General features: G+C 37.1%; 4 protein-coding genes across 9 annotated transcripts; 1 reads left to right on the top strand and 3 right to left on the bottom strand.

The window, feature by feature from the left end:
- Positions 1-17,747: 17,747 nt before the first annotated feature.
- npy1r (neuropeptide Y receptor Y1) lies at positions 17,748-45,233 on the bottom strand. Its single transcript, XM_051909366.1, has 3 exons — positions 45,060-45,233; positions 34,531-35,369; positions 17,748-21,205 (listed from the first exon to the last, which is right to left on the bottom strand). Exons 2-3 carry the CDS (start codon positions 35,254-35,256, stop codon positions 20,789-20,791), a joined length of 1,143 nt encoding a protein of 380 aa, XP_051765326.1. The 5' UTR covers positions 35,257-35,369; positions 45,060-45,233; the 3' UTR covers positions 17,748-20,788.
- Positions 45,234-49,461: 4,228 nt separating this feature from the next.
- med28 (mediator complex subunit 28) lies at positions 49,462-51,474 on the top strand. The gene is made up of 4 exons (XM_051900829.1): positions 49,462-49,667; positions 49,996-50,062; positions 50,600-50,712; positions 50,858-51,474. Exons 1-4 carry the CDS (start codon positions 49,506-49,508, stop codon positions 51,053-51,055), a joined length of 540 nt encoding a protein of 179 aa, XP_051756789.1. The 5' UTR covers positions 49,462-49,505; the 3' UTR covers positions 51,056-51,474.
- Positions 51,395-56,417, bottom strand: tmem144a (transmembrane protein 144a). 2 transcript variants are annotated; one of them, XM_051900819.1, is made up of 12 exons: positions 56,180-56,417; positions 55,927-56,085; positions 54,897-55,019; positions 54,668-54,767; positions 54,431-54,511; positions 54,210-54,288; positions 53,745-53,821; positions 53,351-53,469; positions 53,142-53,261; positions 52,940-53,037; positions 52,786-52,839; positions 51,395-52,693 (listed from the first exon to the last, which is right to left on the bottom strand). In XM_051900819.1, exons 1-12 carry the CDS (start codon positions 56,298-56,300, stop codon positions 52,610-52,612), a joined length of 1,215 nt encoding a protein of 404 aa, XP_051756779.1. In that variant the 5' UTR covers positions 56,301-56,417; the 3' UTR covers positions 51,395-52,609. The 2 variants fall into 2 exon arrangements, with proteins under 2 accessions (XP_051756779.1, XP_051756770.1); XM_051900810.1 differs by having other exon boundaries at positions 55,927-56,088; positions 56,180-56,415.
- Positions 56,418-62,159: 5,742 nt separating this feature from the next.
- gria2a (glutamate receptor, ionotropic, AMPA 2a) lies at positions 62,160-114,908 on the bottom strand. 5 transcript variants are annotated; one of them, XM_051900660.1, is made up of 16 exons: positions 114,530-114,908; positions 114,177-114,317; positions 91,574-91,813; positions 87,394-87,590; positions 87,188-87,241; positions 85,618-85,776; positions 83,267-83,434; positions 83,070-83,174; positions 81,329-81,436; positions 81,032-81,238; positions 73,743-74,110; positions 73,017-73,215; positions 70,149-70,396; positions 67,594-67,708; positions 66,423-66,557; positions 62,160-64,180 (listed from the first exon to the last, which is right to left on the bottom strand). In XM_051900660.1, the coding sequence occupies exons 1-16, from the start codon at positions 114,618-114,620 to the stop codon at positions 64,016-64,018; spliced, it is 2,700 nt and encodes an 899-aa protein (XP_051756620.1). In that variant the 5' UTR covers positions 114,621-114,908; the 3' UTR covers positions 62,160-64,015. The 5 variants fall into 5 exon arrangements, with proteins under 5 accessions (XP_051756620.1, XP_051756648.1, XP_051756613.1 ...); XM_051900688.1 differs by lacking the exon at positions 67,594-67,708 and adding an exon at positions 68,148-68,262 and having other exon boundaries at positions 66,342-66,557; positions 114,530-114,904; XM_051900653.1 differs by lacking the exon at positions 67,594-67,708 and adding an exon at positions 68,148-68,262 and having other exon boundaries at positions 114,530-114,901.
- Positions 114,909-117,354: the final 2,446 nt, after the last annotated feature.

The raw sequence follows: 117,354 nt of genomic DNA on the forward strand, positions 1-117,354 counted from the left end.
ATTCATCTATTATTATTAGTAGCTAGTAGTAGTACTTCTACTGAGCATTGATAGACAATTTAGTCAGATGTGAACATTCTAAGCAATATGCTTAAACTTTTACTGAAGCTATAATTGGGTAAGTGTAGTTTCTAACTAATTTACTGATATGACATTTTACCAAGAATGTAAGAGAGTTTTATATAGAAGTGAAAACTGTTAACCAGTGTGTGTTGTGCCAGCTGACAGATTTTCACAAGCTTCTGATTGCCCAATACCAAAAACGACCAGCAGGTTGAGCTAGATTACTGTACATTGACAGACACTATGTTAGAGGGTGTCCCTAGAAGTCCATGAGGGAACTATAGAAGGTTTTATCATCCTACAATCCATCACGCTCACAAAACTCTAGCCTTTTGGTATACCTAGTAGCCTATATCTAAGTCTACTAAAAGAGGCAGAGCGTTTTCACATTTGGACCATAAACTCTGGAATATCCTGATAATGTTCAAGGCTCAGACACAATCTCCCAGTTTAAATCTACATTACACATAATGCACCTCATAACCTTGTACTCCAGTTATATCAGATCAAATGCACATGATTATCTTTTGCTTGAAATGTTATGAACAGTTGCTAATTATTAATAATTAGGCCCTTGAGGTAACTATTACGCCATCTCCAGTTTAGATCCAGCCTATATTGCGAAGATTTCAGATGCCCCAACACCTGTGAAGAGATGAAGCCAACCCCTGTCAGCAGTTCAGATGATGCCAACTCTGAATCAACATGCACCACTGCCAAATTTTCTATATATTGTAATCATAATGATCACAACTTGTAATAATTATTTAATGAAATCATTGTTTCTGCCTAATGAATGATATTAACTACAGTAACTGCATGATTTGTATTATCTTAGTATCTTAGAACTGGACATTTTTGGCATATAGACATTACTTTGACACAGTTACCTCTGATAAAAGGTTACTCTAAATTGTAATGTAGAAACATGTATTGTGCTATACAAATGAATGTGAATTTAATTGAATTTAATTCAAGAGCTCATGGTAGAAATAGCAGTACCAAATAAATTACATATACATAAATTACATAAAAAAACATATTTACACATTTATTTTTATTATTTTTATATTATTGTTATAATTAATTATATATTATAGAATTATATATATATATATATATATATAGCCTATATACACTATATTGCCAAAAGTATTGGGACACCCCTCCAAATCATTGAATTCAGGTGTTCCAATCACTTCCATGGCCACAGGTGTATAAAATCAAGCACCTAGGCATGCAGACTGATTCTACAAACATTTGTAAAAGAATGGGTCGCTCTCAGGAGCTCAGTGAATTCAAGCGTGGTACCGTGATAGGTTGCCACCTGTGCAATAAGTCCAGTCATGAAATTTCCTTACTACTAAATATTCCACAGTCAACTGTTAGTGGTATCATAACAAAGTGGAAGCAATTGGGAACAACAGCAACTCAGCCACGAAGAGGTAGGCCACGTAAAATAACAGAGCGGGGTCAGCGCATGCTGAGGCACACAGTGCGCAGAAGTCGCCAACTTTCTGCAGAGTCAATAGCTACAGACCTCCAAACTTCGTGTGGCCTTCAAATTAGCTCAAGAACAGTGCGTAGAGAGCTTCATGGAATGGGTTTCCATGGCTGAGCAGCTGCATCCAAGCCTTACATTGCCAAGTGCAATGCAAAGCGTCAGATGCAGTGGTGTAAAGCACTCCGCCACTGGACTCTAGAGCAGTGGAGACGTGTTCTCTGGAGTGACGAATCACACTTCTCTGTCTGGCAATCCGATGGACGAGTCTGGGTTTGGCAGTTGCCAGGAGAACGGTATTTGCCTGACTGCATTGTGCCAAGTGTAAAGTTTGGTGGAGGAGGGATTATGGTGTGGGGTTGTTTTTCAGGGGTTGGGCTTGGCCCCTTAGTTCCAGTGAAAGGAACTCTTAATGCTTCAGCATACCAAGACATTTTGGACAATTTCATGCTCCCAACTTTGTGGGAACGGTTTGGGGATGGCCCCTTCCTGTTCCAACATGACTGCGCACCAGTGCACAAAGCAAGGTCCATAAAGACATGGATGAGTGAGTTTGGTGTGGAGGAACTTGACTGGCCTGCACAGAGTCCTGACCTCAACCCGATAGAACACCTTTGGGATGAATTAGAGCGGAGACTGTGAGCCAGGCCTTCTCGTCAACATCACTGACCTCACAAATGCGCTTCTAGAAGAATGGTCAAAAATTCCCATAAACACACTCCTAAACCTTGTGGAAAGTCTTCCCAGAAGAGTTGAGGCTGTTATAGCTGCAAAGGGTGGGCCAACTCCACATTAAACCCTACGGATTAAGAATGGGATGTCATTAAAGTTCATGTGCAAGTAAAGGCAGGCATCCCAAAACTTTTAGCAATATAGTGTGTATATATATATATATATAAAAATTATTTAATTATTCTATAATTTCTAAAATGTGTAAAATAAAAATAAAAATTTAATATGAACCAAACATTATTATTTATTATTAAAGTTTATAAATTGAAAATCTCAGGAGGTTCTCAAATTAAACAATTTACAGTTAATTTAATTTACGTGATTTAAAATGGGGTTTAGCCAATAAAGATGGGAACCCCTAGGTGCAATCTCTCATGTCCATGATCATATTTATATGTTTGTACAGTTTTTATTTAACTATAGCAATAGGACAAATGTCTTCCCAGAAGTGAGCTAAATCCAAAACCTCCCTTTGGGACATCCATGAACATTCTCAATTAGGAAAACAACATCAACAACAACAATGCATAAATAAGGCATAAATAAAGTCATCTTTTTAATATTCAAAAAGTGAAAAGTTTAGTCCACTTCCATTTTAATTAGCTACAATATAAAACAATTGAAATGTATGGTATGTCCCCACTTACATAAGTATAAGCAAAATAAATGTGTGTGTTTATAGGTTTGGCTATCATTATGAGAGCCAAATTATGGAAAATGTCCACACAAATATAGTGAAATATGTCAAAAACCAACTTGTCAAATTAGAAGTGGTTCTCAATTTTTGAAAGACTAACAAAATCATTTTTATTTTAAATTTAATAATGTCAGCAGGTTTAAGGTAGGATTCATGTTTATCAAGCCTCAGTAATAACCATTGCATCCTATACAACGTAGTGAAACCAATGCGTGTGTGTGTGTGTGTGTGTGTGTGCGCATCTAGAAAGTATTAAATTGGGGTTATCAAAGGATTAGCGATGTTGTATATAGCCTGATCATTTTCAACAAAACAACAATACCCCATTGTGTCTTATTAAAGTGATACAGAATTTATCAGGATCCACTTATGTGCCCAGACAAAAACAAATCACACATCACACACGCCTCCACAGATGTGATGCAATGCATCAATTTAAGTGTTCATAAACAGGGTATTTTAAAGCACTTCACACTGCAGCTTCTTAGATGGAAAAGAGGAGTCGTGTAAATCATGAGGTCATGAAGAGTAATATATCTGCAACAACAGAGATAGGGAAGCATCAGAAACACACACGCACACATACACATGCACAGAAAAGAGCAAGGGGAAGATAAAAGGAGTGGGGGTGAGAAACAGGAATTCTTCGGTATGTGTAACAGTCCAATACAATAGTATCAAGGGTCACCAACATGTGTGTACAAAGATCTATATAGGGCACTAATTACCGCTATGAGGATGGGTGTTAGATGTCTGTGACTAACACCAAGTGTGCTAGTGTTCTGTTCCCTTAGCAACAAAGAAAGTCCTGAAAATATTGCTGTTTTATCTCTATAATCTATATGGCCAGATGGTTAAAGCTATGGAAACATGGGTGTGTGTGGGTATATAAGGTGTCGGTGTGAAAGTATATATAGGTGCTTGTTTGTGCCCTGATTTATGGCTGCTTTTGTATGTTTAATGTTCATGTGTTATTTCAAACCTTTATTTATTCTGTAATTTACATCCACAATCAAAACTTAACATACAAAACCTAATTGGGTCATCCTGTATATGCCAGCACTACACCCACCTATATGTGTTCTTTCTCTCTATCCTTCTCTCCATCCTGGTACAATTATGCAAATATTGACAGTGAATACTGTATAAAAGTGGATTGGTTCATCATTATTCTGAGCTGCTCTCTGTAATGAAGGAAGAATGATTGCTATAGGGGGAAACAAAGGTTTGAAACACACACACACACACACACACACACACACACACACACACACACACACACACACACACACACACACACACAGGTTTGTTTTGCTATCAAAGTGAGGACATTCCATAGGCGTAATGGTTTTTATTCTGTACAAACTGTACATTCTATCTGTACCCTACGCTACCCCTACCCCTAAACCTACCCATCACAGAAAACATTCTGCATTTCTACTTTTTTAATAAAACATTGTTTAGTATGTTTTTAAAGCTATTTTATATATGAGGACTATATGAGGACTATATGAAATGTCCTCATATTTCATGTTTATGTCGTAATACCAGCGTAATACCCATGTCATTATACAAATTCGTGTCCTCATAAATCACAAAAACGCATGCGCACGCACACACACACACACACACACACACACACACACACACACACACACACACACACACAGAGTTAATAACTGAAGGATGCAGTATTCATTTCAGTAAGGCATCTATCTTTAACGTATCTATGCTTACATTAATTACTGTTTGGTGTGTGTGTGTGTGTGTGTGTGTGTGTGTGTCTCATTCTGTTGTTCAACATCTGTTGTCACTCTTTTGTCTAATTGTATTGGTCTCTCAGGATAAGCACAGCAGCACTGCTTGAGGTAATATACACATGAACAGACACAAACACCTGCAAAACAGCACATGATCACACAAAGCCAACAATCATATTGTCATGGGACTCATATTATACACAACATGACCAAAAGTACATGTAAACTTAGGACTAAGGACAAATTTAGGACTAAGATAATTCCTTATTAGCTAATCAATAATTACCTATTGAGATTACCATCATTAATAACTAACGGACAAATTGTAAAGAACATTATCGTGTGTCTGAGACGTAATCAGTCATCATTTTTACTCTGAATATAGCCATAAAATGCATCATTAATTACTCAAGTGTTACCTATTCACTATGCAGGAACTACCAGTGATCAGGACCATTATTTTAAAGTGAAAAACATCTTTTTCACTTTAAAATAATGGTCCAGATCACTAGTAGTTCTTGAAGAATGACTAGGTACTTGAGTAATTAGTGATGCATTTTATGACCAGGTTGAGAGTAAAAAAAGGACAATCTTCAAGAACTACTATGATCTGGACCATTATTTTAAAGTGAAAAAGATGCTTTATGGTCTTGATCACTAGTAGTTCCTGGTAACACTTGAGTAATTAATGATGCATTTTATGCATTTTATGACCACGTTGAGAGTAAAAAAAGACAATTGCTCACATCTCAGACACTTTAATGTTGTGATTAGTAATTAATTAGTAATTCTTTATAATTTGTCATAGTTACCTATTAGTTCTTAATGATACCAATCTCATTCTCTAATTATTGATTAGCTAATAAGGAACTATCTTAGTCCTAAATTTGATATTACTTACTGATTAGTTAAGCTTGTTTCTATTTTAGTTAATAGTAGCTGAAGTGTTAATGTAGTACTACTCATTAGTCCTGCATTACTTCCTGCCTATTTATTAATGGCAGACCATTATTCTAAAGTGTTACCAATGTTACCACTATGACACGAACACTGTAAAACCCTAAAAACTCTAAAACGACTATATACATTTAAACAGCTTTACAGCTCAAATAATAAACAAGTTTTAACAGAAGAATTAGAGAATTAAAGAATTTAAATTATTTAATTTAAATAAAAAAATTATGAGATTCACATTTCTGCTTTGAAATCCTCCAAAAATTGTCCCCATTCATTGCAAATGCCTCACTGTAACCCAAGGTTACAACAAGGGACAACTCACAGATATTTTTTGTGATAATCAACATTTTACCACAAATGCTGTCAATTGAGCTTAGTTTATACTAAATCCTTTAAAATTTGTCTCCACTAGAATTTCTGTAAAAGCCAAAACTGTCATTTTAAAACAGTGGGCTCACTTACTTTTGGTCATGTGGTGCATATAAATGTACACATTTTAGTACATAAATGAAATTTGTTCAATAAATGTAAGGACTTTTAATTTTATCTTTGCAAACCTGACATCCCCTTTGAAGGATTTGAGTTTTATCGTGTTTGATCCTCAAGAGCAGCTGAGCTGGTTGTATATGAAAATAATGAGCCGGGTCTGTGATTTGGGCACCACTTCAAAGACATGTGGAAAAACCATTTCCTCATTTGTGTCTTCCTCAGAGAACCTTATTAATCATGCAATATGCTCACTACTTTCTGCTGCTGCTCCAGACATTTCATTGTAAATTATAATCACCTTTAACATCTTCTGAGAACAATATCTGTTTATAACCTCATTTTCAGTCATAGGGCCAAAGGGGTCTAGGTGTATTCATACAGATTCCAAAAGAATTAGCAGATAAAATAGCAATAAAATAAAGTAAGAAAAAAAAAATTTATTAGTTGATTTTATGGTGAAAATCAATGGATGGTACCATAAATATTGCGACTTGCAGTAAATCATTTGCTTGTTCTTGTTTTGTTCTTGACTAACATCGGACTAATTGCTCATTTGAATTTGTCTCAGACTTTGACAGACAAACCTTGGGTGTGATATCATGATTAGCTGAAGCTTTTTACAAAATCTCTGCTTCTAACCCCTTTAAAGCTTAAAGACCCCATGTGGTGAAAATCAAGTTTTTTAATATTGTTTATTTGTCTATGTGGTGTTTTTAATATGCTTTAAGATAAACCATGTGCAAATTCATATGTCAACATCATTGCTGAGTATTTTCTCCTTAAAAGTGCAGTGAAAATAGCACTTAAACCCACGGTTTGAAATCATTGGTGTCTGTGACATCACAAACTACCTAGTATGTCAACGTGCCGGCGGGCTTTAGCATATGATTAACGGGGGGTCTCGAGAGAAGCCAGGTTATCCTGGTATATTTTTTGTTGATATGAAAAATCTAGATTTAGATTTAGAAAGATTTAGCAATATATGATGATGTACAGGTGCTGGTCATATAATTAGAATATCATCAAAAAGTTGATTTATTTCACTAATTCCATTCAAAAAGTGAAACTTGTATATTATATTCATTCATTACACACAGACTGATATATTTCAAATGTTTATTTCTTTTAATTTTGATGATTATAACTGACAACTAAGGAAAATCCCAAATTCAGTATCTCAGAAAATTAAAATATTACTTAAGACCAATACAAAGAAAGGATTTTTAGAAATCTTGGCCAACTGAAAAGTATGAACATGAAAAGTATGAGCATGTACAGCACTCAATACTTAGTTGGGGCTCCTTTTGCCTGAATTACTGCAGCAATGCGGCGTGGCATGGAGTCGATCAGTCTGTGGCACTGCTCAGGTGTTATAAGAGCCCAGGTTGCTCTGATAGTGGCCTTCAGCTCTTCTGCATTGTTGGGTCTGGCATATCGCATCTTCCTCTTCACAATACCCCATAGATTTTCTATGGGGTTAAGGTCAGGCGAGTTTGCTGGCCAATTAAGAACAGGGATACCATGGTCCTTAAACCAGGTACTGGTAGCTTTGGCACTGTGTGCAGGTGCCAAGTCCTGTTGGAAAATGAAATCTGCATCTCCATAAAGTTGGTCAGCAGCAGGAAGCATGAAGTGCTCTAAAACTTACTGGTATACGGCTGCGTTGACCTTGGACCTCAGAAAACACAGTGGACCAACACCAGCAGATGACATGGCACCCCAAACCATCACTGACTGTGGAAACTTTACACTGGACCTCAAGCAACGTGGATTGTGTACCTCTCCTCTCTTCCTCCAGACTCTGGGACCCTGATTTCCAAAGGAAATGCAAAATTTACTTTCATCAGAGAACATAACTTTGGACCACTCAGCAGCAGTCCAGTCCTTTTTGTCTTTAGCCCAGGCGAGACGCTTCTGACGCTGTCTGTTGTTCAAGAGTGGCTTGACACAAGGAATGCGACAGCTGAAACCCATGTCTTGCATACGTCTGTGCGTAGTGGTTCTTGAAGCACTGACTCCAGCTGCAGTCCACTCTTTGTGAATCTCCCCCACATTTTTGAATGGGTTTTGTTTCACAATCCTCTCCAGGGTGCGGTTATCCCTATTGCTTGTACACTTTTTTCTACCACATCTTTTCCTTCCCTTCGCCTCTCTATTTATGTGCTTGGACACAGAGCTCTGTGAACAGCCAGCCTCTTTTGCAATGACCTTTTGTGTCTTGCCCTCTTTGTGCAAGGTGTCAATGGTCGTCTTTTGGACAACTGTCAAGTCAGCAGTCTTCCCCATGATTGTGTAGCCTACAGAACTAGACTGAGAGACCATTTAAAGTTAATTAGCTGATTAGAGTGTGGCACCAGGTGTCTTCAATATTGAACCTTTTCACAATATTCTAATTTTCTGAGATACTGAATTTGGGATTTTCTTTAGTTGTCAGTTATAATCATCAAAATTAAAAGAAATAAACATTTGAAATATATCAGTCTGTGTGTAATGAATGAATATAATATACAAGTTTCACTTTTTGAATGGAATTAGTGAAATAAATCAACTTTTTGATGATATTCTAATTATATGACCAGCACCTGTATATTATGACGTTATGATGAACTATATGCCTTTCTTCACTGACGTTCTGAGTTGTTCAAAGCGTTTCTAAGGATACTGATTGTTAGAAGGCAGCTGTCTGACTCTGACATGGCGAACGGGAACATGGTCTGTGTAACATTAGCAACACATTATTAGCTGTTTGATAACATAATCAAGCAAAAGGCTAATCATATTAATTACCGTTATGTGTCCGATGTTGTAAAGAGCGATACCATTGTGCAGCGTTTACCTCAGTAAGTTGACCGAATGGATCTCTGAGCTGGTGTGAGCGAGAGGAGGCAGGGATAATTTGCATATTCATTGATTCGCGTATACTAAATGAGGCAAGGGTGTAGAGTTACATTCAAGCTATTTTAAGGCACGAAGAAATTTTTTTTCACAGGAAAAAAGGTTTAAATATGTCATTTTGGTTTAAATATGTCATTTTTAGATGAGTCAAATTATTGACTACAGGGGGACTTTAAATAACTACTAGAACTAGCAGTGCATACTTTGCAAGGTCACAGCACAAGCATGTAAGGCCAACGATTTTTATGTAGAGAGACTATATATCTGACATCGGTCTTGTTGTCAGCAGTAATTAGTTTTTAAACATGAATCATTTTTCAACCATATAAGTCCATCTTTGTGCAGTTGCATGAAACATAACTTAATCCAAGAATTTTCCTTAATATTAAGATTGTGCCAGAAACAACACACTTTATCATACCTCCTGACATGCACAGTCCCTCCACAAACAAATATTCCCACATTCACACACATAGATGCCATCTAGATGAGACGTATTCATCTGGGAAACACTTCCTGTTCATAGCCTGAGAAAAACAAATCAGATGCTTACCAATTTAGTAATTCTTTCCAGACGTTACAGACTCTACAAATAGTCATTAAACGCATATTTCATCTTGCAATGTCTGTCTCTATACTGTATATCTCCCTCAGTCAATGTCTCTCTCATTCATTGGCAGATATTACAGTTGGTATCAGTATATTTCCATGTCAACTGTATATAAATGTACAGGTAGGAGCTGTTGTCACTGTAGCTTATGCATGTTCATAAGCATAAGCTGAAGAAACAGGCTACTGGGAAGTCATTTTGTGATGTCACAATGTACCAATAGGCCTACGTACATGCACACATTTTAAAACATTAAGCAGTTTTTCCTGTGGGTACATTTGAGAGATCTCTCTGCCAATGCCCACATCAGCCAACTGTAATCTATACTGACTGACGCACAATGAGGGGGAGAGGGCCAGTTATAGAAATGCATCTCAACCATCTTCTCATTACTCCCTTCCTTTATTTTCTGAGTGCTAAAAGATGTTTATCAGTGACTGCTAGTGTATGTGACTTTATAATGTTCTTTTCTACAATGTTTTCTGAAAAAAGAGAGAAAAACAAGCTTTAATGATACAAACCATTCTTTTCCATGTTGAAAAATATATGAATGAACCACACTTTTGAGCATTTGGAAGCAGCCTTTTTCTCTCTTTTGCTGACAGACAAAGAAACAGAAACACTAGGAGTCATCATTAGAGCAAGTGCTTCAACACAACAGACGTAACACACATAATGAGAATGTCTGCATTGCTGCATGTTCTCTTCTCTTTCTTTTGTACAGCTGAAGAGAATTCTTACCTCATCCACCACATCTTACATCCAGGATTTTTTTTAATGATGTTGTGTGGAAGTGGATGAATAAAGGTCCTCTTAGGCTGATGCTGCTGTGAGAGCTCATTTCAGTCCAACATTATTAACCAAAGAGATTAGAAACAATCTTAATGAAGTGAGCTTGTAATGGAGAGGACAGAGAGGGGAACAGATTGAGGAAAGGAAATTCAAATGGGCTACTTAGTATCCTAAGAGACAGTGCTTTCATAATACCAGCACCCTATTTTTGATTGGTGTGTTCAGTTTCCTGTCTGATCACTTTTGTGTGTGTGTGTGTGTGTGTGTGTGTGTGTGTGTGTGTGTGTGTGTGTGTGTGTGTGTGTGCGTGTGTGTGGTCCTGGTATTCACTGCGTTATGGGGACCAAAAGTACCCCACAAGTATAGTAATAGCTTTAAATTTGGACCTTGTGGGGACGACTTGTTTTTTTGGTTTTTTTTGGTTCCCATGAGGAAAAAAGCTTATAAATCATACAGAATGATCTGTTTTTGAAAATCTAAGGGTTAAGGGGTAGAGTTAGTGTAGGGGGATAGAATATACAGTCTGTACAGTATGAAAACCATTACATCTATGGAATGTCCCCATGTGTGTGATGGGAACGCTTTATTGCCATTATAAAGTAAATAACCCTAACGCTTGTAAATAATCTTCTTTCAATTGAGTCATTTTAACAATCCGTTAATTCAATAGCAAACAGTTCATGATACATGTTCCAATTCTCTCATCTTTGTGATGAATCAAATATGCTACAGTGTAGCTTACGTGTCTATAATACCCAATATCTCTCATGTCTGTATACTAGAATCACAGATAGTTTGTTTCCACACCTCTTATGTGGGAATGTTTGTGTATGGAATCAGAATATCTTCATGTAGCACTGAGGTACAACAGCTCCCACCACAGCAAAATTATAAATCAGTCAGTATGACTGATGTCCAGGCAATTGACTGCAAAACACTGGAAGAAACAGAGTGACATTTTAAAAACATTCATCTGCTGTCTTGACACACTGCTAGCATCCTCTTTAAAAATTAGATTAAATGTCTAGAAAGAGACCTATGCAGAAAACGATTCTGTCGTTTCAGGCATTTTTCCAAAGTCCCTTCTAAAAAACAATTTAGATAACTGCATATAACTACAGACCAATCTTAAATCTACCTTTCATAGGCAAGATCAATCTGAAGATTGTATTCAATCAGCAGAACAAATTCCTAAACTCAAACCAATACAATCTGCTTAATGATATTTGCCTAAAAATACAGTTTCAGACAAATGTCAGTGCCGATATTACAAGATCCTAGTGCTGCCTTGGACACTGTCAACCACAATATACTCCAAGACAGACTGAAAAAATGGACAGCACTCTCTGAGATGGTCCTCAGCTGGTTTAGATAATATTTAGAAAGCAGGGATTTACTATGTTAACAACTATAAATCTGATAGGACCTCTATGAACCATGTAGTCCCCCTGGGCTCAATCCTTGGACCTTTTCTGTTCCATCTGTATGCTCCTGCAAGATTATCCAAAAACAAAATTGCTTACCATAGCTATGCAGAATACACCCATAGCTCTATCATTAAGCCATTACAGCTCCATAGACTATATGCTTGTGCATAAATGAAATGAATAAAAAAAAAAAAAATCAACTTAACTGGCTACCTACCTATGCTACTTACCTGCTACACTTCTCTCTCAGTCTTCATCTGCTTCCATCTCCTGTGTTCCGGCGCTGATTCATTCCTTACCTACAATACGGGGGAAGTTAAGATTGTTATTGTCAGGTTTATGTTGGACTATTGCATTCTGAACAATCACTCACCTGCATCACCGCTTGTCTTCTGGTTCTACAAATAAAAGTCTGAGTTAATGACATTTACCTGTGTTGATCCTTCTGTTTGCTGACAATAAGGTTAAGTCTAATGACCTTTTCTGTTTTTGTTTTTTCTTATAGTGTACTATTATTGATGTTTTGCATGTGTGCCTGTTTGCGAGATAATAAGCGTTATATCTTTATCAGATCTGTTTCTTTACCTGATTTGATTTACAGTATGTATCTGCCAGTAAGTCATTATCTGTCATGAAAAAAGACAGAGAGAGAGAAAGAAGGGAAGTGAAAGTGTGTCTTATGTCATATGATTTTGTTTGGATAATGTAAATGCAAACTGCAAAACTGCCATCAGAATATTAATGGTTCCTAAAACCATATAATGTAGTTGACATAATACTTTCAATCTCACGTGTACCCTCACACACAAATAAACACACACACACTCGTTAAAGCCACGGTATGTAGTTTTTTCACTGCTAGAGGTCGCCTATTCAAAACAAAGGCGTAGCTTGATGACGCTGAGTTTGAGCGCGGAATCTTGGGATAGGTCGTGTTCACCTCACAGCCAGTGGAAAAGAATCGGGACGTCACTCGGGCAGAAATCATGTTCATGGATGCGATTATTAACGTTACTGTAGTATGAAGCAGAGCAGGGCCGAGTTATGCTGGAGCTGAACGTGGCCACTGGAGCGATTGATAATGAGAGACAAGCGCGACACACGGCTCGACAGCAGAGGAACTTTTATTATGCCGCAGTCGCAGGCGTCGCTTCTTCTAGTCAAGCATATGAGGTAACACAGCGCTGTTTTATCATATTAGATACATTTGAGTGAGTTGCTGCAAAGACTATAGATAGATATAGAAAGACTGTTCACTCCTATTAGTTATAAATGGGAGAAACTGCAACGCGCAATATGGCGGAATACGTCCCGTCTTCTAAGTAAAAGAGCCAATCGCTGATTGATAAAGTCATTGCGTCACTGTGCCATTAGAGGCTCTGGTTCCCATAGAAACCTGAGATTCGTGCATAGGACTGCACATGCACACTGGCTCATCTAGCCTGAAAAATGAGCTTTTTTAATGCTATTTTAGCATAAGAAACAACATTTACGGGATGGTTCATGTCAGATTTTGTTGCTGATTTGAAATATGTAATTTAATTGCTAGTTTGCCGAGCAGTTTTTTGAGATTTCAGGATTCCCCCATTCAAATAGATAGGATTTGGTCTTGGATGCCCGAAATAGAGGGTATGCACGTGACGTCACCGTCAACCGTTGTGACTGCAATTACGCCCACTGAGTGGCAAAAGACTGAGTGGCAGCATCGGTTTTCAGCGTGAATGCCGCGAAAAACACACAAAACACATCCAAAACGGGAAAGAGCTTTGAGACTTAATGTACAAATAGCTTTGACACAAAATCTGAGGTATATTTTTACAGACTGCTGAAAGCTACAGAAAAAAAGTAGCAAATAGGTCGCTGCAATTCACAGAAACAGCTGGACTCCAGGCAAAGAAACATGTTTTGCAGTTATCATTTTGTGTCAAAATGTTGGATTTTGGGGTAAAATCATACCTTATATATTGTATTGTTATATATTGTGTTGACAGCTCATCAATTAAATATTTACCATCTTATATTCTGCAATTGGGTGTTTTTAAATAAACACTGACAAAAACTATACAAGTTTTAGGGCTGGACGATATGACGAAATATATAACATTGATATCACTCTGATTTAGACCTACCTATACTGTAGTTATATAAAGCGTTCACAGGCCGATTTGCTTTAGACTATGTATTTCCTCGGCGTCGAAATCAGGCACATATAAATGTCAGGAAACACGATTCTTGGCTGCATGTCAATATCCATGGATTAGGTTTCTTTGACGTCATAAGGAACACTTTCGAGCCCAACCTTTAGTGTAATCGTTTGTTTTACTCGCGTTTTCTCAGTTTCCCCTGTTAAATCCAGTCATGCAGCAGGTTCTTTTGCCACTCAGTCCAGCTGAGGGAGCGCGTTCCGGCGGGAAAGTGATGCCTGTGCATACCCTCTATAGCTGCCCGGAGGCATTGCAAATATGGCCGCCGAGTGAACAGACTTTCCTTGAAAGGGACTTTAGTTGCTGCCGAGCGAATGCCGTGAGACACTTGTTGCACACTGCAGTAAGCTAGCTCGATTTTAGAATATCATATTAATAAATGCTGGATGGCTTGTGCTGATAAATGACATGCGATTAAATGTAATCCTATGATGGAGAAAATGCTGTATTAAGCTGTTACTAAAATAAAGCTGCATCTGATTATGCTATGTTAGCCACTTGACAAAATAGTGTTAAGGCGTGGTAAAAGCATGGTACTCGAGGAAAATCAAGAAAACTAGATTTAAACAATAAGACTAAACGTGTTGGGCTATATAACAATAATTTGTTTTCTGTCTATAAATGTAACCAAACAGTTGTTCCCTTGTCTAATAAAACATGTAATATATTAAAGTGTCTTTGGTATTTCAATGGTTTCTACAAAATAAAATCGCAAATCGAGGGTAACATGACGTCACTGATAGGCGACGCACGGACAGTCGGACACGTCCATGTCCTGGTTAAAAATTTAACCTTATTTCTCTGGATTTTAACATTCTTGGAAACATTTGGGATAATGTACATACACAAGTCAACAAAATATATAACACTGTTCTAGTGGTTTTTGGATATTTTAATCCAAAAATTTTACATATTGTGCCTTTAAGCCAAAATCTAAAGTAAAAGTCATTACACAAAGAAATTCATAGTAGCCTACTTTTGAAAAAAAAAAAGATTTTATCACTGCTTGCATAAAAATGTGAGAGCACACAAACCCGATTTCAAAATGTCAAAATATTGAATGCCTTTAATTTTTTCTTTAGGATGAAAGGCAGCTGTTTGATATAATTGCAGACAGAAGAGGAAAAAGTTGTCTAAGAACCACAACTCTTCGAGATGTCTACCTCTTGTTGCTAAGCAACAGATTTTGCCGGAGTGCCGCTTATTGGAATTGTGAGTTTGTAAACTGTAGTATCTTGTCAAGTTTTGCATCATAAAACAAAGCCTGCTGTGTGGCGTCTTTTGTCATGGTATCTGTTCGTTCTTTCCCAGTGACTGTCGTCACTGCTCCTTGTTGTTAGTGTAGCTCATGGCGGCTGTCAGGAGTGTTTAAATGCATGAGGCTCAAAAGTGAAGAAAGAGGTGACCATCCTCCCTCTGGTAAGACTCATCCTCACATTCATCACATCCTCTTCTATTTCTATTCCCCTTCACTCTATTACCCTTCACACTTTCTTTCCAACTGTCTGACATTTCTGTTTGATTAGTAGCCAGCTAGTGACGAATGACTAAAAAATGTATCGACTTTTATGTTTAGGAAATGTTGCTGTCATTTTTCCTGTCACTGTCAAGATTTCCTGTCAAGATTTATTCGGTCATTAGCATTTTCCATGTATAGATTTGTAAATTTCAAAATAGACAAAAGCAAACATTGCTAATATAGATTAATTCTTGCATGTCCTCAACCCAAGGACACTTTACCTCAATGGTAACCCCCAAAACACCAACATAACAGAAACTCTTTTAGATATCAACATAACAGAATATTAAACATGAAACAAGTCTCCACATTTTCTCATCTTGCTAAAAAAATACATAAAATAACACTTTATTTCAACTTTTACTCTCCCCATCCAGCCCTGTGTAAAGCATGATGGGATGGAAATCCTTTTTAATCACTATAATGCTACTTTAACCCAAATAAAGTCATTCAAGTTGTCTCAACTCAAATGGATTAAGTATAATGGAAGAACATTTTTTAAGTAAATTGAACAAGCAGCAAAAAGAAAAAGGCTTTTAGTAGAATTGTAAAAATGTCCAACCTTCTGTTGTGTCTTTTTGCTGTGAAATCTTTAATGATTTTTATAAAATAAACATAAGAATAACTTATATTGTTTGTAATATTAAAAGATGAATACTAGACTGAAAGAAAATTAGGTTTACTTGATTATGCATACATATTTTTTTTTGTTTGCTTTTTAGAAAAATCATGTTAAAAGTTGAGCATCAAATATTATGCATCACATCAGGCTTTTGAGAGATGTTTATGTGTACAACATTTTTGCTCAGTTTGATCTGAATAAAACTGAGATGATTTTTACTCCTCGAGTGTGAGTTCCATATTCTCCTATATCATATATGAGCCATAAAAGCCTGATGTATCAAATATGATACTTAACAAAAACACATATGTAAACTTTTATTTATTTTTATTTTTATTTGAAGGCTCAAAAACTGTTCAATTTCTGACTATTAGTTTCACATGTCAGGCTTTACGGTAAAAACATAAATTTTATGTGTGCACAGCTAAACACATTAGATATGGACTAAAAGCCACAAACTCAATTTCATGGGGTCTTCAGTTTGCTAAAAGGAATTATGTTCTTTCAAACGAAACAGCTTAGAGATCCAGATAGGATACAGAGCAAAAAATTCAAGACCAAGTACCATAACATGCATTTTTACATTTCAGAGGTCCATAGTACTACAAAGAAAGGTTGTGTCAGAGGTCATGTGCTCCAATACCTATCAGAAAGGAAAGATCACTGCACTCAGTGAAGCAAATATGGATGATTTTGATATAGTGCACTGCAGAACATCTTTATAGACTTGATGTGTCTGAACGTAACAATGTCAGAAATCATGAAAAAAGAAAAAAGAAAAAAAAATGCCATATAGAGAATGCCTAGATATGAGCAATATAAAAACTAGAACATCACTGCAGAATCCACAGGATATCCACTGGCAGTAAAATATTCCATTAAAGTAAAAAACATTGTATTCCTTTCGAATATCACGAGCATACGGATAACAGACAGCTAGAATATTCAGAATGAAAACAGCAGTTTCTGGAAATACATATTTCATTATTTTGCTTGTTATTTTCCCAGCACACGATTCCCCCTTGATTCCCTATAATGGTGGCAAGAACATCAGCGCTCACTTACACTTCAAAATAAATAAATAAATAAATAAATCTGTCAAATGTGTTTACTTGTGTTGTGATATTTTTGTTGCTCCATTTCTGGCCCTGTTTCGCTAAGCTCATGTGGGAAGTTAAAGAGCTTTTTCTCATGCTGAAAGAAACAAATGAAAGGCTTCCTCCTTTTTAAGAAATGCATTTTTGCTCACTTGTTTGCACCAGCAACTGTGTCATTTTGATGGCATCTTTCGAACAGTGTAGATCAAAATCAAAATGTCTTAGCAATTTCAAGGTGGACAAAAAATGAAGTAAAGAATTAAGATTATATGAAGTTTTGTTTAGATTGTGTTTTCAATATTGCAATGGCCTTTTAAGAAAAAAAAAAAAGTCTAAAATAAACAAACACATGGAAAAACAGACATCTGGAATCCAATAGAAATAAAAAATAATTATGTTTAGCTATTATTAGCACATATATGTGTATATATATATATATATATATATACACACACACACACACACATATGGTACATTCTGTACACAAAAAGCACAGTGCCTACCTCTCATACACGTCATAGAAAAGCTGTATAATTGCTTCGCTTTGTATCTGGGACTGTTTTGTAGTGGGTTGATCATTTTGTGATTATGTTGTTGTGGTAATTTAGAACGAATCAATCACCAATGTTGGCAAAATCCCAACAATAGCACATGACAGTCTGCACAGCAATAGAGGAGCTTGATAACCTCTATTTATCATTCAAATTTTGAGGGTAAATTATTGTTATATATATATATATATACACAGTCATGAAAAAAATTATTGGCAGCCTTGGTAAATATGATCAAAGATGACTAAAAATAAATCTGTATTGTTTATCCTTTTGATCATTCATTTAAAAAATTAGCAAAAATCTAACCTTTCATTGAAGTAAAAGAATTGAAAGTGGGGGGAAAAAATCACATTATTAATAAATGTTGGTCTCCAAAATACAACATGAAATGTTACAAATCTGCATGGAAGAGGACATGCGTCTATATTGTCCTAATGCATGGCGAGGAGGAGAGTTTGAGTGATCAAAAACTCTCCAAGGATGACAGCTGGAGAATTGCAGAAATTAGTTTAATCTTGGGGTCAGAAAGCCAAAAAAAAAAAAAAAAACCCAAAAGAAAAAGAAAAACAGCCCCTACATTACCACAAGTTGTTTGGGAGGGTTTCAAGAAAAATCCTCTGCTCTCATCCAGAAACAATCTCCAGCATATTCAGTTGTCAGACAAGACTGGAACTTCAAAAGGGACCGGCTTCTATGGTCAGATGAAACTAAAAAAAAGAGCTTTTTGGCAGCAAACCCATCAGACGGGTTTGGTGCACACATGGATAAAAAGTACCCCATGCCCACGGTTAAATATATTGCTGGATCTTTAATGTTGTGGGCCTATTTTTCTGCTGGAGGTCCTGGACATCTTGTTCAGATACATGGTATCATGAATTCTATCAAATACCAACAGATAAAAAAAATCGAAACCTGACGGCCTCTGCTAGAAATCCAATAATGGGCCGTGGTTGGATCTTTCATCAGGACAATGTTCCAAAACAAACAATAAAAATCAACATAAAATTGGGTCACTGAGCACAAAATGAAGCTTCTGCCATGGCCATCCCAGTTCCCTGACCTGAACCCTAAAGAAAATGAGCGGGGTGAACTGAGGAGGAGAAGCACCAAGATGGACCTGAGAATTTGAATGATTTGGTGAGATTCTGCATGAAGGAATGGTCTCTGATCTCTTGTCAGATGTTCTCCAAACTTATCAGGCATTATAGAAGAAGACTCAGAGCTGTTATCTTGGCAAAAGGAGGTTGCAAAAAGTATTGAATAAAAGGGTGCCAATAATTGTGGCCAACATGTTTTGGAGAAAAACATTTATTTCATATAGAGATTTTCCCCACATTTTCAATTCTTTTACTTCAATGAAAGGTTAGATTTTTGTGAATTCTTTGAATAAAAGATCAAAAGGATTAACAATGCAGATTTATTTTTACAGGCTTATTATTATTTACCAAGGGTGCCAATAATTCTGACCACCACTGTATAGAGTAAGAAATACTCTGTATTTTACTGTCTTACAATATGTTTGCTCTTACAAATTCAAATACAAGTCTAAAACTAAAACTTCAATGACCACACTGACCATAAAACAGAATGGTGAAGGCATTACATTGACAAAATATTATTTTCTAATAGGCTATTGAAGGAATAAATCTAAAAAATATATTGAAAATCTGTCAGTAAGCAACAGCACCTAAAACATAACATGTAATATTCAAGTAGAGGTAATTAATATCATTATCAAATTAGAAATAGCAAAGCATCTTTATGTTCAATTACAATCATTATGCATCATTGCAGAACTACATTGATTAAACTACTGACACATTCCTATTTCTTTATTTGTGTGTAATGTGATTAGGTGAGAGTAGCAAAACAAACAAAACAAAATAAAAATCAAAACAAAAATCAAAGCAAAGCAAAACAAAAAACAAAGCAAAGCAAAGCAAAACAAAACAAAACAAAACAAAACAAAAAATAAAACAAAAAAACACAAAACAAAACAAAATCCTGCCTGAAAGTTTCAGGAGAGGAGGACGCTGGCCTTCCAGGAGCAGGACTGGGCACCCCATAGCTTAAAATAAGCCACTGTGAGCAATAGCACAACAGCCTTGTTTACACTGACAGCGTTTAAATGGCTGGAGGTTGCTGAGCCACTCTTCTCAACTTTGTTATTTCACCAACACTCGCTGTCACCCATTCTCATTAAAAAAGAACAATATCAGGTCACTTTGTTGCTGCAAATTGCTGTCAGTGTGAAAAAAAAACAGCCTTTTTCTTCTTGCAGGCTTGGTTTGTCAAGGGATAAATAAAAAGAAAATACATTTAATTTTGGATTCAACACTCAGAACTCAAAGAAATGAATCCAGTTCAGAAACAGAAGTTCAGTGTCTCTCTTAAAAGTCACAGCTGACATTCATTATACATTTAAATCCATTTCTGAATTTGTGACCTCTTGGGCTTTGCATTCATTTTCATTTCTTCTTTCTTCACTCTAATTCAAATGCACAGCAGGAAGATTTCCTCTGAGTGATCAAAGCTCAGTCCACTCGTCTGAACCTTGTACGATTTCTGTTATGTCTTCAGACGCTTACTTGGTCCCAAAGAGCCCTCACTGATGCGGGACATTGGATGTTTTCAAGAAATGTATTCAGCATCCTCGCATGATTTTGTATGTACAATTTTACAACTGTAATACAGAGCTTGGAATGTAGTTGCTTTCTTACAGCATAAGTCATGATATCAGTCGTTATGTTTACTAACAATCAAACAATCATTTTAAATGCACACTTTTCTTTTTGAACTAAATCTAAAGAGACGTTTTATCAAGTGCATTTTACAGAACACAGACATGAGTGTCACTTACAAAACTGTACTAGAGATCTAGGCTACTAATTTTCAGTGACATCTTGGACACATCCGTGTGAACAGTCGACATGGCAACCATGTCATATTCGTTCTCTCGTGCTGACACAATTTTGCAGAGTCGAAAAGCCCGGAGGTCACGCTGGAAGTTGCGGTTCAGGAACCCGTAGAACACCGGGTTTATGCAGACAGAGCACATTGCTGTTAAGTGACACAGCGAGAACAGGAGATTGTGGGTACAGTTCATTGCCACTTCATGGTTCCAGTCGATGACGGCATTGAAGACGTTCAACGGGAGCCAGCAAACTGCAAATGCCACCACAATGGAAAAGAGCATGATGTTTATCCGTTTAGTCTCACTGCTACGGTATTTGTTTTCACGCATTCTGTCCATCATGTTATTACGCCGCTGCAGACGAGTGTAGATCTGAATGGAAGAGAAGAGGGGGACAAACAATCATTCATGTCTCATAAGGGTGCTTCTTCAATTATGAACAATTTTGGCCCTCTGGACAGTTAGTCAATTATTTACATAATTTATCCAACGTCCAACAGCAAATCACAGGAGAATTCAGCAATTTCTTCTACTTTTTCTGAAATTAATGATAATTTCCACCAGTGTCATTTCCACTACATATCAAAGAATGTACTGTGTTAAATACCAAGGCGTTGGAAATTATACCTTAAACATTTTTGGAATAAAGTGACTCATTTGTCTTGCTAAGGCTAAAATCAGAGCTAGAAATTTTGTATTATTTTATTACAATTATTATTTAAAAATTTTATTTATTATTTTATTGTATGTAGAATTGTATGTATCCTATACACAAATAATAATTGATGCAAATTTTCATGCATGAAATAGAAATGGTTTATGTTAATTTCACTCATTGTTTAAATTATCATAGTTTTAACCATGTAATAATGAATATTTTTAAGATGAATTCTCATAGTTTATGACTGAAAGTCTGGATCTTGGTAAAGGGTAAAACATTAGTTTATATATAAAAGGCATTTGACAAGTCACAAAAATAATGGTCTAAAGCTTCCAAGGGGGTTTTAAAGTGCTCCTATTATACTTTTTCTGATATTACCATTCATGTAGCTGTAGGTCTGCAAAAATTCAAAGATCAAAGTGCATGATAAATGGAGTTATTGTCTGCCAAAAGAAAGAACCGATTCTGAACTGCCTGAAATGAGTTGTCAGTAATTCCAGTCTTACTTCATGCACGAACCTATGTAGGTTTGTAACAAATTTGCATAATCCTTGCATATCATCTTCACTGGTTGCTGCCAACAACATCTACTTTGACCCGCCAGTCACAACCAATCACAACAGTCTGGATCATTTTGGAGGGATTAAGAGAGACCGAATACTTTAAGCCTTGTTCAGACTGTCAGTCCAAATCCAATTTTTTTTGTGCATATCCAATTGGAATCCGATTATATTTAGCAAGTGTAAAGTTTAAAAAAAAAAAAAAAAAAAAAAAAAATCACATGAAATGGGATTTTTTCAAATCGGTTTTGAGCTACAATTATATGTGGTTTGAAATCCGCATTTCTGGAAATCAGTTTCAGTCTGACCGCTCTAATCAGATTTTGCGTGGTTTATGTCACTTCCTCATGGCATGTAAAACGTAAACATGTCCGACGTTATAGGAAACATACCGAAAGTTACTGCAGAAACAAGGTTGTGTTGTTTCAAGGGACAACACAACCTGGTGTATGCATTTTACCAGCGGAGACAACAGCACGGAATAAAGCTGCGGCTACATTTCTGCTGCTGCCTCAGAAGACGTAGTAGTCTAGAGCGTCGGCTACACGTTGTAATGTTGTAAATAAGACAACATCTGTATTGCAAACTCCTCCATGTTGCTGTTTTTGGCTTATGCAAGGTCACTGCCATAGAAACTAATGCAGATATTCCAGAAAACTAAAGATCGCCACGGGACACACAAATTGGATCTGAACAGTTGCAATACTGTTACGGGGTGGTTGCAGGCAAACAGATGAAGATGAAAAATCAGGTTCCAACACAAATCAGGTTTTAATAACAATAATCCAAAAGGTAAACAGAAGTAAGCAACACACAATTGTAAACACGACCAGACAGAGAATGAACGTGAGGGTACAACTTAAATAGGAACTCAAACAAGAAAATAAATTGAACACAGCTGAACTAAACAAACTCATAATGACGGTGATCATGGAGGAGTGGCGGGAAAATCAAATAAAGGAACACATGAGAATGAATGAAAACAAACTAAAATTCCATGATAACTAGGACAAACTGAACATAACTGTGACAGATACACAGCGTGGACAGTCAATAATTTAGATCAGATTCCATTCGGATACACAAATAATCAGATTTAGACTGACAGTGTCAATCTAGTGATGCAAACTACTCACTTTTTATGAAATTTTGCCGCTTTGAATTGAAAATATGCAATCATCATTCATGTAATTCATAAATGAATCTGACAAGACAAGAAACGTTTGCGTTTTCAACATATTAGGCATAAGAGTGAATGTGTGCACATTTTAAAATAAAATATTATTTGCAAAAAGTTTAAATAGATTATTTCATAGACCTATAACTTCTTTTACCACTCTTATTTATTTATTCCTTTAAATCCCTTTTAATCCTTTAAATTAATTCCTTTATTATTATTAGTATTATTATAGCCTTATTGAACCGCTTCAGACACTGTGAGAATAGAGGTGATGCTGCAATGTATATTATGAGAAAATGAAAGTGTTTTTGATCTTGGATGCATGTAAACCTATTTTATTAGGAACTTTTAAAATAGCACAATAGGGGCACTTTAATGTGATCTTCATTCGAAAGGTTGTACACATCCACATTTAGTATATATTTTAATTAGATGTGCAATTTAAAATCAACACCCTCCACCAACAACCACAGTACACAACCCTATGACATGCTTGCCAGAGCTCATAAACTATAGCTGACCTGAGGGCAAACCATCATTAAGAACACAGTGGGGGAAAAAGCTGCTCTGACATTTTAGATGATGATCTCTGTGTGTGAGTTTTTAGGCTCTATGTCTTTTATATTATTGAGTCAACACAAACTGACGGACAGAATACAAACAGGACCCTCTTTAAGGGCTGCAAACACAACGTTGCAAGCTAAATAATGGTGTTACAACATCATTGTGTTGTCACAGAATGTTAATGAGCCTCAGGAAGCACACTGAACATGCCAAAAACAAATCAAAGCAAATGCTTGGAGATTTCTCTTTTTGCACTCTAACAACAAACAGAAAACAGGTAAAAGGAAAAGGAGGAATTGTCATGGTTTTTAAAACCTTTTCTACGGAGTGTTAATCAGGGGCCTGCAGGTGCCCTGTGCATGTAAGTTCCGTCGAAATGAATGGGAACGTGCTGCGTAACACGAGAATGAACCTCATTGTTCTCGCACAACAAGCAAGCATGCATGAGCTTCCGTTAACCACAACTGATGTGTGAGTTAATGAATGTTTATATGTGAATAAAAGCCTAAATTAAATCTGTTCATCATATAAAGCAATCGTGTCTCTTCAGAAAATTTACACTAAACCACTCAATTCATATGTATTTACAATCTCTTTATGAACTTTTTGAAAAGTCAAAGTGGTAGTTGCATAGCTGTCTATGGAGGGACAGAAATCTCTCATATTTCATTTAAAATATCTTTATTTATGTTTCAAAGATGAACGAAAGTCTTACAGGTTTGGAACGACAGGAGAGTAATGACAAAGGGCAATTTAATGCTTAAACCCCTACTTGATAATTCAATCTAAATCTATTAAAAAAAAATTTGTTTATTGAAAAAGAACTAATAAAATAGAACATAAACAGATTAAAAAATTAAACCTAAAAAAGTAGAAATAGAAAAAATTTGAAATATTCCCTTGGAAACTAACTGAAATAACTAAGTTTAAGTTTAAGTAAACTAAAACAAAACTGAATTATAAAAGCAAATTAACTAAAACCTAAATTAAAAATAAAATGAGAACTGAAAATATAAACTGAATATAAACTAAAAACTGATTCAAAATAATAAATAAATAATATAATAGTATTTAAATAATACTAAAATAACACTGATATATATGTTGTTACAGGTTCTTCAAATGTCCCAGTAAACACACAAGTAGCCACTCACAAACAGAAATTGTTTTTAAAGGGTTAGTTCAACCAAAAATGAAAATTCTGTCATTAATTACTCACCCTCATGTCGTTCCACACCCATAAGACCTTGTTTATCTTCGGAACACATATTAAGATATTTTTCATAAAATCCGATGGCTCAGTGAGGCCTGCATTGCCAGCAAGACAATTAACAATGCCCAGAAAGCTACTAAAGACGTATTTAAAACAGTTCATGTGACTACAGTGGTTCAACCTTAATGTTATGAAGCGACGAGAATACTTTTTGTACAACAAACAAAAAAAAAGAAAAGAAAAGAAAAAGACTTTATTCAACAATATCTAGTGATGGGCGATTTCAAAACACTGCATCATGAAGCTTTACGAATCTTTTGTTTCAAATCAGTGGTTTGGAGCGCGTATCAAACTGCCTAAGTCATGTGATTTCAGTAAACGAGGCTTAGTTACGTGATAAGTGTTTCGAAATTTCAATGGTTTACCACTGGGGGGCGTGACTTTGGCAGTTTGATACATGCTCCGAACCACTGATTCGAAAACAAAAGATTCGTAAAGCTTTGAAGCTTCATGAAGCAGTGTTTTGAAATCGACATGAGTAAATAATGACAGAATTTTCATTTTTGGGTGAACTAACCCTTTAAGCGAGTGACCAAACACTTTTTGTTCATTACTATCATTATTAGACACAACACTGATAAATATAATTTGTATATAATACAAATATACCACAAAATGTTAGTCTTCACGTTTGGTTCCAAAAGGCAATTAGATTGCCTGAAAGTTACTGAATAATTTGTGCAGTGGCATTAATGTTTAGTTGTGTGATTTTTTTATAGCTATGGGATGGAGCCATTCTCAAAAGCCTTGTCTTTCTTTCCTAATGATGTAAAAGCATTCTGTCCACTTAGAACAGAACATCTGTACAAGCTCCGCCCACCATGTGCGCACATGCATATGCATTAGCGAGACAAGATAAATGAATTAATCATTAGTTCATTAGATGCCAACAGATCAGAGTCTTCCAAACACAACTGACTCCAGACTTTTCACTTCTTATTTCTAGCTCTACTTTCCTCCTTTTTCGTTCTCCCTCTTTATTTGATGAATGGCAGCACTGGCACAGAGTCCTGTGACCTGAAATAACTGCATGACACAAAACCCAGAGGCAGAGAGAGAGGATGAATACACAGACTGAGATGCAAGTGTTTATCTGTAACTTATTATTTACTTCAGCTCACATTTGAAAGCCAGCATTAGCCAGACTGGAATAGTGAATTTGTATACAGTATGGTATGTAATTTGTTGGTTTGTCTACTTATCCAAATAATTTTCCATGGAAAACTGGCTTTGTTTAACGGGCTGATTAAATGTGATTCTAGGTCAATTTTACTGACAGCTGAACATAAAAAAGTCCCTCAGTCATTAGGACTCATAAAGTCGTTGGCTCATACAGAGAGAGGCTGATCTGATGCAATTCGACAGTTGCTGCCCTGACCGGACAGCCAGAATCTTTGTTGGCATCACATTCTGAAGTATTGGACCGTGGGATGGTTGGATGACAGTAGCACCTAAGGATCCAACTGAATATAAATGCTTTAGTCATTCTCTGTGGTAGTGATAGACCAAAATATTGGCCAGGGTGATTAATTGGCTGGTATGTGGCCATTTTGAGATTACAAAAGACTGCAGTGAATAGTGAACTTTTTCTGTTTTTTAATTATTGTGGTGAATTTGAAGTAAATATGATGTAAAATAAGTGTTATTTTAAAAATTACTGTGTTAGTTGAACTTCTTATTTTTATCATTAAACTGTACTATTTGTAGTTGTTTCTTCAACTTACAGCATGGTCTTGAACATCGTTTACAAACCCTTTATCAAATCATTTATATTTGATACTTTTGCATAGGTTTTATTGTTTATTGTTTGACCCTTGTCCCCTTGTTTGCAATCTTAAAATATGAAAATCCATTATAAAGATATGATTTATTGCAAAATAATCATGAACCATTTCAGTATTTATTATGTGGAAATTATTTCTATACATTTATATATAAATCTGTCCAAAGTTTGTGGCATCATTTTAACTGTTTACCAAGGAGATGAAAGTAAATGAGATTAAATATAATACACAATGGCCCGGTTTCACAGACAGGGCTTAGCCTAAACCAGGATTAGGCCTTAGTTCAATTAGGATATTTAAGTAGCATTTATAAACATACCCTAGATGAAAACATTACTGATGTGCATCTTGAGACAAAACAATGACACTGACATATTTTAAGATATATCAGTACAAGTTGCTTTCAGTTAAAAACAGCTCAAACATGCATTTTAGTCTAGGACTAACTTAAGCCTTGTCTGTGAAACCGGGGGAATGTGTATAAAAAAAAAAAATCAAAGGTAAATATCACATGAACATAATATTGTTTTTGTGCATCATTTCCAATTAATCTTTAGCAAATTATCCAAAAAGTGTGAAAATATTAATTTAATTATGTGTATTTAGGATACATAAAAGCTAGATGTAAAACTAGCCTTTGAATGAGACAAATAAGACAACAACAACAAAAAAATCTAAAAATGTTCAAAATGTGATTTCCATCACCATTATTTCCACCACAGTATGCTATGAAACACACTACATCATTTGAGATGTGGTGGGAATTTTCATGGCTTTCTTTATATATATAAAAAAAAAAAGACAAAAATGCATGTATGTCCACTGTTGGACATAAGTAGTAACTAGACAAATGAAATAAAATAGCAAGAGTGTGAAAAGTGCTTTTTTCTGTGACGCAGTTTTAAATTTTTTTTAAATGAGGGCGGCAGAGATGAGGAAGAGGGAGAAAGAGAGAGAGTAAGTGGGTGTAAGTGCTGTTCCATTTTTGAACTAACCGCCCGTGGTTAATTGGGTGTAAAAGTGACAAGCATCCTTGACAAAATTCGGTCATTTCACTTGAACACCAACAAACGCTCAACAGCACTTGACAATCTGAACAGCAAACACTCGTCACAGTGACGGCAGAATGCTCATTCTGTCACCCCACACACGCATTTTAATTTTTACAACTCTATTAGCATAATAATCTCCATATTAAACCCATTACTGGGAAGCTGAAGCTTGTCACATGAATCTTCCTTCTCATTTACGCCATTCTTTTACACATCATAACATTTTGAATCCTTTGTATTGTCACATTTTTCCCTGTTTCTTTATTATTATTATTATTATTATTATTACTACTACTATTTTTGTACCCTTGGCAGGGGAGCGATTATGACTCATTCTTGTGATCTTGGAGGTCTTTAAAATTTGAAATGATCATTTTTTTGCACAGACCCTTTCTTCTCATCTTCTGTCTCACTCTCTTACTCATCTATTCTGCAATTCTCTGACCAATTCCACTGTCTCTCCCTTCTCTTTCAAAACCTGCAGTACTGGGTTTGTGTTGGCAATGAGCTGATGTGGCAGGTCATGTTGGCTGCTGGTCATGTTCAGTCAGAACATACTCTCTGTTTCACTGAGCTATATGACCAAAGCAACTAGATTCTAGGACAAAACCCCTCAACAATAATCTTTCGACAATACAGCAGACCAGAAGAGACATGCCTTTTTGTTTGTTTGTGTGTTTGTTTGATTGCACTTCTAAGACTGCTATTTTATTGAACTATTGTCTGCACTTGTCTCTAGTCTTAAAAAGTCAACATGAATTGTCATTTTACTTCTGTAATGAGCAGTGTTGGGGAAAGTTAGTTTTAAAAGTAATGCATTACAATATTGTAACTAATTGTGTTAGGTACTTTTTATAGAAAATGTAACGAATTACGTTACGTTTGCGTTACTTTTTTCTCACCCGGGCTGGGCTTACTTTTTCGTTTTTTTAAAGGATTAGTTTCAATGCAGCTTCAAAAGGCTCTACGCGATCCCAGTCGAGGAATAAGAGTCTTATCTATTGTTTTTTTTTTTTTAAGAAAATGACATTGTTTTGCTTGACAAGACCCTTTTTCCTCGGCTGGTATCGTGTGGAGCCCTTTGAAGCTGCACTGAAACTGCAACTGGACCTTCAACCCGTAGCTCCCCGTTGAAGCCCACTATATGGAGAAAAATCCTGGAATGTTTTCCTCAAAAACCTTTCTTTTCAACTGAAGAAAGAAAGACATGAACATCTTGGATGACATCGGGGTGAATAAATTATCAGGAAATTTTAATTCTGGTGTGAATTAAATTTATTTTAACTAATACTTTAATAGTTTTGGCAAATGTAAAGGCCCATTTCACACCAAAAGTGGAATGACACATGAGAAGAAATTTCAACTCTTCAGCAATAAAAAAAAAAAGAAAAAAAAAAAAGTTGATGTTTATCTAAAGTCATTTTTGCTTATCAGCAAAGACATTGGTTAATAAAGTGAGATTAAATACATAAAGTATATGTATTATTTAGCATATTTAATTATTGAAGGTTTGCATAATATTCTAGATTTTAGTTAGCATTTCACTGTTTTTATTCATTTTGAGGAATACTGAATCTGTTTTTGTGCAAGTGAGATGAATAAATGCATGCTCACAATTTCTCTCAACATGGGGACAGGAGAGGTTACAGTCAATAAATGGGAAAACAAAGTAACTTGCATTACTTATTTGAAAAAATATATCAGATATGTTACAAATTTAAAAGTAATGCATTACTTGTTACTTGAAAAAAAGTAATCTGATTACATAACTTGTATTACTTGTAATGTGTTACCCCCAACACTGGTAATGAGCAGTATCTCCGAGTAAAAAAAGTAAGAAAAAGTGCTGATTTTATCCATTTGGGATTTGACTAGATGGTGAAAAGAGAGTGTATACAGAATAGTCAGACTGAATGTGAATTTGCTTAAAGGGGTTATGAATTGAGAAATCAACTTTTCCTTGAGCTTTTGATATATAAGAGGTCATCGTACTGTAAGAATATCCTGTAAGTTTCAGAACTGAAAACTTCCTTGTTAGTCCAATAAAAGCTTTTATTGACACCAGGCCCATCAAACGATTGATCCTGCCTATCATAGATAGGTGAAACCCCGCCTCCACAGAAGAAATCAACGCCTGCTTCATCATTACAACGTTAGCCCCGCCCACTGTGTGTTAGTAAAATGAGGAGGAGAGAATAGCGATATAGGACTAAAAATAACATTACCTTTTAAAGGATCCTAATGCTAGGAATATGGTTATTTATTTTCAACAATGTGAATGTCTCAGTTGAGCTTTATTTATTCACGATTTCACTGTTGATTCTTTGGTAAATCAATCGCATTTCGGTGCAGGCTTTGCAAACAGACTTTTACGATATGGACTCGACAGTAGTGCAACAATATGTAAGTAACTGTGTTCATTCTAATGCCTGATCTGATATGTAATGATTCATGTACAGTCATATGTTCTTTGTCTATGTGTCAGAGTAGCTAGTAAGATGAAAATAATCTGTTATTTAAACGGTGATTAAATTATATATAGAAAGCGACCAAAGAATGCTCCCTTTACAATCACTGGAGCTGTCAATCAAACAGTGCAAATTTATCAGTGACTGACTTCTGAACACGCGCCAAAACTCCCGTTTTATTCAATTAATCTCTTAGTTACAATGTGTTTGCACTGTTAGTTACGATGAAAGCATTCGTTAGTGTGCAGAAATTGAGTTGCAATGACAAGATCACTGCTTTCATGTGCTCAACAACATGTCTGTGATCGACTACAATGTTCTAATGCCATAGATATACAGTAAATGTAATGCAACACTTTTCACGATTAGTTAACGTTGAGAGCTGTAATAGTAAAAACGTGCTAAAAGTTTTCGAGAGAGTAATACTTAGCTATTTCAAATGGAAAGATGTTAGCCAATCACAGCAGTGGGCTGTAGTCTCACAGCAGACACGCCCCTTAAAACAGAGCTTTCAAATAAGAGGGCAAAAATCAGGGTAGGAAAAATGCCTTTTATTTATAAATTATAATGATTTTTGATGCAAAAAGCATAATAACATTATAAGTGCACCCCAGAAAACATTATAAAACAATTTAAACAACGCAGTTCATGACCCCTTTAAATAATGGTTAATATTTTGCCAAAAAATGTTGCCTAATAATATTATATAATACATATTTGAGTAAGGGGGTGCCTCACAAAGGAATCATCATTTGGGGTTCCTGGGCATCAAAAAGGTTTGAAAACCCCTGGCCTAGGCTACCATACATGAAAGAAAATTCAAAATACATCTTTACACATTACACGCATCTTAATTATGCATATTAGTATAAGATTGATAAAAACTGTTATTTTATCACCTTACTTAGTTCATCACCTTACCTTTAGACTTAATTTTTGCCTCTTATGCTTTTTCTGATGGATAACTACTGACTATTAAATTGAAATCTATGCCAGCTTAACATTTACAAATAAGTACTTAGATAAGCCTGAATAAATGTCATACTGCAAAGCTCTCAGTGACATCTCACCGACCCCTAACCTCACTGGTCAGACATAAGCTGAACTCCCCAGTGACGAGAAAAGAGCAACAAACGTACATCTGCTTGAATATCCTAGTTTTTCCACAAGAGACGTGTACTAGGCTGTGAGACACCAGTCAGGATGTTGTAGGAGGGATTTATTCTGTTCTGTTCAGATAACATGGGAATATAGAATAAATTGGGCTCTCCACAGCCCACAGACAGTCCTGACAGAGAACTGAGCATTCCTGCAGCACCCCTAAAATGATTATTTAGTGTTTGATTATGTGACATTATTCAGTGCCATGGGAAATTGTATTAATTTTTGTGTTATAACAGAAAGAAAATCCACTTCTCAACTTCAGATAGTATTCTAAAGTAAATAGTAAAGAAAAATAATATACAGTATGAGACTTCTATAATATTGCAATATTCCATTTGTTCTCACTTAGACTGCAATGAGATTGGAGACTTTACTTAAAGGAATACTTCACCCCTGTCATAACTCCCCCTCATGAAAAAACTGTCATTGCTCCCCCTCATGACATTCTAAACCTGTATATTTATTTTTAGAAGAAGATAAAATAAGAGCTTTTAAAGAAATGTGACATTGATTTTTTCCATAAAACAAACTTACATAGTGACCACAGACTTTAAGTTGCAAAAGAGACAAAAAAGCACTGTTAAATTAGTCTATACGATTCATGCACGTCTTCTGAAGCCATTTGATAGTTTAAGTAATTAATACCCTGATCATCTTGATCTCGGCAGCAGCTCTCAAATCAAATATTTCACCTATGATGACGTCTAGGGTATTACATCACGACACTTGGTTAAGAGACACTCAAGGACTAATGACGTCTGATGCTACTGATGCCCAACATGCATCATATGTGGCATATCTGATTAGTGAATTCGATCAGTAAATAATGAGTTCAGCACGAGGTCAATATAAACTTGTATTAAAATCACTGTATGGAAAATATCTACTATTATGTTCTGTACAAAATAAATTAACAGCAAATGAGTTTGATTGTTTGATGTACTGAAAGCTCAGAAGAACAGCATTTATTTTTTGTAACGATGTAAAAGTCTTTATTGTCACTTTTGATTAATTGATCACAATTTTGATCAATTGAATGCATTCTTGTAAATTCATATTATATATAAGTCCATATTATCCAGACCAGTATTTCTCAACTGGTGTCTCAAGTCGTTTTGAGAGTGTGCAGTCAAAGAAATAACAACAAACACAATTCTATGTTTTTCTGAGGGTACATTTACACGACAACAATGTACAAAAAACGGAAAGGTTTTTTATTTGTACAGATTACAATGTTATCAAAATGATCCTGGTTGACACTGATCCGTGAAAATTACTAAAAATGCTATATTATGCTGCCAGGCCAGTAGTTGGCGATGTCACTTTGAAAAGTACATATACGCATACTTTTGCAGAGCACTCGTGCCAAGCGCGCATGCCTATAGACTAAACACGTAATATGCATGTGCATTCCGTCACCGTTTTCACAGATTTGTGTTTTTCAGGTTTACACGGAAATGATAACAGTATCGTTTTCAAAAACTTCCACTTTGAAATCCGTTTTTAAAAGTTTGCATTTTCAGGCCCCCAAAACGCCGTTGTTGTGTAAATGAACGGCCAAAACGCATAAAAAGTTTTCAGTTTTTAGTTGAAAACAGTGTCCTGTAAACAGCCCCTGCTGCGAGACTTTTATTTTGAAAGATGTGTGTGAAAGCTGTTGACATTTCTGTCGGACGCAGTTTAAGTATAGAGTGCCTGAGAAAAACATGTCCTGATTCAGTATGTGCGGTCAGATGAGATGTTGTCAGGTTATTTGTCAGTGTCATTATTCTAACGTTATTTTCATAACTTCTTACAAAATAAAAAGTCTCTTACCTAAGAAAAACGAAACTTTCTGTCCTGTCAGCTGTTATACTGTGCTCGTAGCACACACTCAGCGAGCTCTTTATATCATTTCATTATAAATAAAGGGCAAAAAAATTATGAGCATGCAACATTGTAGTTATGTTGTCAATTAGTAAGTCATGAAATTACCAAAAAGTACCAATAAATTACGTAACTGGTACTTAGTGTGTTAGCTGGGAAAGATTTGCATTCAGGTATGATGTTTAAGCTATTCATCAGGAGCAGTTTTTATAAAACTTTTTATATTTTTTTTGGAATTAGGTCAAATTTAAAAAAAAAAAAAAAAAAAAAAAATTGGGTCATGGCTTAAAGTCCCCCTGAGTTTTTTAGCTTTTACTATGAATATGTTAGCCTTAAGGTTATGAATGTTCGCATTTAGGAGATGTATAAGCATTCAAAACTTATAGTCTCCCACTTCCGCTAAAATGGATCACGGATTTTCATGACATCACCGCGGACTTTACCTTCTCATCAAATCTTCTGTCCAATCAAATGCTCTCTAGAATCTGAAGTCCCGCCCCCTCCTACACTATAAACAGACACTGAAGCTGCGGCTGAAATCGGTCATTTGTTCACACATTTACTAGTTTCTATATGTTGAATGGCACATAGTGCACTATATAAAGGATAGGGAACGATTCAGACAGTGTAAATATGCTTTCCATTGACGCGAATGAAGTCTGTTTTCGCGTTAGTGTCACATGAACCGCCGCAGCACAAGCACAGTCTCCTCCGGTCCAGAGACACGAGAGCAATGCTATATTTTAAAGCAATATGGAGGAAAAACAGTTAGAGATTATGAGGAAAATTGGGTTTTACAAGCTAAACGGCTCAGGCCGAGAAACGCTATTAGCTATTTGGAAAAAAGGGGAGGGGCTTCTAGATATATCTCACCCTGTCTTCCTGTTTCATTGGAAATTACGTCAACACAGTGAATAAAGCTGCACGTTCCAAGGCACTTCAGTGGGCCTTTAATGACCATGAGAAAATGTGGGTCCCATGGCCAAACCAGTTGAGAACCACTGATATAGACTATGCTATGTTGTACATGAAGATTTACACCCTTACAGTATGTCAACAATAAAAAAAACAAAAAAAAAAACAATCAAATATATGACCTCTTCTTACTCCTCATTCTGTTCTTACCTTCAGGTAACAGATGAAGATGAAGGTGAGAGGAGTGATATACTGCAGCACCAGCATGCCAGTGGTGTAGGTGAGTTTGATTTCTCTTGAGGGCCACTCTTCCACACATACCACCTTTCCCCTGTACTGCTCCTGAAACACTGAGGGAAGCTGCTTCAGAGGGGCATCTGTCACCCTGGAGAACAACAGAAAGGGTGTGGCAGTGAGGACGGCCAGGGCCCAGGTGAGGCTGATGCCCAGGCAGGCATGGTTCAGGCTGGGCCTCCATCCGCGAGGGTGCAGGATGAGCTGGTGCCTCTCAATGGCAATCAGAACCAAGGAGAAGATGGACACTGAGACAGAGCAGCACTGGACCAGGCTGTTGAGTTTACACATGACCGCGCCAAACACCCAGTGGTCCATGAAGGTGTAGATGAAGGTAAATGGCAGACACACTAGGGACATCAGCAGGTCCGAAACGGAGAGGTTTGCTATTAAGACGTTTGTGACGTTGTGAAGTTCCCGTTGCCGTGCAATGACAAGGATGAGAGCTAGGTTGCCCACAACACCCAACAGTACCACAGCACTGTAGGCAATCGCCATTACAACAAACAAAGAGTGGCTGCCGTAGCACTCATCGTCATATGCAATTGCGGAGAGGTTAGCAAAAGAACAATTCGATAGGTCCAAGGAACAGTTCAGAGCAGTGACTGGTGGAATTGGTGGAGACAGGGCGGAGTCTGGCATTGTTCCGCCTCCTCTGCAGTTATTTGGTGTTGGTTTAAATCAAGTAGACATCTTAGACTCCTTCCCTCCAGGTAACAACCTTTCCAGGACCATGTTGTAATTCTGACAACATACTGTGGGGACATGAGAAAACATTTAAATCAATACTCACAAAAGACAAGACGTCGCTACTGTCATGTTTGATTATGGACCTGTCCAGTTATAAAAATCAATAAAGGTTCCCTTTAGTTTTATTTAATAAAGAGTTATTTTAATCTTCTTGCATCACCTTTGTTATTGACCTCATTTCTCAGCCTTTTATTACACTTTTAAAGGGCAAGTCCCTCTAATACACATTTAATTGTGCAATAATTATGAATCATTCAAAAGCATTTCTCAGGCAATGTAATAATATAAAAAATAATAATAATAATGTTTCCCATTTCTAAAAGCTATAATTAAGCCTGCGTTGGTGTGCATGGAATTGAAAAGTTAATTAAGATTTTGGCATTTGATTCATTTTATTTGTATATTTAAAATTAAGCCATCAAATACTCCTGGCTGAGCTACTGGTAATAATATGAATAAAGCAATTTGATTTTGGCACATTGCCTACAGACAAGTGCATATCACACACACACACACTCAACGCACACATGCACGCGCGTCTAGGCATTTTCCATTGACTTCTATTGTTTTCATAGTAAGCTAATGATATATTCTATCCCTTTCTGCATGTTTACATATTCATTAAGACGTTATTTAGTATGCTGTTTAAGCCATTTGCAATTTGACCCACATATTTCTAGTTTCTTCTTTAATATACTATATGAACACACACAGAAATCATAAAGATATCATAATTATAAGTAATTTTACTTCCAGACATAAGCACAGACACATTCCAGACATAAACTCTATGAATGACTCGTATTGGTCTATATATCAAGAGTATGAAGCAGGTTGTCAAGGTAACAGAGGTGACAAAGCCTCCTGTTTTTAGGTCTCTGGTTCTTTCATCTCCTGCTCCCTCTTCTTCTGTCTCTATCAGCAGCCAAATTCAATGCTTTAAATCCAATGGTTTATAATTCAGCATGTTCAGTTATTGTTAATAAATTGAATGAATATGTATTCGAACAACAGAAACATTACAGAAAGCCCAGCCGTGAATCTCTGACTAACCTTTCTTATTCATAGTAGGCCAATTCGCTTACAGTACAATAGTCTCCTGCACATGAATTCAATGGGATACGTAGACGGTGGATAATCCCAGTAGACTGAGGCTAAATGGCAGGCCGTTCACATGCTCTGTGCAGAGTATTCCCTTGACAGTACTGTTCTACAAAGTGACCTTAAGAGTAGAGTGGGCTACAAAGGGAATATGCAAGCATTTGAAGCAGGCACTTAAATGTCAAGATGGAGTAGGAGTCATTCATTTGTCTTTGCATGTCTGTAAAGGGAAAGTCTAATTAGGCGTGCAGAGAATTAAAAATGTATTCCAGTGATGTTAAATTAGATATCAGCTACTGAGAAAATCACAATGTAACATAGGACCCAATGAATGTACAAAGGTAGTTAACAATTATCATAAGAATATTTTATTGTTATGACAACATATGGCAAATGCTATGATAAATATTACACCCTATTGTTTAATGTTCCAGCAGAGCCTCATTAATATATAAACTGTGTGAATAATAGTCTCTTATCGTACTGACATTAATCATTTAACAGACTCTTTTATTTAAAGTGACTTACAAATGAGGAGCAATTCATCCTAAGGAGGTGGTAACATAAAAAGTGCTGCAATACGTTCCAAGATTCTTCTGAGAACTACACACTGGAACAGAGATAAAAGCGAGAAGCAGTGAAAGAAAGGTGTTTTTAAATGTGTTGTTGCATTTGCAGGTTTGAGTCGAGTGCTCATGGAAAAGATGCTCTTTAGATGTTTAGTGAAAGTTGAAAGACACTTGGCTGTTCGGGTATCTTGGGTATTTAATGCATGCACATATCTGGGTTATGTTTGCTTCAATAGAATAGACATAGAGCATTCAACTGAATGACAATCTGACAGGTCTGTTTGTCTTTTGAAATAATATGTTAAAAGACATAAAACCTTCCAGACAAGTTACACTGTTTAAGTCGGCATTAAATGGAAATTAATCCTATCCGTTTTCTAAATGCATGTTATTGATCTTCGTGTGAGTGAGTCATCCATGCATTTGTTTCATTTATTTATTTGACCTTGTAATTTTTAATCAAAATGTTGGTATTACGGTAAAACGACAAACTTCTCTCCGATGACGCATGCTGGATCTCCAATCATTATGTCCTCATAAACTACGCCTTTAACTGCTTGCATTCAGATCTGCTTCCATCCAATTAACAACTGATGGATTGAACCAAGTCCTGACATTTTTTTTTTAATCTTTTGGATAATTTGTTTAATTTTTTCCAGAAAAAAATCTGTTTCTACATCCATTACATCGCAACTTTAATGTAACATGGTCCAGTGCCTAGTTTTAGGATCTGTTTCAACTCTCTTTTGCCATCTTTCCTTCACTCTACACTCAAAAAAATATTTCAGCCTAAAATGACAATTTATTGTATTTAAAATGCATAAAAAAAATGTACATTAACCAGGTTTATATATTTCTCATCAATAAATCCAATTTGTTTAAATCCCATTCATTTTAACTTATTCAATATTGCTTGTTCCACAGCCAGCCATACATGTTCATACTTTTTGACTCAATAAATTGTTTTTACAATAAATAGATTTATGCTGATTCTAAGCAATTTGATTAATTCTGAAAATATTATTATTTAAATAAAATCAAATAGATGCAAATAGTTAATAAAATGGTTTCTTTGAGTGAAGAAATCTTACTTGTTTCATTTATGTATGACTATGAGTCTATGAGATATACATCACATTGAGTTTATTAGTTTGTTTATATTAAAACTGGAACATTTGCAATTCAATAATGTGTATATTCTGTTTCTGTTTGCCTATGTTCTCTGTCATTATAGTTCATTAGTTTGTTCCCTTTATTAATTCCATTCACCTGTCGTTCAGGTAATTAGCTCATTAATTTCTATGTGTATTTAAGCCATGAGTTTTTCTTAGTTCTTTGTCCTGTATCGTTTATGGAAGAGTGTTTTTTTTTTTTTTTAATAAAAATTATAGTGTTTCTTCAATGATTCTCCATCATCATACACAGCCATAACGTTACACATATAAATCTTAAATAATATATATATATGTTTTTTTTTGTTTTTTTTTTAGTGTAGTGTCCTGTGTTTCTTATATTGTTGATGGTCACAAAGTTAATTCCCAACTGACCTAAGTAGGCCAGTAGTCCACATTACCCAGGAATTAGTCCATATTTCACCCAAAAATAATAATGCGGTCACTATTTACTCACCCTTAAGTTGTTCCAAACCTGCATGCTATTATTTTTTTTGTGGGACAAAATGAAAATGATAAGGATTCTTAATGCACCAGTCCATTCAAATATACACCGATCAGGAATAACATTATGGCCAATGACAGGTGAAGTGAATAACACTGATTATCTCTTCATCACGGCACCTGTTAGTGGTCGGGATATATTGGGCAGCAAGTGAACATTTTGTCCTCAAAGTTGATGTGTTAGAAGCAGGAAAAAATGGGCAAGCTTAAGGATTTGAGCGAGTTTGACAAGGGCCAAATTGTGATGGCTAGACGACTGGGTCAGAGCATCTCCAAAACTGCAGCTCTTGTGGGGTGTTCCTGGTCTGCAGTGGTCAGTATCTATTAAAAGTGGTCCAAGGAAGGAACAGTGGTGAACTGGGAACAGGGTCATGAGCGGCCAAGGCTCATTGATGCATGTGGAGAGCAAAGGCTGGTCCGATCCAACAGACGAGCTACTGTAGCTCAAATTGCTCAAGAAGTTAATGCTGATCCTGATAGAAAGGTGTCAGAATACACAGTGCATTGCAGTTTGTTGCGTATGGGGCTGCACAGCCGCAGACCAGTCAGGGTGCCCATGATGACCTGAAAGTGCCAAAAGTCGGCATGCGAGTATCAGAACTGGACCACGGAGCAATGGAAGGCGGCGGCCTTGTCTGATGAATCATGTTTTCTTTTACATCACATGGATGACCGGGTGCGTGTGCATCACTTACCTGGGGAACACATGGTACCAGGATGCACTATGGGAAGAAGGTAAGCCAGCGGAGGCAGTGTGATGCTGGGGATGCAAATTCCCCAGATCTCAATCCAATTGAGCACTTGTGGGATGTGCTGAACAAACAAGTCTGATTCATGGAGGCCCCACCTCGCAACTTGCAGGACTTAAAGGATCTGCTGCTAACATCTTGGTGCCAGATACCACAGCACACCTTCAGGGGTCTAGTGGAGTCCATGCCTCGACGGGTCAGGGCTGTTTTGGCAGCAAAAGGGGGACCAACACAATATTAAGAAGGTGGTCATAATGTTATGCCTGATCGGTGTATATTCAAGATGATATATCAAAAAATGTAGATATACAAAGATGGTGCACTCATATTACTACGAATGGGAGAAAGAGCAACACGCAATATGGTGGAATGGGTCCCGCTTTCTAAATAAGTCAATTTGGTAAAGCCATTGCATCACTGCAGCTGCCGTTAAAAGCTCCGGTTGCTATAGAAATACTGAAAAATTCAAAATTTATGAGACAGTTGTTGTCAGATTTCATTGGTTATTTCAAATATAAAATTTAATCATAAGCTTGGTTAACGGCGTTGGAGAATTTGATGTTTCCCCATTCAAAGAGATGAGAGCTGTAACCAAATGAAATAGTCATTCTATGAGTTGGGTCATTTCAATCAGTTGATCCGGTGTAGAAATCAGTCTGAACAATTAGTTCACAAATCAGACTGATCTGGTTCAAGATCAAGTTTAACTCACTGACTCAATGATCATATTATCGAGAAGCCCACCGGAAGAAAAAAAATCAGTGAATAATTACTTCCATTTTAGTCTGTTCCTCACGTAAAAATAGCATATGGCTTCAAACAGCTTATACTTTTTTTGAGCTTTTTGATATTTCATTTTTTTTCTTTTGTAACTCACTTTGAATAAAACAGTCTGCTAAATGATTAAAGTTATTTTAATGAGATAAGAGACTCTCACAGTTTACATATTAATGTTTCTCCACTGAACATTCAATAGTCACAGCATTTGCCATATGTTGTCCATAACAATAAAACAAACTCTTATTCTACTATTATTTTATTATTCACACATTTTATTTATTACTGAGGCTTTACGGGAAAATAAAACAGTATTGTAATATTTGCCATTGCATTGTCCATATGTTCATTGACCATAACAATAAAATTGTTAGTCATTGATATATTGAACTGCAGTTGAATATAAAAAAAAAGTTGTGTGAATATTCTTCAAAATATCTTCTTTTGTGTTCCTTGGACAAAAGATAGTCATACAAGCTTTGTAAGACAAGGAGGTTGAGACAGATCTGTCATCACTATTCCTTTAAGATAAATTATGGCACTGTTGTATCTCAGAAACTTGTGATTATTGGCAGCCCAAACAATATCAAATTCAACTGTATGGTCAGTACTGACCAGTTTTTTTAATGAGTTAATAAACAATAAAATTAATTCATTTATTGTCAATGAATCAGCAAAGGCGTTTAATGCCATTGCCATGACAATATAATTAGGTCATCGACTGTGGTCTTTCTAGAGCCCCATGGAGAAACTCACTGAAGAAACTGAGAACGTGTGCATAATGAAGCTGATATGAACGGCATTCAAATTAAGAATATGAGGAGCCTAAACAAGTTTCAAACATCTGACAAGATATGCTCCCATCCAGTGCTGGGTAGATTACTTACAAATTATAGTCCGTTATTGATTCCAAATTACATGACAAAAATTGTAGTTAGTAGCGTATTCTATTACACATTTAAGGTAATATAATCAGACTACTTTTTGATTAATTTTGACCTAACTCATTTATCACTTTGATTTGAATAGAATAATCTTCTACCGTAATGATATAAAAATACAAACAAAAATATATTCCATTCTTTGTTATCCACACAACGTGATCTCATGAGAAAACGTGTGTATTTTTACGTAAATTGTGGTTCTAAAACACGTACATTTACTTAAGTTTTCATACACACAAAAACGCACAACATTGACGTATTTATAGCACTAAAATGTAAAAATACTTGCGTATTAACAGCAAAAAACGTAAATCATGTAACGTAAAGTGTGAATGTATATGAATTCCCATGTATTAATATTAAAATCGTAACTTTAATAATTTAACGATGTTTTTAGTCGAATTTATTGAAAGCAGTTTACTCATCTACTTAATATGAAATAACATTTCTGTTCGTGACTTGTGCTGCTCGTTTCGGAGGATTAGCCTACATAAACAAGACTACAATTTGAAATCTTATGAATAAAATTTCTATAATTGTTTAACCATTTTGTAATATTTAGTTTGTTTGCTGTGAGACACAGAAGGCGTTTTCTCCTATGCAGCGACTGACAATACAACCATAACATACACCATATAACATAAATTAACAAAACACATCCATTTTATTTGTTCGCTGTACTCCAAATCTTTAGAATCCATATGTTTGTAAGGAACAGATCCAAATTCAGCCCTTTATCCATCGATCTTCATCTTCATTCTCAGTAACAGCGACAGTCACAGTCAAAGCTCGCACTCGCTATGATTCAAATTTGAAAGTAGCGCCACCCTAGTGAAGCGTTACGACATGGTTTACAGCACTGATATCGAACGCTCATTGGTTCTCACCTGCTTCGTCACAGATTGCGACATGCCGTGTTTCAGTGGATTGACATTTGAAATGAGTGCGCGCCTTCATGGAAAGAAGCCGGATTTATCATATTTTAATGGATTAATAAGTTAAATTCTGCTCTGTACCCTATAAAAACTATTACCGCCAGAGAGGACTGACTGGAACTCATCATCATTTGAACTACTTTTGGTACCACTTTTGACGTTTTCGCAAAAAATAAATTATTGTGATTACGCTTGTTTGTCTGTCATTCTTTTATTTATAACAGTAGGTAGTTTAAAGAAATGGTTATGGGTAGGTTTAGGGGTAGGTGTAGGATTAGTGGCTCACAATATCGTTTTAATGTTATATTTTTACTAAAATTGTCATTTTCCTACAGATTTCTGTTCTTTGTTTTATTCTTTTAACATTCTGTATAAAATGGGTAGGTTTAGGTTCGGGATGGGGATTAGGGATCTTACATTTATCTACAAAACGATAAAATGGAAATTATACATATATCTTTATGACATGAAAGATTCGTAAATATTTTACGTTTTTTCGCTGTAAAAACGTAAGTATTTTTACGTTTTAGTGCCATAATTACGTCAATATTGTTCGTTGTAGCACCTTTCTAAACGTACAAAAATGTACGTTTTGTGTCTTTGAAAGTTACGTATTAATACCTACGTATTAACAATGAGACCAGGCTGATCCACAACGTGAAGTGCATTAAATGTTGCATTACATCAGGGTTTAACAAATGTTAAAAAGAGGTGCTCTACCAACAGCAGAGGATGTACTACTAAAAAAATCAAAATGCATATGAACTGAAAAAAGGTGCAACACTTTCTCTTACAGCGCTTTAACTTTATTAATTAAAAAATGACGTATAACCATTTCATTATCTGATGAAGGCCTTGAATGGCCGAAACGTCATTTTTTAATTAATAAAGTTAGAGCGCTGTAAGAGTGAGTGTTGCACCTTTTTTCAGTTCATATTACATCAGGGTTTCCCAGACTGGGGTTCTGCAGGGGTCCGTGAGTTTAATGAAAAGCTGTTAAGCAATTAAATAATAAAAAATACAATTAAAATAAATCATTTTAAAATAAAAACAATCCAAATAATAATAATAATAAAAAAAACGTACTAAAAAAGATTAAATATTTTAATATTTTATTTAAAATATTTCATTTGTTTACCTGCATGTCATATGACATTTAACCGACAGAAAAACGTGAGAATTTTATTATTATTATTTATTAGATTTTTTTTTTTGTTATTATTGACCTAACGTATTAACTCAAAATCTCAGGGGGTACTTCAAGTAAATATATTAGGTCAAAAAGGTTCAGCTGACAAAAAAGTTGGGGACTTTTATGTGTTTGAAAGACAAAAGCCTTTCAAAGACAGTAACACATGGTTAAATGACTCACTGAGTGATAATTCAAATAACAATTAATGTGTTCGTCAGGAGTTGATTAGATACGCACTATTGTAATGTTGAGAAAACACTTGTTAAAGTGAAATTATTAAACAGTGATCAAATGCTGCGTGGGTCTCAGTTTTCAGTGATCGGCACATGACTGGCTGATCTGTGTGCAATTCCACAAACCTGGAAGACCTTTTGTATGCATAAGCAGTAAGTAATTGTGAGAGTAACGTAATAATGTAATCAATAAAAACGTTAGTCTGATTATGAGTATTTGAAAACGTATAATCTAATTACAAGTGCTTAATTTTTGGAATCAGATTACATAATCCAGATTACATGATTACATGTCACTACCTAGCACTGCTCCCATCACAAATTGAGGCTTAAAAATACATGACTTTATGACAAAATGAGCCATTGGGAGCAATGGGAACAAAACAAGGCAGAAAGACAGTACAAAAAGACAAGCACCGAGGTGAAGAAGAAGGATGGAAGAACACAGTGACATATCATCTGACAGAAGATGCAAGGAATACGATTGGGAAGGAGAGACAGAGAGGGTGGAAAAACAACTGTTATAAATAATATCTGATGCCAGTTTCTTAGTAGTAAAACTGGATCCCACATAATGTACAGTAAGTATATAAGCTATGAGCCAGTTGCAACTAAATACCTCTAATCATCCAAATTTTGCAGGAGAGAAAAAAAAAAAAAATATCTCAGAAGCACAAAAATTAATACCCCAAAGTTTTAAAGTTGTATAAATCAGTTATAAAATCTAATGAAAACATATCAGTCTTTCATTACACATAGCACCAAACATCCTTCGGCTTGAATGATGACACAAAATGAACTTTGATATTTTCATTCTGCACCAGGAATTTATAGAGTACCATAAAAGACAAATTCACAGAGTATGAAAGCACTTACAATAATACATATCTAGTGTTGAAATACAATCTTGACAAGACAAAGAGATTTGCTTTGAGCTCACCAACAAATTACCTTAATGTCTCCTCTTAACAATCTGAAATGTGCCATTAAATCCTAAAGAGAAAGATAAGCCTATCCGAGGAAAACATTTAGGCTTGGTGTGCGAGGCATCTCCTCACTGTCCTCTCGTTCCCACAGTTTCAACGAGAGCATTAAGATCAATTATTTCGCGTTATTAGCCTTCAAAATCCTGAGTTAAGTGCTTTCATTGAATGTATCGTAAACAGGTCAAAGTCCTGCAGGTACTTTAGCCCCCATATAGCCTAATGATCCATTTCTTCTTGACCACCAGCTGTGCTCGGTATTGCGCTTTTGAGCGCTAGAAGTTTATTTTATAACGCATTGTGAAATGAGCGAAATCTATATTTCAATACGTTTTCACCAGAAGCCAAAAATATTGTGGTGAATCGCATCTTAACAGACACTATAACATCAGACATATAAAGGGAGAATGAACCGCATTGCGTGGCTGGCTGCTCTTAAATAATATGATATTTTCGTAAACGGAAAAAGCAGAAATGGTCACGATCGAGTGGAGAGATCCGGCGTGTCTCCAATTAAGCGCGTTCGAGAGTCTTACCTGAAGCGCTTCACGCGCGGTCAGACTTGAAGGCTCACGCGCGTCTCCATCAGTCTGAATGAGCGAACGTGTGTGTGCATCACTGACACGTCTCCGCGCACACTGAACTGACAGCTGGCTCAACTGCGCCTCTGCACAAGCGTTACTCACGCGGGGGTCCATGGCTGACCAAAAGCACCAAACGCCACCGATTCACAGCATCCCGTGATGCATTCATAGCATGACACGTATTGAAGAGCTGTTGAAACATGTCTCCAGTTCGTTTATTCAAAGAAACTATTCACAGGACTTTATTAAAGCTTTGTCATTTGATGGGGCTCTTTGCACTCTTAAAAATAAAGGTTCTTTATGGGGCATTATTGGTGAAGAAGAAAATTTAACATCCATGGAACCTTTTCATTGCACAAAAAGGTTCGGTCCCACTTTATGCACAGGTGGGACCAAGTCATTGTTTTGCAAGTCACAAGTCTGTAGTCTTTGCATTCAAGTCAAGTCCCGAGTGCAGGGACCAGATCAAAACTCTGATCTTTAAAGGGTTAGTTCACCCAAAAATGAAAATAATGTCATTAACTACTCACCCTCATGTCGTTCCACACCCGTAAGGCCTTCATTCATCCTCGGAACACAAATTAAGGTATTTTTGATTAAATCCGATGGCTCAGTGAGGCCTGCATTCACAGCAATGACATTTCCTCTCTCAAGATCCATAAAGGTACTAAATACATATTTAAAACAGTTTATGCGACTTCAGTAGTTCTACTTCAATATTATAGTGATGGGCCGATTTCAAAACACTGCTTCGGAGCTTTGCGAATCAAATCAGTGACTCGCAGAGCCAAAGTCACGTGATTTTAGCAGTTTAGCCGTTTGATAGGAGATCAGAGTCACTGATTCGATTCGCAAAGCTCCGAAGCAGTGTTTTGAAATCGGCCCATCACTATATTGTTGAAAAGTTCGTTTTTTTGGCGCACAAAAAGTATTCTCGTCGCTTTATAATATTAAGGTAGAACTACTGAACTCACATGAACTGTTTTAAATTTGTTTTTAGTACCTTTATGGATCTTGAGAGAGGAAATGTCATTGCTTTGAATGCAGGCCTCACTGAGCCATCAGATTTAATCAAAAATATCTTAATTTGTGTTCTGTAGAACGACATGAGGGTGAGTAATAAATGACATTATTTTCATTTTTGGGTGAACTAACCCTTTAAGAAGGTAGTAGGCCATAAAGACTTTCCAAGTCACAGGGTTCAAGTCCAAGTCAAGTCTCGAGACACTGTTGTGACTTTTAAGTCGAAAAGTCTAAGTCGAGTAACAAGTCTTCTTTGATTGCGTCGAGTCGAGTCGCAAGTCATTAAATTTGGGATTCAAGTCCAAGTCATGCGACTTGAGTCCACAACCCTGATATTAAGTGTCTTTAATTACCACATACCAACATTTAAATTAATCATCTAATAATGCACTTATTGTGTACATACATGTTTTTACATTGTACTTATATTTTAAAAAAATACCTGCATAGCAGCAAAAGTGTTCTGCAATACAGCATTAACACAATATGTAGCAATTATTATTATTATTATTATTATGTAATTACATTAAATACATCTAGTATGACCATAGGGGTCTTTATAGTGGAAAAAATGATCTTCAGATTATTAAAATGTAAATAGTCAAAGTCAATTTTAGCACATTTCATGGCAATGTATAAAAATGAAACAGTTCCTTCAGGATACAACAGTGACACATAGTAGACAGTCCCAACGACTAAAAAGACAACCGCATATACAGAATAAATAAATACAGAATAAATACAGACAATAGTACAAGGTAAACAGTGTAAAGCAGAGTTGAAAGTTAAATAAGTAGGTAAATAAATGAAGAACTGTTCACTGAAAGGTTCTTTGGGAATCCCAAAAATGGTTCTTTTGGTATCTCTGTGAAAACCCCCTTTAGGAACCTTTACTTTTAAGAGTTAGATATAAGAAAACTATACGGGAGTTGTCAGAGGGAAAAGTCCAGTTACACATATGTGTATGTTGGTTTCACATATAGTTCAAAACCCTCTTAAATTACAGGTAAATTATTATTGTTGTTGTTTTGAATTCTGTCTTCCACACTAACATTTCATATTTTTGTGATAGCTGCAAGGTAAACAAGTGAACACAATAAATCACACTGGCATATACTCAGGCAAGAGTCAACTATATAATGATGATAGATTTTAACTCAAAGGTTGAATTGTGTTCTCAGGACAAAGATATTTTTCATAAATGTCAGGTCAGGCCAAGTTGTCACATGCATTTTAATAGTATAATAAATTTATATACCTTTATATACATTTTACAATTTTTACTGCTTTATAAATTGCGTTGTGTTTCTTATTGTTTTGCTGTTAACATTTTGCTGAAAAGTCTGTAATATTCACAGAGACAGCATGCCAGGCTATTAAGAAATGTTTTTACAATGTCAACTGTGTTTAATGACATGTATCTTTTTTCCCTGGGCAATAACAGTGGAAATGTTCTCTTTAAGTTCTCAGAAATTGGTTTTAAAAATAAACCTACCCTGACAAATGCTGTGGAATCAGTTGAAACACCCTGTAAACGTTCCACTGTAGGCGTGATGTGAAATTTCTCGTACTCTCTTGAATAGAGCAGCGCCACCTGGTGGAATAACGTAGCGCGACAGTGAGTGCATGTCAACGGATACAACTGAGTTTTGAAGCATTATTCCCTTTCATACAAGTAATTTAACTGTTTATATATATATATAATCTTTTAACAAAAATATCACACTTTCCACTTAACCCCACATAAGCAGATGTAAGCAAAATAACGGAAAAGATTTAGTCATTTAAAGGGTTTAATTTCTTCAGGCACATTAGTCCAACTACTAAACAACTATTACAGGGTCATCTTCAAAAATAATTTTACTGTCATTGTATTTAATTTATTTATTTCTTTTTGACATGAAATATGAAATAGACATAAAAGGTTGGTAAAACTATGTCGTCCAATAAATGGAAGTGCACAGGTCACTGAAGAGGGTTTGAAACACTCTTCTTACACTTAATGACAGCTAGAGAGAAGCTCTATAGATTTTTCTGCCAATTTCATTAGCAGTAGCTCTGCAGCTCAAGCTCTTTTAAATGTCAGTGAACTTTTTCTCTGACCTGTTTGTGCGAGCTGTCACTTTTTATCTGCATGGTTCTTTTTCTCAAACTTCTTTAAAAGGCCCAAGTCAGTTGGAAGGTCAAAATGGGCGAACTGTGAGCTGTTATTCACCCATGTGTGTGTAATGAAAAATGTGCAATGACACGAAGCTGAAATCTACAAAGTAGGCCTATGTTTTTTGTTTTGTTTTTAGATCGCAGTGGATACAGTATAAGAAACAGAAACAGATAAATCTTTGGGTAGCCTTCTTTTATGTCCCAGGGGTTGATTTTATTAAAACAAATTTTTCAAAACTTTATTTTGATCTTAAATCTGACTTTTTACATGTCTTGCATACAGACTTTTGTTTGACCCTGCCAATACATGATATAAATGAAGAGTAAAACAAACATACACTAATTTCAATAAATATTGCCTAAAAATGATTAAAAAAAACGTGATTGTGTTCGAGACATGTTACATTTCATTTTTTTTTTTCTAATAAAATGGTCGACTCCTATGGTTAAAGGAACTCTATATCTAGTATTTTATGTACCTAATATGCACAATTCTATCATATTTCACACTATTTGGCTAATTTTTACAGTTTAGCTAGGCTACAATAGGCTATATATAAAGTAAACAACAGATGAAACAGACGAGACAGTACCTGAAAAGGCTGCGCTTCGTAGTCCGAATTGTCTCTATTTGGCCAGATACGAGTCTAAATAATAATTTTCCTATTTTAAAACTTGTCAAAGTGTTGTTGTTTTTTTCCATTTCAATTGCTCTGAAAGTTTCCAGTAGGATAGGAATATTTAGGTGTTAATTACTTCACAGCCCAGGTGAAGCAGCAGCACGTAAATGCTGCCTCGTTGTATGTCATTCCCATTCCTTTCTCTGTGCTGGCCAGGACAGACCAATCACAGTAATTTGTGAATATTGCAAGGGAAGATTTACGTTTGCATGTTAGATATCCTTGAAATTTGTACATTTTAACGAATAATATTTTTAGTGTAAATAGCCTATTTACAGTAAGACAAAAACGTCCTGAGAAGTAGGCCTATTTGTAGTTTTAAGAAACTCAAAATTAATATGTTTGCATAAACAACCGAAAAAATACAATATAATCAAAACTAGTGGCATTTTTATTTATTTGAAACATGGCATGTATGGCTTGCATTGCACATCCTGTGCAATAGGTGGCGACACATTACACTTTCAAGAGACTGAGACGTCTCTTTGACGCACGCGAAGAAGAGTAGTTGAGTAGTGTTGTTGTTAGTGTAAAAATGGCGTCGTCCATGGGCGGAATGTTCACTGGTCAGCAGCCTTCTGGATCTCATCCGCCTACAGGTCCTGGCGGTCCAGGTCAACCCGGGCTTCTAACAGGCCCTCCCGGTAATAGAGGGGCAAATAACACTTTAGTAGATGAACTGGAAGCTTCTTTCGAGGTGAGGAGATCAAGAAAACTGCTGCTGCTAACATGCCAGTGATAGTTTCTGTACAATTATTCCAAGAGTGACTCTTTGAAGCTAGATTAACTGATTATATACGCATTGAATTTTTTTTTTTTTTTTACATATAAAACAAATATATTCATATTAAATATGTAATATATAAGCACGCGTTTTATGCATTCAGTAGAAATTAATTGTTTGCTTGGTTATAGATCGAAACGGTGTCATTGTCAGTGGAGTTATTATGAATATATAGCTGTTACTGTTATTAATCTATATCTTTTTCTTTAAAGATGTTCTTTAATGTTTTTAATTCTCCCAGGCGTGTTTTGCATCTCTTGTCAGTCAAGACTATGTGAATGGGACCGACCAGGAAGAAATTCGGACTGGTAAAAATGTTTTTTTTGTTTTTTTTTCTTCTGCTGTTCCTTTATAAAAAATGGCTGTAACCCCTATGCTGAGATATCAGATGGTAATACCAGGGAGCTTTAATAAATACTTAATACTAAATGATATTTACAAATAAAGTTAGCAGATTCTAAGCATTAGTTTAAAATGCATTCATATATTTATTTTTAAGGCACAACACCACAGATTATTATTAACCACATATTTCCAGTTGATTAATCATAGACTGTTTTGTATTGCAAGTTTTCTGAAATATTATTTTGAACGTGCACACTGAAGTGAAGATTGCTGGCTCAATGAGAAAATGGCCTTTAAAGATATAAATTGTAATAGAAAACTACAGACACAAACAGATAGTGTAATTTGGATGTTTTCTTTCTACTTGTCTGAAAGAAGGCATGTAATGAATGCAAATGGCCCAAAATCTAAGAAAAAAAAAAAATTGACCAATGCATGAAAAAACAATGGTTTTACCTGTAATGTCTTGCCCTAAAGATTTTGAGTGTTGTGTATTTCAGGGGTTGATCAGTGTATACAGAAGTTTCTGGATGTGGCCAGACAGACTGAATGTTTCTTCCTTCAGAAGAGACTGCAGCTGTCTGTACAAAAACCAGAACAGGTGGAAAAAGAGGTAAACTCGTATTTTTGCCTTTGAATTCTCCGCAGCATTGTTAAAAATCCAGCCATACATTATTTAAACAAATGCCACCATTTACAGTTCCATTGTGACTGTTGAAACAGTATACTATAAAACTATATGCTGTTCAATCTTTCAGGATGCATCAGAACTGAAGAATGAACTCCAGAGGAAGGAGATGCTGATTCAGAAACACCTCGCTAAGATCCATCATTGGCAGCAGGTGCTGGAGGACATCAACGTCCAGCACAAGAAGCCCACAGAACTGCCACAGGGTCCACTGGCCTTCCTGGAGCAGGCCTCAGCAAACCTCCCCGCTCCCATGAAACCAAACTGATGCATGTACAGAGATCCAGAACCCTTTTCAGACTGTGTTCCAGGGGCCACTTCTCTCTCCACACAGAAAACTGGACAATAAGGCCTAGTTGTAGACTCTGTTAGAGATGTGTGACGTGAAAACATATTTCAAGAGCTACTAAAGGACGTTTAGTCATGAGGGGCTTGTAGGTTTGCCAGAAGGTGGTCATTTTGAAGAACACAAGCATCTTAAACATTTAATCATAAGCATACTTAAAATTAACTTGACATCAAATTAATTCTTAAGTACAGGTGTTGTGTAGAGGAACTACAATGACGAGAAAGGGCTTTAGTTAGAGAGAATCAAGTGGTCTAAAAGTGTTTTTTTCCCCACATTGTTCTTATTTTATTAAAACACTTTTTGTACAGGTTAAAATAAACATGTTTTGTCAGCCAGAATTTGTAAATATTCTGACTTTTGTCAAGTTCTTTGGTTTTCCTGGCATGGCAATCCAGCACTGTGCCTCCCTGGAATATTGCATATTTTTTTTCTACTCAGTGCTTTATTGCTTTATTTATTCATGCTGTAATCAATATAAACAATTTATTTATTTTCCATTATTTTCCAGCAACCCACAAATCCATTTGAATATTTATTTCCCTTTTAGTAAAGTAAAAAATATATATAATATATATCTCTATATCTCTCAACTAATAAAAGCTAAGGCCTTTGACATTTTTGGCAAAAATAAAACACATCAGCAATCAACTGACCATTATTAAATGGGTAAAAACCTATAACATTACATACAAAAATTTCACATTCTTTCATTACAAAATCAAAAGGGGAAAAAAAAAATCTATAACATACTTAAGAAAACAAAGCCTAATTTTTTTTTTTTTTTTTTTTAGACCATGAAGATTTTAGCTTGGTGACATTTGACATTTCCCCCCAATGTTGTAATGCAATCTCATTGCAAATGTTTAAGAAATGTAGAATGTCATTACTATAATGTGGGGGACAAAAAAAAAAAAAAATTGAGGATTTGGAAAACGTGACCAACTTTTTAAAATTTGTTTTAAAATAGGCTTCATTGTCTATTGTCTTTATGCTTATATATATATATATATATATATAAATAAAAATGCCTGCTTTTATCATGTGCAGATAGAACCATCAATAATAACAATAATAATAATAATAAAAAAAAAAAAATCAACCATTACATGTGCAAACATACAGGGAAATGAGGTCCATAATAGTGTAAACATGACTTTTAAAAAGTGTGTTAATTCAAATAGAAGTAAAATATAGTGAGATATAGATTTGTTCCCAATAACATTAACATAACATCTGTGCTAATATTGCTGTAACATTTCAAGTATATTAGGACCATATCCCTCCCTAATATAGACAATATTTCTTCTTGAGTATGTTCAGGTTGTTGTAGCTGCATAACCTGTATAAACCGCATAATCTCTCATTTGCAGTATTCAAAATATTTAAAACCATTGATTTTAAATTAAAAAAAAAACTTAAATGTTAAAACACTAAACCGAAGTCTTTGTACATTCCTTGCTCGTCTTAAAAGGTTTAAACCCTTGAAAACGCAGTCAATAATGCCCCAGATAGAACAAGACAGAAAGCAACGATGAGGACAATGTAATTTCGCCAACCCTGAGGGAGAGAAAGGAAGAAATGGGGAGTTCAATACAAAAAGGTAAAAGCAATAGACAGCTGGAGCAGAACTCATACACACAAGTATATACCTTCACTTCTTTGAACACTACAACACCCCAAAGAGCTGCAATCAGTCCAGGAACCTGGAATGGAGCAAATGCATATTATATTTGGGAAAAAAAAAAAAAAAAAAAATACAAATGTGAAAAGTACAAAAAGATTCTTTTGAGATCGGTCACTCACTGTGGTGATAATAGGGAAGCTCACTACAGCACTGAGATAGTGGTTGGCCAGGAACCAGCAGCATGTTGCCACACCCCACATGATGCCAGAAAGGAATCCTACACGGAAGAAAACATCATTCTATACAAAATGACGTCAAAGGTATGCAGAAGAAAGATAATTCAAAAGGAAGCGCAAATTAAATTGAAGTGATGGTGTTTACCTGGCAGCACTGCTTTTGGAAAAACCTGTGGTTTGTTTTTTTTGATGGCACAGTACAGGAGGAAATACACTGTACTAGTGAGGAAAATTCCACTATATTGTGCAAAGACGTAATCCAGATCTAAATACACAGTATACATAAACAAAATGCATTATAGTTCATATTTAGGAATTCAAGCAATGCTTATTCATGAGGTAATCTGGATTTACCAAATTGGCTAGCCCCATTGTATTGGCTTTTTGGATCATCTGCATGATTTTTAATGTATAGAACTGGAACGAATGATGTCCCATACAGCACTCCAGCGACGACAGCAAGAAACGTTCCACTGCAAGACATAACATTTAAAGCTCTTATTAAAGATTGTTTATAAATGCATCATTCTTATTAGATACAGTATAAGCATGCAGATACTCTAATAATACTCAAAAGTTTGAGATTGATACTGTATATACTATTAGATTATTACAAAAAGTACATTTACTCAGGAAAAAAAGGCTGATTTTTGATGTGGTATATCTGTAAAATATAGATGCTGATGCTATATAATGTAAATGAAATTATTCATTCAATATGCAAGATAGAAGTGTGATGTGTACATACACAAGACGTTTGGTGCGTGGTTTTAATGCATCCACCCAGGAATCATCTGTTGACACCACAGTTTCTGAGTTCACAGTCTTCGGATTAAAGTGATAAAATAATTTAATGGAATAATTTAAACATGCAATATTTAAAAGTGTACAGAGCCTCTAAAGGGACATAGCAATGGGGGGGATATATTTAGACACTTTTCTGTTCCTCTGAGAAATGTTATGTCGCAAAAGTTTGTGTTGTCCAGAGAAACTTTGCGTTCGCTCACAAAGAACGGATTTACTAGCCAATGTAAAAAGTAATTAAAATGCTTTTGAGTTCTTTTTCCCCTTGAGAAACATTGTGTTGAGTTTCTCTGGGAACGCAGAAGCATTGAAATATAACTTTTCCTCCAATCCCATATTTTTTCCCCCCACCATTCTGTTCCCTTAGGGCCTACGTAAAAATTTCACAATTTTTAACGTGTCAACATACATGGTCTATTAGTAAAGGGGTTTCTTCAGATGTTGATGAACTTTGAACATCAGTCTTCACAAAGAAAAAAACAATGGCACTGTAAACATATACAAAATTAAAATAATTAAAAAGGGGGAGGGAAAAAAAAAGAGAACAGACATTATTTAAAATAATGAGACTTAAAAGTAACATCACATTCTGTTGCATACAAAAAAATAACATGAATGAATCACATTTACCTAATTAAACAAAGACCTGCTCCACAGGAGTTCAGTACTGGTTTGGAAACGGTCTCAGCACCAATACCAAACCAGCCAAACCTAAAATAAGCAGCAAAAGTCAGTGTAAGAAGAATATCTTAATATAAATTTAGCAAATGTGAAATTTAAAATGGTTGCAATGCCATTTTACAGCAAATCAATCAATACAAAAGATAAAAGTTCCTTAAATGGATTCTGAAAGCAGATTTTGCTTACCGTGAGCTGGCCCAACCCATGAGCAAATTAAATGAAGCCCATATAAGAAGCCCAAGACCAAGCCCGATAGTCTTTACGATAGGAACTACAGTTATATTACCTATAGGAAACATTGACACAAACATGTGACAGAATTTCATCACTGAAAAACATATTCACATAATCTATATCTCAAGCAGTAATTATCAAATGCAAAATTATACTGGCATATTAAATAATTAGATGTTACCAGTAGCCCAGATGGCTCCTCCCAGCATAACAAAAGGCCAAAATTTTGGACTGCTCAAAATGATGTTCACAACTAAGGAGACTGTCCATATAGCAGCACATAGAATCCACTGGAAAAACATACCTGCACATATACACAGTAGGATGAACTAAAATAAATGAAATATTATTGAGCAAACTTTCTCTCTTTAGTGTGTTTTCAAAGCAGTATGATATACAGTAGTCAACATTTGAAGTGGATTAAAACCTTTCATCAAAGTTGTCCTAAAACCTTCTTCTTAGGACAACTTTGATGAACTTTTTTTGATCCACAAATGTTGACATCTGTACCATTTCAAGAAAAAAAAAAAAAAAAGATTTATTATATGTCCTCTGTAAGGGACATCGAGACCCAGGTAATACTTTTTAGCTGCCAAACTTCCCTTACTTTTTTGATAATAATTGGTTTCTTTTTTTTCCTTCTTTTTTTTTCCTCCAATGGGAAACATAAATTAACATTAGTGTAACATTCTGTGTTTGCTGGGGTTTGATGTGTTCTCACCTGTTGGGGTCTTGGGGAAACGCTACAGGTAAACAGGTTGAAAATATTCTTATGAAACATTTCCAAGGTATTACTCTGTTACAACATTTTTTGCCTAGGACTCCCAGAGTCACTAGAATCAACACTGAAAACTACTAAATTTGGCACAAGTCCATCTGATACTTAGCAATATAGCTAACACTATTACAACATTTGGATGTAAAAAACAGGATACAATTCTATCATCATTTACTCAACCTTGTGTTGTTTCAAACCTTGTTACTTTCAAGGAACACAAAAATAGATTGTTTGATCCTGAAGGTTGAGTAAACGGAAATAGACTTAAAAATTTTGTCTAAGCATTACTTCAGGGTCATTTATGTTTACATTTAGTACCATAAACATTTACTGAGACATGAAGAAAAGTCAGTTGAGAAACACTGAGCAAACACATCAACAGAAAGGCAACAAAGCACAATAAAGTGACAAAAATAAGAAAAGATTGACTAACCATCACCAGTATCTATCTTTTTCACTGGTACGAAGTTGCTCCCGAAAAAGACTACGGCCACGGCGCAGGATACGAATCCATAAGTCAGATCAGACGAGTTGGTGCTGTTGGATTCTTGCTGAAACTGCATGGACGCGCGTGGACCCTCTGACAGCCCCTCTGCTGCATCACAATTACATTACATCGTGTTTTACTCATTAAAGTCAGCAAAGTATAAGTTAATCAAAGCAGTAATTCAATTTTTATTTTCTACCTGAGTCCAGGTGTTGCGCGACGCCGGTGCAGAGCACACAAAGAAGCGAAATGATAACCACAGCCACGCGAGGATTCATGTTAGATACAGGCGCAAAAGCATTCAAGCAATTGACAGACATTCATAAAAACTACTTTCATGCGGAGATCACTGGAATAGTGTATTCCAAGCGAGAGCTGCTCAAGTACTTTGTCTAACTTCCGTGTCAGCTGACAGTCATGATCACATGATTGTAGACGCATCTTGGGCACGTGTGGATGAACCACATGCATAATCAGCGTTATACGCAGATGGTGGGGCTGTGTGGATGAGCGAAAGGAATGTGGCATAGCCTATGTGTTAGAGAACATAAGGAAAGCGGTAAGAAAAGTAGAGAAGTGCTCATATGAATGGGGGTTTAATATATCAACAAGCAAATCCTGTTACATGATGTTCACAAACAAGCGCAAGTGTCATGTTGAAAAGTTAGCATTAGATATCAGCAGCCAGTGGAGAAAGTAAATGAATTTAAGTACTTGGGTTTGTGGTTTGATAGTAAGTATACATGGAAAACACACATAAAACACTTAGAAACTAAATGCAAAAAAGTTATTAATCTACTGAGAGCTGTGACCGGATGTGACTGGGTGCAGATAAAAATTCACATGATATCTATAGAGCATGCATGAGGTCATCAATAGATTATGGCTGTATAGTTTATGGTGCAGCAGCAAAAACATTAGAAAAAATTAATAGATTACAGTATAGAGCATTACGTGTATGCATTGGAGATATAAGATCAACACCCATTAATGCAATACTCATAGAAGCAGGAGAGACTCCTCTGAAGTTAAGAAGGGAAAAAACTTGCATTAGCACGTTGGATTTGATCGAAAGGAAATGGGAAAGAAAACCTTGCAAAGGAGGTAATTCAGGATTGCTGGGAGTATTCCAAGTTTCAGGGGCATGGGTTTGGATGGACAGGGGAAAAGAGAGAGAGGGAATATGGAATGGAAGACTTGGGTTTTACCACGCTTACTCCAGTTAGTAATATTCCACCATGGTTTTTTCCTGAGGTAAAGATAAATTTTAGTATCCTGGAAAAGAAAAAAAGAATGGAGAATGGAGGAAGTGGGAGTTAAAACAAGCATTTGTCTAAGAAATAGTTATAATTATCTCAAAATTTATACAGATGGATCCAAGAACAAACAGGAATGTGTGGGAGTTGGAATACATAACCCAGAATTCAAATTTAATATATCAAAAAGATTATCTGGCCAGTTATCTGTATATACAGTAGAAATCGTGGCAGCCATCATTGCGTTACAGTGTGGAAGAGGTCAGACCTGATAGAGTGGTATTATGCTCCGTAGCTGTCATAAAAAGCATACAGTCAATGGCATCTGTCAGAGAAGACCTACTTATAGAAATTTATCACAGTTTGTTAAGATTACATCAGGGTGGCATATAGATGTTCATTTTTGTTGGGTGCCAGCACATGAGGGAGTGAAAGGAAATGAGAATGCAGACAAACTAGCAAAAGAGGCATTACAAAAAGAAATAACAGTTCCATTTCCACTTGGGAAAGGAGAAGGAAAAGCAGTAGTCAAGAAGAAAGGTATTGAAATATGGCAGAAATGGTGGGAGGAAGACAAGAAAGGAAGGGGATATCATAAAATACAAAAAAATCATGCTCCTAGGGGAACTCTGCACTTAACAGGGCATGTGAGAGAGAGAGAACTGCTGAAATGAGCTGCACAGGAATCCAACGAAGCTTCTAGACAGAGGGGAATGAGTGTAGCCACAAGCCACCTCCTTTGATACCCATATGTCAGGGGGAATAGCACGCAAATTCCACTCCACTTTTGTGTTCCGAAGATGAACGAATGTCTTACGAGTGTTTAAGGTCTGGAACAGCATGAGGGGGAGTAATTAATGACAGAATTTTCATTTTTGGGTGAACTAACCCTTTAATTAAAAACAGAATAAAGGGGCTCATATATTGAAACAAATTAGGTTACATTTTCAAGAGGGTTTTCAATTGTTATATTTAGGATTATGGGTTTGTTAGTAGAATATAGCAATTTCATTTAAATAAACAGTAAATAAAAAACTAGGGTTCTAAAAATGCTGTCCTGGAACTGCAGTCCTGAAACTGCAGTGTTTTGTCATCTATGCCTAATCACCACCACTGGATGGCAGCACTGGTCTCAACAGTTCCCTTCTCAGACATGTTCCACTGCTGCAAACTACCAAATACATTTTCTCACTATGTATTTTACACATCAACAGCATAGAGAGCGAGAAACACTGATAATCCCAGATTTATTCTCTCTAATTTTTTGAGCCTATCACCAGCCTCTCTCTAACAAAGACCTCATTGGCTCATTGAGGCTTTGGAAAGGTAGGCAGCACCAATAATCACATTTAGCATCAAGGGTAGGGGATACACAATTTATGCAGCTCGGGACACTTTAAAAAAAAAAAAAAAATTATCGTGACCAGACAGGGATTACTGAATAAAATGACCTGATAATGAATTTATTTTTTATATCGGCTTTATTTCTGAATTGAAAATGTCAGATCCAGTGTGATTTTTTTTTTTTTTTTTTTTTTGTTTGTTTTTTTTTTGTTCACACTGTCATCTCAGAAATAATCAGTGAGAGGAATATTATCTGATTTAGATGTTTCACTTAACAGCCTTGTCTTTTATAGCTCTGGCTCTTAAAGGGATATTTCACACAAAAATTCTGTCATCATTTACTTTAATCTTTGCAACACAAATTAAGACATTTTTAATGAAACCTGTTTCTGTCCCTTGAAAGTCCAGGTAATCAAAAATGTCATAAAGGCATCGTAAAATGAATCCATATGAATTTCACGATTTAATCCAAGTCTTGTGAAAAGATATGATCACTTTATATGATGAACGCCTTTGTGTTTTGAAGATACCAAAGTCTGATGGGTTTGGAACGGCATGAGAGTGAGTAAATAATGACCGAATTTTCATTTTTGGGTGAACTGTTCCTTTAGTGATTCTTTAAACTTTTCTTTAAAATACCACACATAAATGTCCCAACTATTAGACAGATATCACTGAAATAGTGGTCCTGAGAAATCTGGCTAATTAATCAGCAAACAAACAAACAAAAAAAACAATGTGGTGGCCCATGCTGTTTTATCAGAAATCACATAGTTTGCGTTTAGGTTTCCTGTTGTTCATGTGGTTAAGGCAATTGCTGCAAGTGATGTTTGCAAGGCTAAACACCACTCAATGTTTTACATTAAAAGTAAAATTCTTCTACAATTCATTATTTGTTTTTTTAAATATTATTTTCGAATTTTTCCATTAATCTTCATTTGAAAGTGTTCAGACTACAACACAAATCACCAGCTATGTATTGGTAACAAACAACTACCACCATAAGAATGAATGATGAAGACCTCAGTGGCCTAACATCAAAATATTGATTATTTGATGGGCCATGGGAACATCTATATGATGATTATTAATAATGTCAATAATGTCAGCTGCTTATATACTCTGGCTGTTGAATGGAAGATTAGATGGGCTTGCTCTTCCCTAAATTACATTTAGAAACTTTTCTAAACACTCAAGTCAAGCGTTCACAAAAAAAAGTTGCAGATTTTAAAGGTGAAGAGGAATTCAGCTGTTGTGATCAGCCCACCATTGATTTTGTGCCTCTTTATGTTTGTGCCATGACTCACAACTGACTCATTGATCGCACATTTCTGAAGAGAACATAGATTTGCTTTGGGTGCACATCCAGTGACTATTCTTTATGTAAGCATCAGTGCCTTAAACTTTTATGCATGGAGCAACTGGTAGCCAGTGGAGTGAGACAGTAGGTATGTTTACATGCACCAATATCGGTTAATCCAAATGAATGCAATTCGATTTCAGATTCTGAATGTTCTGTTTATATTAACCCTAAACTTTGCAATTCAGTTCACATATTTGTTAATGTGCATATTCCAAACAAAACTTAAGCATATGCGCAGAACCACAATGATAATCGCTGGAGCAACCATATGTTTTAGTAACACTGGACTAAAAAATAGTCTAATTTCAGGGACTCTATTGTGCTTTATGTGGATGGGACCAGGGCCCCTAGTGGTGTTAAGGAATCTGAGGTGAGGAATCTATGTGCAGAGTGGCCCAGGGGCTCTAGAATTCAGATCACACTCTATGCACTAATGGTTCAGCTTCCTTTGGAAGTCTAGGACGTCAAGACTTTGGAGGCCCTTAACAGTCTGAGGCCCCAAAGCACTGCCCTGGTCCATAATCCTGGATGCCTGGATGGTGTTATTGTTGATGAGCCTAGCTAAACTGTGATGTTGTGATGAATTACCGAGCTGGATGGGGAGCTCTATCTTGGCTAAGCTGAGCTTGAGATGATCTTCATTCAAAATCTGTGCAGCCCCTGTGGAATTGTCAAGCTGGATTGAAAGCAGGGCTGTGTGTCAGTGCAGCAGAGATAGGAAAACAAATGTGCCTGAATGTAAGTGTAACCCCTCCTGTTTGAACCACCCGCTCTGAGGGGGACTTGAACCCTGGTCCGCAGGCATGGGAGTCGGGCACTCTAACAAGGAGGCTAAAGACCGCAGTCTTTAGTGTCAGTCGCTAGAGCACCTCTTGAGATCAGGGGAGTGAGGTTTACACACATAGCTCATACCGGCCTATGTCCATTACATAAGGTCCCAGCTATTTTGTGTATATTGAGAAGAGAATTGGGCCCAGCACTGAACCGAGAGGTACCCTATTAAATACGATATGCTTAATAGCAAGTAAAAACAGTGTGCTTAGATGCATTGAGTGCAATGAATACGTTAAAATGTCCAATCATGAAAGCAACCATGATTACAAACTGATACATAAACGTACTTCATTAATGGATTTGATGCTGAGCGTTAATTGGTTGCAACAGTGTCAGCTTTGTTTAGCTACAGGAGAATACTGATTTCTTATTGGCTGAGGAAGGTAATAAGGAACTAGACACAGCAAGAGGAAACTCAACTGCTGAGCTGCAGATGCTATGCCAGTCTGTTTGCCTGGGAGCCCTGCCTGAAAAGAGACTGTGTGTGTGTGTGTGTGTGTGTGTGTGTGTGTGTGTGTGTGTGTGTGTGTGTGTGTGTGTGTGTGTGTGTGTGTGTGTGTGTGTGTACCAGAACAATAACATGGCATCACCTGAACATCAGGCAGTAGCCACTTGTCTTTTACTAAGAAATCAAAAAGGATGCACACACACATTTTGGCAATTTTCCTCCCCCCAAAAGATAGTCAGGCAATCAGAAACACTTGGTTAAAATACCATAGCTTGTTTATGAGTACATGGAAGCACAACACTAATGTGTCCCCAGTACATACTGAACAGGGCCACATCTGTTCCTGTGCTACTGAGCTGCTCAAAGCACATTAGCTTGAACAAATCAACAAACCCTTTTCATTGGCTCAGAACTCACTACTGGAAAAAGGCAGAGAAAACAGTGAACAAAAGACAACTGTTATTTGTATATTCAGCCCACACTGAGCTAATGATCTGAACAGGGTCCAAAATTTAGCTTTTGCCACATCTGCCAATGGTATGTAAATTGAGAATTAAAGTATATTTTTTTTATTGGCCATGCAAATGTATTTTAAATTATTTTACATTTATTTATTATTTTACATAATTTTTATTTAAAATAATAATTTTGTCCTAATGGATTTTTTTAGTTGGCCATGACGACTCATAGCTTAATTTGAGGAATATTTCAAATGTTGCCACGTGTTCTGTAAGAAAAATAAATCAGGAATCATAGATACGTTTTTTTTTCTTTCTTCCTTCCTTCCTTCCTTCCTTCTTTTTAAAAAAAAAAAAAAACATCTTCTGTTAATTTTGGACCCAGGATATGAATTTATGTGCAAACAGCTGACATGCTTGTCAATTCCCTCTTGCAGCACTTTTCTCCTTCCCATGAAACAGAGTAAAACCGAATATCAGAGGATTCTCAGTCTCTGTTTATTCCAAAAGATTCCAAAAAATAAAGCAATCAGTCCACATTCCATTTAGAAAAATGTCCTCCATTTCATCCCATGGCAGACTTTCCAACTGAAATGATGCTAGTGACGAGTCCATTTGTGTGACTGTATGAGAGACAGCTTGGTTCTTCACTCATAGGTTCCCAAGCGTACTCCCAAAATGCACAATATGAGCAATCCTCTTTGTGTGCGTCTGTGTGTATTGGTGAATCATCCATGATTTTAAGTTATACACATGAATGGTTTCTATTTACATTTACAGTACATATACATATAAAACTAATGAACAAGATTTCAGTTACACAGCATGGCATAGAAAAAGGTGATTGGCTTATACTTTATCAATATAATTATCAATATAACTATCTGTAATCATCTCCATCTCTTAGTCTTCAGGTCATAACTGGACTACGAAAATTAAATTCCTAGTTAACTAATATCAGTGATATACTTAATCATCGCTTTTATAAAAACAAACATAACTAAAGGTTGTCATGCTTTTCACAGTTAAAACTGCATATCGTAGTGCACCTTAATAAAAGTACAATGCATTTGATATGAAAAACAAAACAAAAAAAGCCAAAGATGACATAAATAACAAACCCTCGAGTATAGGGTGCTAATTTTCAGTCTTTACATTTCCTCATAAAGAGACAATATTAATAAATGCATCTGAAATGCCTTGACATATTTTGGCACACTGCAATATTTGGCATTTTGGGAAATCGTAATATATTATGAAGTTCATATATTCATATACAGATCCATCTTAATATAACACTTTCAATATATCATCTAAGTGGTGAAATGCAGAAGGTAAAATATTATTTCAATTTTTCTTCTTTTTTTAATTAAAAGACAATTATAAAACTACTGCTTGCATCGTCCATATAGGCAAGAAAAACGGATCCAAACACAGTGATCCAAAAAATTAACATCACAAGAAATCAAACCAGTGAGGAGGAGAAACAAAACTACTCAAATCATTTTGTTTTTTCTTTAAGTCAAGCATTTGCATGGTAACATTAACATCTAATGAACAAAAGTGTACTTATATACATAATTTACTATACATATCTCATATAATAAGAAATGATTCTTCAAACATTTTTAATATATCATGTAGATTGAGTAAACAAAATCACATTTGATGCAGATGTTTCGTGTGCTTGAGTTCTTGAGAATCAGAGATTCCAAAAACACGTTGCTATGGAAACAGGTGTCGAGCTTTTCCCATAGGAATTATTTTCAATGTGTAACGTTGTCCTCAGTGCAGCATTGCAATGTCATCACTTACAATGTGAAAAACGTCGATGAAAACTGAAGCAATGGGGCAAGTGTGTTTGTGTGAGTGAATATATGAGCAAAATGAGGTCATATTATACGTGCGTATTCAAGTGTGTGACAAAACGAGAACTTGGAAATGCAGTTATGCAAAATGTACACAACGAGAAACTTTATAGAAGTGCGGCTACAGAAAGTTTGTGAAGTTGTCTGCATATGTACACACAGCAATGTGCATGTATACCTTTTCTGTGTCTGTCAGCATGTTTTTGCAAATGTTAGTTGTACACATGACCGTTGGTCAAAATATGATTGCACTGAACAGTAAACGTATGGATCTGACATCCTGTGTGTGATTCATTTTATATGGAATAATTAACTATTATCATATATATATATATATATATATATATATATATAGTATCTATGTGTGTAAGTATATGTACACGTGTGTGGATTTGTGTGAAAGTGGGTACAGCATGCTTGCAACAGTGTGTGTGTATGTTTGTGTGTGTGTGTATGTAAGGCACTCAGGACAGCTCGCTCACACTCAGAGGCATTGCCATGCCAGGTCTCAGGTACGGCACAGCATGGACGGCTTTAGAGAAGTCTGGAGTCAGCACTCGCCCGTTCTCCCCTGTACTGCCCGTTATAGACAACCTGGCCTTACTGCGCATAGCATCTGTGAACGTCATCTGTTACCAAACACACACCCACACAAACAGAATATATAAATACACAGCAATTCACACCCAAATTCACACACATGAGAGAGAAAAAAAAACAAACAAACATTCATTAATGTTATACAGTGCATCTTATATGAAATATAGATTTTTATTTTATATGTATACATCTATATTAACTGTAGATGTTTATGAAGAGCAGATGGGGTGGAGAATGACTGACAGCTAATGGGTCTCGCACTAAGATGGCGAAGCTTTATTTCAAAAGCAAGCGATGCAGCCAATTTACAAACAATCACAAGCATCAATGATGATAAACAAACGGAAAATGATGTCACTCCAGCTGAACGAAATGAGCTAAAAAAGCTATGAAAATATATATATATATATATATATATATTTTCCATCTATGAACCATTCCTTCAATATATTTTACCCTCCCTCTGTTTATCCCTTGTCCGCCTTTTCGTCACTTCTTTAATCTTCTTAAATCTTAATGACATAACATGTGCGTATAGGCACAGTTTACCTATCAAACAATTGCTTGTGTGATACTATTTTTTAAAGAGGTCATATCATGAAAAATCTCATTTTCCTTTATATTTTGATATACAAATAGTTTGGGGTCCGTAAGATTAAAAGTATTAATTTCTTTTTTTTTTTTTTTTTTTTTATCAGCAAAGATGCATTAAATTGATCAAAAGTGACAGTAAAGACATGCAGCACAACTGTTTTCAACATTGATAATAATGCACCAAATCAGCATATTAGAATAATTTCTGAAGGATCATGTGACACAGAAAATGAAGCTTTGCCATCACAGGAATGAATTACATTTTAAAATATATTAAAAAGGAAATATATTTTTTAATTGTAATAATATTTCACAATATATCTCTTTTTATGTATTTTAACGTAAATAAATGTAGCCTCGGTAAGCAAAATAAAATAAAATAAAATAAAATAAAAAATAAATCTTACCGACCACAGACTATTTAACGGTAGTGTAGTTTGATATACTATGTGAAGTTTCAAAAAAGAAACCTCCCTCCCTAGTCCAAAAAGACCATCTACTGAAAGTAAGATGCAAAAATCCTTTCCAAAACAGGATTTCTGATGTAAACTATATGTATATATTAAGACATGACTGCCCATATTTACACATTGTGTTTTGAAACTTGATCTGCCTGTTGAAGTCAAGTAATAAAGAGGAGGAAGCAGAATGATGCTATTATGCCTGTTAACTGATGATAATTCCAAAGGATCCCAGTTTTGGGAACGAGTGACGGAAGTTTATTTTTAAGGTCCAACTTTAACAATTTAAGTAGCACATTCAAATGTGTATTGTTTTGTGAACCTGTCACAGTGTAATACATACTTTGCAAAGAGGCTGTTACGAAGGATGGGGCATGGTTTTATATCGAACCTGAAGTTTTCTTAAAATAATATACACTATTGAATCATTCACAATAAGACCAGAAACATTCATTAAAGGGATAGATCACCCCAAAAAGAAAATTTTGTCATCATTTACTCCCCCTCAAGCAGTTCCAAACCTGTATAAATTTCTTTGTTCTGCTAAACGCAAAATAAGATATTTGGAAGAATGTCAGTAACCAAACAGATCTCGCCCCCATTTACTACCATAGTAGGAAAAATAAATACTATAGTATTGAATGGGGGGGACGAGATCAGTTTGGTTACTGACATTCTTACAAATATCTTCCTTTGTGTTCAGCAGAACAAAGACATTTATACAGGTTTGGAACTGCTTGAGGGTGAGGAAATGATAACAGAATTTTCATTTTTGGGTGAACTATCCCTTTAAGTAAATAGATTTTAATTTTATATTCCAAAAAAGAAAAAAAACGTCCCATTTAATTCTAAGGGTCAAAGCGAGAGCGTAAAACTTATGTATAACTAAATTATGGCCTAAAATGAAATTTTACCAGCGGACCTCAGGGAAAAACAAAGAAATTATGATATGACCCCTTTAAACCTTTGACAAATGCGTGCCAGCGTGATGCCTAGAGAATCGTGTAGTGGCAATGAAGCGTTTGGCATACGATAAAAAAAATGACAAAAAACAAAAAAACAGTGAACAAACGACAAAAATATAACCTCTGCCATTCCTACCCCACTAGATCTTAACACTCTCCAGCCCATAAACGTTGTACCCTTCCTTATAAGTAGCAAAATTCTGAGAATTCTGCGAGGAAGAGGAGGGATTTAGAGCCTGAGTCTTGGCAACCTTCATGCGTTTGGCCTCCGCGCGAGACTTGTAGCAGAACTCCACCAGAGCGACCAGCATGGCCAACCCGAGGCCGCCCACCAGGATGTAGAAGACGCCCGCAACGTTACTCAGGCTGAGGGCGCTAGTCTTCTCCTGCAAGGGGTGAAGGTCAAAGGTCAAAAATAAGGGAGAGAAAGGATGACAGTATGTCAATACTACTACTGATTATCACTGTATATTTTATGACTATTAATTTTAAGACACATTATGAATTTAAAGGTAACTGCTCTTAATAGTCTACAAAACAGTACAGAATTAAATGTGTATATGAGTGTCTAACAGTAAATCACATAGAATACACAGACGGCTACAAAAGTACAACAGGACAGTGCGGTGCAGTGTGCACATAAAGAAGGAAAAAAGACGCCACCTACAGAATTGTAATTAAAGACAGCTGAAGTAAAAGGCAAATATACAAACAACATTTACAGCATTGGTGAGGGAGAAGGAGAGACCGCATGGGAAAGAGAAAGAGAGATAGGAGGGAGAAAGAAAGAGTGTAAGAAACAAAAAAATTAAAAAGGAACAGGACAAGTTGTCAATAAAGCACACAGAAATACAAAGGAGCACAAGGAAATTCTGAGCCTATACAGGTATGAGTATGCGTGTTTTGTGTGTGAGAGGAATGTGGATCAAGTACGCACTTTAGTGTAAATAAAATATGCCTTTGCTATGTGTCTCTCGCATGCATTACTGTGTGTTTATAACACATCCCTGCTTGTATAGGCATCATTGATTGTATACACAGGTCAGGCTCTGATTCATGCGGTGGTAAATCTGTGTAGGGGGCTTGCTGTGACACACACACACTCACACACACACACACACACACACACACAGACATCACCATAGGCTGTAATTCTTTTTTGCACAAGCTTCCTTTTGTATCACTCTCATACTCTTTTCCTCTCGAATACACAAAGACCCACACACACACACACACACACACACACACACACACACACAGTCTGCTGATGCTTGGATTTGGATCACCCAAACTGAGACATTGTTTTCACAATTTTTCATGCATACACACATACACATTCTAGCCCTGCCAGACACACACACACACACACACACACACACACACACACACACACACACACACACGCTCCCTGCAGTGACTGACCTTACTTCCAGAGTCCTTGGCTCCACATTCTCCCTTATCGTACCACCATTTGTTTTTCAGCTTGTCTAAGATGCCTTGCTCACTGAGTTTCAATACTGCAAGGTTTACTGGCGTTCTTCGCGTATGGGAAATAACATAAATAACATTATCAATGTTATTTTATGTTATTGTCAGTAACATTTGCACTCGCTAACAGCGCTGGTAATGATTCAGCCCTGAGCGTGGTGGCGATCAGCAGTCTGCGCTCCATTTGGCAGTCGGCAAACGCGGCTTTGCCGTGCCAGATGTGCACAGACTCATCGCCTTGAGCAGGAAGCAGAAACAGCGTCCGTCAACGAGCCTTATACCTCTGGGAATGTGTTTTTTTTTTTAGGTAGCCTAGACTTTATTTTAGTGTAGATGTGTCTTACTGAAAGCTCTCATTGACCAATTGATGGTATAATCAAGATAGTAGGTGCCTCGGCTTGTTTACTACGATCGCTGGTAGTGCTTCCTGCTCATTTGCATTTTGTTCATTTCATTTTTTACCCATAAGTCCCAAGCACGGGTCTGACCTTTGACTCCCCGCCTCCGCTGCCGCACTCTCCTTTGTCGTACCACCATTTGTTTTTCAATTTATCCAGAAGCCCCTGCTCGTTCAGTTTTAGCACTGCAAGGTTTACCGCGTTTCTTAAACAAACGATAAAACATACTTGTCAGACAGCATGAGGGGGGCGGGGCTGCAGCGGGCCACGCCCCCCACAAGTTGCATAGAATGAATGGAACATTGGGTTAGACAATCCATCAATCAATCAAATCCACCAATCAAAATAATGTTAAACAACCCATTAAAATGTAAGGTGGTCGAGCTTTAAGAGTTCTTTTTAAAACTCAAACTCTTGAGGCAGGAGGCTAGAACAGAGGAGGATCAGCAATAGTATCAGTTATTACACATCCGCACATACAGATCCTCAAATCAGTTAGCAGAAAACACTTTAAGCATTGAGGCAAACAAATCTGGTTAGAAGTATCAAGAAAGACAGCATGCATAGTTCAAACAGTGCATCATCAAATGCATTCATAATCAAGTTACTGTTTTCAGCCTCTGAATCATCAGCTTAAACATTCTGTAATGCTTATTGCGACCATTCAAAATCCAAGTGCCCAAACACATGCATTGATTATTACTTATTATCAATAATAGCTTTTGTCATAACAACACAGTCTGGTTGCAAAAGGCCATTGCTTCAGTCATTAAGAACAGACATGCATTCAATAAAACAGATGCTAATGGCAAACATGAGTAAAAGGGGCTACACTGAACTCAAATTAGCATATTAGCTCATAAGTGTAAATCTTGTCTCCAGTTTTTCAATACTACACTATGCTTTGGTTTAGAGGGGGTAGAACGCTATTTGTTAGTAACTATATAAATAGTTTAACCGTTTGCCAATATTTGCTTCATTGAACACATGGCAGTTGATTATAAGCAAAACAGGTGAAAAAAAAGGCTTCAGAAATTGTAGACTATTGGAGAAAGAAAAAAAAAAAACACATCTGAACCCTTCTCTTCAATAATCTACTGAGCTCCATGAGTAGACCTGGTAATTCCTGGAAAAGAATCACATGAACTAATCTATTACATTTAGGGCTGTCAAAATTAGAACGGTAACACAAGCAATTAATTAAAATGTTTAACGCCAATAACGCATTTTTCACATATCAGCAAACCTGAACGAACAAAATGGTTGACGGGTAGAGAGTGTTTCGGCTTAATCACCACTTCTCTGACTCATTTTTAGAGATCAACCAAGAATCGGGTTTGTCAATTTTTTTTTTTCAAAATTTAAGCATTTTTCAGATCTCGGTTTTGTAATACGCATCAGTGGACAAATATAGGTTCAGTTTCAGTAGGAACATTTTATGAGTTGATATTTGCTTACTGCACTGTTAGTTATCCAGCTCAATAAGTATAATATATCACATGCAAGTCCGTGAAGTACATGAAAATTGTTACATTATTTAATTATCACAGATGCACATATTGCCACTAATTACCAAACTCAATAATTACACTTATTTAACTTTTCGTTTCTTAAAACAGACATTTAATGCGTTAACTACAAAAAAATATGAAATGAATATATTTAAAATATATTTTAATCATCTGACAGCCCTAATAATTTATTTTTCTCATTGTGCATTTTATTATGGTCCTCGCTTGCTTCCTATTAAAATCTTAAAACTTAGCTTGTTATTAAGCTTATGGTAAGATAATTACCAATTTATTTGAGACTACATTATACTCCATTTTCTATGCCATCATTCTCGGAGAGCACCGGTTGCTAGGTAACTTGCTTGTCAGCTGTCAGCTAGACTTTCTAAAGCCCTCACTATCTCTGCAGTTTCCTTGGTAACTCTCTACAATGCTGTTTATGACTAGGTTACCATTCGTCCCTACACTCAGTGCTGCTAATACCTAGTTTACCTCATTTTAAAAGGGGACCCCCGGCCTACATCAGGGTAGGTGGGATACTATAACAACATGGGCCATATTGTTATACTACTCCACCCACCTTAAAGCAGATCCCTTGGGTGTAGCGATGCCGTAGCCTTTAGAGTCAAGGTTCCCTCCGACCTTCATGGTGTCACAGGGCTTGCGCTGCTCGATGTACTCATTCATAGTGGACTCCAGAAGGTAGGCATATTTGCCTTTGGATTTTCGGACACGCAAAACGCCTTCCACGGTGTTTTTAACAAACACAGAAGGTTCTGCGCTCTTCATGTACTGCCACATCTTGTCAAAGAGAGCAATCTTGGATCTCTGATTAAAGTGAAGACAAAAAAAAAAGAGACAAAGAAAAGGAGAGGTTTAGAGTCAGGGTAGTGAGGAAATGAGGGTTAGCAATTTCAACATTTTCATTCTAGATCTGAACACCAAGAATAGGTCAATCAATGCCATGACATTTTTTTTTTTTTTTTTTTTTTTTTTTTTCCTTTTCCTTCATCTAGTAATTTATTAAAAAATATATTAAAATGCAATTCAATATTTGTATGCATTACATACAATGACTTGAATACACTTTTTCAAAGATGAACATGTATTTAAAGGGTTAGTTCACCCAAAAATGAAAAACAAATTAAGATATTTTTCATAAAATCCGATGGCTCAGTGAGGCCTGCATTGACAGCAAGACAATAGGTTGTTTGCAATCACGTGGTTCTGGTGACGCGCAAAATTAATGTGGAGGGCAAGCAGTGAAAATTAGAATGGAAGAGATGGAGAAAAGTCCGTACTGTGCTGGTTTAGAAGGGTATAAACAGAAAATCACAACATATTTTGGACATGAACCTTATGTTATGAAGAGGAGCGATTTTTCTACTGAATTGAAAGACTTGACTGCCATCGATGAGGTAGATATAGAGAATATGAAGCTGCCGTCACGCCGCGTTCAGTTCTAGTCTGGTTTGTTTATATCGTGCTGACTTTATGCTAGTGACGTTAAGGGCAGTATTTTTGATTTTCTGTCGTGATTGTGAAAAATGTCGCCACTGTAGGTCATTTTTGCTGAATCGAGAATTGCAACAGGAGCTCACATCAGCGTTCAGGGAAAAAACTGGACGGTATAATACAATTTTCAACCTTTTCTAAGTGTAAAAACACACAAACGGAAGGAGGTTGAGGTGGTGACAGGGAGATGCCGTATAGCAAATCTATTAATGTCACTGATTGAACCCACTCCCTATCACTCAATAAAATAATCACATAGCTGAGTGTTTTTGAAAGTGTTGTATTTTGTTTTGTTTAATAATTAACATTACATTTTCTACCATATGATGGCTGAAGCAGCAGTGCGTGACTGTTTTCACGGTAACCAGATCAACATTGTGAACGGAATTCTACAAAACTGAAGTGAAAACACCAAATGATCATGCGATAGGATAAAATATCTTCTCTTCCCTGCAAACGATACCATAAAGAATGTGAATATTTAACCAAGTCAAAAACAAAAAAGGTAAGCAGGTATCCATATTCATTTCAGTATCAGCAGAAGCAAAACGCTATAAAAGGTGACTTTTAAAGTTAAAAAACGATATAAGTTATGTAAATGATAAAAGCTCATTGTGGTTTCTCGGTTTGATAGATTTGAGAAACCATAAACGACGCAAAACATGAGTTTGTGGTAGGATTCCTATATTGAAAAATCACTCCTTGCCCTCCAGCAGCATTTCGCGTGCAGCAATGACATCATGTGCAAACAACCTATTAACACTTTCAATGCCCAGAAAGCTACTAAAGACATATTTAAAACAGTTCATGTGACTACAGTTGTTCAACCTTAATGTTTTTCTTTTGTTTCGATTCAGTGGTTCAGAGTGCGTTTCAAACTGCTAAAGTCACGCCCCCCAGTGGTGAACTATTGAAATTTCGAAACACTTATCATGTAACAAATCCTCATTTACTGGAATCACGTGACTTTGGTGCTCCGAATCCCTGATTAGAAACAAAAGATTCGTAAAGCTTCATGAAGCAGTGTTTTGAAATCGCCCATCACTAGATATTGTTGAATAAAGTCGTTATTTTGTTTTTTTGGCACACAAAAAGTATTCTCGTCGCTTCATAGCATTAAGGTTGAACCACTGTAATCACATGAACTGTTTTAAATACGTCTTTAGTAGCTTTCTGGGCATTGAAACTGTTAATTGTCTTTCTGGTAATGCAGGCCTCACTGAGTCATCGGATTTTATGAAAAATATCTTAATTTGTGCTCCGAAGTTGAATGAAGGTCTTACGGGTGTGAAACGACAAATGAGTAATTAATGACAGAATTTTCATTTATGGGTGAACTAACCCTTTAATATCTGAATTAAAATTCATTTTGATATTTTTTAAGGGTGATAAAGTCAAAAGTTATAACAAAGATAAAACCAATTCAATTAAATTTAATAAAAAATATAAAATTCTTAAAAAGAAATTTTTATTAAGTACAATGGCATAATCTATTATTATTTCTTAGGAAAAAAGTTAAGCAGTTTTTCTAAAATATTATAAATATTTGTCAAGAGGGTCTTCAGGAGCCCCTGAAGACACTCTTGACCCTCGTGTGTCAAGGTCAGTAAGTCTTAAAATATCAGATAATTTGATCTTTTCTTGACATGACAAGGTTAGTTCAAATCAGCAAAAAGCATAATGTTATCATTAATTATTAATTATTTGTAAAAAAAAACAAAAAAAAAAACAAATATATATATATATATATATCTTTAAAAGCACTTAAAAACATTTTTGAAAATGATTATGTGTACACTAATATATATTCTATATATTTAAGGCCTAAGGAAAATATGTTAATATTTTTTTACTTGATGTTTACACCACATGATTAGCCATGGCTGGTTAGGCAGCCCTAAAAATTAAGTGAAGTCAACTTTGGTCCACTCACCCTAAAGAATTCTTTGGTGGAGCCTGCATCCAATGTCCCATAGGCAATCTCGGTCTGTTTGGCCAAGTCTTCAGCACTTTCAATAGGTGACACCATCCTCTCCACAGTAAGAAAGGCAGCCAGGTTAGCCGTGTAGGAGGAGATGATGATGAGGGTGAAAAACCACCACACGCCACCAACTATACGGCCAGACAAGGACCTACACACAGCAAACACAGTCAGCCACACACAAACGCTCACATGCTCCACTAACAGAACCAGCATGTTGTTACTGTAACATAGAAAGAAAGAAAGAAAGAAAGAAAGAACCCTTTCACTTTGGAGAAAATGGGGAATATGCAGCCGAAACACGGTACCACTCCAAGAGGGCAGGAAACGGCGACCTTGTGCACCTTACTGTTCCCAGCCGGGTGAGTATATGTTCACAGAAGAAATGTTCAACCAAATTTTAAACCACAACTTCGATTAAACATTTCTAATCCTGTGTTAGCTCTTTCTTCTCACCCATGGGACACTGGAATTACTATAACTTAACCTATTTTACAATAATTCAATAATAAGATATTTTACAAGTTAAATAACATCTAGATTATTTCCAGTGAAAATGGATACGAAGCAAGAACTGCAGGAGCGTGAACATACACAAACCACGGCATTGGTGCACAAAGACGAAAGCACACCCCACGCGCTAGCCAGCTAGCATTAGCGCTCACAGCACGCACCAACCTTGGCGAAATATCGCATCCCTGCTGCATAAAAGCGCCCAGAGAAAACCACAGACTATTAAAGATGCCAAATTCGTTGGTAGATTCGCTAGGGCCCAGCTGCCCATCCTCAAACTCTTCAGTGTGCCACTCGTAAGGGCTGAAGCGGCTAACAAGGAAGAGCACAACGCTAACTCCGATGTAAGCGAATACAATGCACATCCAGATCTCGTAGGCCAATGGGTCCAGGAAGGAGAAGACACCCGGCTTGGATTTCTGTGGTTTCTTGATCATAATGGATATGCCCAGACTCATGAAAGGTTTCGAGAAGTCGATCACCTCCTCTCTGACCAGAGTGATGGTGAGAGGAGCTACAGCTATGTCTGCTTTCTGTCAACAGTAAAGAAAAGAAGAATTTGGTCAATGAGAGACATACACGCATATAAGAGATGTACACTAACGGTCAAAATTTTGGAATAATTAAGATTTTATAATGTTTTTGAAAGAAGTCTCTTTTGCTCACCAAGGCTGCATTTATTTGATCGAAAATATAGTAAAAGCAGTAATATCGTGAAATATTATTATATAACTGTTTCCTATTTTAATATGTTTTGAAATAATTTATTCCTGTGATGGCAAAACGTCTTAGGGTACGTATGTAACCATGGTTCCCTGAGAGGGAACGAGATGCTGCGTCAAGCTCTTTGGGAAGGAAATACCCATGCCGCCATAAAACCAAGTGCCTGTCTGTGTGAAATCGTGATGCGCACACTAAGACACAAGCACTCGTGACCCCGGGGTCAAGGCTAGGTCCAGGTTATAAAACCTGATGAACGTGTGCAGCGAGGACCACCCTGCCGCATCACACACCTCCTGAAGGCAGCCATACTCTGAGTAGAGTGGGCTCAGACCATAAGAGGTGACGGTTGGCCGGCCGACTCATAGGCAAGTGAGATAGCCTCAACTATCCACTTACTTAAGGTTTGTTTAGATGCAGGGTGCCCTTTACGTGGGGACCCGAAACACACAAATAACTGATCAGATTTACGCCACAGGGCAGCTCTGTGGACGTAAGCATCTAAGGCCCTGACAGGACAGAGCAGATTGAGTTTCTCCTGGTCTAGATCTTGAAATGGAGGAGGACAAAACGCCTGCAGCATAATGGGGCCCGCCACATTAGTGGGAAGCTTAGGGACATAGCCTTCCCGAGGGAACAAGAAGGCTTTAACCATGCCCAGAGCGAGGTCCAAGCAAGAAGAAGAGACTGAAAGAGCTTGAAGGTCTCCAATCCTCTTTAGAGACGAAATAGCAAGAAGGAACAACGTCTTGAGAGTGAGGAACTTCTCAGGAACCTCTTCGATGGGCTCGAACGGAGCCATGGACAGGCCTTCCAAAACTATGGCCAAATCCCAAGTCGGAACTCTCTGACGTGTCGCAGGTCTTAGCCTCAAAGTACCACGGAGGAAGCGAGTTACCCATGGGTGTCTTCCAACTGAAGCACCATCCAAAGGAGTGTGGTAAGCAGAAATGGTCGCCACATACACCTTCAAAGTAGATGGGGATAACCCTGATGAGAACTTTTCTTGAAGGAACTCCAGAACTGTATCAACCGGGCAGTTAGCAGGGTCCAACATATGACCTCTACACCATGAAGAGAACACGTTCCATTTCAGGGAATATATCCTCCTCATGGAGGGAGCTCTGGACTGGAGTATGGTCTCCACTACCTCGGTAGGGAGACCTGAATCTATAAGCTGGGCCCCCTCAGAGGCCATGCCCACAGTTTCCACAACTCCAGGCGGGGGTGAAGGAGTGAGCCCCCCGCCTGTGAGAGCAGGTCCCTCCTGACCGGAATCTCGAGGGGAGAGCCATCGAGGAGAGACATCAGGTCTGAGAACTATACTCTGTCCGGCCAGAACAGGGCTATTAACAGCATCTGGACCCCGTCCCGGCGTACTCTCTCCAAAACTCCCAGGAGCAGAGCAATCGGGGGGAAGGTGTACAAACGCAGCCTTGGCCAGGTCTGTACCATCGCATCCAACCCCAGAGGGGCTGGATACGTGAGGGAGTAATACAATGGACAGTGTGTCGTCTCTCGAGATGCAAACAGATCCACATCCGCTTTCCCAAAGCGCTCCCACAGGAGCTCCACCACCTTGGGGTGAAGTCTCCACTCCCCGGGCCTCAGCCCCTGCCTCGACAGGATGTCTGCTCCCTGATTCAGATGCCCCGGGATGTATACTGCCCTGACTAACAGTAACTTCCCTTGGGCCCACAGGAGAACGCAGACTCCCCTGATGATTTATATACGAGACCACCGCTGTGTTGTCTCTGCGGACCAACACATGGTGGCCCCTGAGGTCTGGGTGTTTGAGTGCCAGGAACACAGCCATCATCTCCAACTGGTTTATGTGCCAGGAAAGATAATGGTCCCTCCACAGACCCCGAGCCGAGCGACCACTCATGATTGCCCCCCAGCCAGTGAGGGACGCATCCGTCGTAAGCATTACACGACGACAAGGAGCTCCCAAAACTGGCCTTTGGGAAAGAAACCAAGATTTTTTCCACATGACACAAGCACAAAGGCATCGCCGCATGATCTTGATTATGCGAAACAGATTTCCCCTTGGGGAGAACCCCTTGGTTTTGAGACACCACTGCAAAGGTCTCATGTACAGCAGGCCAAAAGGTATCACGTTGGACGCAGCTGCCATCAGACCTAACAGTCTCTGAAACTGTTTTACAGTGAGTGACTGGCCTAACTTCAGCTTGTTTACGGCTGTGAGAATCGCCTCTATGCAAGCCGGAGATAGACGTGCTTGCATTGAGACCAAATCCCAAATTACGCCCAGAAAAGAGGTTCTCTGAGCTGAAGATAGCACATTTTTCTTTGAGTTCAGCTGTAACCCCAATGACTTTATGTGGGCCAGAACGGGGCTATTAACAGCATCTAGACCCCATCCCGGCGTACTCTCTCCAAAACTCCCAGGAGCAGAGCAATCGGGGGGAAGGCGTACAGACGCAGCCTTGGCCACGTTTGTACCATCGCATCCAAGCATTGAGACCGAATCCCAAATTACGCCCAGAAAAGAGGTTCTCTGAGCTGGAGATAGCACACTTTTCTTTGCGTTCAGCCTTAACCCCAATGACTTCATGTGGGTGAGAACAGCATCTCGATGCTGAACCACCAACTCTTTTGACTGTACCAGAATTAACCAGTCGTCTATGTAGTTCAACATACGGATGCCCTGGAGTCACAATGGAGCTAGAGCTGCATCCACACATTTTGTGAAGGTGTGGGGTGATAAAGCTAGGCCAAAAGGAAGAACCTGGTATTGGTACGCTTCGCCCCCGAAAGCGAACCTCAGGAACTTCCTGTGTTGAGGAAGGATGGAGATATGAAAGTATGCGTCTTTCAGATCTATCGTGACAAACCAGTCCTCGGACCTGATTTGTAACACGATTTGTTTCAGATTAAGCATTCTGAACTTGAGCTTCTTGACAGTACGATTTAGTAGGCACAGATCTAGAATAGGACACAACCCTCCATCCTTCTTCGGAACTATGAAGTACCGGCTGTAAAACCCTGACTCCCTGCTGGGAGAAGGAACCCGTTCTATAGCTTCTTTTTGCAAGAGAGTCTGTACTTCTTGTTCTATAACCAGAGCCTTCTCAGGGCTCACCTCGGTGAACAAAACCCCGTTGAACCTTGGTGGTCGCAACCCGAACTGAATTCTGTACCCAAATTCTATTGTGTGCAGGACCCATTAAGATACATTTGACAGAAGTTTCCACGCTGCCAGAAAGTCTACTAAGGCTTTCTTGGCTTCCTGAAACCTCTCGATGACTGTGTTGACTGAGTCGTTGAAGAGGCCAGGCAGTGTGAGCGGGGCATCCAAAAGAAAAGATCTATCACGGTCTTTCATATCAGCGAGGTTGAGCCACAAATGCCTCTCCGTGGCTACCAGGGCTGCCATAGACCGCCCGATTGACTTGGCAGTCTCCTTGGTAGCCCGTAGAGATAAACGGTAGCGTTACGAAGCTCAATGAAAGCCTCGCAACTGACTTCCCCACCATCATCAAGATCCCTTAGCAGGTCGGCTTAATAAACTTGTAAGATGGACATAGTGTGTAAATAAGCCACCGCCTGACCTGCAGCCGAGTATGCTTTACCCACTAAAGCAGAAAATGTTCTAAGTGGCTTAGTGGGTAACTTCAGGGCTTTTAGAGAAAATGCGGACTCAGGGGAGCGATAGCTTGCTAGCGTCTCTTCCACTTGAGGCATCTTCCCATAACTGTGCCTTTTCAGCCCTAATATATTACTGTAGTTTGAAATTTGTGGACGGAACACCCAATAGGAATTTATTCCACAGGTTTATTCCACGACCTTGACACCTCAGTGTGGAGGTCGGGAAAGAAGGCAAACCCCAGCGTGGAGGTTGTGACCTGGATGGTAAGAAGTGTTCGTCTAATAGACTGGACTGACGAGCTTCTTGTTTTTCGGCTGGCCAGCTGATGTTTAATCTAGCAACAGCACGAGTCACAACATTTATGTGCTCCTCATAAGCTTGTGTGTGAGGTGTGTCAAGAAGAGTCCGACATATGAGATGAACTTTACTGATAAATTTCTGCCAAAAGAACCACATAAAGCAAAAGAACTTAGGGTTGATATGGTTGATTTGATCACTCAAGGTTTGCAAAAAGAGCAAGATAAAATCTCGAAGAAGCAAGCCAAAAAGGAGAAGAAGAACTACTAGGATAGAAAGAATGAAGATGGATTCCAAGACCAAAGAGATGATTAAATTACTGAGGCAGCAACAGAAAATTAATTTGAAAATGATTATGCTTATAAAACAATCATATGCTTTGAGGACTTTTATGGGTAAAATGGAACAGATTACAAACGAGGTTGAAGCTTTGACAATGGAAGCTTCAGCGCTGGTTGTATCTGAAAATTGTGTTTAAGGGATAAAAGGTTAAAATGATGTCTAAACACAATGTATGTTTTTATTATATTCAGAAGTGTTAATCGAAACTAACCGAGATGTATGTTTTTATTTTAACTAGAAGTGTTAAAGGGAACTAACACAATGTATGTTTTTATTATATTCAGAAGTGTTAATCGAAACTAACCGAGATGTATGTTTTTATTTTAACTAGAAGTGTTAGAGGGAACTAACGTGAAGGTCTTAAGTTCAAGTGAATAAAATGTGTCAAAATTTGTAGAATGTGACGCAGACTACAAAAGGTGTTGTTTAGCAGGTTGCAGCTGAACTTTGTTTCTTATACTTTGTATGAAACAGGAAACAGTGCAGTATTAGGGGCTGTACTCCTGTTTACAAATAAGGAAATGTTTATGTTGGGAAAAGGATGTGATCTTTGGAGACTATATATTGAAAACATTGTAACAGAAGGTTGCCACACCTCGGGTGAAGACTTTCTCGTCTTTATGTTCAGTTTTTTATTCTGTATCTTGTTATTAAACCAAAACCATTGTATTTGGTGATTCGTAAACCTCTCTATAACAAGTCTCAGAGTGAATTACTTTTACATAAACTATTATGAATACCTGCAATTAAATTACTTCCATCGAGCTTCAAGAGCATCGGATCCTGACTGAGCTGGTGCGGAGTCCACCTTGAAATCTCTAATTGTCGTGCAACGCTCTCAATCCAATTAATCAGAAGGTAAAGCCAAATCTTTTGATGCAGAAAAGGATTGTAGAGATGTGTGTTTGAAAAGTTAGTGATTGAGGGGGATAATAAATACAACAGGTGGCGAGTCCTCAACATCACAGGCATCGATACTAACAACGTCTAATTCCTCAGAACTAGATCGTTGCAGTACCGGCGCTTCACCAGGGGCGGAAGAAACTGCAGAGCATGCTTTCACCTCCTGAAATGAAGCGCTGGGTCCTGCAGGTAAAGGCAGAGAAAGGGCGGCACCCATCTCTAACCCCTCTACAAGATCCATTTGCGAACCCCACAACGTGAGCCTTCGCTGTGCCTCAGCAGCAGCGGGACCGAGCCGTGGGGAACGCGAGCCGAAGTGCCTTCCTCAAAAAGCGCCCGGCGGGAGCGGAGCGTCTTGAGAGACAGCTGTTCACAATGCTTGCAGCCAGCCCCCTTGAGGGCTGCCTGGGCATGCTCCGCTCCCAAACAAACAACACAAAGCTCGTGTGTATCCCCACCCATGATGTAGCGAGGGCAGGGAGTAACACACGATCTAAACTGCTGTTTGCTCGTCATACTTTATGTCTTATATATGTGTGCTTGATATATGTAAGAGACAAACAACACCAAATAAGACGCACGATTTCACAGAGACCGCTTACTGAAGACACAGAAGCTAACTCTGTTTGGTTTAGGTGTGCTTTATAGTTTCCTGGTCATGACGTCACCCGCCTATGACGTTCCTTCATGCCACGCCACTGATTTCACATGTGCTTCACGACGCAATCACGCAGAGGTATTCCCAAAGCGCTTGACGCAGCACGATTTGCCTTGAAAGGGAACTGAATTTTCAGCAGCCATTACTACAGTCTCCAGTGTCACAGTCCTTGAGAAATCTGAAGAGTTGGTGTTATAGTTATTAATAATGATTGTTATTATTATCAATGTTGAAAACAGTTTTTGCTGCTTAAAACTGTGAAACATTTTTTTTTTCCCAGGATTCTTTGATGAATACAAAGTTCAATGAAAATCTTTTATTTGAAACAGAAATGCTTTATAACATTACAAATCTCTTTATAGTCAATTTTGATCAATTTAATGCTAAATAAAATAAATTATTTCTTTTTTTTTCTTTTTTATCTTACTTACCCCAAACATTTGGTAAAATGTATATTATAAAATACTGTTGTATAGTATAAAACAGTTTACACAATAATATCAGGCAGCACAACTGTTTTCAACATTGATAATGATAAAAATTGTTTCTTGAGCACCAAATCAGCATATTAGAATTTCTGAAGGATCATGTGACACTGAAGACTCAAGTAATGGCTGCTGAAAATTCAGCTTTGTCATCACAGGAATAAATCACATTTTAAAATATATTAAAATAGAAAACACTTCTTTTAAATTCTAATAATATTTCACAATATTACTGTTTTACTGCATTTTTATTAAATTAATAAATGCAGCCTTGGTGAGCACATCCAGAAGAAACTTCTTTCAAAAACAAAAAAAATCTTAATTATTTCATACTTTTGACCTTTAGTGTATGATGGAAATCACATTTTCCTGGAGCTGGTGTTCACTGTTTCTCAATAGTGCACTTGTGTGAGTGAGTGTATGCTTTACTTCTCACCCCATAAACCAGTTCCCCAACCATGCCATTCCAGATCTTGGTCTCAGCATCTCGTGCTCCATACTTTCCATCTGCTACAATCCTCAGCTGATACTTAAACCCACAATGTTTAGCAATCTCAGCGGCCAGGTCCACACAGTATCCTTCATAACGTTCATTATCGGTGAATAACTCTGCATTCTTTTTCAGCATTACATACGGTGCCTCCTACAAAATGCAGAAAAATATATTGACATATCTACAAATTTAAGTGATTTTATTTGCTCTTGATATGGAATATCATGTAATATCTCTTACCAGGATTGTTGTCACAACAACCGTTTTATTCTCCATTCCCATGGTGTCATTGGGGAAAAGGTCAGATTTCGTCACGGCCATTTTGTCCACCTCATTCCAGTAACCAATCTGAGAAAAAGTACACACTCATGAAATAGAAAGTGCTCTTTTGTTGAGAATACAAAACACAAATAATCAAATATTTATTTTAACAGGTGTTAAGAGTTGAGGTTAGGAATCAAGAACCTTATTTAGAACTGTTCTTTTGGTGTTTTGGATATTGTTGGGTATCGTTAATGGCTCTTTAATGTCTGTTTTTTTATGCAAATGTGGACAGAACTCTGTACTAAAATATTCTGGCAGTGTTTCCTACGTCTCTATTCAGTGGTGGTGCTGTGGCCCGACTGAATCAATGGTGCCAAAAAAAAAGAAATTATGTTTGAACTGGGCTGTCTGCTTGTAGTCTGACTTGAATGTGATGAAATACAAAGACTGTGAAATAGGACAAAGGCAATAAATTGTCAACACACCTTTATATTGTGTTGCCCCCATCTTCACAATCAGCGTAATCTGATTTAATAATTACTTTTATTAACCAGTTCTTATAATCAGGGCTTGACATTAACTTTTTGCTCACCAGCCACTGTGGCTAGTGGTTTTTCAAAGTTACTAGCCACTCAGCATTTTCACTGGCCACAATTTAAAATTGTTGCCATGGGGCAAAACTGCCGTATAGATATTTTTAATATTAACTTATTATTTTACAGCAGGTATATTAGGCTGCTGTAACTTTAAGTCCTGATGCACGGATCCATTATACTGTTACACGAGCGTTTTCTTTCTCTGTTTATTTTAACTTAAAACATAACTGACTGTGTTTAGGTGAATACTCTTCAAAACCAGCATTTTGACATTATTTTATAATATATAAATATAAATTAGTACAAATGAAAAATATATATTATTTATAACATTCAACCCACATTTGGTGTGTTGGTGGGTATTAATGTCGAGCCCTGCTTATAATGAATCACTAAGGCTAAAGAATAATTTTCTAACTCATGCCAATCTTTCCTAAAATTCCACACACCCCTAATGTATTCAGTATTTTATGAAAGTATTAGGACTATGTTTTCAGATACCAATGAATTGTTTTCAATTACCTTTCAGATGTGGTTAAACACATTTTACCCATTTTAAATCCATTCTGCAGAATTCAGCCTAACTTTTCCACAAAAATCATCACAGAAAATGATTAAATAAGTCAAGATTCTGTCTGGGCTATGGCTATCTACTTAAAGTTGAGAGACTTGAATCAGTGTACTGTAAATACAGACAGGTTGTCAAGATGACAACATCCACACTACCGTTCAAATGTTTTGGTTTAGTAAGATTTTTTAATGTTTTTGAAAGAAGTCTCTTATGCTCACAAGGCTGCATTTATTTGATTAAAAATACAGAGAAAAAAAACAGTAATATTGTGAATTATTATAACAATTTAAAATATTTAAATCTTTCGAACGGTAGTGTAGGTAAAGATACACTGAGTTTAGTTCCAATGGACTTTAGTAGTTTGGGAAAAAAAACATTAAAAAATATATGCTATCAAAAAGTATTGCTTAAGTTTATTTTTTAGTTATTATATAATTAGGACCATTAGAACTTTTTGTAAGATGACGGTGCAGGAATCATTATTATTCAAATTCCCATCCCTACTAGAAGTATTCAAAATCATGAAAGAGATTTAGTTCCAGTCTGTTACCTTCACAGGGCCACTGTTTTTCAGCTCCATGACATTGACTGTGTAATTCACTCTTCTGCCGTACTGATCGAATTGAATATTTCCTGTCAATCCATCCACACGCACCTGAGCAAACACATGCACACGCACAAATGTTAAACGCCGTAAAGTTCTCATACACAGACAACAGGCATTGGTAATGTGTTGGCAGGGCGGACCTGTTTGAGAGCACGCTCTATCTCCACCCCCTGAGCCCACGGCACCGCAGGATTGGCCAGGCAGTCTCCGTTGTTGCCACGGCGACTGATGTCGATCCTTTGTTTATGCAGAAAGCGGAATGCCTCTGTCATTACTTGCACAGCATCATATGTAAGAGCGGAAGTGTACTGCAAGGTAAAGAAATATGAAGACCATAACAATATATTCCACAAGTCTCTTTTGGTGTTTAAAGGCCCCGATATACTTTAAGCGAAATTAAAGAACGAACTGGTGTGACATCAATTCGAACAAAATCAGGCCAAAGTGAAGTTCATTTAGAGTTCATCTGGGAAACAGCTTGTCAAAGAGAACTTTCCGGAAAAGTTTGCTTTGGCTGGTAAACATTTTCGAACTACCACAGAGTGGTGCAGGGATGACGTCAGAACCCGGAAGTCTATTTCGCTGCTGGTTCCTTCGAGATTTTCCTATGTGGTTTCATAATGTGGTTTTTCAATTTATGAGTAAAATAAACATACACTATATTTCCAAAAGTATTGGGACACCCCTCCAAATCATTGAATTCAGGTGTTCCAATCACTTCCATGGCCACAGGTGTATAAAATCAAGCACCTAGGCATGCAGACTGCTTCTACAATCATTTGTGAATGAATGGGTCGCTCTCAGGAGCTCAGTAAATTCAAGCGTAGTACTGTGATAGGTTGCCACCTGTGCAAAGTCCATTTGTAAAATTTCCTCACTACTAAATATTCCACGGTCACCTGTTAATGGTATCATAACAAAGTGGAAGCAATTGGGAACAACAGCAACTCAGCCATGTAAGTGGTAGGCCACGTAAAATCACAGAACGGGGTCAGCGCATGCTGAGGCGCACAGTGCGCAGAAGTCGCCAACTTTCTGCAGAGTCAATAGCTACAGACCTCCAAACTTCGTGTGGCCTTCAGATTAGCTCAAGAACAGTGTGTAGAGAGCTTCATGGAATGGGTTTCCATGGCCGAGCAGCTACATCCAAGCCTTACATCACCAAGTGCAGTGCAAAGCGTCGGATGCAGTGGTGTAAAGCACGCCGCCACTGGACTCTAGAGCAGTGGAGACGTGTTCTCTGGAGTGACGAATCACACTTCTCTGTCTGGCAATCCGGTTACCAGGAGAACAGTACTTGCCTGACTGCATTGTGCCAAGTGTAAAGTTTGGTGGAGAGGGATTATGGTGTGGGGTTGTTTTTCAGGGGTTGGGCTTGGCCCCTTAGTTCCAGTGAAAGGAACTCTTAATGCTTCAGCATACCAAGACATTTTGGACAATTTCATGCTCCCAACTTTGTGGGAACAGTTTGGGGATGGCCCCTTCCTGTTCCAACATGACTGCACACCAGTGCACAAAGCAAGGTCCATAAAGACATGGATGAGCGAGTTTGGTGTGGAGGAACTTGACTGGCCTGCACAGAGTCCTGACCTCAACCCAATAGAACACCTTTGGGATAAATTAGAGCGGAGACTGTGAGCCAGGCCTTCTCGCAACATCACTGTCTGACCTCACAAATGCGCTTCTAGAAGAATGGTCAAAAAATCCCATAAACACACTCCTAAACCTTGTGGAAAGCCTTCCCAGAAGAGTTGAAGATGTAATAGCTGCAAAGGGTGGGCCAACTCCATATTAAACCCTGCGGATTAAGAATGGGATGTCATTAAAGTTCATGTGCATGTAAAGGCAGGCGTCCCAAAACTTTTGGCAATATATTGTAACTTGACGATACTTTGAGGTTTTGTTCGACAACGTACACTGCACACACTCACACCCCAGGCTGTGTTATATAGTTATTAAAAACGTATGTTTTCAAGAAATGAACATAACTGCTTCAAAATTCGCGTTTTCAATATGGCTGTGTGTAATTTACGTTGTAAAACAAAACGTCAAAGTATTGGTCCGTGGTGATTACATAATAGGTAAGTGCGCTCTGAGGCTCCGCCTTCTTTGACAAGAAAATATTCTCCGGTTCATTTCTTCTGTTTAGTCTGTTGAGGTCAGACGTCTGCAAGTAAAATCATGAATACACTGGAAAGACTCTTTATAGTAGAAACTGAAGTTATAATTCTAATTGAAAGAGACACTGACACTGTTTTTCATGTTTAATACTGTAAAGCTGCTTGCTTTTACAGAATCTATTGTATAAAGTGCTATGTACGTGACGTGACTTTACTCGAGTGGAATTACTTTGCTGTGAGTATATCGGGGCTTTTATGATAGATATTATGATAACATTCATAACAAATAGAGGTTTGATGATGACTACGTTCAAAAATGCTGTGAGCCGCATTTTTATTGCAGCATAATTTAAATATTTGCACTCCCTCACCCTGATTCTGCTGTCTGCTCCAGGGTACTCTTTCTCCTCCAGTGCTTCCCAGCGCTGGTCAAATTTAGCAACAAGCGGATCATCAAAATCCACTACCTGGAATCCAGATACATTCGCTCCTCCATACTGAATCTTGGACAAATCTCCATCCACAAAGCCCTGAAAAACACACACACACAGAGACACACTTTCTAATAACATAAATCAAGTTACACAAGACTATGAGCTATTGTACTGTTAGTATCACAAACAAAAATGCAAACTCACACATATTCTACATACACACACTCCGATGAATGTCATATGGATTTGGAACAACCCAGCTAACAAAAATTTGTTCTAAGAATGTGATGAAAGTGATTCTTTGAACATTCAAAATGTCCAGTTTTTAAAATGTTTTTGTGGTTGCAATTGTTAAGGAAACCTTCCATTTTATCATTCTGCAAACATTTTGGGAACTTTACTTTTTTAGTGGTTTTTAATGAACATTCTGAAACAAGTATTAACATTTAATAAAAATGTTAGACAAATGTCCAACTAAAATGTTTTAGAAGTTGTATATACAATGTATAAATAATGTTTTGTGCTACTGTTTTGAGAACAATGTTAAAGGCCGTTTAGTCCCAATTTTCTGAAGAGACAAGATCGCTTTATATGATAAACAGATTGAATTTAGGCTTATATTCACATATAAACACTCATCAACACACATCAGTTGTTTGTAAACGGAAGCTCAAGCAAGTTTGCTTGACGTATGCGAGAACGAATGAGGTTCATTCTTGTGTGTTACGCAGCATGTTTGAGCTACTGCAAGAGGTTTGTTTTTGTGCGTCAATCAGGTGAATAAAATTTGTGAATAAAAGCCTAAATTAAATCTGTTCATATGGAGTGAATGATGTTTAGTATTTATTTGTGAAATATGATGTAGGCTCATTTATTTATATTTGTAAAACACAATACATATATTTGTTACTCATCTGCGTTTTCGCTCAAACTGACCTTTGTATTTGCACATCACTTTCTGTTTGTTTGCGAGTCGAGTTTTCCTTTTCAAAGCAGATTGTGTTTGTTTGCAAAATGCTGTATTTGTTTGTTTAATTATAGCACAATATTAACTCCATAAGTTCATCATATTAAATGATTGAGTCTCTTCAGAAAATTTGGACTAAACATTGAATTTTTTGAAGCGTCAAAGTTTCCATTGTGTAGCTGTCTATGGAGGGACAGAAAGCTCTCAGATATCATCAAAAAGATCTTCATTTGTGTTCCGAAGATGAAAGAAAGTCTTACGGGTTTGAAACGACATGAGGGTGTCGTAATTAATGGCAGAATTTTAATTTTTGGGTGAACTAACCCTTTAAAGACTAGATAATTTTGAACAAACTCTATTAACATTACTGGAAGAACATTTGTTCATAACTTTGACAGAGCCTTTTTCAGAACGTTAGCCAAAGGTCTGAGAATGTTCCTGTTAGCAGGGTAGATGGTGAGTAAATGAAGACAAAATTATCATTTTTGTGTGAACCATTTCTTTAACTAACAGCAGTAAAAAATATTCTTGACAACTTACAAAATTGGCAATGATGTAGTGATATCCTTTCACATGTCGACCGATCGTAATGACCTGAGGAGAAGCAGGCAAAAAATGTCGTTCACAAGAGCAATTTAATTAAAGCGTCACATAATGAATGTTAAAGGTGTACGCAATACATCATTCTTTAACTACATTCCTGACCTTACACGTATACTGTAATGTGGTTTTAGTACGCCATTCACCTGCTCCATAATGTCCTTGACTTTGTCCTGTTCACAGTCTAGGATGACTCTCCGCTCTTTCTTGTTCTCCAGGTCCTGAAAGAGGGAGCGATATGCCTCGTCTTTCCACTCATCCTTCAGGTTTCCAACGTTTATGGCTGTTACCTGCCATTTCCTCTCTGCTGCTGTGTCCAGCACTGCCTGCAGGGTAGACAGACCTACATAGAGAGATGCACAGCAGTGTGCATGTGAGTGCCTCACATCAAATGTCTTCATAAAATTTTTCATCAATCTGCTCAAGCTTTAATTACCTTTCTAAAGTGCTTTAAAACCCCATGTCTATTAGATTCACTGTGTCTTTTTAAATGAGATTCAATCTCAATTACAGCTTCTTTCTGTTTTAACCACTGTTCTACTTTAATCAACTACCACTCCAAATTACACCAAGAGACCTTGATATCAGGAGTATTTTTATTGCACTAGAAGGCCCCTTGAGACACCTTTTCTCCTTCATTTATCATTTCTCCTCCTCGCTCTCTTTATTTCAACATTCTCTCTTTTGGTCATTTGCCCTTTCGTACTTCTCTTCTCTTAAGCTTCCCTCCTTCCTGCACATCTCTCCCCCCTCTCCCTCTCTGTATCTCTCTCGGTTGATTTCATATCTAGGTCTTGGGGGAGAGATTTATTTCGCTGCCTCAAACCAGAGATGCAGCACATAACGGACACTCCAGTCAAAAATAAAAACATTCAGCCAACATAGTCGCAATGACAGAAATTCTGACACTGCCAAAAAAATGTGGGTAAGAGCTCACAGAATATGTCCAAGACCAAGTTACGATATTGCAATATTTGTTAGCCTTTTAATCCTTGTTACATATAAATATGTATGCATTTCTCTGTAATTATTTAAAAGAGATTTTTTTTCCAGTCAGAAGAACCATCATTTCAACCGAACAGACAATGTAGTTGATTATTCATTTTTATAGTGAATATAAGTTTTTCATGCTTTGCTTTTATTAGTACAAATATAACTGATATTAAAAAAAGGCTTTATCCAGTAATAAAGCTAGATTCCAGCTTGATTCCAGTAACAACTCAAAAAATCATGGACATTTATTGGTCAAATAATTTTTGAAACATTTCAGAAACACAGCAGACATTTCTAAACACCAAAAAAAAAAAAAAAAAAAAAAAAAAAAAACACCTTTACATCAATTCACTGAAATGGACACTGGAAAAACTGGCGCTCTCATCAGAGAAATGTAATAACCAAATCTTCAGGAAAATTAATTAAATGATTAAAAAAAAAAAAAAAAAAAAACAGCAAATAAAAAATGCATTAAAATTAGAGTATTGACAGAGTTACTTAATTGTGAATACTAAACATATTGCCCAATGCTATAAACAATAACATTGTCTTATTCAGCTGAGACCAGCGTTGGAGGTAACGCATTACATGTGACTTGAGTTACGTAATCAGATTACTTTTTCAAGTAACTAGTAAAGTAACACATTGCTTTTTCAATTTACAACAAAATATCTAAGTTACATTTTTAAATAAGTAATGCAAGTTACTTTTTCAGATTTATTGACTGACAGCTCTCCTGTCCCCATGTTGAGAGAAATAAAGTGCAGAGGTGTTGTGTGCGCTGTGTGAACATGATGGGTATTGTAGTTCTAGAGTCTAGACTAACATGCATTTACTCATCTCACTCACGAAAACATTCAGTATTCCTCAAAATGATTAAAACATTGAAATGCAATTTTTACGCAATCCTGTAATAATTAACTATCTTAAATTACACAAATATTGACCTTATTCCTGACTAGGCTACTGCGTTTCGAATTATGGGTTGCACTTCCGGTTTGGGGAACTTACATTTAAAAAGACTGAAACGAATCGTTTCAAATCATAAGGTTGCCCTACAAATAAAGCTAATCTGTCAGTTTGACTGAATGAGCTGTCAATTTTTCTTTCATGTTTTATTTTCAGGCATCATGAGAATAATGTAACGCTTGGTATTTTAACGTGACATGTTATAACAAGAATATGGCAAGAGCTCTTTTCAGTCGCTGCTTTCTATCCTCATGATTATTTTCTTTTGTCCCTTTGCATTCCGCTGTAATAGTATGAAAAAGGACAACATATACTGCACATTTGTGGTCTGTTCTCCCGATATAATTTACGATATATCCCATTAATAATTAACTGGAATGCACGAAGAATCTCTCGTTTTTCTCCTCGAAGCCTCACGTCTCTTTCCAGGTTTGTTTTCACAGGTAAATACAATTTCTTACCTGTAAAAATGATGGAAATCACTTTGAAATAGTATCACGCAATGCTGAAGTTCATGAAAATTTTTTATTAAGGCAACGTATAACAATACAGATATCACTATAGTTATATTTAACCCGTCCGTTATTGCTGTGGAAAGAATTGTGCTTTTTCATGGCCTGTTGAAAGTACCTTGTTGATGCTTTTACACTTTTAAATGTCCTTTTAATGTTCGTTGGTTTAAGGGTGAGCAGAATAATGTCATCTCATTGTACCCATTTTTTTAAAATGAATGCATTATTGCGTTCATAGAGCGAGCCTTTCACTGACTGTTTACAGCTAAACGGAAGTTACACCCATAATTCGCGCAAAGCGTCATGGGGCGTTGGAATAAGGTTGATACTTTATGTATTTAATCTCACTTTATTAGCCAATGTCTTTGCTGCTGACCTTCAATGATCTAATTCAACCATACTAATAAGCAAAAATTACTTTTGCTAGTTTAACGACGAAAAAATGGTCTAAAAGAGTTGTTCCTCTTAATAAGTAATGGGTGTGTTTTGGGCATAACATGCATTAAACCAATCAGAGTCTCATCTCCCATTTCCTTTAAAAGCCAGTTGCGCTCGCGCCGTGGTGGATTCTCTATTTACAAGGCAGATTTTGCAAGTGGAAAAACTGAATGCTTCTATAGTGAGGAAACGGATCTGCTCATGCACAAGGTTAAATATTGCGCCATTGACTTTAGGTTTCAGTTGGTCAGTGGCGCAGTCTATTTCAGTTGCCTCAAAATAGTAACACGCCAACAATGCGCCTGAACACACCTCATTTTCAGACCAGCACGGCCATGGGCGAACAGATGGGCGCATTTGCATTTGCTATTAACAACTTGGCGCAGGACGTGAAAATGATAACTGTGTCGGGCTGAAACTAGCAAAAAACACTTCATCGCACCTGGCGCCGCATTGCGCCGGGTGTATGATAGGGCCCTTGATCTTCCTTCTCCTGTTATTCTTTAATCCAGAATGGCAGCACAGCTGAAAGGTTTATTTGAACTGTGCCCTCTACTGTACAGGTGTAAATATGCATTTCCTTCAGCCTGAGGTTTATTCATTTAACTTTTGGTGTGAAAGGGCCTTAACATTTGCCAAAAATAGAACTTTTTTTGTTGTTATTAAAAAACAATCTAGCAAGCCTAGCCCAGTTGAGAAAAAGTAATGCAAAAGTAATGTAACACATTGCTTTTCATAAAAAGTAACTAAGTAACGCAATTAGTTACTTTTTTAGGGAGTAAAGCAATATTGTAATGCATTACTTTGAAAGGTAACTTTCCCCAACACTGGCTGAAACTGCGACAAGAGAAACTTGAAAATTGTTTGGTTTCTATTTTAGTGTTGTCTATTTTTGCAGATTTCCCATTACACTACACTACACATATTATACAATATTATCTGATTGGCTATGACTGTATCATGTTGCACAGCGGTTTTACATTCAATTTGGACAGATAAATTGCTTGTCAAGAGCAATTCATTAAACTTGTCTTGTCACATCTGATTAGGTATAGAGGACAAAACCTGCAAAAATAATAAGTAATTAATAAATAAATAAATGACAGATGAAACTATGATACAACAGCTATGAATAAAGCAAAAAAAACAAACAAAAAAAAAAAACAGCGTGAGGGGTGAATGAGAAAGAGAGAGAGCGAGAGAGAGAAAGAGACTGTAATGTTCTTATCTGTAAGCACTCCCAACTCACATGCTCTTTCTCCAAGAGGCGTTTCACCACAAAGTAATAGGACTATTGATTAAATTCTCTAGTGTATGTGTGTTGAAGTGTGTGTGCAAGCAGCGCTGAAAGAGCCTTGCCTGAGAAAAAAAGATAAAGAATGCATACATTTCTCAAAAGAGAGAGAGTGTTTACCTCTGTCGCTGTCATACAGATAGGCAAACTTCTCCCACTTGTAATACTCCACCAGGCTGATGAGAGGGCCTTTGATATCGGGTCTCATCTGCAGAACAAACTGGTTGAGTCCGTCAGCTGGAAAACTGGGCGTGATAAAGGACACATGCAGCGTCTCGCAGAATGACGTGATGGTGTTCACCGACTTCTTGTCGTAGAAGCCAAAGATGGCATACACTCCTCTGGAAAACTGTGAGCAAACTGAAAAAGAAAAAAAAAAACAATAAAAGACATCAATATTACTACATATTATAATATAAAACCTTTATTTTTCAAGTCACCTTTATTTTTATAGCGCTTTATACAATAGGAAAGTAACAGAATCAATGATGCAAACTTCAACAAAATATGAGACAGTGTAACGAACGGACGTGATCAAAATGCTTTAGGCATCATAAAATCCTTCCTTTTCTCTCTGGTTTTGGCCCCAAAGAGTCACAAAACCAGTTCTCTTCAAAGCCCATTATCACCTCAGCTCCCACGAACAACCTTAGCAGAGACGGTGTCTGGAGATCTCTGCAAGCTTCAAGGACAGAAGGTGATTTCCTCTCCGCATCCCCTATCAACAGACAGTGCTAGACATTTGGTCCAGAGACTAGAGACAAACTTTCAATACACATCAGGAAAAGGACATTGACTTCATTTTTACCCACAAACTGTCCCAACTGTATATAGTATTTTTTACTGTGTTTTATGTATGTCCCTATGTTATATTAGCCTAATTATGATTCTTTAGTTATGTTAGGGTAACTTTAAATGCTGATATCCAGGTGTATGTATCACTGCTTTAATGTCTTCAAATCCCCATCTTTCTTGGTATCAAAAGAATCCTCTTAAATTTCATAATTGACGGTTAGTATGCTATGATAAAATGCTTCATAATATTTTTACCATACTTTTGTGCAAAACTGCACAAATTCTCCAGACCAACATAAACATGCAAATAGGGTGATAAGACAGAACAAAGACTTTCTACCGTTCATCTTTGATTGGTCACCTCACCGAAATGGGTGTGAACTGATAGGGCCTTTAAGAGTCCTCAGATCAGGTACATCTTTGCTCAATCTCTTTTGAGACATCACGTTTCCTGTCTCCTTCCGGCAAATTTATCTTCAAGTTAACTTCGTTGGATTCAACGTGGACCACCCAGTAGAACCCAAACAAACGCTTCACCGCACTCCTGATAAAATCATCAAGAATCTCCAAAATCTACCAGAATCTGCTGAAACAATAATGTCATTATTCAGCTTGAGTCAGTTCAGGGTTGATTCAGTTCAGTTCAATAACAGTGTCGATGCTGCAAACTTAATCAATTTTGAAAAAAAAAAAAAAAAACACAATTAGTTAATTGCGTTTAGGGAGTAACGCAATATTGTAATGCATTACTTTTTAAAAGTAACTTTCCCCAACACTGGCTGAGACTGTGACAAGAGAAACTTGAAAATGGTTTGGTTTCTATTTTAGTGTTGTCTATTTTTCAGATCTCCCATTACATTACACATATTATCTGGTTGGCTATGACTGTATCATGTTGCACAGCGGTTTTACATTCAATTTGGACAGATAAATTGCTTGTCAAGAGCAATTTATTAAACTTGTCTTGTCACATCTGGTTAGGTATAGAGGACAAAACCTGCAAAAAACGATAAGTAATGAATAAATATCAATCTCTTTTGAGACACCACGTTTCCTGTCTCCTTCCGGCAACTTTGTCTTCAAGTTAACTTTGTTGGATTCAACGTGGACCACCCAGAAGAACCCAAAGGAATGCTTCACCACACCCCTGACAAAATCATCAAGAATCTCCAGAATCTACCGCATCTGGATTTGTTCAGCAGCCGAAGTCAATGCAACATGTTCGCAGATTTTAGATGCGTTTCTAAGTTATTGTGCCCCTTTTAAGGTGACCCTGATTCTTTGATGTTTCTTGTAGGTTGTGGTTAACTGATTGTAATCTTGCCATTCTTTTTGCTCTCTTTTTCTTTACTTTTCTTTACTTTCTTTTAGGGATGCACCAATACCATTTTTTAAGGACTGAGTACGAGTACCGTTACTTTTTTCTAGTACTCGCCGATACCGATACCGATGCCTATACATTTATTAATTTCTTTCTCTCTCTCTCTCTCTCTCTCTCTCTCTCTTTTAATAACTTAAAGAACAAAAATTTCACAGTGTCCAGTAACCTTCAAAGGGCATAATTACCAATATAATTGTTGTTATATAAAAAGAAAATTACAAACAAATTACAAACAATACAACAAATACTATAGAGATAAAAATTAAATAAACTTGTTTTTCAGGTACAGTAGGTTTGTCTGCCATGTATATATTTATTTAACATATTTTGTTGTTTTATTAACATTAATGACAAATATAGGCTACGGTCCCTTTAAGACCGAATCCATGGATACTGACGCATATCCTGTTTTCACCCAAATGTTTACGTCCACTTAAGCCATAACTGACTGTATTTACGTGAGATACTCCACATGATGGATGTTTTGACAACTATGTGTGCATTGGACCATTCAGGCGCGAGGAGAACTGATTGCGTGCTGTCTGAGAGAACTGGGATCGCCCGATAGTACTAGTATCGGTATTGGTGCATCCCTACTTTCTTTATTCTGTATATACTCTTTGCTTAGTTTTGTTATGTGTGTAGCCTACCTGTAGTTTCATTTATTAATCCATTATATCCACGCTTTATTGTTTCTGTGGTTGACGCTCACAAATCAAAGTCTCTTAAAAGTCTTGATCTAGCTATTATCCTGCTAGTACTTTATATAGTAGGAAAAAGTTATTCTTTCTTGGCCAGGAAGATCATTTATTTCCTAGAATTGATAACTGATTATGCTGCCTGTTCACTTAGACGAGCTGATTAAATAATCGTAAAATTAATTCTGCTACAGTCAATTCTGAAACTAATCCAAATATTTATAATTAATTATAATTTGTTGTAATTAATTGCATATTTCCCTTTTGAGCTAATTTGCTACACATATTCGAATTCTGCTGTAAAGCAGCTGTAGCAAGACAATAGTGTCATTATTCAGCTCAATTCAGTTCAGTGATGATTCAATTCAGTTCAGTGACTGTGTTAAGTTCATTCATTATGAAGCAAGTTCAGTTCAATTCAGTTATAAAGCAGCTCTGCTAAAATAGTAATGTCCTTATTCAGCTTGAGTCAGTTCAGGGTCGATTCAATTCAGTTCAATAACAGTGTCGGTGCTGCAAACTTCATCAATTTTGAATAAATTTGATTCAGCTAAAGCAGAAGACACAGTGTCATTATTCAGCTCAATTCAGTTCTAGATTTGTTCTCACATCTGATAGTGTCAGTGCAGTCAAATCAATAATATTGCTGGATAATATTGCAATATATGTCATGCTGCACAGTCCTATTAGTGATTAAATATGTGCCTGGATGTCAATGTAGAAGTAACTTAATTGTGCAGCCCTGAAAAAAAAAACTAAGGAAAGGGCATTTATGATACTCAAGATAAATTTAGACAGTATACACAGAATAGTCTACCCCATTTCATCAAGGTTCACAAATTTTTCAGGACTCCCCACTGACTGGTTTAAAAAAAAAAAAAAAAAAAAAAACTTCTATACAAATGTACAAAAAAAATGTCTTTTTTTTTTTTGACTATTGAATGTGGTAAGCTCCTTGTCATAGGAAGAGGACTGAAGAGTTGAATCAGTGCCTGTAGTATTTAATGGTTGATAGAGTATTGAGGTTAATCTGATCTGAGGATGTATGACTGAGCATTGAAGAGAAAGAAATGGATTAGATACCAATAATGCTCACTCCTAAAACCAGCCTGGCTTTTTAAGCACAACAAATCTATGCAAACATGATATAGTTACTAACTCAAACCACTGCCAACAACCTAAAGTATTTAGTCTTTAGTTGATACACAGAGTCACTCATTTTGATAGAAGCCACTAAATGATCTACAATGCAACCAGTAAGACAGAAATCAATTGGAGAATTAATTAAGTGTGTTTACCTCCACGTTGAAGGTTCAATTTTAGTCTGACTAAAGAAATAATTAATTTTTAAAAATGTCATGTAATCCTTTTAATCCAACTGAAATCGTACCAGTATGTTTTTTGTAAAGTTGGACTAACAGATATTTAGTATATAATACGATTCATCTGGCTTAAGACAAAAAAATGCATATTTTGTCACGTATACTTGGAGAGACAGATGGACACTCAAGCTGCTCGACTACACAAAAGCCTGCTGTATAAACTACACAAATTGTATAAATTAAACTAAACTGTATGAATTATAATGGCAAGTTAATGTTGCAGGAAACAAAATCAACCTGACACATAAAAATTTATCAACATTAAACCCTGAACTGACCTAAGCATACATTAATCTAGATATTAATCACTATACATTAATCACTATTCAGATATTTCTGATAAAAACAAGCTACTGCATCTCAAGCATAACAAGATCATACACAGCACCGAAATGTATCAGCATTGTGAATCTGAAATTTAGACATACATACAAAATTTATACAATAAATCTAACAAAAACAATTAAAGGTCTAATGTTGATATTTTTGACACTAATAACAAGAATATTCTCTGTAAATATATATATATATATATATATATATATATATATATATATTATAATAAAGTTATAAAACTAACTTAGGCCTACTCCAATTTGTTTTTTGAAATATAAACATTTAAATCATGGCTGTCATAACTGATGTATTCAAACATGCATTAAATATTGAAGAACATTAAAAATTATAATGAATATGTAATATGGTGCATATATTTATCAGAATGCTACTCTCTAGAGTTAATGTTTCTAGCTGACTAACGAGTTTATGGTCACTGAATGCTTTTTCTGAGATAAATGTGACGTAACGTGACATTGTCACATCACGTATTAGATGAAGCTCACGAAGACGAGGATATTTAATGACACCATAACACATGTATACATTGACAAGATCGGACCAAGAACTGAAAGACACAGGGAGAATATATACTAGAACACATGAGGAGTAATTAACAAGGTACAGGTGAATGACATTACTAATTAGACAGACTGGGGAGAAACTAGGTCACGGACTAAACCAAAAACACAATGAAGGAGGGAGACACCGACTATACATGTAACAGACATTGTTTACAAGCTGTTTTATTGTAGTCGGTTGAAACACTGATTGAGCGATTGAGCAACATGACATGATATGGATTTCGGCAAGTTGTACTGTATCTGTTAATATACCTTCAGATGTTCATTCATATTTATTTCGCGCTGATGATCAGTTCACATGTGTCGTGTTGCCGCTTCTCTTGAACTGAGCTGCGCTACAGTGATCTGTCACGCCACATTAAACAGCGCCAAAACGCTTAATTTCATAATAAAAAGGACGTCATTTGAAATCTAAGACTTTGTTTCATATCAAAAGTAACAAAGCACAAAGATTATTGTGATTTATTGGATGGGAGGCGAGCTAGCTACAATGTTCCGTTCATTTGTCAACAGCAAAAAGGGTAGACTAATCGATTCTTGGGATTTAAGAATCGATATCGGTTCGTAAAAATGAGAATCGATTAAAATCAAGAAATCAATATTTTTTACCCAGCCCTAGTCCTCACCACTTTTTGCCAAAGTCATTTTTGTACCCAAAACATTTTTAAGGCCATTGAAAAAATATGTGGAAGATTACAATGCAAAAAAAGCAATCCGTCATTTTTAATAAATAATTCAAGCATGTAACACAAATACATTTGCACTGATCAGACAGGCCTCATCTATAAACCTTGTCACACACATACAGTATAGCGATTTATAAACAATAAACAGCATAAGTATGTATGCAGCACACAAATTACATTATATGTTACTGTCACGATCACTGTCTGTTCCTGTCAGTTCCTGGACTCCACTTCCCAGAATCCTCCCTTCCAATCACATGCACCAATCACCAATTGCCACACACACCTGCAGATCATTACCTGGACTATTTAAGACACACACACACACACACACCCTTTGCGAAGTCTTGATTTGCCCCGGTGATCACTTCTGAGCGTTTTCTTGTGGATTGTATTTCTGTTGCCATTGGACTGTTTATTGGACTGTGTTTGTTTGCCGCCTGCCCTGATCCTTGCCTGTTATTTGGACTGTGTTTGTTTGCCGCCTGCCCCGACCATTGCCTGTGACTTTACTCTGCTTGTCTGCCGCCTGCCTCGACCATTGCCTCTCCCTGTTTGTGTCTCTGCCTTTGCCCCTGTCTGCTTTGGTGTTTATCGTAATAAAGCTGCAAATGGATCCTCACGCATTCGACCCATCATTACAGTTACTTATATGCCCTACTTTGCGTATGTAATTCTATGTGTGTATGTAATTCTATGTGTATATGTACAATATGTGTGCTCATCGAACTATGAAACATATTCAGAAACTGCTGCAACTTGTGCTCACACAGAGTAATCTGCAGACAGTCTGCATGCAGTCAGAAAGCTAAGCATGAGACTTTGATCAGCAGTCGCACGGAACAGTAGAGCGAGCCTTCTGCTCCTGCTGCTGTGTCTGAGCTGGCACTGCCACACATCAGGGCTTATGGGATATGCCTGTGTGTGAATGGAGCCGCACACATATGTGCACTGGGGATTCATTTGTGTGTCAATTGCTCTAGCTGTCTAAATGTGTTGTCAGTACAGTAGGGAATTTCAGTATGGCAATTTGTATGCCATTTTCATTCATATTAGGAATCGTGACCAGAAAACAATGTTCTTCCAGCATATTCAATCAAAGTGAGGAAAGTATAAGTAATAAATGCAAATATTTCTAACAAACAAATGTCTGCTCTACAAAAGATGGTTCTTCACACATAGTAACAGTTCTATTTAGAACCATATCATCCTGAAGAACCATTTTATGCTAAAATGAGTTTGGAGTTCTCTAATCCTGCCTTTTTTGTTTTTTTGTTTTAAAATCTTTTTTGTTTTTTGCTTTTTAAAAATCCTTTCAAAGAAACATTGATTTTCTGGAGCTCGAATATCCAACTAAACAGACTGTAAACACACTCAACAGGTACTTGATATCCTTCTTTAAATGTATAATGCATATTAGTGTTCCTGTATTTTAAAGTGTTATCAGTTTTTTTGTTTTTAATAGAACTACGTCACGGAAGTTAATGTTTTTTGGATGTATGTCGAATGCATATGGCTGTCGCACCAGGAGCTCGTTATTTACTTTATAAAGTTTTAAATAAGGATATTTGTCTTACACAAATGCATCGATTCGCTTTCAGAAGGCCATTATTACCCCCCTGGAGTCGTATGGAATCATTTTTTTTTTTATGGATGGCTGCATTTTTTTGTCTTCAAAATTTGGGCAGCCATTCACAACCATTATAAACCTTGGAGGACTAAGGATATTTTTAAATATATCTCTGATTGTGTTTGTCTGAAAGAAGATAGTCATATACACCTAGGATGGCTTGAGGGTGACTAAATCATGGAATAATTTTAATTTTTGGGTGAACTATCTCTTTAAGACATTGAGGATTGTGAAGATATTTCAGTGGAACTTTCATTAGATTTACTTTGTGTTTCTGTTTTGTGTTTTATTTCTTTAAGTATTTATTCATGTTCATTGTCAATTGTCATTTATTAATCTATTCAGTACTTGAGCACTGTCATGTTTGGTACAATTTCTTATGTGAATAAAAATAAAAACTGACACAACTTGCTGTCTCTTTTTTAAAAAAAATGAAAACCCATAATAGAGGCTACAAGGTATTATAAGACCAGGTAGATATTTAGAGGTGTATAAAGCATAATATTAATAAATAATATATTAATAATATTAATCAATAATGTAAAAACACTTTCAAAGCATGGTTCTTTATGGAACCTTATAAAAAGGTGTTACACCAAGGGTTCTTCTATTGTTACAAGCCAAAAACCCTAGTCTGGTATGGTTTAGAACCATTTTTCTTAAGAGCGTATAGTATTATTTAGTTCTAATGCAAAAATATACATAAAGACTATTTTTGCTTGAAGTTTTATGGATTTTCAGATTAAAGAGAAGAGGGTAAACTCTGTCAACTGATTAGATCTGTCAGCTGTTATTGGCATAAACATTAACATTGATTGATAAGACAGCCTATCCGTCAATCAGTGATAATCAAAAATGTGTTTCTGCATGTGACCTTGAACGAGGTAGAGATGCACCTACATTTGCATTTGGTCCTGGACATTAACATATCACTGTCAGACGTTATTGAGACTTTATGGAAGAAAATGCACTTTGCTAGAGTTTCAAAGTCTCTCCTCATAAGTTTAGAGAGAATATTTCATGAACATTCACACATATATGCATGTATGTCTGATGTAGGAATGATATAAATGAACTTTTATCGTACCATTGTTTGAATACAACAGTATCCGGGAAAATTTCCCAAGCCAGAACATTCCTATATTCTGTGTGCTTTCATTCACACAAATACCAGACAGTCCCATAAAGGTAAAGTAACATCACATTGTTAATTTTTTTTGTGTGTGTTTTTGTCTGTATACATATGCTGCATTCAAGTGCAACTTAAAATCTTGTACAGGGCATTCATTATTATGACGTCATGCATTCAAGTCAGTAAAATAACTCGGAAGCAGTCTAAACAAAAACTATACTGTGAACAATAAACTCAAATAACTACATCCGAATTCAAAATGATGAAGAATATTCATTTCTATCGCTTACTTATACATGGTATTACAACTAAATGTTTTTGTTATTTAAAGCAAACCATGAAAGTTGAGTGATTAACTTTAGACCATTCGCTAAAGACTTTCTTTCCACTCACTGATCTCTATATATAGATTATAGATATAAGATACAAACCTATTATAGATAAATGTTTACTCTATGTTTAAAATTGACATGCCCCTTCCAACATCATGCCTTGTGAATCATTAAGAAGTGTACTGTTTCCCAATACAATTAATCTTTGGTCATTCATGTGCTCAGAACTCGTATTGGGCACGAAACTTTCCCCGGTCAAATAGTATGTCATCAGTAACGTCATTACTAGTACCAGGTGGCGCTCTGATCAGCTGTTGTTCACACAGAATCAAACCCCAGAGTGAATATAGCTTGAGTTTGCATTTTTGGTAACGCTTTAGATTACAGCCTGCAATTTACAGCGTTCCTTTTTGTAATTATAGTGTACCTATGCAGTATGTACGTGTTATAAGGGAACAATACGTAAAGTTTGGGGAATAACGGGGTAACAACCTGGAAAATTAAAAATGATTTATTCTGTAAGTATTTTATAATTAAGGGGCACCTATTCTATAATATTCTAGTATTACATGGTATGTATGACCTACTATGCTAGGCAACAATCTTACGTTTGGGAGCAGTTTAGCTAGAACATACACTATGTATCTTTTAGTAATAATAGTGTACCATACATATAGGCTGCTACTGTGGGTATTTTTTATCACCAGCATTGCAGCCCAGCAACGTGTGATGCAGTAGAAAACAAGCTTATCACTTTTTAGCTATTCCAGACAAATAAATGACAAAAATAACATGATAAAATGCAACACTTGGATCTCTGTGCATATACAGAGTAACTGATATGTTGTTTTGATAGCAAAAGTGCAGCTGATTTAGTTTGGTCTTCTGTGTTTTAAGCCAAAAAACAAACAAACAAAAAAAATGTCTTTGTTATTACTAAAATGGTGCTTATTACCCCCTTGTTCCTCATAGTTACAGGCTAAGTACAATATATAGGCTATACAAAGGCTACACAGTCTGATATCCTTGACTGTGAAACATTTATTTTAAAAACAACTAATTTCAAAACTCATTTACAACACTTCTCATTCACGAGTTTGTTTGCCCATATAATCTTTAAGATATTATGGTTAAACATTTGGCTTGCTGTCCGCAGTGGATGGGCTCAAGGAAGCAGCTTCAACTCGAGCTTAGATACCCACAGTGGGACTACTAATGCTTGGAAGATGAGTCCGGTAGCAAGATGCCTAAGTTATGTTGGTGGAGTTGGGAAGGTGGAGGGATGCCAAAACAGCTGATGCTGGAGCAAGTTGAGTGGCTTTTTATATGCTCCGGCAGTTAATTGAAAGATTAGATGGGTTCACTCCTCTCGAAATTATGTTAAGGAACTTTAATTCATTTAAAACAAACTTATATTGTTTTTATCAACTGATCAATTCAAATGATAGTCTTGAGTAGAAAGTATGACTTTTTCCTTCTTTTTTGTTTTTCTTGCTTGCCTTCTTCCTCCTCTTGTTGATTTTCTTCTTTTTCTTTCACTCCACTGAGGAGACTGATGTTGAAGAGAAGGAATCCTAGACATCTCACTCTGTAAAAACACATTTTAGGATGGTTTGTGCATTCAATAGCAGCGCTCCTGCTAAAGTGATGTAGAGTGTGACGAAATAAGAGGGGGGGTTTCAACAAAATCCAAACACAAGTGGTCACAGGTGACGCATTTGTAATGCTTGTTAATATGAGGTGTAAACGGTAATGCGTCTCGGCAGACCACTTGTAATCGCATCACCTGAAACGCATCTTAATAGCAGGGGGAAACAGGTCTTCTCTCTCCCACTCGTTTGCTTGATTTCCGGGATATTGTATATAATTTCCGGGCGTCAGAGAGGTGATATCAATATGTGGGAGTCTCCCATAACTTACAGAAGATGTCTGGAATCCCATGCCTCTTGCTGTTCTGCCAGAGATCTTCTTATAAAGTGACTCTGGTTCTGGATCTTTCGCATATTCATGCAAGGGTCAAGTTAAACCTTGATGTAAACAAGTTGTGAAGTGCAACATGAATCGTGACGTAAGGGCGCTGTAAAAATCCATTGTCCTCTGTCTCTTTTTTGTTTGGTTGGTCATTGTTATTATCTGGGTTTGTCTGTATATTTTGTTGTGAGCATTAATGAACAAAAAAAAAGGAAGAAGAGGTGATGTCCTCTGCACTTCCCCGTCACTTTTCACGTGATTTTCACACAGCACACTTAAGTCACGATTCCCAGCATGAACCCAACCCTCTTGCCATTCTTTCATTTGAAATGAAAAGCTGATTAAAAATAGTGTTAAATGAATAAAAAGTGTGGTAAATCTGTTTTGAAATAAAGTCACATTTCCACCGCAGGAACTTTCCCCAGGAACTAGGGACTTTGGGGTGGTACTCGGTGTGTTTCGACCGCAGGAACCAGGGTCTAAATAAAGTTCCAGGTAAAAATTCTCCCCTCAAAATGTCCCTGCTTGCAAGGTAGTACTTTTTTTTCCAAAGTTCAGAAACTTTGGGGGGTGGGACTTGTGTGCTGACCATGCTGATTGGTTGAGTTTGCGCAGCATTTTGATTGGTTGACTCCACGCAGCATTTTATTTCAACCACCATTTTCAAAAGTCTGTTGCGATGCGTGCAGTAAGAGTTGTTTGCTATTGCAGTTTAAAAATACGACCGATGGACCGACGACGGTCTTTCTATTAAGCTCTATTAAGCTTATATGTGGAGGATGAAATCCAGCGGGAACTGGAAAGTCACGCACAGTCCTACGTCACTGGACTTATCTTCACGGTACTTTAGACCACTATGGAAATGCAGACAGCAACAAGTCTGGGAGAAAAAAGTTCCTGGGACAAATTGTTCCAGGTAATTTCGGTGGAAACGAGGCTGAAGTTGTTTTTAAAATAAAGATTTAGGAGTGAAGGATATCAGATTGTATTTACAGACAGAAAGTATTCACAGCGCTTCACTTTTTCCACATTTTGTTATGTTACAGCCTTATTCCAAAATGGATTAAATTCATTATTTTCCTCAAAATTCTACAAACCCTCTAAATAACCCATAATGACAACGTGAAAGAAGTTTGTTTGAAATCTTTGCAAATTTATTAAAAATAAAAAATGAAAAAAATCACATGTACATAAGTATTCACAGCCTTTGCCATGACACTTAAAATTGAGCTCTGCATCCTGTTTCCACTGATCATCCTTGAGATGTTTCTACAACTTGATTGGAGTCCACCTGTGGTAAATTCAGTTGATTGGACATGATTTGGAAAGGCACACACCTGTCTATATAAGGTCTCACAGTTAACAGTGCATGTCAGAGCACAAACCATGCCATGAAGTCCAAGGAATTGTTCCACAGATCTGGGGAAGGGTACAGAACAATTTCTGCAGCATTGAAGGTCCCAATGAGCACAGTGGCCTCCATCACCCATAAATGGAAGAAGTTTGGAACCACCAGGACTCTTCCTAGAGCGGGCCGCCCGGCCAAACTGAGCGATCGGGGGAGAAGGGCCTTAGTCAGGGAGGTGACCAAGAACCAGATGGTCACTCTGACAGAGCTCCAGCGTTTCTCTGTGGAGAGAGGAGAACCTTCCAGAAGAACAACCATCTCTGCAGCACTCTACAAATCAGGCCTGTATGGTAGAGTGGCCAGATGGAAGCCATTCCTCAGTAAAAGGCACATGATAACCCGCCTGGAATTTGCCAAAAGGCACCTGAAGGACACTCAGGCCATGAGAAACAAAATTCTCTGGTCTGATGAAACAAAGATTGAACTCTTTGGCCTGAATAGAAAGCAAACCGCTCATCACCTGGCCAATACCATCCCTGCTGTGAAGCATAGTGGTGGCAGCATCGTGCTGTGCTGGGAGACTAGTCAGGATTGAGGAAAAGATGAATGCAGCAATGTACAGAGACATCCTTGACGAAAACCTGCACCAGAGCGCTCTGGACCTCTGACTGGGGCAAAGGTTTATCTTCCAACAGGACAACAACCCTAAGCACACAGCCAAGATAACAAAAGAGTGGCTACGGGACAACTCTGTGAATGTCCTTGAGTGGCCCAGCCAGAGCCCAGACTTGAACCCGACTGAACATCTCTGGAGAGATCTGAAAATGGCTGTGCACCGACGCTCCCCATCCAACCTGATGGAGCTCGAGAGGTCCTGCAAAGAAGAATGGGAGAAACTGCCCAAAAATAGGTGTGCCAAGCTTGTAGCATCATACTCAAAAAGACTTGAAGCTGTAATTGGTGCCAAAGGTGCTTCAACAAAGTATTGAGCAAAAGCTGTGAATACTTATGTACATGTGATTTTTTTCATTTTTTATTTTTAATAAATTTGCAAAGATTTCAAACAAACTTCTTTAACGTTGTCATTATGGGGTATTGTTTGTAGAATTTTAAGGTATATTTGCCCAGTAATTACAAAGAAACATGTTGTAATAGTTTTAGTTTTACAATATATGCACAGAGATCCAAGAGTTGCATTGTATCATGTTGTTTTTGTAATTTATTTGCCTGGGAATAGCTGAAAAGAGGTAAGCTTGTTTTCCACTGCATCGCATGTTGATGGGCTGCAATGCTGGTAACGCGACACGCAGCTGAAACAGTCTGTATGCAATTTGGTTTTGTCAGGTAAGTAGGAGCATACTGAAATTTCTAAATAAAATCATGGCAGAAACTCTTTACATAATTTCCCCAGATTTTCAGTTTGGTATATAGTGTATGTTCTAGCTAAATTGCTCCCAAAAGTAAGATTGTTGCCTAGAATAGTAGGTCATACAGGTAATAATAAAATATTATAGGTTAGTTATAAAAATGCTTGCAGTACAGACAGGGCGGTATGACAGTATATCCTGTGACCACCGTATAAAGTGTCTATCGCAAACAATCAACCCCTACAACCAACCTCAACTGGAAATAGCCAGGCCTTCCAGCATTTGTCCCTGCATTAATGGACCAGGTCCTGGTACTTGGTGGCTTTCCTCTCCAAGGCCTCCTCACATCCATTCATCCAGTCCTGACAGTCAGCTCAATCATGATGATCCTCCTTCCCTCCTCAGACCAGATGACCACGTCTGGCCTTAGGGATGTTTGGATGACTTGGGAAAAACATAGTTTCCTTTTCAGGTCCACCCTCATTCCTGCAGGAGTCTCTTCTTGGTCTTTTTATAGGAGTGTGTCTTCTCAACCTCCCTGACGAACTGAATAGATGGCACTGGACTCTTATAGGACTTTTTCCATCTCTCCTGCTCTAAGATGTCAGCCAGTGCTGGGAGGACATTATCATGACACAATCTGTATCTTCCCTAGCTAAGTGCAGTTTTACATCCTGCCAGTATGTGCCACTATGTGCCTTTCCCTCCACTTAACTTATACATTGCATCCTCCCTCATTCCCCAGCTGTACAAGTTTGCTGGTAATGGAAGAGTATCATACACTGATCGGAGCAGGAAAGAGATGCGAAAGGGCTCCAGTCTCCAAAGTTCAGGCTACGTGATCTTCCGCTTTGACAGGTCCCCCTTTGTCCAGGCTCCTTCCACGGCCCTAGCCCTTCCTCCTCCAGGTGTCGAACCTTGGCCTGGATCATTTCTCCTGGAGTAGAAGTTAAACTGTCTTTAAGAGCGGTATCATACCACTTCCCTAGGCATTTTACTGGGTCTTCCTCAACTGATGGTATAACCTCCCCCTGGACTTGTTGGATTTTGCTAGTCACATTCCCATTTTCTGATCACCATACTGTCAAATGGCCTCTGCTTTCATTGGCCTCCCAAATTAATTGACTGAGGGCACCCATATGTTCCAAACATGCAGAGAGGCCTAGGATGCCATCCTTCTGAATTTATGTATCAATGCACTTGTTCTTCACCATGTAGGTGGTCATTCTTCTGGCCAAGACAGAGAAAAACATCTTTCCTTCAACACTCAAGAGAGAAATTGTTTTCTTTAAGGAACACTTCCACAACTTCTTTAGGGATTGTCAACCTCCCGGATCTTGCTTCTCCCAAACAAAGTTTTGGTAAACCTATATGGATCCTTCATAAACTGAGCTCACTTGGCCTCCTTCTCCTTTCTCAATCTTTAAGATCTTTCTACTCTTCTCAGGTTACAGTTGCCTTCGCAGTCCACTTGAGAGGTTTATTTATGCCCTCCTTATCATCGCCACTTGCCCTTTTAAACTGCTTGTTAAGAGTCTTGATTTCTTTTCTCAGATGCAAGATCTCTCTCCCCCTCCTGTTGGGACATTTTCCAGGTGATTCAATGATCCCCTTTCTCTCCTCTGTGCCAAAGCGTTCTCTGACCATGCTGAAGATGATTGTTGTCATACTATCAATTTTCTTCTCAGCTGTTCCTACTAATACTGCCTCTAGGTAATAAAAGGTTGGACCTTTTATTGAGAGTAGCCCATATTTACCTTTTGAGACGTGCCTTCACAAGCACATGTACGAGCTTTTGTGATGTTTGAGTCGACGGAGGCGCGACATACGAAAAGTGCTTTTGCAAAATAGAACTCTATCAAGGTTCTGGTCTAGCTGTTTCCATCGTGTCTTGTTATTTGCTAGGGGCTATTTCACTCTCTCTTTTGCAGGTTGGGTGTCTGGGATAGCATTAGGAAAGTCCCTCCTGTGGCCTCGGGGTGAGAGAGATGCTGAGAGGTCTATGAATTGTGAATTGAATTGACTGAAATTTCATTGAATCTATTCACCTGATTTGTTCAAATCATTACTTCATTCAGGAATGAAACACTACTACTGTGTTGCTAGGAGACTCATTTCTGCTTTGAAACTTTTCATTTGTGGAAGGAAAGTAGACAAATTTGGCAATATTGTGTTTACAATGTAAGTTACTCAATATTAACTTTTGTTTATTGAACTTAAAAGCAATACCAGCACAGCTGTTCCTATTGTACCCAAAACAACTTGTGTGATTTTGATTAAATATAGTTATTTCTGTGGAAATTGAATGATTTTTTCTTTTATTTTAATAAACATGTATTACTACCTATTTTCAGATAATTCAGATACTTTAAAAATACAAATGACAATATCTGACTCATCTTTTCTTCGAACTTTTTTCTATTTATATCTTTTTTCGAACTTGATGGATGCTAACCAAAACATGATTGTTAAAAACAAATGAACTGTGTTGTAAAACATGTCTGTGATGGCACATCAATAGAATTATATACTGTATTAATGCACCAAGTTGTGACATTACTTGACAACCAAGGACAACTACAGTATGTGCTTGTGTCATACCCCTTAATAACAAGTTCAACTCTTAATAACAAGTGATATCATGTCTTTTCACCCACTACTTTCTTATCCTCTCACTTTTGAACTGATTGATGGCCTCATTCATCTTTTGACAACACGCAATCCTCTTTAACCTTCAAAAACATGCTTCTTCTGTAATGATCAGGTTATCCTTGCAGGCACACACACATTAATGACTTTAAAACAGCCGTTTTTTTTTTTGTGCAGAACACCAAATCATCACGTCACATACACATTCTTCATTCAAATGTCGACTGCATTCTCCTGATTAACTAACCCCTTTAAATGAACCCCTGCTTTTCTTGACCCCCCCTTCTCTCTCTCTCTCTCTCTCTCTTTCTTTGTTCCTCAAGGTGATTGCAGATTGTTGGATTGAAGGACTGTCAGTAAAGGAGAGAAAATGCTCAGTCACTTGTTTTTCATCCTGTCTTCAGCACTAAATCCTCCACACCCCCTTCTAGACACGCTGATGTGAATAGCTTTAATATAGCACACACACACATACAACACACACACCATCATCATGCTGCCTTCAACATGTTGGTGGTTGTGTGAAAGAGATAGCAGAAGTTACAGAGGGATCATTTTATAAATGCTGAGCGTATTACATGTGTGCCAGCAGAAACTGTTATTTTCATGTGTCACATATATACACCAGTGGCGAGCGGTGACTTTTTTAACAGGGTATGCTGGGTGGTACGTCATGTAAAAAAAAATGTGACCGATGCAGTTTGAATGGGTTTATGGCTAATATGCGAGACGCTCGCGTTCTCAGAGTTAGTTTACTCATTTGCTTGCTCATGATAAATAGCAACACAGCGAAAAGTATTTCTAATATGTTAGACCTTTTATTGAGAGTAGCCCATATTTACCTGTTGAGACGTGCCTTCACAAGCACCTGTAAGAGCTTTTGTGATGTTTGAGTCGACGGAGGCGCGACATGCGAAAGGTGCGTTTGCAAAATATGCTGTATTTTTGCAAGGTGCCGCTAGTGTCACAGAAACGACATACTTCACACAGATGTACATCAGACACGACAAATAAAAAACACCATGGCGTCAATTATAATGTATGCCAGAAGTACTTTTTAAATTAATAATTAAAAATAAGTATAACATAATTAGTATTAACAACCTATTATAAATAAAAAATAAAATGTAATTATAATAAATATAAGTAGGCTATAATAAATAAAAATATTAATTCTTTAAAAAATAAGTTGAAATTATGCAAACTAATGACTTTAACAAATGCAAAGACTATCGATTAGCATCCTCTGATAGGCCTAGTAGGACTGTAAAACAATTTATAAGTTTTCATTAAAAAAATTCCCTATGAAGAAAATGAAATACTATGAAAATAGTTTTAGTTATGATTTTTTCCCCTATTTGGTTAAGTCTAGTTCGTTTTGTATCAAATACAATGTGATTTTCGGTGATCAAGATTTGGCAGCAGCTCATTTTTTCTCTTGTGCGAGTGATTCGATCACAGCTTATCCTGCCATGTAATCTGCCATAGGCCAGCAAGCCAATGAGAACGCGCGACAATGACGACATTCCATAACAAAAGCGCGAAGGCGCAAAAGCTGCTGTAGATTAGCTTACCGTCTCCGTAACTGGCAGACTTAAAGAAAATTACCGTCGTTTGGCAAATAAATAAATTACGGACAGTTACATACACATTACCAATCATGTAGGCTTTATGGTACACCTCAAACAAGGGATTTAATAGTAATTTATAATGTTAATATTAATTGCCGAGTCCACGAATGGCTTGGGTATGCAGAGCATTCGCAGTTTATATGGACCGCATGCCGCTGATATACATATAGTTTACAAAAAGATTTACAGAATTCTTTCTGCTTTTTAAAGACTCAACAATTTTGAGATAAATTATTATGTTATTCTACTGAGATCTATAGTTTCATGTTTCTCTTAAGCTTTATACAATTAATCTAGTAGTGGGTAGAAAAAAGATACAATGTCAATTTTATAGAAATATTTTACATGTATTTATAAAGTGTTATTTTTTTTACAGTATAAATCAAGTGTAGCGTTAGTTCTGGCAGGTCACATTAGTCAAGCTCGCAGCCATCAACTGACACTCAGCTGATTCACACTGACCTATAGGAATACGACACCTATCACCGCATTTATATATATATGGTCCATTCAGTATTATCAGCAGCTTTATCGCATTGCTCAGGAGCTAATTACCCTCCTCCATCCCCAGCTCCTTCTTTGTCCAGTCAGGACTTGCCCTTCAGATATTCCTCTTGATCAGAGTCATTTCTTCAATTATGTTGTTACATTAATTATTGTCATTAAGAAAATTAATGATATTGCAATACTTTGGTTCTGTTCTGTTTACCCTAAGGGGGGTTATCGCTGCTTTCCCTGCTCTTATCCATGCTAGGCTGCATGGATGGGCATGGAGTTTTTGCCCAGAACAGAACCATACCGCCAATCCAAACTGTATGCTAACTGCCAGTCATCTTTGATGATAGTGATCCTGACAGAAATTGGGATATATGTATAAATGTTATGTCGTTCCCTCACAAGATCATTATATTTAGGGGTTTGTCACATCAAAATATTTTTAAAAACCCTAATTTAAATAACTGAAATGGAGCATCACTAAGAAATTTTTACATAAAAAGAAGTAATGTGCAGTCATTATTGCAAAAAAGAAAAGACCCTGATAGGGTGGTCTTGTATCACCCTGAATGGGTTTATTTTAAAATAATAACTGGCTGACTGCACTCTATGTCGTTTATTACACAGCTATTTACCAAATAAACAAATAAATGCCCATAAAATATTGATCTAAGTTGAAACTGTTCTATAATGTGACAACAAAAGATCTGCTGAGTGATATGTGAGACATGAAACAAGCATGTAAAAAAATCAGTTGCCTGGTAAAACAGATAAATAAGTTAGCATTAAACAAAATAATGCTGCGATTAACCAACCAGAATAACAATTGTTTACTATTGCTGGTGCGTCACAGTGGAGGATTGTTGCTGTATATAGGGTGATAGCATGTCATATCTGGCGGCAAGCTGGAGGCGTAGTATGATCAGTGTTAACATTAATGTGTTATTCAATCTGACTGTTGAAGAAAAGCTTCTGCTTCTAACATTATCAAGGAATATGCGTAAGCAAATAGGACAATCATCATCAAAAAAACATGCCGTTGAAAGTGTTTGAACAGACTGCTGCACACTGAAGAATATACAACATATAACAGCAACAACAATGCTGAAGCCTTTCTAGGGCACATATCTGTCAATAGAAGATGTGTCTCCGATGAGTCACTTCAACCACCTCAAGGCTACAAACAAGCGATAACAGAGTGCATGTTACACCATAAATGTGTTTTTCGCTACGGCAGACCATAAACTGTCTAAATAGTGGGCTTTTCTGGCAGTGTTTCTTATCATAACGCTTATATCTTTCAGAGAAAATCCTGCTCAGTGCCATGTATATATATCTGCATGTGGGTGAATGTGCTTGAGTGACAACTAACAGCAAAGGAAATCCCTTGTGTGCGTTAAACAAACAACATTATAGGCCTAAGTATGTTTGCATATAGCATGACAAAATAATAGGCCTATTCATCTTCCAAGTTCTCTGAATACAGATTTTCTATATTTGCAGTCCCAAACCAGTAAACACAGCCCCCATTCTACACATCTTCTCATAATAAAATGCCTAAGCAATTTCCATAATGTTATGTATGCGTACCCTGGCCTGAAGTATCATTGAGTTTTTGTGTGCATGATGTGTGTATGTGTGGGACGGGTATGTGGGAGTGGGCAGGCCATTCACATGAATCAGCGGCTGTTCAGGCCGTTGAGACACAGGCTTGTCGCAGTGAAGCTCACATTGCTTCTCAGCTCACTCAGCATCAGTGTTTGACATCAAAAGGAGCCATAACCACCAAGAGACAACTCATTCAGGTTATTGGATTGGAGGAAAACTACACTAAAGAGGCCATACCAAGTGTCTCCACGGCCAATTCAGATTGGCTCGATTCTGTCTTCAGAGAGCTCAGTCAAGCAATGTGTTTGCTTGCTAGTGCTAGTGTAAAATATTACAATTTTCGGTAACACTTTACAATAAGGTTCATTAGTTAAACATTAGTTCATGTATTAACTAACATGAACTAATCATGAGCAATGCATTTGTTACTGTATTTACTAATCTTTGTTAACGTTAGTTAATGAAAATATAGTTGTTTATTGTTTGTTCATGTTAGTTCACAGGGCATTAACTAATTGTAACAAGATTTTAATAATGTATTAGTAAATGTTGAAATTAACATTAACAAAGATTAATAAATGCTGTAGAAGTGCAGTTCATTATTAACTAATGTAATTAATTAATGTTAACTAATGAACCTTACTGTAAAGTGTTACCCAATTTCATTGCATAGATTTCTATTTAGAATACATAACATATTAATCATTCATCAAAATCCTGTTTGTTAGATTCCAGAGCAGGGATGAGAGGTCTGACTCCTTTCTGTGAATTGGATCGTGTAAACAGTTTGCTTCAAAGACGTGGTTAAAAAAATTAAATACGTCATAGTAGGTTTTTTGACATTCCGATGTGACAAATTATGAATGCTCTAATGTTTAAAAAATATGTATGTAGCACATATTGTTGTTTGTTTATTATGTTTCCCCCCCAGTTCAGTCTGCTGAAGCCATGATTCAGCTCATAAATTCATTAATATACATTTAAATAAAACATAAATGCATTTAGTAATTTATTAATTAGTGATGGGAAGGTCTGACTCATTCCTGTGAATTGGTTTGTAAACAGTTCATTTCGAAGAAGAAGGTAATGACATAATTACATCATAGTGTGGTCTCTGACACTATGCCGGTGTGACATTATAAATGGTCTGAAACATTAAAAAAAATATTTATGTAATACATAGCCTATTGCTGTTTTTATCCCCCAGCTCAGTCTGTTTCACCCTTGATTCAACTCATAAAAACATAACTGGATTTATATAAATATAAATTTAAATTTAAATGAAGGTAGGCCTAGGCTATATAAATCTAGCATTTACATTAAACTACTAAATATCTCCAAGATGTTTAATTGTAACATTTCTGCAATGTCCCTTCAGTTGTTTCAATCCAAATGGTATCAACTCACTCATCGGTTCTCTGCTCATTACGAATCGGACATGTTGTATAGAGACAGTTCTCAGTTCAGTGAATGAAGGTGATGATACACGGGGCAACTTTTTGAGCAATGTTGCCGGGCAATCTCGCCGAACGATGATGCTTGGGCACTTTCCCATTGAGAATGGACAACAAATTCCTATGTGGATATTTTAGATTGAAATTTGTTTCTATTTTTAATGGGAAAGTGCCCAAGCATCATCGCTCTGCGAGATTACCGGGCAACATTGCTCAAAAAGTTGCCCCGTGTATCATCACCTTGAGTGTTGTTAGGTGTGTTCGACTTGAAGCCACACTACGCAGATCAATCGGTTCCGAATCGGACCGATTCAGTTCAATTCGTCAATTAATCGTTCAGGCCGGTTTTGTGAATCCATTGAACAGAACCACTCCACTGAAAAGATGTGATTAAGACCAACCATTTGAAAGAATCTTCTAAGCTATGTGACAAACTCAAACACACTAATAATTCATCGTTTTCGAATCTAATTTGTTTCATCGTTCGTTCAGTACTGGTCTTTATGCCTCAGATGTGAGATGCGTGGGGGAGGGACGCGCGCGAGGTCCATTTTTACGCCCTCGTGCCTTGCAAGCGTTTGTCAAAAAACCCTTGAATTATATATAGGCTATCGCAAAATTAAAACAGAGCATTTTTACCGTAAAACATTCAACGACAAATGACACTTCAATACTTTCGAAGGAGGCAACCTGCTGTTTCATTTGCCATCGAATTGTGCAGATGCTGGTAAAACGGGGCCATCTCCTCTCCTCCGTTACTGTGGAAACCATCATCTTGCTGCTCCCGCGAATGCCAATTATCACATCCCCCCAAAAAAACTGGTTTATATAACGATCTTCCCAACGCACAGTTTACACAACCAGACAGCCAGAACCAAAATGTGCCACAGTTCAGACTCATTAGAACCTAAAGTGATAAACCCGAGTGATTGCCAACATCCAGCCCCCGGTCCTTTCATGGGTTGCGTAAAGGAATAAATAACACAGCAGCGTTAATAATAGAACACATGTATGCAGGCGATAGCTATCCTGTGTTAACTCGAATAGGAATAACACATAGAACCTGCCATACAGCCTCCTGTAATATTTAATATGGCTTGAATGCAGAATGAATTAATAATATGGGGAGGGAAACTGCCTTATTATCACACCTGTGCATTGGTAAGCTAATTTATAACAGCATCTAGATTAGTATATATGGGGAATTAATTAGTTCAAGCGGTAAAAACTCCATGTTGACTTACAGCAATTTGTTATGGCGAAGCTGTTAGCCACCTCCAGGTTATCAATGTGAGGAGTGAGGCGGAATTCGGCCGTGCCGAACTGAACCATTCCGATCCGAAACGCGCTGTACTCTTGGTCTGCTCCTCTGGGGAACAGGCCGCCTGAGAAAAAAACACGTTAAAAAATTATTCATAGGCCTAATTAAATCGTAAGAAAAATCCAAAAATAGACAAATTATATCGTTTTATCATGAAATTCTCACATGGTACCCAAGTAAAGAGGACGTTTATAATGTAATTTCTGTTATCAGACGTATCAAGTCGAGATTTGATGAATGTGATCTAAAAGGCGTAGACAGGTGGAGTGCGCTCACCGATTTGGACGCTCGGAGATCCGCCGAGCGCCAGTCCCCATAACGCAGAGAAGAGGAGACCCGACAAAATCATCGTCTTCTGCTTATCCATGCGACCACATCCACCAAACGCACACTGTTCACAAAACAGCGGGAACCATATAGAGTCGACACATGTTAAAAAATAACCACAGTTAAAGCGCAGAGGCTCTCGTTAGTCCGCGGTGCTGGTGAGGGAAAGAGCGGGCGCGATGATGCGGGAGTCTTGCCCTCCTCCTTTGCGGCTCCGTCCCTGAGAATCGTTTCAACTCAGCGGACACAGTAAGAATACTGATGAAGACGAAAAGAGCCGAGCGGAACCGAAGCTGCTCTAATTTTGAACGCGCGCAGAGAGAGGCGCGCGCTCGCTTTAGGACAGCGGTTCAGCTGCTTCAGGAAATATGATTGCGATTCGTGGATCTTAATATGTCCCGTGGTTTCTTATGAATTTGTTGAATTAGAAAAGGCCTAATATGTGTCTACTTGGAAGCAGAATGGTGACAGATGTTCCCCTGCAATCCAATAGGCTTGTGCTCCCCCATCTTCTGAAATATACATAATGAACTACTTAACCACCTTCACCCAGATTAATCAATAACTCACATACACCCATTACACATATTACTATGGTCCCTTCAAAATTTTTCAGGCCAGTGACCTCTTGGTGGAAATGGGGTCCCTGTATAAAATTGAATGCATATAGTTTAACATGGTACCATATTAATTTATAGTTTATGAAGGTTCTGCTTATATTAAACAGGCAATAAATAATCATTAGCCTACGATTCACATTTTAATGTGGGAGGGACAATAAAACTTTTAGCTTTACATTCTTTTGGTTGATGCTTACTTAATATTGTATTTTTTGATACAATTGTTTAGGACTTTTGACCTCAATTGGTCAGTACATAGAATCTAAGCTGAGTTGTTCTTGTGTGCCTTTTTGCATGTATAAGTAAGGTATGAATTCTAACAAAAAGGAACTGATTTAAAAAATAACGATGAACACATCAAAATGAAACAGATGTAAATATCTTTAAAAATACAGCGCAGTTCTAAATAACAAACCCTGAACCCTTGATAAATGATAATTTAGGTCACAGTAATAACATATTTTACATATCACAAGACAAGGATGTGCATCGACTAAAGTTTAAGCCAAGAGTGTGGCACAGCAAATTATAAATTGACTTAAACAAAACATCAAACAAAAACAAGATTAGGTTTAGATATTGAAGAAGACTTTAGCTGCCTTCATGAACTGTAATGTTTTTAACACCAATTATCCAATACTCCCCTATGGCTATTCAAAATCTGCAAGCAGCAAAGTAGTTCCCAGCACGACCAGCAGAGAGCAGTGAAGTGCTGTGGAAGCCTGATCCAACACATGCTGAATCTTCTAGTACGGGGTGTCCAATCTTGCTCCTAGAGGGCCAATGTCCTGCAGAGTTTAGCTCCAACCTGTCCCAACACATTTGTGTCTAAGATATGGGACATTATCGAGTGCATTCATTCAATCCCATAATGCACCTCAATCAGGGGTGTCCAATCCTGCTCCTTGTGGACGGCCTATGTCAACCCTAATTAAGAACACCTGAAACAGCTAATGAAGTTCTTCAGAACCTCGGCTGCATCCGAAATCTTGAGTAGATTAAAGCAATAAGCCCTGTGAAGCCGTGGTTTACAGTGGATTTATAACAGCTAAAGGGCGTTGTTAGGCACGACACGAGCGGAGTGCAACTTTCATGAAGTAAATCATTAAAAGCCTTCCTTCCGCTGGAAAAAATAGTCCCTGACCGTGAACAGCAACAGAAGTTACATATATTACGCCATTAGATGGCGGCAAAGATTGTCTTTTATGAGCGAGTAACTCAGTTGCAAATACTTTCATACTGAAACTTCTTGTGAACGCGGAACAAGACGCAAATGACAAATGCTTTGACTAGGCTGTCAGTGTCAGCAGGGCACGGAAAAAAAAACATTAAATGTTAAAAAGACAAGATCGCAGCGGATATTTAAACGGATTTTTATTATGAACATAGGACTGACCTGAAGGAAAATGCTAAGTCTTAATGCAGGTAATACACTCGGTCACTCGACATCTCTCTCTCACAATACTCTTCTACATAAGCTTCAGTGAACAAAATCAATTGAGAACAAATATGTTTACGTTGCTAAGACGGATGCAGCAACACTCGCACTCAGTGGCGCAGCAATACTTATGTAATTCGGTCAGCTGTATGTTTTCGGGAATTTTACAACGGCTTCGAACGCGGCTTAACCAATCAGAATCAAGGGCTGGAACTATCCGTTTTATAAACGTATTTTGAATAACTAATTACTTCACAGCAGCTAAATAAGTCAGTTTTATGTAGTAGGCCTATCACTGACTGTGTCCGAAATCGCCCCCTGTACCCTTGAATAGGGCACTATTTGAGGGGACAGCCATTTGTAGTGGTGTCCGAAACCATAGTGGACGATGTTGAGTGTACTCATTCAATCCCACAATGCACCGCAATAACGAGTGTACAGCCAATGCACGCTCAACGGCTTGAGAATACCCATAATGCACGGTGAGAGTCGCGCGTTGAATGAATTCCCACGTCTCGCTAGGAGATGGCGCCCGCAGCTGAATCAATCATCCATTCCTTTTCCAAACCGCTCTGGTCCAACATAGTATAAATTCATTTTTAAATTGATCATTAAATCGTTTAATTAAGGTTTGTACATGCTAGTTTCCATGGCAGAGTTCAACATAAATATTCATTACTACTGGAGGTGCCAGTTTGCTACGTTTCAAATTATTA

Source organism: Ctenopharyngodon idella, chromosome 1, assembly GCF_019924925.1.
Source record: "Ctenopharyngodon idella isolate HZGC_01 chromosome 1, HZGC01, whole genome shotgun sequence".
Taxonomy (NCBI): Eukaryota; Metazoa; Chordata; class Actinopteri; order Cypriniformes; family Xenocyprididae; genus Ctenopharyngodon; species Ctenopharyngodon idella.

What these genes read in the sequence shown, in the direction of transcription:
- tmem144a (XM_051900810.1), bottom strand. Translation starts at nt 56,300, where the DNA reads ATGTCTGTCAATTGCTTGAATGCTTTTGCGCCTGTATCTAACATGAAT. An exon ending in ATGGGTTGGGCCAGCTCACG is followed by an intron (nt 54,512 to 54,667) that starts GTAAGCAAAATC and finishes TGCTTATTTTAG; the next exon opens with GTTTGGCTGGTTTGGTATTG. An exon ending in TAGTGTTCAAAGAAGTGAAG is followed by an intron (nt 52,694 to 52,785) that starts GTATATACTTGT and finishes TCTCTCCCTCAG; the next exon opens with GGTTGGCGAAATTACATTGT.
- npy1r (XM_051909366.1), bottom strand. Translation starts at nt 35,256, where the DNA reads ATGCCAGACTCCGCCCTGTCTCCACCAATTCCACCAGTCACTGCTCTG. An exon ending in TCTTCATCTGTTACCTGAAG is followed by an intron (nt 21,206 to 34,530) that starts GTAAGAACAGAA and finishes TCTTCCATTCAG; the next exon opens with ATCTACACTCGTCTGCAGCG.
- gria2a (XM_051900688.1), bottom strand. Translation starts at nt 114,620, where the DNA reads ATGGATAAGCAGAAGACGATGATTTTGTCGGGTCTCCTCTTCTCTGCG. An exon ending in TAGAGCGTGCTCTCAAACAG is followed by an intron (nt 83,175 to 83,266) that starts GTCCGCCCTGCC and finishes GTGTTTGCTCAG; the next exon opens with GTGCGTGTGGATGGATTGAC. An exon ending in CCCAAGGGATCTGCTTTAAG is followed by an intron (nt 68,263 to 70,148) that starts GTGGGTGGAGTA and finishes CGTTTGTTTAAG; the next exon opens with AAACGCGGTAAACCTTGCAG.
- med28 (XM_051900829.1), top strand. Translation starts at nt 49,506, where the DNA reads ATGGCGTCGTCCATGGGCGGAATGTTCACTGGTCAGCAGCCTTCTGGA. An exon ending in CCAGGAAGAAATTCGGACTG is followed by an intron (nt 50,063 to 50,599) that starts GTAAAAATGTTT and finishes TGTGTATTTCAG; the next exon opens with GGGTTGATCAGTGTATACAG. An exon ending in CAGAACAGGTGGAAAAAGAG is followed by an intron (nt 50,713 to 50,857) that starts GTAAACTCGTAT and finishes TCAATCTTTCAG; the next exon opens with GATGCATCAGAACTGAAGAA.